Here is a 140,065-nt window from a genome sequence, read left to right as displayed (position 1 = left end):
GACTGTGTGCCGAGGTTAGGGCGACTGTGTGCTGGGGTTAGGGTAACTGTATGCTGGGGTTAGGGCGACTGTGCTGGGGTTAGGGCGACTGTGTGCCGGGGTAAGGGCGACTGTGTGCCGGGGTTAGGGCGACTGTGTGCCGGGGCTTGGGTGACTGTGTGCCGGGGTTAGGGCGACTGTGTGCTGGGGTTAGGGCGACTGTGTACTGGGCTCGGGTGGCTGTGTGCTGGGGTTAGGGCGACTGTTGCAGACATGAACCAGCGCAGTTCCCACCAGGGCATGTCTAAATAGTGACTCTGCAAGGGTTATCACTGAAACCAAATAATTATATCTATGATACAAAAACCCACAAGTATTAGCAGGAACAAGAAGATCACACCTAAATAGGGCAGCACTGAAATGCATATTCCACTTACTAGTATTAATGGTATTAAAAAAGTAGAAAAATATTTATATCCTTTTAATAGAGACAATAAAGTCCAACTACAGCCAACTGTTAAAGGCTTTTCACACAGTTTGGGAAAAAAAAAAAAAAACCTCACACACAAGCAAATCGGTTCCAGGCCTTTTTCCCTGAACCACGATCCTCTGCCCTCCCGAGCACGCCCCCTGGACGCCCGGGCCTCCCCCGCCTGCGCCCGGCAGCCGAGAGTCACGTTCACTTCTGGGTCAGAGAAAAAGCGTTCTGGTCCATCAGTTCCCCGACGCGCTCCTGGAGGATGTTAACCAGCTCTGCTATTACGAAGACATGCGTGTCATCAATGTCTTGGATGATGAATTTCTTCCCCAGGGCGTTGGACTCGTCCAAGTAGAGCAGAAACTGCTTCATGGCAGGGTCACTGTGGAGAGAAGAGACTGGCTGTCACTGGATGCCAGCGACCCAGCCTGTGGCTGGAGCGTGACACAATAGACGACTGTTGAAAGCTTCTGGTTCTTTCACTGCCTTCCTAATCAGATTTCAGCTGTTACACAAGCCTCCCCCTCCCCCTCCCTCCCCCCTCCCCCACTCTCCCTCCCTCCCCGCCCCCATCCCCCCCCAGGCCTTACTGGCACAGCTTCCATTTAGAACTCTCCTGCTTCCCCCAGTGGTGAGCTTTAAAAAGACACAGGTCCCAAGGGCTATTCAAAGCTCGCAGCCAGGGCCTAGAATCATGCCGGAAACTGCTTTTAAAAGGAATTCCCGGGGCTGGAGAGATAGCACAGCGGGTAGGGCATTTGCCTTGCACACGGCCGACCAGGTTCAAATCCCAGCATCCCATATGGTCCCCTGAGCCCGGCCAGGGGTAATTCCTGAGTGCAGAGCCAGGAGTAACCCCTGTGCATCGCCAGGTGTGACCCAAAAAGCCAAAAAAAATTAAAAAAAATAAAAGGAATTCCCTCCTAACCCGTGACCATTACGTTTCAGGAGGCAGCGGCTAGGGCTGCGACCCACGAACCACATTTTAGTCCCTAGTTTTCCACTACCTGCAAACGACAAGCTAACCCACAAAGCCAACGACAGTCACTGCGGTGAAGCCACAGGGGTAGCAAACCGAGGTCTGGATTCCGGCCTCTGCTGACGGGTGGTGGCCCGACTGTACTTGGCCTCCACACAGTGCACAAGGAGAAAGCGCGGGAGGAGCAGTACTGGAGCCGGGGTCTGGCGTGCCGCCGGCAGAGAGCGCCTTCCCCGTCCCATCCCGAACCTCGCGGGTAATTCAGAATCTCTCAGGGAAATCCTAAGAATCCCAAGATCCCAGCGCTCAAAGCAGAGATCCAAATTCAAGTCTACTGAAGAAAGCTGCAGAGCCCCACCAAGGCCCGTGGCTCAGGTGCGGGAAGGGTCTGTCCAGTATTACAGCTGCGTGAGGAGGCTGCACACGTTCACTGGGTAAACACAGGCGCTGCCACGTGCCAGACACTAGCCTGGCCCTGGGACTCTGGCGGCGAGAGACTCATCAGGATGCAGCGTTGCCCACGAAAGGCACAGTCACAACGGACCAGGTCATACTGGGCCCAGGACCTGAAGGACTGGCCTTGAACAGTGACGCGCTTCTGTGGGTGATGCACTGAGTTCCTGCTGCCCACTAGGGCACTGCCCGCTCCCTGCTCACACCCTCTGCCATCTCGTCCAGAAGCACTTGGGAGCACTTAGATAAAACGGGACCTTGAAAAGCACCAGACCCTGAGGGCCGGGAGGACATGGCCACTGGGATGGCACCACTGTCCTGCCCATCCCCTCAGGACTGGCTGGCTCCGTTTGTGCTAACCTATGCTTCCACGACGCTTCCTGTGGGAAATTAGCTGGCACGTATAATTTTTTTTTTTTCTTTTGGATTCTGGGCGACAATATTCAGGGCTTATCCGTGGCTCCGTGCTCAGGAGTTACCCCTGAGAGTGCTCAGGGGACCCCATGGGATGCTGGGGACTGAACCTGGGTCAGCCACACACAAGGCAAACGCCCTCCCTGCTGTCCTATCACTCCGGCCCTCTGATACGCATCAATGGCTTAAACACTCGACAGTGCTAGAGATGTGGTTCAAGGCCCTGGGTTCGACCCCTATCCCCCAGTACTGCCACGAGTGGTCCCGCAAGAGACTCTGAAGAATACTTCTCGATCAGTTCCTGCGTTCTCTGAGCATGGCTTAGGAACCTGCTAGTGAATGTACTGTGAATCATCTGATGCATCTGTTCTATCTGTTCCGCGCTCACAAGCGGTTTCCAAAGCCTTCTCGGCATCTGAGCCTTGCACGACCACATCCATCCTACTGCTGGGCCTCAACAAACACCTGCGTCCTGGCCAGGGGCTACCCTGGGGCCCTGCAGGCTGGCTCGGGCGGCCCTGAGGAGCACCCCTGGCCATCACTCTGTGCACACCGCATCAGCATCCTCCGGCTCCCAAGGGGGCGGGAACAGCAGCCCTCTGGGTCGCAGGCTGCGGGATTAGTGTCTCACACCTCGTCCTCATTAAATGCTCAGGCAAACAGCATCTGGCACCGAGGGAGGGTCAGGCAAAGGCTCCGGATACAAGCAGCTCTGTGCCCACGAAATGGCTTCAGCTGTAAGCAGGAAGACCCGGCATTACTCGCAGCCTGCTTAGCGCAGCGCCGTGCACACTCAGACTCCTGCCGGGAGACAGGCTCAGGCCCGGGGGGCAGTTCACTACGGTGTGACTGGCAGCTGGGCTCCGCCTCATGAAAATGGGCCCACAATGCCTCTACCTCCGTGGAGGGCTGAGGAACGACCCGGGCTTACCACGGTGCTTCACAGCACTTTGCCCGTGTGCTGGGCGGCCTGGCGCCCCCCGGGGCTGCACCAGCTATGTTAGGAGGCCAGGTCAGCGTCTGTCACTGCGCGATCACTTGGGCGACAGCCCCCAGCCCAGCCCTGCCTGCTGTCACCTGTTAGTGACGTGACCTTTCACCTAACCTGCAATTATAAACAATATCATGAGCCCATCGCTTAATTGTTCTGCTATTTTACTTCCATAAAATTAAAAAAATTTTTTTTTTGGTTTTGGGGGGGCTGGAACCCAGAACACAGCGAGCAGGCACCCCGCCGGGAGGAGCTGCTTGGCGACAGCTCTGACCCGGCCCAGCTGTCCGGGGCAACTGTCCAGAGGGGTCTGCGCTGAGATCAAACTCAGCCATGACTCACTCTGAGCCCCTCGCACTCGCTGTGGCCAGGGGTGCTCTGAGCGGGTCAGCGGCAGGGAGCTGGCCGAGGCTGCGCACCCGCCTCACGTGGAAGCTCGGCGCTACGGAACCCCACTAAGGAGCCGGGCGCAGACTCCGGGCCGCGCAAGGACGCGTGGTGGCCGGGCTTCGGAGGCTAACCTGCACGGACAAGGCTGGCCTCGGCCACACCGCCATTCCCCCAGGTCTTTGCTGTTTTTGCTGAGAGCCGGCTGGCATCGCATCTCTGCCAATCTTCTCCTGAAGCCCTGCCAAGGCGACTGCGTCACCCCGGAGACCTGTGCTTGGACAGACCAAGTGTGGCAGATGCTCGCGCCTCAGCACTCTCGGGGGTTGGCAGGGTTTGGGGGAGCGCGAGGTGTGAGGCTGGCAGAGGAGCAGGACAAAGTGGAAGCGTTCATGGATCTTATTTTGACATGCAAGTACAAATTCACCAACAAAACCCTTTCATTTAGTTTTATGCCACCATTTTGGAAAACGGCACGGCACGGAGCCACCCCACGTTGCATCTCTGGCGACACAACAAAAAAACTATATCCACTCCAGTGTTCCTTGCAGCACTATTCACAAGAGTTAATATAGGGAAGAAAAAAAATATATATATATAGGGAAGCAAGCCACTGGAAAAGGCTGGGTAAAGACGAGGCGTGGGTTTTTACAATGGAATACTATACAACTATTAAAAAGAAAAATGAACAAAGACAAGAGAATTAAGGTTACCTGATGGTAAGAAGGTTCTCATGTGTATGAATGTTTTTTTGGGTTTTTTTTGTTCACACTCAGTGATGCTCAGATGGTCAGGAGTTATTCCTGGCTCTGTACTGAGAAATAAATCCTGGTGGTGCTTCGGGGACCATATGGGGCCCTGGGGATGAACCTGGGTCAGCTGATGCAAGGCAAGTGCCCTATCTGCTGCACAACCTTTCTGGTCTGTGGATGAGTAAAATTAAAGGGCGTAAATTTTGTCTAAAATGTCAGGGCCATGCTGGAGAGACAGCAGAGTGCATAGGGTGTTTGCCTTGCAGGTAGCCGACCTGGGTCAATCCCTGGCATCCGTATGTCCCCTGAGCACTGCCAGAAATATTCCTGAGTGCAGAGCCAGAAGTAACCCCTGAGCATTGCTGGGCGTGATTCCAAAATAAATAAAATGTAATCTGTCACGATGGTGTTGGGGTCACATGTGGCCTGTGGGCAATGCCAGAGATCAAACTCAGCCTCCCACCTGCCAGGCTGGTGCTTTGTCACTGAACCACCTCCCCAAGCCTCCTCACATTTGTAGTTTTTTTTTTTAAATAATTTTCATAAGGTTGTTCACATTGATTATATTATTTCAACACCAATCCCACCACCATTACACCTTCCCACTACCCATTATTTCAAATTTTCCCACCACTATTCAAGCCTGCCTGCCACAGGCAGATGCTAGATAATTTATTTTCTATCCAGATTTGTAGTTTTATTTAATTTTTTTGGTTTGTTTTGGGGCTGTGCTCAGTGTCACTCCTGGAGGGTGCTGGGGCCATATGGGGTGCCAGGGATTAAACACTGGTTGGCCATGTGCAAGCAAGAGCCCTACCCGCTATACTATCTCTCCCCCAATGATTCAGACATGGTAGTGTCACTCCGGCCCTGGCAAATTAAATTTTAAAAAGTAATTTATAAATACATAAGAGATTGGTTTTAGAGTTTGCAGTCTGGTAAGATTTAGTAGGGAAGAGTCTCAGATCCAAATACCTTGAATTTTTTTTTTCTTTCTGGGTCACACCCAGAGAAGCACAGGGTTACTCCTGGCTCATGCCATCAGGAATTATTCCAGGGGGTGCTGGGGGACCATATGAGATGCTGGGAATCGAACCCGGTTGGCCGCATGCAAGACAAACAACGCCCTATCCACTGTGCTATCACTCCAGACCCCCGAATACATTGAATTTTTAAATTCCCTATTAACTTAAGCTGAACTTAAGTGCAGGTTCCTTGCTTATTATAGACTCAACATCAAAGAAAAGATACTGACAGAGCTGGGGTCTAAACGCGCAGTCAGCTGTCTTCAGTGTCATGCTGAAGGACTTCCTTTCTGGGGAGGTGTGGCTCGGTGGTAAAGCAAGTGCCTGGGTTCAACCCCTTGGGGGAGAAGCCCCCTAAACAGGCTGAACATGTCTGAGGAGAATTCTGTAGGCGCCTGGTAAGAACGCGGAGCGCAGTAACTAACGCCAGGCCTCACAGTCCGCCATGCACGGTAGGGGACTGGCATCGGAAGAAGCACGGACAGCTCAAGAGTTTTGGGAGACCGGCTCATTGGCCGTGAAAATCAGACCCACTCAGTTCTACAGCCAGGGCGTTCTACGCCCAAGGCTCCTACAGCCTGCAGAGGTGATGAGGAAATCAACAGACCGCACTGAACCCGCAGGGTTAAGTAACCCTGCCTCTGCCAGCACAGGCAGCCGGGACGGAACCCACGGGCCTTGGCCAGTCACCACGTGTCATTTAAAGTGAAGGAGGAGGCGCCCACTGTGATTTCTTAGGTCTGAGTCTTTCAGGAAGGTTAGTATTTTTGTAGACACTTACTATTTTGACACCTTTTGTTGGGTAACATTGGTCTGTCCTTTCTGCCTCGCCACAGGGAGCTTAGGTTTATTGGGTTACTCCCATTCCTCTGTGTTTATTTGTAACCTCTTTCTTTGTGCTGTTTCCCCAACTAGTCAATCACCTTTATCACCTAATCAGACAGCTAACTTGTAAATATTGCTTTTCTCTTCTCCTTAAGTCCTTTGCATAGTTAATTCAGAGCAAAGTCTTTTTTGTATAGACACAGAAAGACAGTTAATATTATGCTTTTGTAACCTGGGAGTTAACTGATTCTGAATAATATTCACTACTGGGCATCTGTTCTCTTGACTTAAGTCTTAGTTGCCCTTAGTTCCTAGCACCCATAAAGCGTCCCGACGAGGGACTGGATCGACCCAGGGCACGCAGTGAGCTACCCTGGCATCGAAATGGGCCAGGCCAAAGCGCCATAATACTGAACTGTAAGTTAAGAGTATGGTGATAGACAAATTCTATCATGATCCAAAAAGTAACAACTAGATTAGGACCCTGCTAGGGTTAGGAGAGATTAGTCTGGCCTGAGCACTGACTGCAGTCTGAGATATAGAGGGAGATGCCCCCAGGAGAGCCATCCTTAAGCTTAACGTATCTCTTACTGTGCCATATACTAGTATTAAGTAGAATTAAGATGCTAATTAAGTTATTGGAAAACCCTTAAGCGGCATCCCCCCTTCAGCTGATGCCCCAGCTGCAGGCAGTCAGGAAGGGCCTTCATATGCTGACTGTGCTCCCTGGCCAGGGTGCGGCTGCTACCTTCAATGCTGGGGGGTAGGAGAGAGACTAGAGACAGACCAAGGGGCTGAGTGGGAGCGCGGGGTACAGGAGGAGATGGAATGAGGGGCAGTGTGAGAGTAGAATGAGGGGCTTAGCGAGACTGGAACAGGCGTGTGGGGAGAACAGAATAAACCGCAATTGATCACACCAGCCTGGCCCTTGTTTCCTTCTCCGTCTGCCCATGGCATTGGCCGTCCTGGGTGGGGGAGCGGCACGAGACCACCAAACGCAGGCAGTGAGAGAGCCAAGGGGTTCCTAGCCGCCTGGCGATTACACATCTCTCACAGGGGAAATGAAACTGCTCTGCTAGATCACAGCCATCTACAGAGCAGGCGAGTATGCGCACCAACAGCGCACTCCCAGGGGACAAGCACAGGCTCCCTCGGGTGAAGGGCTTCTCAAACGGGACTCAGGGGCAGTGCTCAGAGGGCGTGAGCAGGCTCTGAGTATGGAAAGCTGAGCACCCCTGGGGAGGACTCCCAGGGACTGAGCCCGGCCTCTGCCAACCCCCCAAACAAACCATTCAACGAGATCTTCAGTGTGACCAATTTGGATGTGGTCGCCCGTATGGGCCCGTACTGGAAGGAGAGGAGGCCAGGGGGCCAGGCAAGCCAGAGCGGGCTGCGATGGGGCAGAATCCACCCACCCTGCAAGGAAGACGGACACCTCATTCTGCTCACAAGTAAATCTGCGCCAGCTGCCCCTATGACTACACAGAGAACAATCTGATACTGTTTTTGTGCCAACCAGGAGATGCCCAGGGCTTACTCAGGTATCACTCCTGGCCAAACTAGGGGGGCCCATGGAATGCCAGGGATCAAATCCCAGCTGGAGGCATGCAAAGTATAGCATAGCGCCGCTGAGTATGGTTCCAGCCAATCAGATCTTAATAAAAATCCCAGAGTTAAGCTCTTTAAATGCAGTCCAGCTACCAGTTTATGTTATTTGGTTTTTGGGTCAGACCTGGCAGTATTCAGGGATAACTCCTGGCGGTGCTTGGGAAAACCAAAGGTGGTGGCAGGGATTCGAGCCTAGGTAGGCGCGTGCAAGGCAAGGGCCTTAACCCCTGCACTCTTTCTCCAGCCCCTTAAGGGTTTACTCCTTAAAAAAAATAAAAATAAAAAATAATAAATACATATATATAACTACTGAGATACAAAGTTACAAAGCTGTTCTTGATTTCCCATCTGCAATGTTCCAGCACCCAGACCTCCAGAAGTGTCCACTCCCTCCACTAGTGTCCACAGTTTGCCTCCGGCCCCACAGCCTGCCTCTCTGGTAGATAATTTTCTTTTTCCTTTTAGGCAAAGTGGTTTGCAATACCATTACGGACAGGGAACCAAGGATATCCCTTTACCTCCTTCCAGCACCCAGTTCTGGCCAGAGTGTCCTTTCTCTGACTCCCCGCATCACGGCAAGCTTTCTATTAAGGACCAGTGTTCCTGGTCTTCACCTCTGTTGCTCTGTTGTCTTGGGGTATTTGTCCCTACTGTTTTTTTATTTTTGGCTTTTTGAGTCACACTCACTATGCACAGGGGTTACTCCTGGCTTTACACTCAGAAATTACTCCTGGCAGTGCCCTGGGGACCATATGGGATGCTGAGAATCGAAAATCGAACCTGGGTTGGCTGCATGCAAGGCAAACGCCCTACCCGCTGCACTATCACTCCAGCTCCCGTGCTATGCTTTTTTATACCCTGCAATCATTCTGTCTGTCCCTCTCCCTCTGTCTCAGTGTAGGATAACACTGGGTTTGTCCTTTCAGCCTTGCCACAGGGAACTTAGTTTACCTTAAAGCAATGTCCTTTCTGTATGGACATAGGAAGACAGTTAATATAATGCTTTGTAACTTGGGAGTTGATTGACTCCAATAATATTTACTCCTGGGCATCTGCTTTCTCAACTCAGTTGCCCTTAGTTCCTAGCACCCCAAAAAGCAGGGTCCCGACAAGGGACGAAATGGACACAGGGCAAGCTGTGAGCTCTCCTGGCATTGAAATGGGCCAGGCCAAAGCGCCACAATATTCAACTATAAGTTGAGAGCACGGTCATAGACAAATGCTGTCATGATCCAAAAGTAACGACGAGACTAGGACCCTGCTGGGGTTAGGAAGACTAACCTGGCCTGAGGACTGTGGTCTGGAATATATAGTGAATGTCCTCAGGAAGAACCAAACTTTAAGTTTGATATATCTCTTACTGTGCTCATACAGAATCACATTGCTAGAAATATTAGAAGTAGATTTACTACAACTAATTACATGGATTACTAGCTGAGGAAAGAAGAAAGCAACACACCCTGGATGGGATCCTGCTCTTAAGCAGATCTCCTAGTAGTCTGGAGTAATCTCCTTAGATGACATTTTGGTAATCTCCTGGAGGAGTGGTCTTACCCCTCTCTTTGTTGATTTAATGTTCAACCCACCTTTGTGTCACCACCCTATGTGATTGCTGTATAAACTAAGAATGTAACAGAAGCAAGGGAGAAGACACAGAAGAAGAGCACAGAAGAAAGAGAAGACACAGAAGAGAGAGAAGACACAGAAGGGAGAAGACACAGAAGCATGAAAAAAGACAGAAGCAAAGAAGAAGACACAGAAGTGACAGAGAAGACACAGAAGCAGAGCACAGAGCAAAAGAGAACCATCAGAGCCAGAAGCAGGGGGAAAAAAGCACAAAGCGAGTGAGAATCAGAGTCAGAGTCAGAGCCAGAAGTGACAGCGAGTGGGGCTCCAGAGACTGAAGCAGAAGGGCTCCGGAGAGAGAGAGATCGAAAGAGACCAGAGGAGAGACAACAGAGGCAGAGAGAGGTCGGAAGAGACCAGAGGAGAGACAACAGAGACAGAGACAGAGATAGGGAGACAGACAGAAGAGAGCACAGTGGCACACACAGAAGCAGAGCACAAGAAGGAGCCATCCTGATCCGATCCATACACAGCAGCTCGAGAGCACCGAATGCGAGGGGAGGGAGGGAGGGAGAGGGGGAGAGGGAGAGGGAGAGGGAGAGGGAGGGAGAGAGAGAGAGAGAGAGAGAGAGAGAGAGAGAGAGAGAGAGAGAGAGAGCGAGCAAGCGAGCGAGCTCCCACTGTGTAGATGCACCTCAGCTTCTTTATCCGCTAGCCTGTTCCTGGGCACTGTGTTATTTCCAGATTCCGGCTGTTGTCAACAGTGCTGCAGTGAACACAGGAGTGCAGATGCCTTTTTTGCACTGTGTTTTTTTGGCCACTAGGGTATATTCCCAGGAGAACTAGGAAGCTTCCTAGAAATCTAGGAAGCTCAATCCCTAGATTTTGGAAGAATGTCCACAATTATTTTCCAGAAAGTCTTGAACCAATCGACATATTCTTATCAGCATATATTCATCTAGTCTCACACACTGAAACAGAAACAGCAAGGACTGGGGCCAAAGCAATGGTACAGCAGTGTCTGCCTGGCATGCACCCTACCTGGGTTTCCCCAGAATCCCACATGGTCCCAAGTACTGCTAGGAGTGGTCCCCGAGTGCAGGGCCAGGGGTACGCTTTGAGCATTGCTGGGTGTGCTCCCTTGCTGCCCCCCCCCAAAAAAAAAAGAGAAAAAAAATAGCAAAAGCTAGAGGCCCAGACCAGAGACCCTTACTATGTCCTCCTATAGATACTGGTTCAGTTCTCCTGGGTTGTCAACCACGCTTCTCAGAACAGCCCTCGCTTCCCCTCGGAGCCCTCAATATATTCTACCTCTTCAAACAGCGCTTTAAAATACCCCGAGGCCCACCAGCAAGTCTCCATCCTGCTCCACCTAACCAGTCCAACCACAAATCACCACTGAGGACCTGAAATGTGGTCAACGGGCGAGGGACAATGCGCTTTAGATTCTGACGCTTCGTTTCTTGTTTGTTCGCCAGTGCCAGGCAGCAAACCAGGCTGTCACACATGCTCCAGCCGGGGATGGTCTTCACAGGCTGTCACAGCCTGTGAAACTTCTGGATGTAAAGAGACTTGGTACAATTTTTCAGACTGCACTAACCAATCTAGGAGTCTTACAACTCAGGATTTAGCAGATGCTGAAATATTCTATGTAAGTGTGTTGACTTAATAAAATGTATTCATCTTTAATGTGGATTCTAGACAACCTAAGTTTCTGAGACTGGAATGATAGTGCAGAGGTTAGGTTGCTTGTCTTGCACGTGGCCAACCCGGGTTTGATATTTGGCACCCCATATGGTCCTGAGCCTTTAAGGCGTGATCCCTGAGTGAAGAGCCAGGGGTAAGCCCCTCCCCCACAACTTTTTAAATCTGCCTGAGCCTTCACCATGACAAGCTGTGTCTTCTTTGCAGGGGGGAGGGGGGGATGGTGGGCCCACACCCAGCTGTGCTCAGGGCTTACTCCTGGCTCTGTGCTTAGGAATCACTTATGACAGTGTTCAGTGGATCATATGTGGTATTGGGGTTGAAACTTGGTTGGTGTGTGCAAGGCAAGCGCCCTACCTGCTACACTATCCGTCTGGCCCCATAACATTTTGTTCAACCTCCCCAATGTTTTGAGAATCTAAGCACTGTTCCTCTAAAGAGGAGGTTTAATCTAAAACACACACACACACACACACACACACACACACACACACACAGAATTCCTGACCAACACTTGCTGGAAATGAGTCAATCAATTCAACAGAGACACTGAAATAAGGCACAGGAAAAAGCTTTGCAACACAATCTGTTCTGTTTCTTTTAAAATAAAAGTTGAGAAAGCAGAAAGACTTCATTGATTCAAAATTGAAACATTTAAAAAAAAGGGGGTTCAGAGATGTATACACAAGAATCATGATTCAGTAAGATTGAAAACTCATTCCGTGAAAATTACTAACCATTCTATAAGCACTCCTTTCAAGACGTTGACCATCTTTCCCGTCAGAAGGCGCAGGTGATCTCAAAAGCACTAGGAAGAGGGATAAGGTGACATGAAATGCAATGACACAAAATTCAAGTGCCAATTTTCATGTACTTGGGTGACATATGTCTGAATTGAGGCAAAATACTAAATGTAGAGATTAAACATTTAATTGAAGGCATTAGGGCTAACCTTAAGGAAAATCACTGCCAGCCTAATCTTTAAACAGAATTAAAAAGGGTCTGACCACAGTGATGCCTAAATCCTGCTAGAAAATCAGTTCCACCCACACTCTATTGGAAAAAAAAAAAAAAAAAAAAGGAGTGGCGAATAAAAGCTCACCCGCAATTCAGGTTTCTAATGTGCTCCCTAGAGTTCTTTGCCCCCAGGAGCAGGTGAACAGTAAGGCCCTGGAAGGACGAATTAGTTGCTCTGAAATTATTCCAGGCAATGAATTCAATCCACTCATTTTTGTCCTTTCAGGGACACACCAGGGAATACTTCAGGATAACTCTTGGTGGGCTCAGGGGAACATCTGACATGCCAGGGACTGAACCAGGTCAGAACCACATCCAAGGCAAGTGTCTTCCCCAGGGTAAACTCTCCTCGAGATGGATCAACAGACTAAAGACTGAAAACATGAGATCTAAGCTGTAACCACTAAACTTTGTAACGTTTGTCAAGTTGAGGGGATGGTGCCGCGGGGGATGGACTATGGTAACATTGGTGGGGGAAAGCTGACACTGGGGGCATAATTAGTGTAGAAATGTTGTATGCCTTGGAACAGGAGAGAGAACACGGCGCCTAACCGGCACATGCACTTGGCTTGCATGCAGCCGACCACGGTTCCACCCCCAACATCCCAATGGTCCCCCGGCACCTCCAGGAGTGATTCCTCGGTGCAGAGCCAGGCAGAAGACCTGAGGATCGCCGGGTGTGGCCCGAAATCCAAACCAAAATTTAAAAACCCCCAAATATTGTATGTCTAAAAACTCAACTATCAGTGACTCTGCCTGGTAATTCTTTAAGTAAAAACATTTTTTTTTAAGTATGATCATGACCAAAGGGATTAAGACCCCGGGAGTCCCACCCCCACCCAAAAGGATACCAGCTGGTCTATGGATCTGGGGTTCCATCCTCAAATAAACTGGCTCCCCAAAGACCAGAGCTTTACGCGAAGAAGCCCGCCTGGCTTCAGCCAAGTCAAGCCTTTCCCTTTACACCTGGACGCGGGCCCGCACACGACCCCCGCAAAGAAACTGGGGCGGGTCACCGCAAAACTGGCCTCCTTAGGCAGGCCCTGCGCGGGTGCGGGACGTACCGCGCAGCCCAGCCGCGGGGGACAGGCCTCGGGGTCTTTCCTTTCCCTCCCCTTCCTCCTCCAGACCCCCTCCGTTTCCCACGCACCCCACTTTGGCCCTCCAGTCCCGAGAACGCACGCCACGCACCTCCACCCACAGCGCCCCGCAGCGTCCCAGCGTCGCAGACAGAGCACGTCGCGCGGCTGACGTCACCGCGTCGGCAGCACTCCGGGGGGCGGGGCTCGGGCGGTCGGGGCGGGGCTGGATCCGGGGGCGGGGCTCGGGCGGGTGGAGGCCGGGCTCGCCGGGGCTGGTGGGCGGGGCGTGGGCAAGCGGGGGCGGGCTCGCCGGGGCGGGGGGGCGGGGCCCGGCGGGAGGAGCGGGTCACGTGCTGCCCAGCGTCGGGCGGAGGGAGCGGGCAGCGAGCAGCGCCGCAGCCTGGGCTCCGCGGGAGGGGACCGGACCCGCCACGATCTCGGCGGGTGGGGCCCCTGAGCCGGCAGGTAGGACGCGGAGCCCCGTGTCGTGCGGGCTGGGAGGGCGGAGTCGGGGCGCGGCTGGGGCGGCCCCGCGAGGACGCGCGAACCCGGAGTGACCCGCTGACCCGTCGCCGGGCGCGAGGGCCTGGCCGTGACCCCGGCGGCGCGCTGGTCCTCCGGCCTGGCCGCGGCAGTGGGCCCAGGGCGCACCTGCGGCTATCCCCCGCCGGCGCGGTGGGCCGGGAGACCCGATGGCTCGTTCCGCCGGGACCGCCCGGCTTCGTGCTCGCATATTGCACAGGTGCATGGCCGGCCGGCTCAAGCCAGCCCCGCTGACGGTCACTTGAAAGTGCAGCGCCGCAGAGGGCTCGGAAATGGAGACCCTCCGCCCCCGATTCTGCTCTCCAGGCGGGCGGAGAGCCCTCTTGCTCCGTTTTCACCCGTGGAGCCGGGAGATTCGTGCACTTCCTCGGCTCCAGTTGTTCCTCCGGTGATGCTCCGTGTGGTCGCGTTAATGGACAGATTGGCACCTCCGTGTATTGCCCGTTTTCTCTCCGGAGAACCCTCCTCCTCCTCGCAGCGGGCGCGCTCTCTTCATAGCCCCGCCGCGCCCGTGTAACCCTTCCCACGCCGGCCCTTCCCCCCGGGCTTCTGCCGCGGGGGCTGGCCTGAGCCTGCGTGTTAATGCCGGGGCGCTCAGGGCGCTTCCTCTCAACCCAGCGTTCTCCTATGAGCCCCTGGGACGCGACCCCCTGGGCCCTGCAGCCCCGCTGTGGCGCAGGGCTACATCTGGGTACTTGCTGGAAGTCCCCGCGGTGCCAGGGGTCAAACTGGAGGCCTTAGAGATGCAAAACATGTGTCCAGCCCTTGGGGCGATCGCCCATGCACTGAACTAGTTCTCTAATTTGGGGGGCGGGAGGCAAAGAGGGGTGGCACTGGGGTTTGGGCCACACCCAGCCCTGTTCAGGGTTGTCACTGCTAGTATTCATCATATCCAGGGGTCAAACCTGGGTCAGCCAAAAGGGCCTTAACCAGTACTATCTCTCCAGTTCTCATTTTATCTCCTTTTTAATCCTTTTTTTGGGGAGGGGTGAAGGAGGGGGCCATACCCTGCAGTGCTCAGGGGTTACTCCTGGCTCTTCTTTCAGGGATCACTCCTGCAGATGCGGGGGGACCGTATGTGATGCTCACTATCCTGCTGTACACCCCCCACCCCGAGGCCTATCTCTTTTTCAAAACCCACCTTTCCAGTGTGCCTTGGAGTAGAGATTTAAAACCTCTGTTGGTTTACTCTGAAGTGTAAGTGCCCTTCCTATTTGCCAGGCTCTCTGGCTTAGGGGTACTGGTCAAGCAGCTGACCGCAGGGGCAGGGAGAGAAAGCAGCAGTCAGCGAGCAGGTGTCAGCTAGCGAGGAGCAGGAACTCGGAGGGTTTCTTTGGTGGGAGGATGGGAAAGGCCTTTAGAGCTCCCCAAAAGTGCTGGCTCGGGACTGGAGCCACAGCACAGCAGGGAGGATGCTAGCTTTGCATGTGGCCAACCCAGGTTCAATCCCCAGCACCCCCATGTCGCCACCCAGCCTGCCAGGAGTAATTCCTGAGTGCAGAGCCAATAGTAAGCACTGCTGGGTGTGTCCTCAAAGCCCTCCCCACCAAAGTGGGGGCTAACTTAGGTGGACCCCTGAGAGAAACTGACCTGATAAAATTATATCCACCTGGAAGCATCACCTGGCAGCGAATGGCAGGAAAGCGCATTCTAAAATGAGACATTTGAAACAGCATGGTGTTGGGTTTGGGGGTCAAGGGGCAGAGCACATGCCTACCGTGAGAGGTATGTGATGTTTGCTTCCATTCTCCCTACCACGTACCGCTCAGACTCCTCCCCAGGGTCCAGGCACTGCCGGGCCAGCACTGCTGGGGTGCTCCCCATAAGAAAAATGGAAAGCACTAAGACACTGGTGGCAGAGAAGGCTGAGCAGGAGAGCAGAATGGAGACCTGGAAACAAGTTAAGGAAGTGTGTGTGTGTGAATGGACCATCAGTCCATACACATTAAAAAACCCTTAAGGTAAAAGATCCCAAATTTGTGGGGAAGGAAAGGATTATTTGACAAGTGGTGGGGAAAAAATGGCATTCAACTCAGGACAGTTTCTTCATAAATAACTTTAGTATTAAAAAAAGATACCTAGAAAGGGGTGAGATCAATTCTATCATGTCGTTTTGGGACTTAAGAAAAGAAACAGTTGTACTGAAACGTGAAAAATCACCACCATGGGGAGAAACTATGTTCATGGATGAGGAGACTCCATAACGTAAAGATGTTTGCCCGAGTCCTGCACATTGACTTGCAATCCCAATTTCCTCTCTCTTGCTATCTGAAAACATTCCTACTTAATGTGATTTTTTTAGGTTATTTTTTTAGATGTGGACATGCTCAAAAGTTTTCATTTAAACTAGAATTAAGGATGAAGCAATAATACAGTGGGGAGGGCATTTGCATTGCATGCTGCTGACCTGGATTTGATCCCCAGCACCTCATAAGGTCCCCTGAGCACAGAGCCAGAAGTCAGCTCTGAGCACTGTTGGGTGTGGCCTCAAAACAAAAACAAAGATACACATTTGATTTGGAGGCCTGAGAGATAGCACAGGGGCCAGGGAGCTTGCTTGCACACGACCAACCCAAGTTTGATCCTGGGCATCCCATATGCTTCCCCAAGCAATGCCTCCTGGAGTGATTCCTGAGTGCAGAGCCAAGAGTAACTCCTGAGCAATACAGGTTGTGGCCAAAACACCAGGGGGGGAAAATAGAGTTAATAGGTTCCAGAAGGATAGCAGGAGGGTTAAACATAGTGCCTTGCATGCAGCTGACCCTGATTTAATCCCTGGCACATACTTACCTTAAAATATGTATGGAAAGACAAACTAAACCAGAACAAAAAAATAAGCCAAAAATAGTTGTCATAATTTTTTTTTTTGCTTTTTGGGTCACATCCGGCAACGCACAGGGGTTATTCCTGGCTCTGCACTCAGGAATTACCCCTTGTGGGGCTCAGGGAACCATATGGGATGTAGGAATCGAATCCGGTGGGCCACGTGCAAGGCAAATGTCCTACCCACTGTGCTATCACTCCAGCTCCTAGTTGTCATAATTTTAAAGAAAATTAAAGTCCCTCCTCTCTGAATCAGAGCTTAGCATAGAGTTATAATAAGGCTATTATCTTACTTCTTGGCATTGAGCCATGATAGAGTGTGGAACGGAATAACCTAGAAATACCCCCATATACCAAGCAGGGCAGGGGGCTTAGCATACCACTAAGGGCTATTACAGTGCAGGAGAAAGCACCAAATTTTCACTACATGATGCTAAGATGGGTGCTATCCATTTGGAAGAAAGACAGACATCCTCACTGTATATGTAGCAGTCATTTCCAGATTAATCCAGGTGCTAAACATCTGCGAACTATTTAGAAATGCATATAGGCGGGTCTCTCTCCGGAGGGCTTGTGTTTGTTTTAATGCTGATGCCCAAGTTTACATGGCAATGTACATGTATTCCTGTTACTCACCGACCTCACAACAGTCTTGACAGAACTGTTTTGGGTCACTCCCAGCTGTGCTCTGGCTCTTCCAAGCTCTGTACTTAGGGGACTGGAGGTTGGGGGAAGGTGTATTTTTGTTTTGGTTTGTTTTGTTTGTTTTGGCTTTTTGAGTCACCAATGATGCTCAGGGGTTACTCCTGGTTTTGCACTCAGGAATTACTCCTGGCAGTGCTCAGGGGACCATATGGGATGCCAGGGATGGAATCTGGGTTGGCTGTGTGCAAGACAAATGCCCTACCTGCTGTATTATTTCTAAGGCCCTGGGACGAGGGATTGGAATCAGGTTATGTGTCTTACCTCCTGTATCCTGTATGGTCTCTGTGGCCCAAACGTTTGTTGTTGTTGTTGTTGTTATTTCAAAAAAGAAAACACGAATTTCTGGAAGGATTTCTTCGTGTGAAAGGGAGCATGAAGGAAGCTGGTGTGTTCCAAGTGAGTGCCGGCAGTGACTTGTGCAAGATGCTAACAGGGACCAGAAGGTGGAGAAACAGGATTGTTTGGTAGGGCAGGCCAGCAAGAAGCAGCAGTTTTGTTGTTGCATGCTGAGTGTGTGGGTGGGGTAGGAAAACCCCATCACAGCAACCCTTGAGACTTCTCTTGAGCTAGGAAGTAGATGGTTTACTCTCAAGAAGCAGAGACCTTGTATTTAGAGGCAGTGGAGACGATGAGTGGAGAAGGAATTGGAGGAAAGAAACCAGCTCTGTCTGGGACAGTAAAGTTTGAAAGACCTGTTGTAATTCCAGTGGAAGCGCTTTAGTAGCTGTTGGATGGATGAATCTGGAGAGATTTTGGCCAAGGTCCAAATCACTGGCATATGGAGGTGTGTTAAGATTAAATTCAGTAATCTAGTGAATGAGGCTGGAGAGATTGTACAATGGGTAGGGTGCTTGCCTTGCACACAGCTGACCTGGATTTGAGTCCCAGCTTCCCATATGGTTCTTTCACCACCACTAGAAAGGATTCCTGAATGCAGGGCCAGGAGTAAGCTCTGAGCACTGCTGGGGGTGGCCCCAAAACAACCCCAAAATCAAAACACTGCAGTTCTGAAGGAAGAGATGGTAGAATGAATACACCAAAATCTCAGCACGATATGCTGTAGCAAGCCCATACTCAGACACAAAACAGAGAAACATAAGAATATCAAGAACAAAGATCTCAAAATTGCCAGATGGACCATAATGAGCCGCAAAATTTGTTGAGCACTTAACGGGGAATAGGAACTATTCTGTGTGTTGCATGTGCTAATCCGTTTAATAGAACCACCTTTTAGAGTGGCCTTGTTGTCTTTTTTATAGACAAGGAAAGTGAGGCAAGAGTTTAACTAGCTCATAATCATAGGTCGGGTGGTATTTAAAAATGTCCCCGGGGTATTGTGTCAGCAGGGTAAAGTAGGACGGTTGACAGACAGCTGCCCTGAGTTCCTCACATTCATCTTCCCTAGAAGGACCTGGAGCTGGCTGCACCCAACTTGTGGGAAGGCGGGGAGCACCGGGATTGGTCGGGAGGGGAAGGAGGCGTGGCTGGCTACACCGTGGGTGGGGGCAGAGTGCTGGGATTGGTCGGGACTGGAAGGAGGTGGGGCGGGCTGCACCCTGTGGGTTGGCGGGGAGTGCTAGGATTGGTTGGAATGGAAGGAGGCGGGGAAACCCGCTGGAGCCTTTGTCTCTCATTGGGAAGGAATGGACACGGAGCACACCCGCTGAGCTAGTTTTTAAATCAGAGAGTTTGAGTGGACAGACTGGGCTCAGAGGTGGACCCAGTTATCAGGGCCAGTGAAGGGCAGGGGCATGTAGCTGCCGGGTAAAGGAGCCGTCTGGGAGTATGAACTCAGCACTGGGTGGTTTCCATGGGAACACACTCACGCTCTGGGCAGTGGCTCTCCTTGGGAGGGGCCCTTGCCCCTTCCCATTCACTGCCCTCTTCAAGACTCTAGGAGGCCACAAAGTCACCGGAAAAGACTCGATCAGCTCAGGTGGTCGGTTTGGGTCCCAAGAGTACAGGGGCAGCCTCTAAGGAGGCTGTGATTTTGTCTCCAAAGAAACAAACACTGGACCTATCAATGGATTTCTTCCCCTGCATCGTGTCTATTGAGATGCGAAAAGAAATAGAGAATTCTAAGAACTTCTCAACCAAGTTAACTTGTTTCCAGAGTCTGATTTCAAACACACGGAGGTTGGGAGAGCCAGCAAGCACAGAAAGAGCTTCCGGAGGGTCTTTCCCTCCAGGCTGATGGGAAACCCGGAGGAGGTGGTAGATGTTCGGAGAGGAACTGGCAAAACCAGTGGTAAGAAAGGAATGGGGAAAACTGTAGTTGACTGTTTCAGCAGAATAATTTTAAAAATGACTTCGTAGGGCCAGAGAGAGAGAGTACAGGGAATAGGGACTTGGCGTGCATAGGACGGGCCTCAGTTCAAATCTTCCGTATTGCATATGTTTCCCCGCCCCAAGACTGTCAGGAGTGACCCCTGAACATAGGGCCAGGAGTAAACTCTACCACCAGGTGTGACAAAAAACACAAAAAATTGAAATAAATGAAAAATGACTTATTTTAGGCTGTTTAAAGTACAATAAAATGCTAGATAAGGAGTCTGAGCAATAGTACAATGAATAGCATGTTTGCTTTGCATGTGGCAGACCCAGGTTTGATCCCCAGCATCCCCTGTGGTCACCCTAGCCTGCCAGGAGCGATCCCTGAGCACAGAGCCAGGAATAAGTCTGAGCAACGTCAGTTGTGGCCAAAAAAAAAAAATCTCAAGCAATAGTACAGTGGGTAGGGCACTAGCATTGCATTCATCCGACCTGGGTCAATGGCCCTTATGATCTCCCAAGCACTGCAAGGAATGATCCCTGAGCACAGAACTAGGAGCAAAACTGATTACTGCCAAGTGTGGCCCAGAAACATAAATGAATAAAAATTCTAGATAAAAGCAGGTCATCGGATTTTAAATATCTTAACACTCATTTTTCAGTTGTGTGTAAGTTTATACTTTATATAGGATGTTTTAAATGTAGTTGTTTGGGAGCTAGAGTAATAGTGTAATGGGTAGGGTGCTTGCCTTGCATGCAGCTGACCTGGATTTGATCTCCAGTGTTCCATATGGTCTTTCAAGTCCTGCCAGGAGTGATCCATGAGTGCAGAACCAGGAGTTAGCCCTCAGCACCATTGGCCCAAAGACCCCTCCCAAATTATATACATATATATATATGTAGTATAGTTATTTTGTAAATGAATAGAAGTAGTACACTGTAACTTAAGTTAAAGGAAATAAAACAGAATCTCTCCAACAAATACATACTAAACTCATCAACTAAAAGATTTTAAAATTAAATACACATGATAGCAAAGAATTCTGTTAAAAACTTGTTGAAAGAAAACTGGTGAGGAATTTTATTGATCTATGAAGTGGAACCTAAGGCAATAAATGCTAAAGGGATGAAATGTGATCATAAAGGGAGCAGGTGCTCAGATCTTGTTAATCATTAACGTGCACCCTGGGACCTACTCCCTCCCATCAGCAAGCTGCAGTGTCCCTGGGCAGGGGGAGGTGGCAGCCCTGGCTTTCTTGTCCTCTGCCCTGTCTCCTGTGCTAAGGCCACCTTTGCTCCGAGTAGTAACTAGATAGTAGTTGAGTGAATAATTTATAAATACAACATATATATGTATTTTTGATGTTTGGGCCACACCTGCCAGTGCTCAGGGATCACTCCTGGTGGGGCTTGGCAGACCTTACGGGGTGTTCGGGATTGCACTCAGGTTGGCCGCAAGCAGGGCAAGCCCCCTGCCTGCTCTAGGATTGCTCTGGCCTCTCTTTGATTTTTGGGTCACATCTGGAAATCAGGCAGCCCTTAAATCCCTGACCTTGGTGGGTTCCTCTCCGGGGAAGCTCAGGGAAGCTTGTGCTGGAGGTTTCTGTGCTGGAGAGAAGGTGAGCGGGATCAAGGGGGGCTGAGGCCCAGCTGGGGCAGTGGGTTCAGCAGAGCCGGTCGGGACGGCTGAGTCACTGGGTCGGAGGAGAGCCAGTGTGCCAGGCTGTGCGGTGCGGCCCCTTGCCACTGTGGGTGCGGGCAGGTGCACCCACAGCTGCCTGTGTCCCAGGAGTGGAGGGGTAGAGGAGGTAGAGGAAAAAGGCGAGTCACTCCACAGGCTTGTAGTTCACTGTGCGTTCAGTTCAGCCCTGTTCTGTGAGAACCTGCTCCATCAGTCTCTGATTTGTTTGTTTGTTTGTTTGTATGTTTGTTTGTTTGTATGTTTGTTTTCAGGCCACACCCAGCATTGGGGGGGCAGGGGGGGTGTATTCCTGGCTCTGCAGTCAGGAATTACTCCTAGCCAGGACCATAAGGGATGCCAGGATTAAACCTGGATCAGTCACATGCAAGGCAAACTCCCTCCCCGCTTTTCTGTGGCTCCAGCCAGCCCCATTAGTCTTTTATCATTTTAAAAACTATCAGTAATTCATTAAATACGCAAGAAAATCAGAAACAATAACCCTGGAAATCGGTGGCCTTCATTGCTCACCTGCAATCTGAATGACTGCTCTTTCATCCACTGATGTACAGGAGAATGAGAAGAAATATTCCGAAACCTAGTATTTGGGAGTTATCGTGAACAATTTGATATTTATTTATTTGGAGGGGCACACTCATTGCTCAGGAGTTACTGATGACTGCAATCAGGGATTATTCTTGGCGGGTTCATAGGGGACAATAAGGGATGCTGGGAATTGAACCCATGTCACCACATTCAAGGCAAGCGGCCTCCCCGCTGGGCTATCTCTCCAGCCCCTCGTGTCTACCCCTTTCAGGGTGCTGAAAGCCTTTTCCATTTGCTGAACCCTTTTTTCCAAGTCCCTCTGGGACACCATGCTTTTCCTCTATGTCACAGAAGGAACCATCTCACCAGAGATGCTGGCAGGGCGCCGGAATGCTTGCTTGTTCTAGAACCTTCACCTCCCCCTTGTGCAGTTGAGCCGCAGCTTTCCACTCTGCGAGGAGGCGGGGCGAGCAGGCCGGGGCCTCACGGAACCATGCTGGGCGCCGTGCTGAAGGAGCTGGGGGCACGGGCCGTCCGCCACGCCCTGCCCGTGTCCGCAGGCCGCCTGCCACCAAAGATAAATATGAATTTCTACCTATCTGCCCGTAGATGTAAAAAGGCATTTCACAGCTGAAATTCCTGGACCAGTCTTCTGTTGATCACCTGTGTTTTCCTGATTCTTCCTCGGAAGACTAAGTACAGTGTTAGCCAACTACTGAAGCACCACTAAAGTACCAGCAAAGGATTTTTCTAAGTTTTGCTTTAAGTTTTCTTGTTTGTTTTGTTTTTTTTTTTGTGTGTGTGTAGGGGCTAAACCCAGATGTGCTCAGGGATTACCGCAGGTGATATGCAGGGCATCACATGCGGTGCCGGTATTGAACTGGAGTTAGTCACACACAAGGCAAACACCCTTGCCCCTCTGGTATTTCTCCAGCCCTGCTTCGAGTTTTCTTTTTCATTTTGGTTTTGGGGCCACACCCACTGATGCGCCGGGATTACTCCTGATTCTGCGCTCAGGAGTCCCTCCTGGAGGGGCTCAGGGGACCATATGGGATCCTGGGGATCGAAGCCAGGTTGGCTGTGTGCAAGGCAAGCGCCCTACCCACTTTGCTATCTCTCTGGCCCCTGGTTTGAGTTTCAAGGGAGAAAGTTATTTCTCCTGGTTGTGCCATCTGACTCTGAAGGTCCTCATCCACGGTCAGCACATGTGCTTAGAGTGAAAGGAAATGTTTTTTTTAAAGTCAGATTCCAACTTAAATTTGTTATGATTGTTCCAAATACACAGAATGTCCCTGGCTGCGTATTGTATCATCTGTTGCCGGAGAATAAGAACCTCAGCTCCTCCAGCCAAGAGCCGAACGTACTGGAGGGATGGCAGTGAGTATCCTGGGGGAACACGGGGCTGGGGCTGGGGTCCAGGATGACCCCCGGAGCTGTCGAACCCACGAGCACACATCTCCGACCACACCTTTACCAGTCTCGTACACTCCAGCCCCAGTGTGGTCCTGAGCTGATTCAGCCTCGACCTCTGAACCCAAGAATCTCTTCGCTCTCAGTCGGCAGCTTTTCCTTACACTCCTGCTATGCCAGTGCCGGGCTCACGGACTTCACTGGCGAGCAGGGGCGGGGGGGGGGCGGTGAGCTGGGTGATTCCTGACACCGGCACTTAACGCCCCCACTTATCCGCCTTCGTTTCCCTGCCGTGTTTCTAGTCTTTTCCCCGTAGAATCCAGACAAGATCCACAAGATCCGTCTGGCTAACCTTCCATCCCTTTGGCAAACATTGACCAAGTGGAGATGTGCCACGCGCTGATCCAGGCGCTGGGTGACCGTGGAAGGAGGCAAGCCCCGACCTCACGCCACTTCCTTTTGCTCTTTAAGCTGGGTCAGCTGGGGGCTCGGGTGGGGGTTCTTTTCATCCAGGAAGTCCAGTGGCTCTGTATTTTAAGTAGTAAGAGGAGCGGGGACGAAGAAAGCAGTATGCTCACTGGACAGTGCTCAGGCTTATTCCTGGCTCTGTGCTCAGAGACCACTCCCGGCAGGACTCTGGGGGGCCCTTGGCAATGCCCAGGAACGAGCCAAGGTCAGCTGCACGCAAGGCAAGTTCCCTCCCACTACCCTACCTGTCCGGCAAGACAGCTGCCGAGTTACAAGGGGTGGACGGCTTGTCATCCCGTTAGGCACTCTGCGGACCGAGTCACTTACCTCATCCTGTCACGTTTTGAAAGCAAAGTCGATGATATTAATGTGCTTTCCCCCCTTTCTTTTTGAAGGAAACATCATCAAGCTTACCGGGTCACTGATCTTAGGGTGAGTGTGGCAAATAGTAACCGGCGTCAGCTACTGCCTGCGAGAAGACAGCCTCGGGCGTGAGTGGGCTGCGATCCGGGCTGGAGCTTCCGAGGCACGGTCCTGCCTTGGTGGGGTCTGCGGTGGACCGGGCCGTCTGGGAGCGTGTCCCCTTGGGCCCGTCCCCGGGCACCATGCTCGTCACCTGCAGAAGCGCCTCCTGCCTTAGCTTCAAAGGCAGGAGAAGGGAAAACCAGTGCAGTGGGCCAGAGCGATAGGACAGTTGGGAGGGCACTGGCCTTGCTCACAGCTGACCCGGCTTCGATCCCCAACACCCTACATGGCCCTGGCAGGAGTAACTCCTAAGTCCAAAGCCACAGTAAATTCTGAGCCCTGCTGGTGTAGCTCAAAAACAAAAAATAATTAGCTTCAGTACTATCTCTCCAGCCCCCTTCTTTCCTGGTTTTGAAAGGGGTGATTCTCTGTCATACTTGTTAATAATTCTCTCCCCTCTCCCATCCACTCTCTCTTCTCTCCCCCCTCTCCTTGCCTGTTCTTTGGGCCATACCCTGCAGTACTCAGGGATTACTCCTGGCCCTGTGCTCAGGATACTGTTGGTGGAATCAGGGTCAGCTGCCCTATCCCATCTCTCTGCTTCCTCTCTCTCCTTTTTTTTTTCTTTTTTAGCTTTTTGGGTCATACCTGCCGATGCACAGGGATTACTCCTGGCTCTGCACTCAGGAATTACTCCTGGCGGTGCTCACAGGGGACCATATGGGATGCTGGGATTTGAACCCGGGTTGGTCACGTGCAAGGCAAATGCCCTACCCGCTGTGCTATCCTCCAGCCCCCTCCTTTTTGTTTTTCTAAGCATTGCTGCTTCTTGTAAGCCTAGGCCATATTTCAGATTTTATTAAATTTCTGAAATCAATACTCTATTTCTTAAAATTATGTAGCTAGGTCATGTGGTTTCACCGCACCTTCACCACGGTCCTGCGTCACCCCAGACCCCCGCTGCTTGGTGGTCTCGGCTCTGTAATCCAAGGCCAAGGCTCTCATCATTCCGTGCTGTCTGTTCCTTTCTTTAGTTAGTGTGTTTTGTGCATGTGTGTTGGGGGAGGGTTTGGGCCACCCCCACCAGTGCTCTTATTCCTGCCTCTGCATGCAGAGATCACTCCTGGTGGGCTCAGGGTATCATAGAGGGTGCTGGGGATCAAGCCCAGGGTGGGCGCATTCGAGGCAAACTCCCTCCCCATGGTACTGGCCCTCCGGCCCCCGTCTGTTCCCTTATTTCGTTGCTCTGCATCCCCCGGCTGGGTGCGACCGTCGGCACGTGTCCTCCACCCTCTGACTGGCTTCATGGAGCAGCCTCCCTGCAGTTCCAGCCAACTGCAGCAAGCCCATCCCTCGCCTCTTCTGCAGCCATGGAGTGTTCGTGTCTGCACGCCACAGCCCCTCTAGCCACTGTCTTGTTGGAGTAGTGCTGGTTTCGGCCCTGCTGAAGTGACAAAGGGAGATGCTCGGTGTATTTCATTCCAGACACACATTTCTCCAGGGCATTGTAATGTGAGCTAAATCATTTGGCATGTTCTGGGAAATATGTCAAAAGGGCAAAATAATTTTACCCTTTGATTCATTCTGGGCAAGAGATAATATACTCTCTGGACTATTAGTCAGCGGCATTCTGTTTAGGAATACAGCGGAAACTTCCGCTATTTCTAGGAAAGAAATACTGTTCATGAAAAACAGGGTAAAAATACCAAGCAAAAAAATTTTCTCTTTTTGCTGCTCCGATAAATCAATCCCCATGGGAGAGGGCCCATGTGAGTGAGCTCCTCTCTGTCCCGGGGGGCTGAGGAGGGGGTGTCTGTTCTTCTGGCTTCCCTCCTGCTTCCGGGTCGGGCAGGCTGGTGTAACCGAGGTGACTGAGCACCAGTTTTGTGGTGGACCTCGGGATCGTGTCAGTCAAGCTGAAATGAGAAAAATATCCTTCACTTATGGCTCCCTAAACAGCATTTCACATTTAAATTTTGGCTTTTAGTAAAAGCTTGAGAACCTCGAAGGCGCTGGTAACTTGGCTAATCCTTCCAGAAGAACAGTTGCTAGAAACTATAACACCCAAAAGGAGAGAGAGAATAAGAGGGAATGTGCCTGCCACAGAGGCAAGGGGTGGGGGGGGGGGGGCGGGAGGGATACTGGGAACATTGGTGGTGGAGAATGGGCACCGGTGGAGGGATGGGCACTTGAACATTATATGACTGAAACATAATCATGAATGTTTGTGAGTATGTAACTATCTCACAGTGACTCATTAAAATGAAATTGAAAAAAATAAAAGAACAGTCGCTAGGAAAGCTGGACGTCCCAGTGTGTGCATGGAGGGTTCGCTGTCTCTGCAGCTGTCTCCTCGAGGGTGAACTGGATGTGCCCCATGCAAATGTGGCCAGCAGGGCACTGTTGTTTGTACTAAAGTCAGAGTGGGGAATTCCACAGTTGGACCTCACTGGCAGACGGATGAAGAAGCTGTGTGTGAATAATGGTCACACGGTGGATGGCTCTCACCACTGGGAACGCTCTCGGGCTGGAGTGGGACGTCTGAGATGGGGCTCACAGTTCCTCGCCCTGGGGCTCAGAAGGGGCTGAACTATAGAGAAAAGCAGAGACATTACCACTGTCAAAGTCAGAACAACAGCGGGCATGGGGAGGGGGGCGGCGTGCAGGGGCTTGGGGCAGTGTGGGGGACCTGCATGTCGTGGGCTTCTGGTGCTCTCAGTGGCCTCTCTGTGACCATGATGGGACCCCTGACTCAGGTCACGGACATAAACAGGTATTCTAAGGTACACAGCTATGTATGTATATATGATAGCTATGTAGCACTGTAGCACTGTTGTCCCGTTGTTTATTGATTTGCTCAAGTGGGCACCAGTAACGTCTCCATTGTGAGACTCGTTACTGTTTTTGGCATATTGAATACACCATGGGTAGCATGCCAGGCTCTGCCGTGCGGATGGGATACTCTCCGTAGCTTGCTGGGCTCGCCGAGAGGAACGAAGGAATCGAACATGGGTTGGCCACGTGCAAGGCAAACACCCTCCCCACTGTGCTATCGCTCTGGTCTAATAGCTATGTCATATATCATATTGACACAAGGAGGTTTACTACCAACTAAATATCAGCTATGAGATACTGTTGTAAATATAACATATATTGCTCTGTGTGTGTCTGTGTATGTACATTTCCCAAAAAATATTACTAAAAAAGCTGAAAAAGAGAGGGGCTCTTGTATTGCCGTTATATCATTTGTTCATGATGAATCTTTTTTGTTTGTTTCTTTTAAAGAGGCTCTTTATTTTTTACATATGAAGTTCTGGCCCTGAAGAAGTCTTTGACATTACACACTGAAGTGGTAGAGAAAGAGAAGATGAAGTCCTACATCTACATGTACACGGGCTCTCTAGATGAAAAAGGCGATTATGGTGAGTTGCTGGCAGAACTAGTCTTGTGACAACTGGAAGCTGGTTGTGTGGACTCCAGAACGGGTGCTCCAGAGAGCTGGCAGGGTAGGGGGAGGCAGTGCTCTTACCTCGCACGGGCCAACCCCACCTCACGTGGCTCCCCGAGCACTGCCAGGAATGGCCCCTGGGCACGAGCCTTCAGTAAGCCCTGAGCACTGTTGGGTGTGGCCACACACCAGCCCAGTGTCATCAAGACAGAGTCACCCCGTCAGGCAGGGCAGGAGCCCTGGTCACCCCGTCAGCCTGACCTCGGGCTGGATAGGGCCCAGCTCGTGCCCAGCAGTGCTGGATGTGATCAGGGCCACACCCAGCCGTGCTCAGGGGACCTGGAGGTGCCAGGGATTGAAGGTGGGGCCCCAGCTGGCTGCGGGCATGTCTGAACTCGAATTGCCCCTGTTGGCGGACCAGCAGCCCGGAGGCCGGCCCTCCCTCCCCCAGGCAAGACCAAACGCAAGATTTTGTCACAGAGCTCAGAGATAACTCTGCTGCCGCCCACGGGACTCCTGTGATGGCCCCACGCACATGCGCGGCAGCTGAGAAAGCCTGCAGAGACAGGCAGCCTGGCAGCGCCAGCAGTGCCCACCCACACTCGGCTCCCGGAGTCCCCCTGCAGCTGCTGGGTCAGCACCGGCGCTCCCAGCTGGCTCGGCCCAGCCGTTCCTCTGTCCTCTGGGCCCGCCTCTGCTCCGCTTCCTTCCCCGCGTCTCACCATCCCCGGTGGTCACCCCCTGGACTCCACATCCATTGTGACTGATGCCCGATCACGTTATGAAGAGGACACTTCTTCATCACTCCCCACCAACCCCCCCCCACCCGTACTTCTGCTTTCACTTTTCCCCCTAACTTGGAGAGAAGTCTTATTTTGAGATCTTGAACTCTTGGTTCCCACAATGCTTTTATTCTTTCATTATTCTCCCTTTTTATTCCTCTATGAAAGCGGTTATTGTCTTTTAAGCCCATACGGATTCTAGTTGTATTGGTAGTGACAGAGATGATATTTTATTCCATTGTATGGGGCCTCTCGACCAGTGCTCACGGGGCCCGTGGCCACTCGAGGTGCGGAGGGACGGCTGCGCCCAGGCAGGGCCCCCAGGGCATCATCCACGGTCTCTGGGGGACCCTGTGACGCCAGGGTTCAAACTCGGTTCCCAGTGCATGTGAAGCTTCTCCCCCGGCCACTGGGCATCTCCCCAGCTCCCAAAATGCTACTTACATCACACGCTGGAATATAAGAATAATTCTACAGGGGCCGGAGCGATAGCACAGCGGGGAGGGCGTTTGCCTTGCACGTGGCCGACCCAGGTTCGATCCCCGGCATCCCATATGGTCCCCCAAGCACCGCCAGGAGTAATTCCTGAGTGCAAAGCCAGGAGTAACCCCTGAGTATCGCTGGGTGTGACCCAAAAAGCAAAAAAAAAAAAAAAAAGAATAATTCTACAGAGGCATTGTTTTATGTTCTTGAAAAGAACTATAATTTGTACACAGATTTCTGAAGGACTTTTGTGATCATTTCAGGAATCACTTACCTGGCGAGGAAAGAGATCCACAAAGCAGTCAGAGCGATTCTAGCAACGTCAGCCAAGCTGTTGCAGAGCCCGTTTTCTGGTGTGTATCAGAACTTCAGCTGGGTGTGAGAGGACCTGGGAGTCTTCTGGCCATCTGACATTTTCCCAATTTGTTCTTTCTCTTGGGGAAAGGAGGTGGACACCACATGCTGTGGTGCTTAGGACCTGCTCCCTGAGCGGGCTCGGGGCTCAAGGGTCACCCGTGGTCATGCTTGGGGACTGTGTGGTGCCGGAAATCAAACCTGGCCTTTCCGCAAGCAGATACGTGCTTAGGCTGTTGAGCGAGCTCGCTGGACCTTTATCTCTTTCTTAAAGCAACACAGTTGTAGCCTGGAAATCAAACCATAGTATTCTCTCATGCTGCTGGCCGGTGTTCCTCCTTCAGCTCCGTTGGATGTATCGTTTTTAGATATAAATAGACATTGAAGCTGATGATAGCTTCTCCTTTTGATAAATATCTCAGAAATAAACTTTACTTGAAATCACCCCCTTGCTTTTTGGTAATACAAATACGGCACCAACAAATGTCAACTTGTGGGCCAGAGTGATAGTCCCACAGGGAGGGCACTGGCTTTGCACGTGGCCGACCCAGGTTCAGTCCCCGGCATCCCGTATGGTCCCCCGGGCCCATCAGGAGTGAGCCCTGAGCGCAGAGCCAGGAGTGACCCTGTCCCCTTCTGCAGACACGTTCAGCACCGTGGATGTGGAGGACCACGAGTGCCCCGTGTGGCTGCTGCTTCGGAAGAGCCAGTCGAAGGCCCGGGAGGCCCGGCTGCAGGCCGTGCAGGAGATGGCCGAGGCCCGCCACTGGCAAGGTACGTGTGGCCGGGGTGGACAGTGTGGGCAGCAGGGGAGGGAACGTGGTTCAGGCCTCCTGGGTGCTGTTGTGGGACCGGAGAGACGCACAGCCGGGAGGGGCCTGCAGGTGTGGCCTCAGCCGCGCAGGGCACGTGCCTGAGCCCGTCGCCACATCCCCGCCCAGTCCAGGCAGTCTTGGTGCACACGTGCCCATAACACGCATCTTCACAAGTCCTAAGGGAGGGGCTGGAGCGGTAGCACATCGGGGAGAGCGTTTGCCTTGCACATAGCCAACCCGGGTTCGATTCCCAGCGTCCCATATGTTTCCCCTGAGCACAGAAAGCCTAAGTGAGACAGCAGGTAGGAAGCCAGCCTCGCAGTCTTCGTGCCTGTGGGGGCCGTTTCCCAGCTGTTCAAACAGGCTGAGTGCTGGCTCTGCCCGCCAGCGCCCGGCCCCCTACTGCACCGCCCTCCTGCCCCCAGCACGGCCCCACCCCCACACCGAAACTTAAGACACAGAGACACCACCCACCACAGCCCTCTCCTAGTCACTGGTGCTGTGCCACTTTCTAAAAGTTTGGATTTGAAATAATCCATTTCTTTCATCTGGTAAATTTAGGCAAGTATATTTTTGCCAAGATCATTTCTGAAACATTCACTTCCAAATATTTAAATTTGGGGCCAGGAGATGGAGCATACGGCTCCCAAGCAGACGCCCAACTTTCACCCCAGCACGGCATGGCCCCTGAGCGCTCCGGCAGTGACCCCCACCCCACACAGAGCTGGACAGGCCCCCTGAGCGCTGCTGAGTATGGCCCTCAAGTTCTCAGTTTTTTAAAGTAGCTTATTCCTTTTTTTAAATAATCATATTTTAAAAGTAAAGGCAATAATGCTGTGTGGTAATTCCTCTTTCTCTTCCCTTAGTTTGTTATTTGTGGAAGATTTCGCTTCCCATAGTTTGTTATTTGTGGTCAGCTAAAAATATATATATGTATCTTGTGAAGGGGCCACACCCAGCGATGCTCAGGGCCTACTCCCGGCTCTGTGCACTGGGATCTCTCCCGGCAGGGCTCAGGGTGTCCTGTACGTGTGGGAACTGAACCCAGCTTGGCTGCATGCAAGTACTGCTGTACTATTTCTCTGGGCCCCCAAAACATTTTTTTCTTTAATTGAATTACCATGAGATACAATTACAAGCTTTCATGTTTGAGTTTCAATCATACCTTGATCAAAAACACCCATCCCTCCACCAGTGCAACATTCTCCACCACCAATGTCCCCAGTATCCCTCCCGCTACCCCCACCCAACCCCAGCCCCTGCCTCTATGGCAGGCACACCCCCTTTACTCTCTACTTAGTGCATTATGGTCTGCAGTACAGACACTGAGAGGCCACCGTGTTTGGTCCTTTATCTACTTTCAGCACACATCTCCTATCCTGAGTGATCCCACTAACCATCATTGACTTAGTGATTCCTTCTCTATCCCAGCTGCCTTCTCCCCCAGCTCATGAGACAGGCTTCCAACTATGGGGCAATATTCCTGGTCCTTGTGTCTACTGTCCTTGGGTGTCAGTCTCATATTATGCCAAAACATTTCTTACAATGAGATATTTTGAGAGCGAAGCTATATCCACATCACTGTCATTGTTTTATTTTTACTATTGTTATATTACTGAGCTTATTACATTATCATAATTCTAACAAAATACAGGATTATAATGAGGCTTTGTTAATCTCTTACTGTGCCTAGCTATAAATTAAAATTTGTCATAGCTATTCGTTTAGGGGAAAAAAGACTGTGTCCACAGTTTGGTACTCTGAGATTTCTCCAGAGGCAGTTACCAGACCCCGGGCTCAGAGGGGGTATCCCCCAAATAAAGAGAGACACTATATTAAATTTCCAAATAAGTTAAATTGCTTCTGACCTATTAGTTTTCACATTTGAGGTTCATTTTGCCCCCCAAAAAGACTGACACACAGGACATACTGAGGATTGAGGGGCTGGGTGTGGAAAAGCCGGGGGTTGCTTACTGGTTCTGCACGTGCAGTTAGTTGTAGGCAGGAGAAATACTCAGAACATCAGTGACAGCCGGGTAGCCTGAACGTTAGTGCTTTCGCGCAGTGTGTTTGGTCCTCAGTGCAGCTCTCTAACCATTGCTTACTGCGGTGCGGTCTGGGCGCTGAGAGCACATCTTCCCGACAGATTACCAGTACAGGACCATTGCACAGGCCGCAGATCTGAGAACCCTCGTCGGCTTGGCACGGAGCAAAGACAGTGACCTTCGCTTCTTCCTACCACCGCCTCGTTTGCCTGCCATGAAAGAAGTGAGTAGGGCCAGAGTGACAGTACGGCAGGTAGCCCGCTGACCTTGGATGCAGCTGGGCTGGGTTCGAACCCTGGCAGCCCCGCTGGAGCCCGCAGTCTGCCAGGCAGGAAGCCCTGAGCACTGTTGGCTGCGGCTCAAAAACAAAACAAAACACAATAAGTAAAAGGTACAGTGAAAAATAGCATATCTACACCTTGGGTACCAGATAAACTTTCAAACAATAGTTGGGCACAGGGACATAAGATGTGACCCAGACACTCAATGTGGTTGTCACCCAAGGATGTGAATGTTCCTTGGACACGCTGACGGTCTGGAATTTCCCTTCCTTCAGCGTGGGGTGCTTGGACACCAGACTGACTTCACATTACCCCTGTAGGGGTCACAATGACCCCGCATGGATCAGAGTGACCCCACAGTGACCCTGCATGGATCAGAGTGATCTCACAGTTATCCCTGCATGGCTCAGAGTGACCCCACAGTTATCCCTGCATGGCTCAGAGTGACCCCACAGTGGCCCTGCATGGATCAGAGTGACCCCACAAAAACCCTGCATGGATCAGAGTGACCCCACAGTGACCCTGCATGGATCAGAGTGACCCCACAGTGGCCCTGCATGGATCAGAGTGACCCCACAGTGACCCTGCATGGATCAGAGTGACCTCACAGTGACCCTGCATGGATCAGAGTGACCTCACAGTTATCCCTGCATGGATCAGTGACCCCACAGTGGCCCTGCATGGATCAGAGTGACCCCCCAATTACCCCTGCATGGATCAGAGTGACCCCACATTTACCCTGCACAGATCAGAGTGACCCACAATTACCCCTCCATGGATCAGAGTGACCCAATAGTTATCCTGCACAGATCAGAGTGGCCCCACAGCTTACCTCTGCATCAATTCTCCCAGAGAATTGATCAGTAGCCATTGGTTTTGATGAACCTTAATACTGTGGACATTTGGGATGAAGTAATATTCTGCTGTGGGGGGCCGTGCCAGGTGGGGTGCTCGGCCATGTGGCTCGACTCCCTCCTTGTCAGCAGCATCATAACCACCTTGAGCATCTCCCGGTGGCGCTGGGTGTTGCCTGGGCCCAGGAGAACCCCCGGGGACATCCCAGCCCTGGCACAGCAGGCGGCGGTTACTGACCACTTCACAGATGAGCAGGTCCTAGACAGCCAAGGGGGCGCCCTGGAGGTGGTTTCAAAGCCCACTACCAGCGTCTCGAAAGCTGAGTATAGGAGGATAGAATTGGGGGTTCCCGAGGAACTCGGACTCCAAAGACTTCCAAGCAGGTGGGTCCCGAGTGGCTGCCCCTCCTCGGAGCTGGGACCCGGGAGCCCCCAGGCACTTGAGCCGCAGGGCTTGGTGGTGCACCTGGGCGGTGACCAGACAGACACAGGCGTGCGTCTGTGCGGGGACCCTGGCGTCCCGGTGCTTAGGGGCCTCCTGTCCGTGTCCCAGGACTCCTGCATCGAGGAGGAGCTCAGGCAGCTGCTGTCCTCCCTGCCCCAGACGGAGCTCGACGAGTGTATCCAGAACTTTACGTCTCTGGCCCTGAGCGAGAGCAGCCAGAGCCTCGCGGCGCAGAAGGTGAGTTCAGGCCTCCACGCGGCCAGCACGGCCTGGGCCCACCTGCCCCCAGGGCTCCCCAGCACGCAGAACCTCAGGCCCCCTGGAGTCGGGGTGACCCACTCTGCACAGTTGGTTGTGCGCCCTCTGGAGGCGCCAGGAGGGAAGGTAAAGAAACCAGCAGAGGGGCGCGAGCCGTAGCACCCGGGGGAGGGCGCTCGCCCTGCGTGGGGCCCCCTTGGGGTTCGTCCCTGGCACCGCGTAGGGAGTGATCCCTGAGCACAGAGCCAAGAGTAAGCCCTGAGCACCGCCGGGTACAAAAGGCCTGTGCTCCCCCATTGGGTCATCCCTGGCCCCCTACTTCCCACATGGTAATTCTTTCATGGGAAGTTGAACTTCAACCCGGAAAGAATTACAGTTCTGAGGTTGGCCCCCCTGTCTTCGTGTTCTCCGTTATGTTTTCCAAACCCTCTATTAGTTTGATTCGTAACATTTAAGTAAGCATTGAACTAGCATAACCCAGGAAATGATAGGAGATCAGAACATTACCCGCCCTGGGATTTTCTTACCTGATCAGGAGTCATAGGTTGGTGGGGCTGAAGGGATAGTCCAGCAGGTGGGGAGCTCTCCTGGACGCAGGTTCCGGCCCTGCATCCCCTGTGGTCCCCCTGAGCATCGCCGGGAGGAATTCCTGCGTGCAGAGCTAGGAGTAGCCCCTGATGGTCACCGGCTGGGACTCCAGAAACCAAAAGAAAAAAAAAGACTCGTCTCTTGCCTCCCGGGCTTCTCTCAGAGGTGAAGCACATGCCGTGGGCGCACAGCCCGGCTGGATGGCCGCACCGAGGGCAGGGACAGCAGGGAAAGACCCTTTCCATTTGCATAAGCCAGTTCTGCAGTGTTGCCTGGGAGTCCCCAGGGGACCGGGGGGCTTGGTGGTCGTCGTACAATAAAAGTGCCACCTGCCCAGTGGAAACTTGCCTTCTCTGTTAGGGTGGCCTGTGGTGTTTCGGAGGAAACGGACTTCCCTACGCGGAGAGCTTCGAGGTGCCCTCGGTGACCATGGAGATGTTCTGCCTGGAAGCGATCGTCAAACATTCCGAGGTACCGGAGCTTTGCGGGGATGCCGCTGGTGCCCCGTGCTCGCATCCAGGAGAACAGTGCTCGCTTAGCAGGGAGGGAAAAGACAGCTGCACGCTTTCCCTTACATCCCTCCTTCCCCGATGACGGGTCAGGACCCGCCATCATGGGCTAGTAGCCATACATGATTTCCCATCGGGGTCAGTATTCCTAGGAGCGGGCCCTCCTCTCGGTGGCCCGCTGGCTGAGGCAGCTGTCTGCCACTCAGTGCTCACGGGTGACCCGACCAGCCAGTGACTGTGCACGTGAGCCCGGGGGCAGCAGCTGTCCAGGGGCTGCGCTGGCTCCACGCCGGGCGCACTGAGTCTCACCCTGTCACTGTGAGGCATCGCTGTTTTCCTGTCACGCCCATAGTTTGATTTGAAAGAAACGTGCAGCAGAGGGCAGGGAGCTAGTGCAGGGGTTCAGGCACCCGGCCTGCATGGGCTGTACTTTCCCCGGCACTCCGCAGGGTTCCCTGCGCCTGCCAGCACTGACCCCTGAGCACTGAGCCAGGAATCAGCCCTGAGCACCATGGTTGTGGCCCCTCAAACACCCCTCATCTCATCTTATTTTTTTTTCTTTTTTTGGTTTTTGGATCACACCCGGCGATGCTCAGGGGTTACTCCTGGCTCTGCACTCAGGAATTACTCCTGGCGGTGCTCGGGGGACCATATGGGATGCTGGGATTCGAACCTGGGTCAGCCGCGTGCAAGGCAAACGCGCTGTACCCGCTGTGCTATCGCTCCAGCCCCTCATCTTATTTTTTTTTTGAGAGAATGAAAACTCATCTCAGGGTGGGGGGCACGGTGTGATGTCAGCAAGCCGCGCAGGGGATGGGAAAAGAGTCCTCCTTGGGGCCGCCCTGCACGCCTGTTGTCGCTGCTTCCTGAGACTGCACCGCCTCCTGCTCCGTTTCCCTTGCTCTTCAAAATTACACGGGGGCAGAAGTGATAGGACAGCGGGGAGGACATTTACCTTGCACAGGGCTGATCGGGTTCAATCCCCGGCATCCCATATGGTCCCCTGAGCACTGCCGGGAGTAATTCCTGAGTGCAGAGCCAGGAGTAACCCCTGTGCCTCACCGGGTGTAACCCAAAGGGGGGAAAAATTCACTTAAAGTCCAAATTTAAAAGGGTCAGGCCTCTTGCTCAGTGCCGGATGGGAGACAGTGGTGGGGGCGGGGGGCCGGGCGGGTGGTCCTGAGTCGGCCCACGCCGCCCAGAGCCCGCCTGCTGCTGCTGTGACTACGGTGGCTGCCGCGGGGTGGGGTCCCCTGAGTGAGTGGGGAGAGCCGGGCTGGACGGACGGATGGACGTCGCAGGGCGTGCGGTGAGCCGCCCACGGGCCGGCCGTGTCCCCGCAGATCGCGGCGCACTGCGACAAGCTGGAGAGGAACGGCGGGCTGCAGCTGCTGCAGCGGCTCTACCTGCTGCACCAGGACTGCCCGCAGGTGCGCCGCAGCGTCCTGCGCATCGTGGGCAACATGGCCCTCCGCGAGCACCTGCACGCCGCCATCGCCCGCGCCGGTGAGCTGCCCGCCCCGCCCCCCCCCCGCCCCCCGCCCCCCCCCCCCCCCCCCCCCCCCCCCCCCCCCGGGCCGGGACCCTCCGCAGTGCAGCCCTGTGGGGGAGCGGGGATGGGCTTGTCGGGAGTGCTCCCGGGACACCGAGCCTTCCCAGGCTTCCTGCCTGCAGGGGCGCCCTTGGTCAGTCTGGGGTCTGCTAGACCCCTGCTCTGTGTGTGGGCCTGCACGCTGGGCTTGTGTGTAGGTGCATCAAGGGACACACAGTCTTCACCAATGGAAATGAAAACAGAGAGGGACCAGAGAGGCAGGATGGGGGCCTGGCCGGTGGCGTCTGCCGCGGGCCGGAGGGTCTTAGGAGGAACAGAGCCGGGCGGGGGCTGCTCCCCCACTGACGGTGGGCTCTGTCGGCCCGTCCCTCCTCCAGGCTGGGTCTCCATCATGGCCGAAGCCATGAAGTCTCGCCACATCATCGACGTCTCGCACGCGGCCAGGGCCCTGGCGAACCTGGACCGGGACAGCGTGCGGGGAGAAGTACCCGGACGGGGTGTACGTGCTGCACCCCCAGTTCCGGACCAGGTGAGGGCCGCTCGGGGCGCTGCTGGGCCGCGGGCAGGACGGAGAGCCCAGGTGCCCCCTCTCCGCCCAGGTCAGTGGGCAGAGGCGTCTGCGGTCGCCCCCTGGGTAGTGCTCCAGTGCACGGGGCAGTGCCGCTCTCACTTCTCAGATTCTCTGGGTGAAGTTTCCAGAAGCGTCTTGCAGGGAGTTCCTGTTCCCGTGGGGCTGGGGACATGCTGGGCCGGGGGTCGAACCCGGGCGCCCCCTCCCCCACCACGCCGAGCCTCCCCTGCCCCAGCCCTGACCTTAGTCTGCGGAGGAACCTTCCAGAGCGCCTGGGGCTGGGCTTTCTCCCCTCCACCCCGCGGGGGTGTGACGCCACAGGCCCTTTGGATTTGCAGTTCCTTGGTGAGAGTGACGGCACTTTCCCCCCACGTGCCTGGCGCCATTTGTATGGCTTCTTAGGAAAAACGTGTTTAATCTGCGCCTTTTCAGTTCTGACTTGTCGCATTCTGGTAGTTCTTTGTATGTTCAGAACATTTGGGATTTATGATCTGCAAATGTTTTCTGCTGTTCAGTGGGTCGCTTTTTACCTTCACTGAAACAGTGGTTTCTGTGGCCAGCAGATTTTTAATTTGGATTAAAAGCTCCCACAATCTTTTGTACTTGGGATTCTCTCTCTCTCTCTCTCTCTCTCTCTCTCCTCTCTCTCTCTCTCTCTCTCTCTCTCTCTCTCTTTCCCTCTCTCTCTCTCCCTCTCTCTCTCCTCTCTCCTCTCTCTCCTCTCTCTCTCCTCTCTCTCTCTCTCTCTCTCTCTCTCTTCTCTCTCTCTCTCTCTCTCTCTCTCTCTCTCTCTCTCTCTCTCTCTCCCTCCCTCCCTCTTTGGGTCACACCCGGCGATGCTCAGGAATCACTCCTGGCGGTGCTGGGGGACCCTGTGGGATGCCGGGGATCAAACCTGGGCCGGCTGAGTGCAAGGCCAACGCCCTCCCCGCTGTGCTGTCGCTCCGGCCCCACTTTGATTTCTCCTGTCGGAGGCAGATCCTTAGTTGTGAAAAGCCCAACTCCTGCCCCTTCCCCGTGGCTGGTTCCGCTCACTGTTTCCACGTACCCTGCTGACACAGTACACCTAGAAGGAAGTGGAAACAAAAGTTACGTATTTCTTGAATTATTATTGTCAAGTGCTTTAAAATTTGTGAAAGTAAGCAAAAATGTTAACAGTGGGTTGCCTTGCTTATTCCAATTTGTAAGTAAAGTAACATTATACACTTTTTAGTTAGCATAAATCATACATATGCAATAAACACCTTGTCAGGAATTTCCTATAATTATCAGTTTTGTAAAATGCCACGTCCCGGGGCTAGAGCCATAGTGCCGCGGGGAGGGGGCCTGTGTGCACACAGCGGACCCAGGTTTGGACCCTGGCACCCATGTGGTCCCCCGAGCCCCACCAGGAGTGATCCCTGAGCACAGACCTGGGAGTAAGCCCTGAGTGCTTCCAGGTATGACCCAGAAATAGAGTGTCACATGCAAACAGTATATGACTTTCAAATGTCGCTATGGGCTGAAGAGTCAGCACAGAGGTGAGGCGTTTGTCTTGCCCGCGGCTGGCCCCGCTTCATTCCCCGCCACCACCTGCGGCCCCCTGAGCCCTGCAGGAGTGCAGGAGTGACCCCTGAGAAACACTGGCTGCCCCCCTACTCCGCAACGCCATCTGACCTATTTCTGATAAACACTGTTTCCCCGATACGTTTGTGGATGTCAGTCATACACACTGATTTTGAAACAACCCCAGAGCCTTGGCACCGGGCCCTCTAAACATGTTGCTCTGTGGGGTGTCCTCACGGAGCCCTGGGGCTGTCACCTGGGATGGTCCAGTCTCCGGGCTGGATAGGGCGGGCCCCTGAGAGCAGGAGTGGGAGCACAGCTGTGGGGAGCACGGGAGCGGGAGAGCATGGGAACGGGGAGCAAAGGACAGGGGGGCTAAACGAGGGAGCATGGAGTGGGGATCGAGGGAGGGGGAGGACAGGAGTGGGGGAGCAGGGAGCACGGGGCGGGGAGCACTCTGCGTGTCCTCTTCAGCCGCCCGGGGCCGCCGCAGTGTGACTCTGTGTCTGATAAACCCTCGAAGCACCCCCCGGCCTGCTGTGTGTACTGGGACCAGAGCAATAACGCCTTTGTTCTGCTTCTTTTTAAAACTCTCTCCCCTAGTCAGCCCATTAAAGCAGATGTCCTTTTTATTCATGGCCTCATGGGAGCAGCCTTCAAAACCTGGCGCCAGCAGGACAATGAGCAGAACCTGACGGAGGCTTTCTCCGAGGATGAAGCTGGGTACACGACGTGTTGGCCCAAGGTACGGCCCGACCCTTCCCGCCCCGCCCAGCTCTGGGCCCTTCCCCTCCCTGCCCCACTGTCTGTTTCCCCTGTGGGCTCTGTCCCGAGGGACTGGACAGTGTGGGACCCTGTGTGGCGTCTCTTCTGGTGCGGGGACAGAGCAGCTCAGAAAACGGCCCCTTGAGGTGGTGGCTGGGAAGGCCATTCCAGTGCGGGCGGAATTCAGCAGGTGAAACACACAGCGGAGGAACGGTTCTCTGGGGAGTCATGAAAATAGGCTTTGGGTTTTTTGGTGTTTTTTTTTTTCTGGTTTTTGGTTTTTGGTCCGCACCTGGCGGTGCTCAGGGCTTCCTCCAGGCTCAGCACTCGGGTCACTCCTGGGGGAGCTCGGGGGCCATACGGGGTGCCGGGCACCGGGCCCAGGTCGGCTGCGTGCCTGTACTGCCTTAGCCCTGTAGTATCTCTCCGGCGCTCAGAAAGACACCGAGGAAGTAATTGTGCGCTGGGTTTCCCCGATGTCATTTCCTCTGGGAGCCTGACCTCGATTGTGAGTTCACTGGCTGGACTGTATCCAAGGCTTGGTGGAAACTGAGGCTGCAAACACATGTCCAGAGGCTTGGCGGCCCCGGCTGGCTTGGACGTGGTCTCTGGGACGCTGAGGGGAGGTGACGGTCACCAGGGGTCTGTAGGACAGCTGGGCCTTGTGCTCCAGCCCACCTCCAGCTCCTCCTCCTCCGAGAAGCAGCCGGCTAGCTGCCTTTCCAAACCAGGGGGCGAGGGCAGCACTCAAAGTGGTGACGCAGGGGCTGGAGCGATAACACAGCAGGGAGGGCCTTTGCCTTGCACGCGGCCGATCCGGGTTCGATTCCCAGCATCCCATATGGTCCCGTGAGCACCGCCAGGAGTAATTCCTGAGTGCAGGACCAGGAGTAACCCCTGAGCATTGCCGGGTGTGACCCAAAAAGAAAAAAAATAGTGGCAGCGCACTCAGGAGGCCCCGCTGAGATCCCCGCCCGCACCCGCAGGCTGCAGCCCCTGAGCAGCGCGTTCCCAAGCTTGCACACGTGTACCCATCTGGGGAGCGTGGGGGGAGCACCGGGGAGAACCCCCCAAAAAGCCCATTTGCCTTTAGACCCCCAAGCAGAACTTGTTCTGGGCTGTAGCAGGTGGCGGCTGAGGGCTGGAGCGGGTGGCTGGCAGGGCCCCCTGAGCAGCGCCAGAGAGGCCCCCGACAAATCCCACCAACAGAGCTGGGAGGCTGACAGGGAGGACGCCTTCCCCCACCCTCGGTTCCCTGTGACGGAGAGAGCTCGGGTGCTGGCTCCTAGGGAGATCCCGGGAGGCTCACAGCTGCTCTCTCCCGCCTCCATCCAGTCATGGCTCGCCAGAGACTGCCCCGCGCTCCGCATCATCTCTGTGGAGTACGACACCAGCCTGAGCGACTGGCGGGCGCGGTGCCCGATGGAAAGGTAATGGGGGCCTCCTCCCGGGTGGGGGTCTGCAGGGAGGACTTCCTGGGGAAACCTCCCCCAGCCCCGCCCCTGCCCCCTAGAGAAGGCATCCTGCTGACTGTCCCCTCAGTGGCATGAGCCGGAGAGGCTGGGCCTGCGGCTTGAGGGGGTCTCGGCCACTCTCAGCCCCCTGAGCGCAGCTGGGCTTGCTCCAGGCCCCCGGCCGCCCCCGACAGCAGGAGGATAGCCGAGAGCCTTGAACCCCCCATTCCATCTGGACGTCGGCTGCTGCCGCCAGAGCCGTCAGTTTTAGTTAGTCTTTTGGCCTTACCCGCTGTGCTCAGGCTCTCTCCCGCCTGCTCAGGGCACCCTATGGGGTGCCGGGGATCGAACCCGGGCCACTTGCCTGCAGGTGAAGCACCCTCCCCACTGTGTTCTCTCCCTGGCCTCCAAGCTTGCCAGGGTTTCAAAATAGCCAGGCACGGGGGCTGGAGTGATAGCATAGCGGGTAGAGCATTTGCCTTGCACGCGGCCGACCCAGGTTCAAATCCCAGCATCCCATATGGTCCCCTGAGCACCACCAGGAGTAATTCCTGAGTGCAGAGCCAGGAGTAACCCCTGTGCATCGCCAGGTGTGACCCAAAAAGAAAAGAAAAAGAAATAGCCAGGCACAGTGAGCAGCGTTGCTGTGACCGGGGGGGCCCCCCGCGGAGAGCACCCCCCCATCCCGGCCCTGTGCTCTCCCCGTCCAGGAAGTCCATTGCCTTCAGGAGCAACGAACTCCTGCAGAAGCTCCGAGCGGCCGGCGTGGGGGAGCGGCCGGTGATCTGGGTATCCCACAGCATGGGGGGTGAGTCTGTCTCTCTCCCAAAGGGAGTGTCCCAGGTTGCAGCGGGGTCACGCCTGCCTCAGTTTCCATCCCTGCACCGCAGGCGTCCACGCCTCCTTAGCACTGGCCCCGAGGCCCCCAGCATGGCCAGGCCCAACACGGGACTCGCAGGCCTGCTGGGCCAGTCGTGCTCCTAGCCAGGCACCTGCTGGGCACCCGCAGCCCCCTCTCCCCGGCCAGCGCCCCTTCCCCTCCCCGACATTTGGCTGATCCCGGAGTCAGAAAGGTTCTTCCCTCCAGGCTGCCCATGTTTCCCGGCAGGGAGAGACCATGACAGGGGCAGAATTTGACCTGCTCGCGGGGGTTGGGAACCAGCCGATACAGCTTTCAGAAGCCCCCCCGCCCCTTTCTCCCCGGCCCCCCACCCCAAGCTGGCTCTGCTGAGGTGCAGGGGGATGGCAGCTCCCCAAGCTGCAGCCTGGCTAGGTGACCGCAGTGCCCTGTGTCCCACTGGCCCCTCCAGACCAGCCTCGGGGACAGTGCCATCATTTGGAGGGTTGTGGGCGGCTGGGTAGGGCCTGGCGCCTCGAGGCCGTCTCCCACCCGGGGCCCCAGGAGCCAGTCTCTGCCAATGGAGCAGTCCTACAACAAAGTCTCTAGAATCTCCCCTGCGGGTGGGTTCCCGAGCGGGGTCTCAGCTCCTGTGCTTGGTGCTTCCAAGAGTGCACTGCCTGCCCTGGGCCCCGTCCTGCCCCCTTCCCTCGAGCAGCGGCGCCCAAGGAAACAGCGTCCTTTGCTGTCCCTTCTCCCCCGGCCAGGCCTTCTCGTCAAGAAGATGCTGCTGGAGGCCTCCAAGAAGCCGGAGATGAGCCGGCTGGCCAGCAACACGCGCGGGGTCATCTTCTACAGCGTGCCCCACCGCGGCTCCCACCTGGCCGAGTACTCGGTCAACGTCCGCTACCTGCTCTTCCCCTCCCTGGAGGTCAAGGAGCTCAGCAAAGGTCCTGCCTCCCCGGCCGTCCTCCCTACCCTGGGCTCCAGCGCCGGCCTCTGCGCTCGAGGCCGTTGCCCGGGTGGGCCGGGATCCCTCTGGGACAGCCGCGGGCTGCCCTGCCGCTCTCTCCACAAGCGGCACCCCGTCGGTGCTCTCGTCAGCACTGTAGGATCCTGCCGGGTCTGCGCTGTTACTCCACGCCACCAGCAGACGGCTGCTCCCCTGGGTCTGGGCCCCGTGCACACGCGCGCGTGCACCTGACATGAGCCCAGAAGCTCTCGCACACCCACGGCGATGCCCCGTTTCCACGAGCGTTTCTGTCGGTGGCAGCTGCTGCCAAAAGTCACACCCGCCTTTCGCGCGCAGCTTCTCCCTGCTCTGCTTCACGGAGTCGCTTGCCTGGCGCTCCCAAAGCTTCTGTCCAGTTTCCGTTTTTGTGCTGTTGAGCTTTGGGGGCCGCTGACCCATTCGTTACCTTTGCGGAAGCTGTAGAACTTCCTAAGGATCCTACTAGAAGGTTCTTTGCTCGCTGTCTCCTGGAGCCCTGCCTCTGTCCGCTCTGCCGGCTCGCCCAACCTGTCCCGAGGGCAGAGTGGTCCCGGGAAGGGGGGAGGGGGAGGGAGTCCCAGCGCCGTGGCTCTGACCGCGCTGTCCCCGCTGTGCCCTCTGTCCTCCAGATTCTCCGGAACTGAAAATCCTGCAGGACGATTTCCTGGAGTTCGCGAAAGGCCAGAACTTCCAGGTGCTGAATTTCGTGGAGACGCTGCCGACCTACATCGGGAGCATGATCAAGCTGCACGTGGTGCCCGCCGAGTCGGCAGGTGCGCACTGGGCCCCGCCCGGTGGCCCCGGGGCTGGTCTGCGTCTCCGTGTCGGGTGGGGCCTCTGGCATCCAGCTCTGTCAGGTCCGGGAGCCTCCCGTGGGTGCTTCTCTGCCAGCATGGGGGTGGGGACAGGGGGGATGGAGCAGGAGTCGCTCGCCCAGAGGCAGGCGTCAGCAGGGCCAGAACCACAGGACAGCAGGGAGGGCGCCTGCCTTGTACGCCCTGGCCCGGGTTGGACCCCCGGCATCACACACGGCCCTGAGTGCCAGGAGAGCAGGGAGCCCTGGGCCCAAAGCCACGACTGCTGGCAAAGTGCTCGCCTCGCACACAGCCACCCCGGTTTGACCCCAGCACAGAATACGGTCTCCTGAGCACCCCCGGAGTGTCCCCGCAGCCCCCACACCAGTCACAAAAACAAAACCCCCAGGGGATTGAAGTAGGACTGAAAGTGGGGCCAAGAGCGGAACTGAAGAGGCACCAGAAGAGGCTTTGCCGCAGTTGGCAGCCTGGGTGGGCGGCCCCGGCAGTAGCCCAGCGCCTGGTCGGGAGAGCAGCGGGCGAGGTGCCCGCGGGAGGCTGGGCCCCTCACCTGGTCGGTCCTGCTGGTGTCCTCCTGTCCAGGGACTGGACCGTCACCCCCTCCAGCCCTCAAGCACCACATCGTCTCCGCCTGCTGCGGTGGCAGGGTGGGGGGCAGGCCCTGGCTCTCTCCACAGTGACGTTTGTTGCAAGTGCTAGGAAGGGACATGGGCAAACGTGCCAGGATCAGCCGCCGGGGAAGGTTTGGACGGTGGCCGCGTGCGGGCGGGCTTCCCAGTGCGGCAGGGAGTGGCAGACACGTGAAGGCTTTTGAGAAGCTCGCAGTGGTAGGACAGCAGGGAGGGCACTTGTCCTGCTGACCCACTCTCCGTCCCCGGTACCCCATATGGTCCGCTGCACCTGCCAGGAGTGAGCCTGGAACACTGCCAGGTGTCCCCGAACCAGAGAGTATGGGACAGTCCTGGTGCCGACAGAGAAGCCATTCTCAGGTGATGCGCACCCTGTATCGAGCTGGTCCCACATCAGAGCCTCTCAGTCGAGTCCCACAGAACAACCGAGTCTCCATCCACTTCAGGCCTGGATGGGGCAGGGCAGCCTGTGTTCTCACGGGATCTTAAGGGTGATTCTGCTTCCCTCAGACCTAGGCATTGGAGACCTCATTTCCGTGGATGTGAACCACTTGGACATCTGTAAGCCCAAGAGGAAGGATGCTTTTTTATACCAGCGCACCTTACAGTTCATCCGAGAGACTTTAGCCAAAGACCTGGAAAACTGACGGTGGCCTTCCCTCCCTCATGAGCAGAGATGGTGCGGGAACCTGGTGTTTTCATTCTTTCTAGCGCTCAGCAGCTGTGCGGAGGTCAGCATCCCGAGCGTCTGGGGCGGGCCGTGGGCTGCGGGCTCTTGTTATAAAAAGCACAGACACAGAGTGAAGGCTTGGGGCTGGGGCAAAAGGGCAGCAGGGAGGGTACTTCCCTTGCCCTCAGCCAACCGGGTTCAATCCCCAGCATCCCATAGAATCCCCTGAGCACTGCCAGGAGTGATCCATAAGCATTGCCGGGTGTGTCCTACCTACAAAAAAAAAAAGAAAAGAAAGAAAAAGAATGAAGCCCACACTGCCATCTTGGATTCCCAAGAATTTCCACGTGGGCCCGGTGGCGCTGGCACTTTGCCCGGGTTCTGGGGAACCCCCACCCGCCTCCCCCACTTTGCCCCCCAATGCCGTTTGGAGAGAACCTCAGTGGGCCGAGCGGGAGCTCGCACAGAGGAGTCGGGCTTTGTTGTGCCACATGCCATGGACTTGGGGGAACTGTAACTGAAACTGTCTCGGTGGTCACGATAGACTGTGCTCCCCAGGGCGCAGTGTCTTGTCACTTTATTTTCATAGTGCTGAGAACAAATGTCTCTTCTTACAAAGCATTCTACCCTAGAGAAATTCTAGATGGTAGCTACCGGTATGTGGGATTTTTCCCAGAAAAGGAGAAAGTAGCTAGCCCATTATTGACCGGGGGTAAAACTACTCAGAGTCGTCGTGTGTGTGTGTGTGTTTGTGTGTGTGAAGACATTATAGTATCAAGATTCTCAGGGCTAGAGTGATCGTACAGTGGGTAGAGCAGTTGCCTTGCACCTGGCCGAGGCTGGATCAATCCCCAGCACCACGTGTCCCCGGAGCCTACAAGAGTGATCCCTGAGCACAGAGCCAGGAGTAAGCCCAGAGCACCGCCGGGTTTGGCCCAAAACAACAAAAATAATTGCCAGATTCTCTTGGCGCTAAATCATTTATATACATCAGGCCCTCAACAGTTCAGGTTGTTTCCTTAGAACACCGGGGAGAAGAAAGCCATTCCAGAGAAAGGAGGTTAATCGAAGGCCTTTCATTGCATGTTCTTTTGTTTCGATCCCAAACCTCAAAGGTGCCAGTGAGGACGGGATGGTGGGGGATCCTGCCAGCGTTTCCTTCGTGGCACTGTTGATCTGTGGGTTACCTGCCCTCGGCAGACGCTGCCCTCCTTTCTCTGGGGAAGGGCGTGTAACGGCATTTCCTGTGTGTGGACTCACAGTGGGGACCCCGTCCCATGGCTTTCTCTTGGCCTGGTGTTCCCGGGGTCATGGTGACGCAGCCCGGATAAGTACTGCATTCCTGCGTATGGCCGACTATCGCATCCCGAGTACATCCCGTTAGTGGACGTTCCTTCCGCTTTCCAAGTCTTTGGAGTTGGCAGTGCTGCTGTGGACGTTCCTTCGCCATTCTGAGGGTGGGTGCTGGTGCCCGTCAGCTGCCCTCTGCCCTTCTGAGCACTGACATTCGCAGGGTGGGCGAGTCCTGCCCGGACTGACGGCGGCCGTTGACCTTGGGTTGCTCCTGTCTGCATCTGATGGTTTCCCATCAACAGGTGGCAGAACTGTTCACCCCCCCCCCCGCCCCCGAGAGACGCCACAGGGAGCCTGTCTCTGCCCTCAGCACTGAGCACCGTCCTTTTAGTTCATTTTCTTCCTTCCTTAGTTCAGGGTTTCCCATGAACAGCTCAACCTGTTGAAACAACAGGTGCTGAACAGTCGTGGAGTCAGACCCCAGCCCTCAGAGTCTCACTGTCGCATTCCAGATGGGTTCGGAAGACCCGGTGTGGGGGACCAGGGGCAGAGTGCTCAGCCGCAGACATCTCGGCAAGTCACCTCACGTTTCCGTTTATTCCGTGAAATGGAGGTGAGGGACACTTTCTTGCCCACAGTTTTGTGAGATTTAAGTCCGTGATATTTGAAAAGAATCATTCCCTGAAGAACACAAAATGTGAAATGTATTTGAAATAGCTTTAAACTTAGAACATCAATAAAATGATTCAAGTCTTATTTAAATATTGTTTCTGAAAAAAAAATTCATTTAACCCCATGTGAAAAAGCTTCCAATGATTTTTGTCCAAGAAGAAAGTAAACAAAAATTCTTATTATCCTTATTGCCCATTTACCTCATCACATGTCCCCCAAGCTTGCCCAAGGCTTGCCTTGGGACACTGAAACTCAGGAATACTTCGGACCCCTCTTACTTCGGGGTGTGAATTAAGTGTCACAGAGAAAGATGAGACAGGACCGGAGGGCCTAAGAGGTGCCATTCTGACAGGGTCTTTCTCCCATGGTTCTGGTGACCACCTCTGCCTGGCCAGCGCGGGCCCGTGGCAGAATGACAGCTCCCTGTACGTTTCCTTTAGTCTGAACCTAAGTTTAGGCCAACCCTGCTGAATTCTCATCTCTGTAATAACACTATCGCATGTTTTATCTTTGCCATTTGGTATAAAATTGTGTGTGGGGAAATTTCAACACGTTCAATAAATTTCATTTTTAAGTACTTAATACAGTTGACTGTGCCTTTATGTGGGCTATCCACCACTCCCTGGATATTTGCTTTATGAAAAGTGGCATTTTATAGATTACCTGAATGAGGCACAAGACATGAAAAAGGCAGTTTCCTCCTAGATCATTTCCAAACTGTAAGCCACCCTTGCAAAAACCCCAGTTCTTCGCTTTCCAGCATGGATTGGGAGTGAAATAAGTATCTGAGTTCCAGACCAGATTCTGGAGTGTGGAAACACGCTCAGCAGAAATTTCTACCTTTAGTCCAAACTTTGTCTCAGGACCAGAAGCGTGATTCCTGGGCCACTAGGGAGAGCTCGGGCAGAAACAGCTCTCTGTGTGTCAGATTTCAGAATAATTTGGTATCTGGGATTATTAGGTCAAAATATTTCTTATGCATCTAATCCAAGATGGCAACACAATAGTCTCCTGAACTCACCTGCCCCCACAGCCAACCAGACTACAGCAGCGCCACGAGCAGCCACGTGAGAGGGTGTATCCCGCACTCTCCCCTGAGAGGGGTCCATCCCGAGCTCCCCCTGAGAGGGGTCTATACCGCACTCCCCCTGAGAGGGTGTATCCCACACTTCCCCTGAGAGGGGTCCATCCCACACTCTCCCTGAGAAGGGTCTATACCACACTCCCCTGAGAGGGGCCCACCCCACACTCCTCCTGAGAGGCACCCACCCCGCACTCCCCCTGAGAGGGGCCCACCTCGCACTCCCCCTGAGAGGGGTCTATACCGCACTCCCCCTGAGAGGGGTCCATCCCGCACTTCTAAGACGGGTGTATCCCACTCTCCCCCTGAGAGGGTTATATCCCGTGCCCTGAGAAGGGGCTATCCCACACTCTTCCTGAGAGGGGTGTATCCCACACTCCTCCTGGCAGAATGGGAAAGTGCCCACATGGAAGCTGCAGGAAAGGCAGAGTGAGGTGCACCATGAACCCCACCCATGGTCCCCGAAGGTGATACGAGGAGGGAGCAAAAAGCTCGGAGCCCATGTGTAAGATGCCCAGCTGGCTTCAAGGGTTGATGGGAGTTGGCCCGCAAGAAGGAAACTGTTAACGGCGCCAGAGTGCTTGCTGTGACTATGCCCCAGCCTCCACGCAGAGGCAGCAGAGAGAAGTGCCCAGGCTCCACACTGTCCCTGAGAGGGGTTCCACTGAGGGGGGGTGTGTCCCATATGAGAGAGAGAGAAGCAGACAAACAGACAGACAGACAGACAGACAGAGAGGTGTGTTCCACAGTCTCCCTGAGAAGGGTCCATCCCACACTCCTCCTGAGAAAGGTCTATCTCACACTCCTCCTGAGAGGGTATATCTCATACTCTCCCTGAGAGAGGTCTATCGCACACTCCCCCTGAGAGGGTGGGGGGTGGGGGGTGGGTATTCCACACTTTAAAAGCCTAAGTGGGGGCTGGATGATAGTACAGTGGGTAGAGCATTTGCCTTGCACACAACCTAGGTTCAATACACGGCATCCCATATGGCTCCCTGAGCACTGCCAGGAATAAATGCCAGAGCCAGGAGTAAGCCCTGAGCATCGTGCTTACTTATGGTCCATCCCCTGCCTTCTCCCCACCAAAACAAATATACAGGTGCAGAGATCATGCCCTCAGGATCACTGACAGGACTTTCCTCAACTAAGGAAAACAAGTCCTTAGACAATGACCAAGAGGAAGAGAACTCACTAGGTGACCTGGCTCCCCAGGCTGGCGCACACACTCTGCGTCCAGTTTCATGTCCAGCACTGCTTGGTCCCCTATGCCAAGGGCAACCACCAAGCACCAGGAGTCATCCCTGGGTACCATGAGTATGACTTAAAATGAAAACCAACAAAAACTCATGGTTGAACAAAGTCGACTCCTGCACAAAAACCATTCCTTCAAGACGTGGTCATTTTGTCTAACAGAAATCATCAGAGAGGAAAATGAGGGAACAGAAATAATATACTCCAAGGAAGATAACTCCAGAAACAGACCTTAATGTATAAGTGATTTATCTGAGAGTCCAAAGCAGTCTTGATAAAGATGCTTACAGGGCCAGGAGGATGATAGACACAAGAAGAATTTCACCACAGTATGAAAATCACAGAGCTGACCACAATCGATACAACTCAGTAGCCAACTAAATCTGGGGAAAAGGACACAGCAAAGACAGGACTGTGGAATTCACAGGACTTAAGAAGGAAAAAATGAAGAGAGCTTAAGACATTAACAAATACCACCAAATAGACTAATGTTTGCATTATAAGAGCCAGAAAGAAGAAAGGGGCAGACTATGTATTCAAAGAAATAATAACTAAAATCTTCCCTAGCCAAGAAGCTCAGAAAGTTTTAAACAAGGCCGAGGGGCTGGAGCAAATGTGCAGTGAGTAGGGCCTTGCCCGCTGCCAACCTGGGTTTAGTCCTCAGCATCCTATATGGTCCCCCAGGCCCGTCAGGAGTGATCTAGTTATGGCCCCAAAACCAAATACAAAAGATTGATCACTTCTTGGCCTTTGGGCTAAGATCAAGTGTAAAATAAATAAGCTGAATCCAAAGAAAGCCACAACAAGGGACATTTTAACAGAATTGTGTAAAAAAATTTTTTTTAAAAAGAAAAATCTTGAAGCAGGTGGGGTTGGGGGCCAGAGGGCAATGCCGTGTGCAGGGCACTGGCCTTGCAAGCAGCCACTCTGGGTTTAACCCCTGGCACCACATCGGGTCCCCGAATCCCCAGCAGGAGTGATCCCTAACGGAGTCAGGGGTAAGCCCTGAACACAGCTGGGGGGCCCTAAACCAGAGCAAACAAGGGTTTGGAGGGACAGCTCAGGGATCAAGGGGATGCGAAAGGACCCACATGAGACCCCCAGCACCATGGGACCCCCTAAGCACTTCCAGGGGTATCCATGGAGGTCCCCAATAATGCTGGCATAAGCAATGCCACAATGGCAGGCACCAACATTGAACTGCCTGTCCAGCTGGGCAGACTCTTGCCAGGGTCGGTTCCCAAAGCCCCTCTGAGGACTTCTCAGGAATCCCCCTCCCCACCAAAAAAAAGCAGCCGAGAAAAAAACATGTAATGGGTAAAAGGAAGCTTCATAAGACACTCAGAATTTTCAGTATGAACTTTGAAGGCCAGAAGGGAGTGGCAGGATATAGGCTAGAGTGTTGTAAGCAAAAAAACCACAAATCAAGAGAAAATAGAGCTAGAAAATTCAGAAATGTGAAGAGCAAATTACATGTAACTGAGTAACCAATGATTGATGAGGAAATTAAATGGGAGAAAATATTTGCAAACGAAAATGTTAGTGCAACATGCCAAAGAGATGGGCTATAGCAAAAGCACTGCTGGCAGGAAGTGATAAAGGGCTGAAATAATAAACAAGATCTCATACAACCGTGGACCACAAGGAACTAGAAAGATAAAGCTAAAAGTTAGAATGAATGCATCAGAAGGGGGTTATTACATGGGCTCACAGATGGTTCTACATCCACAAATCAATATGCTACATTATGTGGGAAAAATGAAGGATAAAATCACACTATCATCCAAAGAAAATGACAAAATTCAACCTCTATCCCTTATAAATATGCCCAATGAAATGAGTCAGAGAGGCACTGTGCCCTAATATATATGCTGTATCTGTTAACACCAGGTGAAAAGCTGAAAAGTTTCTTCTAAAATCAGAGGTAAGACAAGATGCTTACTCTTCCCATTTTCACTCAACACAGTCCTAGAAATCAGAGCCAGGAATTAGTCAAGAAGATTAAGAACATCTGAAATGGAATGAAAGGGGTACAACTATAATTGAAAATGACATAGATATGGACAAATCCAAAAGACCCTATCAGATTTTTTTAGTAAAGTTGCAGGATACAAAATCAATCACTGTCACTGTCACTGTCATCCTGTTGCTCATCAATTTGCTCGAGCAGGCACCAATAACGTCTCCACTTGTTGTTACTGTTTTTGGCATATCGAATATGGCATGGGTAGCTTACCAGGCTCTGTCGTGCGGGCGAGATACTCTCGGTAGCTTGCCAGGGTCTCCAAGAGGGGCAGAGGAATTGAACCTGGGTAGGCCACATGCAAGGCAAATGCCCTACCACTGTGCTATCGCTACAGCCCACAAAATCAATATGCAGAAATAAGTTCCATTTCTATGCACTATAATGAGTTACCTTATCAGACTAATTTTTTTAAATCCATTTAAAAATGAATAAATATCTAAAAGTAATTTTAACAAAGGTGAAAGATTATACCCTGGAAACTAAAACATTGGTGAGGGGCTGGAGCGATAGCATAGCGGGTAGGGCATTTGCCTTGCACGCGGCCAACCCGGGTTCGAATCCCAGCATCCCATATGGTCCCCTGAGCACCGCCAGGAGTAATTCCTGAGTGCAAAGCCAGGAGTGACCCCTGTGCATCGCCGGGTGTGACCCAAAAAGCAAAAAAAAAAAAAATTGGTGAAATGACTTGAAGAGACAGATAAGTGGAAAGACAGTCCATGCTCATGAATTATAAAGGTGTTAGAATGCCTAGACTAACCCCAAAGAAATTTACAAACTTGATACAAACCCTATCAAAAATCAATGACAGATTAAAGAACTGTCACAGAGACAGATTAAAGACTAAATTTGTATGGAATCACATAAATCCACACCAGAGCAATCTTAGTCCTGACTTCAATCTATATCACAAAGCCATAATTATCAAACAAGTATAGTATTAGAATAAAGAAAGACATAGATCAGAATAAGACAACCCAGAAATAAACTTAATCATGTAGCTTGATTAATTTATGACAAAGAAACCACAACAGTACAGTGAGGAACAGTACTGCAGTCAATAAAAGGTCTAGAGAAACTGGTGAGCCACATGCAAAACAAAGTAACTGAACTACTATCTTATAACATACACAAGAATTAGCTCCAAATGGATAAAAAACTTAAATAGAATATTGGGGACCATAAAATTCCTAGAAGAAACAAAGTACAATAGTAATTTTTTTTGGATTTGACATCAAGATTAAAGGCAACATAAACAATCAGGACTACATCAAATAAAAAAGCTTCTGCACAAAACTTAAAACCATAAAAAATAAAAATGAAAATGCAACCTACCAAACGAATGGGGCTGGAGCGATAGCACAGCAGGTAGGGCGTTTGCCTTGCACCCGGCTGACCCAGAGTTGATTCCCAGCATCCCATATGGTCCCCTGAGCACCGCCAAGAGTAATTCCTGAGTGCAGAGCCAGGAGTAACTCCTGTGCATTGCTGGGTATGAACCCCCCCCCCCCCCGCACAAAAAGAAGCAAAAAAAAAATCTACCAAATGGGAGAAAATATTAGTAAATCCTGTATCTGATAAAGGGTTAGCATCCTACATATACAAAGATCTCATACAATGCCAACATCATCCAATATGATTAGCAAATGGGTGGAAAAACTAAATAGATATTTCTCCAAGAACAATTGGATGACCAACAGGGTGACAAGAAATGCTGCCATCACCTGTCTGAAAGAACTTATGGGTGTTGGCAAGGCTTTGTGAGAACAGGGGCTGGAATATGAATTTGTACCACCGTATCACTGTCATCCCGTTGTTTGTCGATTTACTTGAGCGGGCACCAGTAATGTCTCTATTCCTCCAAGCCCTGAGATTTCAGCAGCCTCTCCTTACTCGTCATTCCCAACAATTGGAAGCTCTTTCAGTGTCAGGGGAATGAGACCTATCATTACTGTTTTTGGCATATCGAATACGCCACAGGGAGCTTGCCAGGCTCTGCGCATGCAGGCAGGATACTCATACTCTTGGTAGCTTGCCGGGCTCTCCAAGAAGTGTGTGTGTGTGTGTGTGTGTATTATATATATATATATATATATATAATACACACACATATGATTTGTTGCCTACTGTCTGAACTCCATCAAATATGGTGTGGTAATTATGGAAAATGGGTAGGAAGTGTCTGGAGCATGGCGGCGGTTGGGTAGTGGAGGTCGGCTGCCGGGGCTGGGTCCCTTGGGACGGGGAGTGTTCTCACCTGCCCCTCTCTGGGGTGCCCTGAGTGAAAACAGCCTGGCGCAGAGTCCGGTGACATGGCTATGGGGGCCTCATTTTATACTCCTGTCTGGGAGGAGCAGCCGTTGTATTTGTATTTGTATTCATACAAATATGAATTTGTAAAGCCACTAAATAAAACAATATGATGGCACCTCAAAACAAACAACAAAATATCCAATAAAGCAAAAAACTCTGGCCATCAGCTCTGAAGAGAGTGGCTAGGAAAATAAGGTGATCGGGGCTAGAGTGATAGTACAGCGGGTAGGGCGTTTGCCTTGCACGAGGCCGACCCGGGTTCGATTTCCAGCATCCCATATGGTCTCCTGAGCACCGCCAGGGGTAATTCCTGAGTGCAGAGCCAGGAGTAACCCCTGTGCATCGCCGGGTGTGACCCAAAACGCAAAAAAAAAAAAAAGGTGATCACTGTATAACTGTTATCCCATTGTTCATCTATTTGCTCGAGTGGGCACCAGTAACGTTTCTATTCATCCTAGCCCTGAGATTTTAGCAGCCTCTCCTTACTCCTTCCGAATAGGTGGAGGCTCTTTCAGGGTCAGGGGAATGAGACCCATCATTGTTACTGTTTTTGGCATATCGAATACACCATGGGGAGCTTGCCAAGCTCTGCCCATGCGGGCAGGATACTCTTGGTAGCTTGCTGGGTTCTCCAAGAGGGAGAACTAGACTATAAGAGGTCGAGGCCGTGCACTTCCGAGAGCTTTGTTTTATAGTCTCTGGATCTTGGCCATTGATGGGATTACACGGCACCAGAAGCAGTTTGTGGGCGTGACTGCCTAGCTACTGGAAAATGGGGGGATCTGGGTGGAGGGGGCCCAGTCCTGATCCGAGCAGGCTTGGAGGTCTTAGCCCCAGGTCCTGCACACCTGGGTTCCTCTGCTGGTTCCTTCATGCATGAGGTTTGTCTGAGTATGTGGAGAGTGGCCTTGAGCATGACTGTGGCTGGGTTCCAGAGGTCTTCGGCTGCCAGGGCTCTGCTGGGGGCGGGGAGGGAAACTCAACCGGCCCCTCTCCAAGGGGCTCCAGTGAAGACAGCCTGGCGTGGGGGCAGGAGACTCTATGTAGGTGATATGAGGAAAAAAGGTGAAGACCAACTCTATGTTGAGAAATTGTATGAGAGTTCCCTACTCTGTAAAACAAAGAGGAAGTGAACGCTGAGCAAGAGGAGGTTGGAAACACCTTTTATCAGGGTAAACGTTAAAAAGCACAAACACAAAAGCCACCCTTCAAACCTGCTGAAGCCTGTTTTCCAGAGCCTTCCTGGAACTGGACAGAATCACTTCAGGGACCCAGAGCCCAGATAGTGCCATCTTAAAAGCACCCAAAGAGCGAAGAGGACAGAGGGCAGCCCCACCCGCTATGCTAGCAGGGCAGAGGGAGCCAACATCAGCTCCGAGGGGAGCCACCCACGCATGTGCTGAGCTGTTGATGACATCCAAGCATCACCCCTCCCCGCACCAAAGGAAAGGAATGGGTGCGCACGCCAACCCCACAGCCTGGTGGAATTCAGGGAAGGAAGGCTGTGCGTCATTTCTTCTAGCTCTGTTCTCTCAGATTAACCTCAGGGAAATTTAACTGTCTACTTACTACCAATGACATACAATGTGATGTTTTAATATTCATCATCTGCTACATAGTAGCACTGTTGTCCCATTGTTTATCGATTTGCCCAAGCAGGCACCAGTCACGTCTCCATTGTGAGACTTGTTACTGTTTCCTTTGGCATATTGAATACGCCATGGGTAGCTTTCCAGGCTAGTACACACAGGAAATTTTCTAGGGCATGATGATTTCTGGGTAGAATTTGGGTAAATTGTAAGCCTTCAGTACTCTTCTGTACTGCCAATTTTTTCTTTTTTCCCTGTATTTTGATACTCAAGTTATCCTAAGCAGCCTCTACAGAAGTTAAAACCCAAACCCCAGGCCTGTGATCATCGCTACCACATGAGGAAGAACAACCCTTGGAGGAGCAACGTTGAAACACCAGTGAAGAAACCTTAGAGAGAAGCAATGGACTCCTGCTTTTGGTTAAAGGCAGGGTAGATAATTTGGAATGACATCCCAGTGAAGACATCCAAAAGGCTGAGAGGAAACTTTCTAATCAACCTAAGAACTAAAGAAAACTAGAAATTACTGTCAAAAATCTAGGAGAAGGCCAGAAACCAGAGAGAAGGAAGAACTGGAGAAATAGGTCCACAACTAGGGGCCCAGGTTTTACATGTCCGGGGGCTCAAGTTTGAATCCCAGAACCCCTTCTATATCTCCTGGAGCCCCTAAGGACTGCCAGGGTGGGCCTGGGGGTCTATAACTTATCAGACCTGAGAAACTCCACATCCTCAAGCCCTAAATTGAACAACTAGCCCAGCTGGCCCAAGTACTGGCAGAGTGGACATGGCCCGCAGCTGACCACTGCTTGGGAAACCCAGAATCATTAGGAGAGGAATTACTGAAATTGCTAAATGGGGCTCCAGAGTGACAGTGCAGTGGTGAGGCACTTGCCTTGCATGTGGCCAACCCGGGTTCAAAGGTCTCCCGAGCACTGCCAGGGGTGAGCCCTGAGCACCATGGAGTATGGCCCTAAAGCAAAAACAAAAAATGGGTAAATAAAGGCATGAAAAGAGGGTGGAAGGAAAAAAAAGAACAGATAGCACAAAGAGAAAAGTAGGACAAATTCTACCCAAATTACCCAAATTCTACCCAGAAATAATCATGCCCTAGAAATTTTTCTGTGTGTACTAGCCTGGAAAGCTACCCATGGCGTATTCAATATGCCAAAGAAAACAGTGACAAGTCTCACAATGGAGACGTGACTGGTGCCTGCTTGGGCAAATCAATGAACAATGGGACAACAGTGCTACTATGTAGCAGATGATGAATATTAAAACATCACATTGTATATCATTGGTAGTAAGTAAACAGTTAAATTTTCCTGAGGTTAATCAGGTAACCCCAATAGTTACCCTAAATATAAATGGGCTAAATGTTCCCTAAGAGATGAATGTCAGACAAGATAAGAAAACAACAACAGGCTGTTTATGAGACCCACAGAGACCCATCCGAAACATGAGTGCAAGGAAAGGCCCAGAGTAACAAACACTGAAAGGACCTTCATGCCAATATCAAAAGTCATCAGATATGATGTGCTTAAAGGGAAGAATTATTAGAGAAAAGGAGGGTCACTTTATAGTGAGTAAAGATTATATTTACCAGGAAAATGGTACATTTAAATAATATGTGAATGTGAATACATGGTCTAGAATTTTACATAATGTAAAATGGGGGCCGCAGAGAGAACACAGTGGGTAAGGCACCTGCCTCGCATGGGGCCCTAGCATCACAAATGGTTCCCTGGGCACTGCCAGGAGTCCTGAGCACAGAGCCAAGAGTAATCCTGAACACCAACAGGTATGGCCCCACATTGAAAACCAATAAAAGCACAAGCAAAACAGTTAAAAACTAAAGAAGAAATGCACGCCAAAGAAGATTGTAACATCTGTCACTTGATCTTGATACAGCAACCAGCTAACACAGCGAGTATTTGTCTTCCATGCAGCCAACCTGGATTCAATCCCGGCACCCCAGATGTTCTTCTGAGCCCTACCAGGAGTGATCCCTGAGCACAGAGCCAGGAGCCAGCCTTAAGCACAGCCAAGTATGGGCTCCTTTCCAAAACTGTCCCTCTCTTCTTCCCCCTTTTTGTTCTGTTGGTAAACTTGTAAAGTTTGACTATAATAAAGTTTCATTCGTTATAGGCAGGAATGTTGACTGGTTCAAACTCTTTGGAAAACAATATGGACACCTCAGAAAGAAAAATATTATCAATAGGATATCTAAATCCCACTATTACTTGAGCAAGTCAAGAAAAATGGAATAACCCCTTGAGAAACCAAATTATGAGGCTAAAGCCTAAAAAAGTGAAACCAAAGGTCTACTCAATAAATGGAGTATTTGATCCTCTGGAAGGAGAGGCTGGACCCCTACCTCACTCCTTTTTATTATTATTTATTTTGGGTTTGGGGCCACACCTAGCAGTGCTCAGAGCTTACTCCCGGCTCTGCACCCACTTCTGGCGGGCTTGAGGGACCATATGAGATGCCAGGGATCGAACCTGGGTTGGCCGCATGCAAGGCAAGTGCTCTACCTGCTGTATTATCTCTCCAGCTGTCTCACTCTTTTAAAAACTGTATCCTAGATACTTTGGGACAGAAGCTATCTAGCTCCTAACAGGAGAGAGTCTTAAACCCTCTCTCACAGGAAAGGAAGTTGTTTCATTCCCCCTGGATGTGAAAGCAAGAGGACCCACCTGGCTCAGGAAGGACTAGACAGCTCTGTGATTCAGGGACTGTCAGTCTATCCTTGTTCCCACATGTCCGTGGCTGCATTCTGTGTGCAAGTGGCAAAGAGTGCCCGCAGACAGAACTGGGCAGGCTGCTTCTCTCTCGGCCTCTTCCCTGCAGTGCGCCCTTCGTGCTGTCAGAGCCCCCGGAGAAGGAAGTGGAGCATCTCTCGCGTGAAAGGCACTGCGGGGGCTGTGGAGGCAGCTCAGGGCTGCAGCACAGGACCCCACTCCAGCATGGCATGGCCCCGAGCTCCACAGGGTATCCCCCCAACAAAACCACCAAAATAAAAAGTAAGGTAGCATAAAGTCATCACGCATTTTATGGAGTGACGCTAAGTCAGGCTTGCAAAGTCAGTTCTACTGTCGGATTTAGTTATACTAAGTCAAGGCAGGCTTTTAGTGTGGTCTGGGGCCACCCCTGGCAGTGCTGGGGGCCACGGGCGATGCCAGGGCTCCACCCAGCGTCGTGGCTGCAAGCACAGGCTCGGCAGTGTTGGTGTAATCTCTCCAGCAGGCTCTGCTGGTGTCTGGCCGCACTCGGCAGTGCTCAGGGCTTAGTCCTGGCCCGGCACTCTGGAGTCACTCTTAACAGTGCTCGGGGACCATACCCGTAGGCGGCAGGCCAGGCAAGCAGCCCACCCACTCCACTGTCTCTCCACATATTGTTAAACAAATTAACTGTTATACTTTCTGAACTCAGTTTAGTTAGGGAAAAAAAAAACCCGGAACAGAAGAATTTTTGTTACTTCGAAATTGCTACTTTGAAGTAATGAAATTGCTACTTCGAAGTAACAAAAAGAAAATACCCCAAACAGAAGAATTTTTGTTACTTCGAATTGCTACTTCGAAATAACAACCTTTCACTCAGTATAGGTGTAGCCTATACTGCGTACAGCCAGGTGTTGCTCGCATCTGGAAAGAAAGGAGACAAATTTTTAAAAAAAGACAAAACATTTAATAGGTATTTTCACAACATCTGTATACATGGTCACACTTCAAACAAACATCGAGGGTCTTTATTCATTGCGAGTTGCCCAATAAATAGCGTTGTTGCCTTCTGTCCCTGTGCTGCTGCTTCACAGCACGGCAGACGCGGCAAATTTTTTATTAAGTCTTCCCAAACATCCACAGGCACTGTCTGCATAGGTGCATTTACTAGGACAATGAACAACAAAATAGGGCAAGACGACGGGGCTGTCAAAGGAAATATGAGTCGGGTGGCCGAGGCGGGTGCACATTACCCGCACATTATTGAAGTGGCTGAAACACTCGGCAGCAAAATGCTGCCTGTAGAGAAGGCGGCGCCCGGGGGTGGGTTGGGGATGGCAGTGCAAAGGGCTGAGGGTCAAGGATGGCAGTGCAAAGGCCCACATGGGGGAAATCCTAGACCAAGCTCAGCTCAGAGTCCTGGCCATGCCCACTGCCTTGGCAGCCCTCAGAAATCTACCTATAGCCAAGCAATGACTGGGAAAACATAAGGCAATGCTAGTGGTTCTCTTTATTTCTAGAACTTCACGTGTCACCTATCACATCACTGACCAAATACGCACTGCTGTCTCTGCTCAGCCCTGCCCCTCAAGGGGTCACATGCCATGGAGTACGAACTCTGTCGCATTCCTGAGTGCCCCCCGTGCGACGCACAGCGATTGTGCCTGAAATTCAGTTCTCTGGACACGACCCAGCTGGGCCAAAGACAGTGACCATCACTGCCCGCGATGCCAGCCACGGGCATGGTGTCCCTTTGCCCCAGATCTCTGGACCTGTGGGCACAAATACTGGCCTCTAGATTTACTTCCTTTTACGGGAGAAAGAGAGGTGTGTGTGTGTGCATGTGTGTGAGCATGCATGTATGTGTTTGCATGTGTATATGTGTATGCATGCATGTGTATGTGTGTTTGCATGTGTGTGAACCAGGGGCCCAGGAACCGTCAGTTCCATGCCCACTTGCTCCCCCAACATCAATGTGGTTCCTGGCACAGACAGCAACGGGGCAAGCTGAGTGCCCCCTCGCCGTGCTCCTCCCTGGGCCCTTTGGAAGCTGCTGTTCTTGACCTTGGTGCCTGTTAAAAATGACATTGGGTCTTCATGCATGACAGGTGTCTTCATCAGCGAAGGCCAGAGAACAGTCTTTCAGGTACAAGGTGGGGGGCAGGGGTGAGCCGTGCCCAGGACCCGTTCCACATGCTAGCTAATAAACAACTTTTCCTTAAAAGCCAGTTTTCAGATTGGACGGCATCCAGGGTGTGACTGGGGCTGGAGTCCCAGACTCACAGTCGGCCCAGAACAGTGATGGTGAGAAATGGCCCACCGGGACAGTTAGCATCGTTCCTGGAGCATCTGGTCACACGGGGCGGGAGGGTGGGACAGAATTACTGTCGTGTGACCTGGTGCAGGAGCACGCCACACAGGGCATGTGACTCGTCAAACTGTGCCAGAGAAAGCACGCAATCTTCTCCCAGTGCCTTCTGGGCCCAGACCGTGGAAGCATGGCCAACATTTTAGCGATGTCTTTGTACAGGATCAAGTGGGCAAGAAGACGTGTGGGGAACATCTAGGAAAACGTACAGGCGAAAAGCAAACCTCACACACACACAAACACTGTCTGGTGGGTCCTTATCCCTGGAGTCACGTGGTAGCCCCCGCCGGGGAGAGAGGCGGCACAAATACTCTTCTTGTCCTAATAAGGAGACCCAATAGTAGGTGCCGGTGTGAGGTTTCACATTTGGTGCTTTTTCATTTTGGAAGGGGGGTGCATGAGCAATGCTCAGGAGTCCCTCTTGGCTCTGCATTCAGGAATTACCCCTGGCAGTGCCCGGGGGACCATACAAGGTGCTGCAGCTCAAACTGCCAGGCAGGTGCCATACAGCACCCACCGTACTCTAGCTCTGGCCTTCACACTTTGTGCTTTCACAGGGTTTGGAACAGAAGGGAAGAACGGATCCAGGAGGGTGGCTGAGGAGGGAACACTGTCTAAAAGCTGGTTTGGGAAGACCCAGACTCGGGCGGAGAGGAACCCCCGGGTTCTAAGCTCTAAGATCCGGCTCAGGCACCTGTAGCCAGTGGCAGGTCAGGGCGAGCGAGCGCTGGATGCTCAGAACAGCGGGTGCAGTGCTCAGGGGCACAGTCACTGGCTAACCTCCGTGTACCCCGGGAGGACCAGCAGGTACAGCGCTAGCTGGTCCCACCCACCCACCCAACCTGTGAGTGTAGCCCTGACCTGGCAGCCATGTGCATGCGGGCCTCCAAATGCACTTCCAAATCTGTACACCAGTGGAGCAGACGCAAAAAGCCACAGCACACGGGCGTGCGTGCGCGCACGCGCGCGCACACACGCACACACACGCACGCACACACACACACACACACACACACACACACACCATCAAACGGTCTTTTAAAAGCCAACAGGAGACAAGATCTTGGATCTTCCTCATCAGCTTGACCCCTTCGCCTGCAACCAGTCCACACACACTGAGTCCCACCCGGGGGCCTGCCCCAGGGGAAGCACAAGTCTGGGGACAGCGCTGGATCTGGTTGGAGCTGGCTGGAGCTGGTTGGAGCTGGCTGGATAGGATGGCTGGACATTCATCTCCGTGCGCAGGGCACAGCGGCGGTGACAAGGTGCCGTCAGCGTCCATCAGGCAGACATGTCTTTGGATGAGGGGAGGCCAGGAGCCCCGGGGCCCGCACGGACGCTTGTCTCTGTCATGTCTCCGTCAGCGGGTCGAAGGCCTGCAGCACTGTCCTCCGGTCCTCGTCGCTGACCGTCTCCCGGGGCCGCTCGGTGTCTGCGGGGGCCGTGTCCTGCAGCGGGGCCGCCAGTGCCCTGGGGAGGCTCCTTGCGCCCTTGGGCTCGGAGTCCACGGGGAGGCGAGGCTGCTGGAGAAGGTTCCAGAAGGGATCCTGATGCCGGCCAGGCGCAGAGGCTGCCTCCGACGCCGTCTCCGGGGGGCTGTCAGGTGTGGGGTCGGGGGTCGTGGAGTCGCTCTGGGCGGGGGTCCCGTCGCTGCAGGAGAGCATGTCGAGGAGCCGTGGGCTGCTCTGCAGGGCCTGCAGGTGGAAGGCGGCCGGGGCCGACTTCTTCCTCCTGGGGGGCACGGGGGGTGGGACGTCCAGAGGGACACGCTCTGGCCTCCTCTCCGCCCCCTTCCCAGGCTGCAGTGTCCTTGGCTTGGGGACGGGAAGGGCGGCAGCCGCGGGGGGCAAGTCGAGGCTGGTCTCCGGGGGCCCGACTGTGAACCGGACGGGCGCCTCTGCGGAGGGCTCCTCAGGCGACGGGGGCTGAGGAGAGGCACAACACAGGGGTCAGCAGGAGGCCCGCCTGGGCTCACAGCGGGGCCCCGTGGCACCTGCCAGTCCCAGGGGACACGAGTGGTTCTGGGGTCACACCCGCCGTGCTCAGGGGCGTGTGGCAGGGATAGAAGGGATTGGCCGAGGTCAGAGCAGGCTCTGCCCCCCCACCTCCCACCCCGAGTGGCCCCCTGGCGCTGGGCTCCCCCCTTCTTAAACACAAGCCTCTCTGAGCCCTGTGGGGCCGGCAGATCCCCGCCAGCTTGCTGCAGGGATGGGGGCGGCATTGCGTCCACGAGGGCCTCACCGTCCCCTGCCGCCCACATCTCTGCTTGGCAGGTGCTGCCATGGGCACCTCAGGGCCCTGGTTCTACTTCAGGACGAACAAACATCACAGGCCCGGGCAAGGCGGCTTCTGGGCAGAGCAACCTCGGCTTGGGCTGCCCTGGGGTCTCGACCGGCCGGGCGGAGCGCTGCCCCGACCCTGTCCTTCCAGCTGCCCTTCTCTGCGACTCCCACCAGTGGCACGTGGCCACTTCTGCCACGGGCTTCTACTGCTTTATTACTATTATTATTATTATTATTATTATTATTATTATTATTATTTTGCTTTTTGGGTCACACCCAGCGATGCACAGGGGTTACTCCTGGTTCTACACTCAGGAATTATTCCTGGCGGTGCTCAGGGGACCATATGGGATGCTGGGATTTGAACCCGGGTCGGCCGAGTGCAAGGCAAACACCCTATCCGCTGTGCTATCGCTCCAGCCCCCTCTACTATTTTATTTTTATGAAGTTTTCTTTTTAATTGGGGGGAGTTTGGGGCCACCCCTGGCAGTGCTCAGGGACTCCTCCTGGCTCGGTACTTGGGGGTTGCTGCTGACAGTGCTCAGGGGGCCACGCGCAGCAGGGACCAGACTCAGGGCCCCCTACACATGAGACGGGGAGGCCCAGGGTGACCACACAGCAGCGAGGGTGTTTGCCTGGCCTGGGCTCAATCCCCGGCATCTCTTAAAGTCCGCCAAGGTGCGACTCCTGAATGCAGAACCAGGAGTGAGCCCTGAGCACTGCTGGGTGTGGCCCCAAATCCCAAAGTTAAAAGATGAGACGAAATGAGAACAGAGGCAGGGAGGAGACGTCTGCTGGGCTCCCGGGTGAGAGATGGGCGGGAGGAACAGGAGCAGAGCGAGCGAGCGAGCGAGCGTCACGCTGTCTACGGGGCAGCCGCTGCCCACGGTGGCCAGCCCAGAGATTACCAAGAGTCCCGTGGCGAGGACCCCGAGATCACACGGATGATCCAGCCGTGTCGAGGGGCGCCAGTCTCTGGGCTGCGACTGTCCTGACAAGCTCATGCCTCTGAAGCAGCAAGCAGGGCGGGGGGGCCCGGGAGGGGGCGCAGAAGACGATCTGCAGAGGGAGGGAACGGTGGGCACCCCGCGTCAGGCCCAGCGAGCGGCTCAAGACACAGTGCTCTCAGAACCAGGGGGTTTCCTGGGCACAGGCCACAGGCGACCCGAGATGCCGGGACACTGGGAGAATGCACGCAGCCCCCAGGCCCGACCCCGCGGGGCCCGGACCGCCACCCCGCCCAGTGCCTGTTTCCTGAGCCCATTCTTCTGCCAGCAGGAAACCAAGCGAGCGAAGCCAGGCCAGGGGGCCCAAGGCGTGTGCGCACCCCCAAGCCCGCTCCCGGCCAAGACGCAATTCTCCCCCGCAGCCGGCCGACGGCTCTTACCTTCCCGGTCCTTCGCAACGTGGGTTTCCTGAGCGCCGGGACTCTGGGTGCCGGCCGGCGGGGCAGCGCCGGGGGGGCCTCCGGTTTGGAGACTGTGGCACTCGGGGCTTCTCCTGGGCGCCAGAAACAGATGACGGACAGCCCGTGCTTAAAGAGCAGCCGCCGTATTTCCTCCCCCAGCCCTCCCGGAAGCCCCCACCCCACTCCTCCTCGCCTTCTCAGCCGGGAGCCCCGGGAGTGAGGACCCCGGGACCGGGAGATGGGCCGTGGCTGGGTCGGGCCCGGCGCTCTCCGCCTTCACTAACAGCTCAGGCCCTGGCTCCGGCGCTCGGGTTTCTCAAATAGAACAACTGACGCAGGGGGCCGGCGCCATAGCACCTCTCAGAGGGTAGGACACTGACCTGGCATACGGCCGACCCTGGTTCCATCCCCGGCACCTCATATGGTCCCCGAGCCCTTCCGGGAGTGATCCCTGGGCGCAGGGCCAGGACTAAGCCTTGAGCACCCCCGGGAGGGCCCCTCCACACACACACACACACACACACACACACACACACACACACAAGAAAAAGCTATTTACTTCACTAAAAAAAACTTGAGCAGAGCACGTGCCAAAAGCATTGTTTAAAATGATAGTTTTACTGAGGAATACCCACACACTCTAAAATCTTATAAGGGACAATTTAATGACTGTACTTTTAAAAAGTGTTGTTGGTGTTTTTGATTGTTTGCTTTTGGGGGGAGCTCAGGGCTTACTCCTGGCTCTGTGCTCAGCGCTTATTCCTGGGGGTCTCGGGGGCCATGTGGGGTGCCAGGCATTAACCCAGGTCATGCTCACACAAGGCGAGTGTCCTGACCCCAGTACTGTGTCTCCGAGTGCAATCGGGTGGTTGCTACTAGTTCATCTAATTCCACAGCTCTCAGCCCCCTGACCCGGGGGTATCCCCCTCGCGCCCCCTCTGCAGCCCCCTTGGCTCTAAGAATCCCCCCTCCAGTTCTGCATTCAGGTGCTCCCTGGCTAAGTGGAATCAGCCCTCACAGCGTCTGCAGGGTTTTCCCGCCCACTGTGGAAGATTCACCCCCCACTCCCAGCCCAGCAATGGTGAGAGGCTTCGAAGCTGAAGCACACTTCAGTGAACGCACACACCTGTACCTGCCATCCATCACCACACACACACACACACACACACACACACACACACACACACTGCACCTGTCATCCACTCACCACACACACTGCACCTGTCATCCATTCTCCATACACACACACTGCATTTGCCATCCATTCACCTCTCATACACACACACACACACTGCATCTGTCATCAATTCGCACACACAACACACTGCATCTGTCATTCATTCACCTCTCTTACACACACAGTATCACTGTATCTGCCACCCATTCACCACACACACACACACACACACACACACACACACACACACACACACACGGACACGTACACAATCAGCATGCTTCACACCGAGCAGCAGCTATGGAACGGGGCACAGGGGTTCCTGGCTGGAAGAAAGGCTCTCGGCATGCTGGCCCTCTCGGGGGAGACGGTGGCCGCCATCGGGGCTGAGCACTTCTGTGGCCCCAGAGTGAGCAAGGGCACGGCGTTTCCTAGCACCCATTTCCTTTCCTCAGCCCCTCCCTTAACGCTGCCCGTCACTGGGGATCGGCATTTAGCTCTCGGTGTGAGGTGAAGGGAAGGGGCGGGAAGGACACGTTAGTGGCGGGGAGCTCAGGGCTCAGGACGAGCGAGTCCGAGCCGTGGGATTCAGTGAAAGGTGCTCCCTTGGTACACACCTGTACCTGCCATCCATCACCACACACACACACACACACACACACACACACACACACACACACACTACACCTGTCATCCACTCACCACATACCACACACACACTCCCTTGGCCACTGCGTCCAGAGCCAAGTGCTCCTCCTTCCTTGGCCCGGGAGCACCCACCTCCTCTGGCCTCCAGGAGGCAGCGGATGGCCATCTCGGCTTCCTCGGCGTTGGTGGTTTTGATCTGCTTGACGTTGTACGGCTTGCTGATGCCGGCCCTGGCTTTGGGCTTGAGGGTAGAGGGGAGAGCGGAGCGTGACTCAGCCAACGAGGTTGCCGCCTTCCCTCCCAGGGACCCCTCCTCTCCCCTGGAGGCGCCAGACCCCCACACCCTCAGTGGACTGCAACGACCAGACACGAGCCAGGAAGCGAATCACCTCCTGCTTTAGCCCAGACCTCTGGGTGCCTTAGCGAACACGCCCCCACCCCCAGTGCTCACACTCCTGCCGGGGCAGGTGGGCCTCTGGACCTGCGTCCTCGCAGGGGGCATGCGCACTCCCTCTGGCCCCAAGGCTGCTTCTCACTTCATCCCACGCCCTGTCCCAGGACCCCACGTCCCCGCAGCCCAGGCCCTCCCAGGCCATCTCTGCCCAACTCTCTGACCACAGCCGAATGAAACATTGTTTCATCAAGACCACGGAGTGGAAGCTTCCCAGCTCTCTTTCCTTCCCTCCTGCCAAGGTGAAGGCCACTGGGGGGCGTGAGAAAGCAGGTGACAAGGAAACCGCAGAACAGCGGCCGGCCCCCTGGGGGTCTCCATCCCCAGTAGCGCTTTAGCCCCTGCGGCCTAGTGGACCCCTTCAAACCCCACTGACCAGTTCCTTGGCCCGACAGCACCCCCTTCGGACCTGCTGCCTTCCCAGAGGCCCCAGTCCTAGCATTTGCGCCCCCAGTCTTGTGCTTGACCCCCACCTCCGTCCCGTTTATGTGACTTTCCTTGAGGCCTCCTGGGAAGATCCCGGAGCCCCAGAGGCCTGAGAGAGGGGCCAGAGGGGGCCGAGGGAAGCGCCCGAGGGTGAGGAGGCAGCTCGGAAACCTGCCCGTCTTCACTGCACCCGGGGCCGCCCCAGAACTCACCGCCTGCTGAGGCGCTCCGGGCAGCAGCCTGGCCGTCTGCAGAATGGAATACTGCCCCTGCGTGCCCGACGAGATGGACGCGTCCGAGGCTGACTTTTTCACCACGAAGCCAGCTGCAAACACCAACAGGGCGGACATCACTCAGGAGGGGCAGGGCAGGGGGACAGCGGGAGCGTGAGGGAGCGCCCTCAGGTCCGGGGGGCTGGCCAGTCTCTCCCCAGCCCTGAGCGGGAAGCAGGAGAACACGGCCCGAGCAGAGCTTCAGCTAGCGCCCTGCGGTGGGTGGGGCTGGGGGGAGGACGCAACCTGAGGGGAGAATTCGGGGCTGGGGTGGCCTGAGTGGGGGGCACGTGAATTGCACGCGTGAGGCCCAGGTCCAAGCCCTGTCAGAGCACAGTCCCCCAGTACCGCCATATATATATACTTATACATAACAGGACTGCAGTTTTTAAAAATTGTGTGTCTTGGGGCTGGAGCGATAGCACAGCAGGTAGGGCGTTTGCCTTGCACTCGGCCGACCCGGGTTCGATCCCCGGCATTCCATCTGGTCCCCCAAGCACTGCCAGGGGTAATTCCTGAGTGCAAAGCCAGGAGTAACCCCTGAGCATTGCTGGGTGTGACCCAAAAAGCAAAAAAAAAAAAAGTAAAAATTGTGTGTCTCTGTGTGCAAAATTCTTTTCCATCCAGGGAAACTGACCGGATTGACTTCTACTTGATGTCATCAACAAGTCATACATTACGACACTTAATGACACAGCACTAAATGGCTGACAAGCGGCCCTGGCAGAATGGATTCCAGTATGACACGCACACACGTGAGAACCGGGCACAGACAGTCTCTGCTTGCAAGGTGAAAGAGGCGGCTGACATCATCTCTGGGCGGAGCTAACAATAAACTCATTTCTTGAATTATTACTTTTGGGGCTTGGGGCCACACGCAGGGGTGCTCAGGGCTGACCCCTGCTCGAGACCGCCCCTGGCAATGTTGGGGGACCTGTGAGGTGCCGGGGATGGAGCCTGGGTCGCCGCGTGCAAGAGCGACCTGCTGTGCTCTCTCGGGCCCGCCTTGTTCCCCTGAGTATTATTCTTTATACGGACCTATTTCTGCGCCTTCCCCAAGGTCATCTATAAGTTTCAGTGTTTCTGTTTGCTCGTTTGGGGGAGGGGGCACCCCTGGCAGTGCCCAGGGGGCTACTCCCCGCTCGGTGCTCAGGGAACTTGCCACTCTGGGGCCCAAATGGGGCCTCTGGTGGGTCTTCTCGGCCCCTGACGCTATCCTTGAAAACACAGACACTTTCTTCTGATTTATATTTTATATCTTGAAGGAAAAATTTGCCCGGAGAGGCCCCTCCCTGGCTCGCCCTGGCTCTGGCCCCGGCAGGAGTGACGCGGTGAGTCATAGGGGTCAGGATGCTCGGCCCTCGGTGTGCCGGGAGACGAGGGACAGGAAAGGGGGACACAGGTCAGCAGCATGGACAGAGCGCTGGGCCTCGGGGATGCGGGGTGCCCACGGGGTCCCTGGGTGTCCCGGCTTCCCTGTGCAGCTCCAAGGAGCAGAGATGGTTCTGCAAGGTGGTCGAGGGGTCTGGGAGGGTCTGCAACTGTCTCCCGCACTTCCTAGCCTCTGACAGAACATCCGGTCCAGAAGGGAGGAAGCAGAGGAGGGGGACAAAAGAATCATCCAGGGGATGCTGGGCTCCGTGTCTTGCAGGTTTCAGATGGAGAATCGGGGCAGGGGGCGGGGGGAGACACTGGGTCCGGAGGAGGGGGACCGGGAGAGAGCGGGCCAGGAGAGGGTGGACAGAGGTCATGGATGGAAGGTGGCGGACCAGGAGTCCATGAATGGTGGTGGACTGGGAGAAAGTGGGCGGCAGATGGCAGATGGGAGGAAGTGGACTGCAGGCAGTGGACGGGAGAGGTGGATGGAAGGAAGTGGACCTCAGACAGTGGACAGGAAGAGATGGATGCAGGCAGTAGATGGGCGTAGGTGGAGAGAGAGAGTGGACAGGAAGAGGTGGACACAGGCAATGAACGGGAGGAGGTGGACACAGGCAGTGGCCAGGAGGAGGTGGACGCAGGCAGTGGACGGGAAGAGGTGGATGCAGGCAGTGGTCAGGAGGCGGACGGGCAGGCAGTGGCCAGGAGGCCGACGGGTAGGCAGTGGCCAGGAAGAGGTGGACGCGGGCAGTGGCCGGGTGGCAGCGGACAGGAAGCAGTGCAGGGAGAGGCTCTCCGGGGAGATCTGCCATGCCCAGCGGGCCCCGGGGCGGCTGCGAGCGAGCGGGTCTTACTTGGAGGGGGGGGTCTCTGCGGCGGGGGAGCTGGCCGGGGCCTGCCGGGGACGGACAGAGACCTACTCGGAGAACGGTGACGGGGCTCCCCAGACGCTTCCGGCTCCCACTTTAACACCGCCAGGTCCGCGTCATCTGCAGGACACGGCGAAGGTGAGTCAGGCTCAGGGCCAGGGCGGGGCCGAGGCCCCAAGGCCTGCTGGGGGCAGCTGGTCAGCGCAAGGCCTGTGTGGGGGCCGGGCGGGGCTGCACGGCCTTGTGGGGGGGGGCAGGGGACTCCCTCGGAAAGCAGAAACTGTCACCCTGGAAAGCCAGGAGCCCCTGGTGCCCACTGTCTCTAAGCCACGGCAGGGGCGGGGCGTCCCCGCAGTCCCCTCCAGGCCTTGCTGGCCAGCGCTGGCCCCGGGCCTGTCCTGCAGGGCCGGCGATAGCTCAGGGGCACCGGCAGATTCTCCTGGTTATTCTGTTCTGTTTCCAGGCCGCGCCAGCCGTGCTCAGCCCTTCACTCCTGCCGGGGCTTGGGGCTCCATGGACTGCTGGGGATGGAACCGGGGTCCATTGCGTGCCAGGCAAGTGCCGGGACAGTCCCCGGCCCCAACCTCTCTGTCTCGCCCCACAGACACAGATCACAGCTGCACTCTGCACCCCCGGGCCTTTGGACATGCAGCAGCACGGCCCGACCCTGCCCCTGGCCGTTCCCTGGACCACCCCAGTGCTCCCACAGAGGAAGGGCTCGTCTGCAGGCGCGTCCTGTCAGCTGCTGCTTCCCCCAGAGCATCAGGCAGCCACCCACAGGCCCAGCTGTGCGTCCATCACCAGGAGCTTCCGGAAATGCCCGTTTGCAGGTCCCAGGCTGGCCCTGCCCACCCCACCTTCTCTGTCAGTGCTCAGCAATCTTGAAGCTGGAGAAGCCCCTCCTGGCTCTGGGGCAGTCATGAGGGGCTGTGCTGGGGCCCTTCTGGTCTGGGGGGCTTCACGCCCCTCTTGGCAACATGCCTTCCAAGGAACCACCTTTTACTGGGTGTGGGGGCACACTCCACGGTGCTCAGGGGTCACTCCTGGCTCTGCCACTCACCTGTGGGATCACTCCTTGTGTGGCTTGGGGGACCACAGAAGGATGCTGGGGACCAAACCGGGGTTGGCTGTGGACAAGCCAAGTGCTCTACCCACTGCACTACCTCTCCGGCCCCCGGGGAAACAGCTTCGATCACTCTCACCACTGCTCCCTGTTCTCAGCCCCAGCATCAAAAGAGGCTTCCACACCTGCCGGGGACAGTCCTGACTGCAAAGGGGGACGACCGTGGGCAGGAAGGAGTTGCTGGCCACAGCCAAAATGCACCCAAGGATACTTCTGCAGAGACACACAAGTACACGGTCACCTGTGAGCCAGGAGGGGGCTCCGGGGCCCAGCAACAGGGAGCGACGGACACGCTGCCCAGCCCTCAGTGCTGGCGGGAAGCAACGCAAAGCCTCGTCCTTCCCGGTTACACCCTCCAGCGACCGACAAGCCACCAGCACCTCAGGCCCCGGATGCTGAGGTTCCTTTGGGGCAGGGGCAGTGGAGGGGAGGGGACACAGCAGGCAGCACACGCCCGGCACCCACGTACCCCAAGCCCAGAGCCACAGCCACTGAGCCCCAGAGCCAAAAGCAACTCAGAGCGGCCGGCGGCTTACGGGGCCACGCGCTGCTGTAAATGCCAAGAGCCACGGCGGGTGGGGACCCCTGGGGACAGCGGCTCAGCCAGGCCCTCCTGGGACGGTGCCCCCTGGAGGCGGGAGGCAAGCGGGGCAGGTGAGCGGGGCGTTACCTTTGTACGTCGGCTGTGTCGCGGCCAGCGCTGGGGGCCTGCCGCCCAGGGGGGCCACACAGCCTGGGGCCTGGGGGGGCTCGTCCCTGCCTAGCTCGCCGTCTTGGGCCACCGGCAGACCCAGCTCGTCGCCCAGGTCGTCCTCGTCGTCCTCGAGAATATCCCCTGGGAGAGGAAGACGAGGGAGCGCGTGAGAGCCTCCCCTTCCCAGCCTCAGGCACGGGGACAGCAGCCAGGGGGGGACGGGACACAGGTCCTGCAACCCTGCCACTGGGGGGCCCTACTCGGGGGCGCCCCAACGCCTGCCCTGGAACGAGGGGGCTTCCCTCAGAGGACTCCGGAACCTTCCCGTAGCCCGCCCGCCGCTCACCCTCCGACTCGTAGTCCAGGCTCGTGAAGTCGAAGCTCTCCTCCAGCAACCGGGACCCGGCCGTGGGTGACATGGAGGCAGTGCTCTCCCGCCGCCGCCGGACCACCTGGGCCTGCAGCCAGTCCTTGGTCTTGGGGCGGATCTTCACGGCTCTGCCTTTCACCTGGAGGCGCCGCAGGTCAGCAGGCCCCGGGGCCCGGCCCACCCCCTCACTCTCGCCCCAAGTCCTGGAGGGTCTCTTCGTCCCAGAGACTTGATTTTTTAATTTTTTTTGCTTTTTGGGTCACACCCGGTGATGCTCAGGGGTTACTCCTGGCTTTGCACTCAGGAATTACTCCTGGCGGTGCTCAGGGGACCATATGGGATGCTGGGAATCGAACCTGGGTTGGCCGCTTGCAAGGCAAACGCCCTACCCTCTGTGCTATCGCTCCAGCCCCATCCCAGAGACTTTGAAGTCAGGAAACGACCCCCAATAACCCCGTCCTAAAGCTGCATGTCCTCAGATATACAGACTTGTGTGGCCTCCATCTGTGGCACCGGCCACGAGCAGACGATCACGGCCCCCCCACACCCCCACCAGCCGCCCAGACCAGGCTGAGAGTCTCATCTAAACTCTTATGGGAACCGTGACGGTCACTTCTGCCTTGGCCACCTGGGCCACTTCCACCTGTCAACACCACGAGAGAGAAAGACCAGGACACGGGCCCGGGGAGCAGAGAGAGACTCGCGCTCGGGGCTGGGTCGGCACGTGGCCGGGGCTGGTGTGTAGCGCGGGCCCAACCCGGGCTCAATTCCTGGCACCACAAGGTCCCCCGAGTATCCGCAGGCTGGAGGCCACAGGAACTGCCCACTCAGGGCCCAGGCAGCACCACACCCTGGGGTCCTCATGCCGGATCTAATTGGCTGAGCTCACCACTGGGACCCCTGGACCTCCCGAGCACTGTTTGGGAGCCCCAAGCCTCCCTGCAAAAGAGGAACTCTTTCTCCAAATCCAGGCACTCAAGACTTCAGTGGAAACGAGGAAGGCACAGTCTTAGCTCCTAACCCCGGGAGCGGGGGGAGGGCAAGGCAGTGGGGGGGCCACTGCCTGGGGCTTCCTGCCCCTGAGCAGAGGGAGGGAGGAGAGGAGCAGGCCGCCCTCTGCCCCCCACGCCCAGGCCCGGCTCACCTTCATGCCGTCCGCTCCCAGGACACTCAGCGCCGAGTGGCTGTCGGCAAACGTCACCAGCATCCGCCCTTGGTTGATCCTGAAAGACCCAGAGTCGGACTTGGCAGCTGCACCCGGGGGCCGCGCTCCTGCCCCAGGGCCCCGGCCTCGGGCAGCCATTACCTGACCAGGACGATGGTGCCGTGGCTGCCCAGGGTCTCCAAGAGCTCGGCCCGCACGTCTTCTGGGAACTCGTCCTTCTCCTCCGAGCCCGGAGACTGCAGGTCGACCACGACGGTGGCGTCCAGGGGCCCCTGGGAGGAGGACACTTCCTGGAGCACCCGGTCACGCGCGCTCTCGTCCACCTCCTGCACCTCCACCTCCACGACGGCCAGCACGGGTCTGCGCGACATGGGGAAGGCGGGTCATCGAGCCCCGGATGGGCCCCTCCAGACCCCGCAGCATCCGGCTGTGCCAAGGGCCAGCGCAGCGGTGGGCGGGGAAAGGGGCGGGCACGGAGATGCCCCGCCCACCTCGGACAGAGAGCAGCAGAGACAGACAGGCAGCAGCGTGGGTGAGGGGCTTGCCCTGCACGCTGCAGACCCCAGAGGGGTCCCTGAGCACAGAGCCAGGAGTCAGCCCCAGTGCCACAGACGTGGGTGATGAAACTGAAAGGGAAGACACCCAGACAACCTCTCCTCCTCACCTACCGCTGCCCACCCAAGGCGCCCAGGGCTGCTGCAAGCAGAGGCCATGCCCGATGCCAACGGGACCTAATCCCCAGCAGCCCTGAGGCGGGACCGGAGGCAGCATGGCTCGGGAGCTGGTGGCCCCCTCAGCCCAAGGCACAAACACCGCCTCCCTCCAAAGCCATCTCATGCTCGGGGGGCCTTAAGGCTCCAGGGGCACAGACAAGGAGAGAGAAATCTGGCTGGGGCTAAGCGCCGAGGAGGCCTGGCCGAGTTCTCTCTGCAGAAGCCTCTGGGCCCTGAGCGCCTAGGGCAGGAGCCCCCCCGCCCACAGGAGTACTGAGCACAAAGCCCATGCCCCGAGCCCAAGCCTGGTTCTAGAACATTCTTGTGATGACAAAGAAGAAAAGAAAAGTGGTGGGGGCTGGAGAGATAGCACAGCGGGTAGGGCATTTGCCTTGCACGCAGCCAACCTGGGTTTGAGTCCCAGCATCCCATATGGTCCCTGATACCCCTGAGCACTGCCAGGGGTAATTCCTGAGTGCAGAGCCAGGAGTGGCCCCTGTGTATTGCCAGGTGTGATCCAAAAAAGCAAAAAAAAAAAGAAAAAGAAAAGAAAGACGAGTGGTGAACATGTCAGGGAGGCGAGGCCCAGGGCAGTGGGGCAACACGGGGCTCCCGAGACCCCAGCTGAGGGGGCGTCTCCGGCCACCCACTACTCCCTGGCTGTTTCTCCATGCCCTCCCATGAGACAGTTCTGCCTAGCTTCACTCGGCTCGGTCCCACCAGCCCAGCCCCGGAACCCCAACTGGCACGACTCCACCTTCCAGCTGAGAAATGGCCACTGCACATGAGCCAGAGTTTCTGCATCTTCTAATAAAAATATAAAGTCCTCCATACAAAACTTAGATGGCCCTGGGGTCCGGGACAACTAGGTCAGGGGGATTCACCCATGAGCGACTGGGAGGGAGCTCCCGTGTGCGAGCAAGGCACGGCAGTCACTAGCGAGGGAGCCGTCACGTGGCAGGGCCACGGACACACGGGTGCTAGGCCACACCCGGTCCCCTTCCCTGTCTGCTCCCGACCTGGTTCCCTCCGTCAGCCCCAGGACGCAGTTCCCCCACCTGATTTTCACAGTGCCCTTCCTCGGACTATCTGGGGGTCCCCCTGACCTGTCCTGGGCACTGCCACTGGGGATCCGGTGGCAGACACAGCCCCTCTGACCCCCAAGATCGGGACCATGCACAGACCCGGCCACTCTGGGTTGTCTTGGGGCCCCATGGGAAGTGCTCAGGGCTACTCCTGACTCTGCCCTCGGGGTCTCCGTGGCTGGGCTCGGGGCACCACCTGCGGCACCTGGATGGGACCCGGGTGACCACAAGGGAGGTGCCCTCCTGGCCTGCTCTCGGCCCTGCCTGCGGCCGACACGTCTCCCAGGCGCAGGCCCTACCTGTGGTCGGACGCCTGCAGCTCGGCGCGGCCGTAGTACTTGAGGACGCCGGGGGACCAGCTGTGCTGGACACTGGGGTCAGCATCAAGGTCTCTGTCCAGCAGGTTCAGTTCTGCAGCTGCTCGCCCACCGCCGGCGAGAGACCCACATGCAAGGCAAACCCGTATCCGTGAGTGCCGACCACAGGCCACACGCCCACGCCACCCTACGGCACACTCCTCCACCCGTGGCACAGGTTCAAATTAAATGATTAAGTTACGGGAGGGAAGAGAGGTGCCGAGGCAGACCCCAGAAACTGTCCTTCCCTGGAACCATCTCCGTCCCATGGGTAATCCCACCTCCATCCCCTGGGCCACCCAGACTTCCTTCGTACACTATTCCCCCTCCTGGACCACCTCCCCCTTCCCTGACCCATCTCTCCCCCTCCTTTGGACCACCTCCCCGTGCCCTGAACCATCTCTCCCCCTCCTCTGGACCATCTCTCCCCCCGCCCCTAGGCCATCTCTCCTCCTTTTCCCGGTCTTCTCTCTCCTTCCTTCCAGATCACCTCCCGTCCCTCCACAAGTCCCCTTTCCCTCCCTGGCAGGGCCCGGTGGGGCCCCTGGGGCAGGCCCGTTGGTGAATCGATCCCTGGCAGAGGCCAGAGGGAGCCCCCGGGCATGGCTCACACAGTTCTGGGGACACCTGGAGCGACTCTACACCTGGCCCCCCGGGAGTGATCCCGGCCCACCGGCGTCCACGTACCGGTGCGGTCGGAAGGGAGCCGCTTCCTCCACCACAGCACCCTGTCGGTCCAGGCCGGGGTGCGGCACTTGTCGCTCGTGTCGTACGCGGCCGAGCCGACGTCATACTTGTAGGTGGGTCCAAAGTTGATGGCGCCTTCGTGAAAGTCTTTAAAAATCTGGAATAAGGACATCCGGGCTTCAGCGCTCCCGGGCCACGTGTCACGAGCAAACCCGAACTCAAAGGGGGTCCGCAGCCTCAGAGCAGCGTGGATATGACTCAGGGACCAACGCGAGCAGGACTTACTGGGGCACCCCTCTCGGCGCTGGGACCAGGGAGAGACACAGAACAGAGGGCACTGGGACCCGGGGACAGCAGAGACCCTGAACACAGGACACAGGGACAGGGCAGGGACCCAGGACACGGGACACGGGGACAGGGAAGGGACCCAGGACACGGGACCTGGGGACAGCAGAGACCCTGAACACGGGACACGGGGACAGGGCATGGACCCTGGACATGGGACACGGGGACAGGGCAGGGACCCAGGACACGGGATACGGGGACAGCAGGGACCCTGGACATGGGACACGGGGACAGGGCAGGGACCCAGGACACGGGACACAGGGACAGCAGGGACACGGGGATAGGGTAGGGACCTGGGACCCGGGACACGGGGACAGGGCAGGGACCCGGGACCACACTGCCACCAGCCCGACGCACCATGGGAGCCTGAGCAGGGCCCGGCTCTGCCCTCGCTAGCTGCAGCCCTGACAGCTGATTTCTGCTCCCTCGGGAGGTGGCAGCCCCAGAGAAGTCTGTGCCAAAGGGGCAACGGCGTCTCACCAGCCGCGGCCGGGCACCCCCTGGGCAGCCGCCTGCCAGCCCCCGTCTCCGGCAGCAGCGCAAACCAGAGCCCAGCGGTGGCAAACTCCGTCCGCTCCGTGCCCTCGGCCCCTCGGCGAGAGGGGCTGGTGGACCCCGAAACCAGCCGTGGCCGCCTGGCTGGAGACCGGTCAGGGTGTGACTCACCCACTGACCCTTCCTGTCTCGAGTCCGTCCCCGTGGAAAACAGGCACTGATGGGCCCTGGCCTCAGTTTCCCTGCTGGAAGGGGTCTAACATCCCATTGGGGAAGAGCCTCAGGCTAGACACGTGCGGCCGTGGGCGTCCCCGGAACGCGCCGACCTTCGTGCAGGCCCACGAAGAGGGATCAGCAGCGCAGATAAAGCAGCTGCAGCAGGATTTTACTTTTCTTTTTTTGCTGTGGGAGGAGCACTCCTGGCTGTGCTCAGGACTGGGTTCCGGCTCTGTGCGGGTGGCCCCACGCTAGCCCGCCCCCTGCTGGCCCCTGCGGGCACTGCCGCCGCCCTTCATCATCAGAAAACCGGCCCAGGGCTCAACTCACGCACTTTTCCGTTTGCTTTCTGCAGCTGCAGCTGGTCAAATTCCAGTAGTTTCTTCCAGTCTTGGCGCTTCACAAAGTAGAAGACTTCCTCGTAAGTGAGGTCGATGCGGTAGTTGAAGTCGCCGCACCAGAACACGTAATCGTGAGAAAAAATGTTTCTCCCCTGGAGGGACAGAAAGTCGTCGTCATTCTGGGCCTTGGAGGGGAGGGGGCTAGAGGGAAACAGCCCCCCAGGGCACACGCAGAGCCTCAGCCCCTAAAAGGCTCCTTTTCTGCGGCCAGGGAGCGGGCAGGAGGGGCTGGGAGTGAGCAGCTTCAATGCACCCAGTAGCACTGCCGGGTGCACCCCAGGACAGAGACAAGCTCCTCGCCTCAAGTCTCTCTGGGGGGCAGGGAGGCACAGCCAGAAGTGCTGGGGCTTACTCCAGGATCTGTGCTCACAGGATCTGTGCTCACCACTCCTGGCAGTGCCCGGGGGATAATTAGCTGGGCAGGCCTATGGCATGCCTGGAATGTACCTTGCCCACTCCCCGCTCTGCAGCCCCTCCTGAAAATCTTTATTTTTTTTGGGGGGGGGGTCACACCTGGCAATGCTCAGGGGTTACTCCTGGCTCTGCACTCAGGAATTACTCCTGGCGGTGCTCGGGGGACCATATGGGATGTTGGGAATCGAACCTGGGTTGGCCGCGTGCAAGGCAAACGCCCTACCCGCTATGCTATCTCTCCAGCCCCGCTCCTGAAAATCTTTACTAGAGTATCTCAACTCACTATCCAAGACTTACAGAAGAAACTCTACCTGGAAATGCACACAGACACAGAGACACACAGACACACATACGGTGATGCTCAGGGCTTACTCCTGGCTCTTACTTAGCAGTGCCAGGAGACCATACGAGATGCCAGGGATGCAACCCAGGGCCAGCTGCGTGCAGGACAACTCCCTCCCCACTGCCCCACGGCTCTGGCCCCTCCCTCCTCTATCAAGTAGGCGCTTTAATAGGGAAAACAATAAGGCTGAGATGGGGCGTGCCTGTTCCTGGCGGGGAGGAAGCTCTGGGATTTCCTCTGCCCCTCAGAACCGAGCTCAGGTTACGGCCTCCTTGCACGCTAGTACCGAAGACGACCCCACAACAGTCTGGGTTTGCGGAGGAGGGTCACGGATCAAGCAGGAATGTCGGAAGCTGCACCGGGGCCACACTGCCCGGGCAGACACGGGGCCTCGGCTGCCTTACGCCTGACTCTGCTTCTCTTACCCCCCAGTTAGCGACCAGCCCGCTGCCACGATGCAGGCACGGTGTGAGACTTCTGAGAGGGAAACGCTCTTGCCCAAGTGTCCACACAGGACCCACTGGCCCCAGGAAGGCACAGAGCCCCGGAAATAGGGCCAGGGAGGCCCAATGAAGAACTGGCTATTTTGTTTCAATTTTTTTTTTTTTTTTTTGCTTTTTGGGTCACACCGGCATTTGACAGGCTCTGCACTCAGGAATTATTCCTGGAGGTACTTGGGTGACCCTATGGGATGCTGGGAATCGAATCCAGGTCGACCGCATGCAAGGTAAACGCCCTACCCGCTGTGCTATTGCTCCAGCCCTGTTTAGAATTTTTTCCAAAAATTTGGGCCACACCAAGCACTGTTCAGGGCTTACTTCAGGCTCTGAGCTCAGGGACTGGGGGCCTGGCACAGGCTTGGGAGCCACCTGGGGTACCAGTGATTGGATCTGGGCCAGCGTACGCAAGACAAGCCCGTGCCCACTGTATTATCTCTCTGACCGTGTTTCATCCGAATTTTTTCCCATTTAAACAGCTCCTGTGGCAGGGGCGAGGCTCTTGGCCAGCACAGGCGCAGGATATTAGTGTACAGGCCCCTTTGTATGCAGGCCCCTCGAGACACAGGCTTTTTGTTCTGGGGCTGGGATAAAGAGCATGTCACAAACCTACTAGGATTTTAGGCTCATTCTGAATGTGCACCGGGCTATTTCAAAAGCCAGCCTTTTGGGTGAAATAGACCCGAGTTTTCCTTAGTTCCACAGAGACACAAACACGCACACCGCGCCAGAGAGCAGGAGACTACAGATCGCGAACTTCCTAGCTCAGTGACTGACGTACTGGACTGAGGAGAGTGCTCGGGGCTCAGGCGCATCTGTCCAGCACTGCCAGGGTACCCCGGGGGCAGCACTGTGTCCAGAGGAGCGGCCGGGCTGGTCACTCAGACGGTGACCAGGAGCAGCCTTGGAGACACACACACACACACACACACACACACACACACACACACACACACACACACACACACACACACACACACACACACACACACCCCTCACACTCTCCAGAGAAGGCAATGGGACAGACCACAGGGATCACAGTGCCTGCTGAAGAAGCCAAGGGTTCAAACAGCCCAATAGGCCAGTGTCTGAGGGATCTGACCCGGGACTCTGGCATGAGCAGGACGTGAAGCCAGACAAGTTGCAGCCCACCCTCTGCCGGTAAGCAGGCGGGGGCTGCAGCAGCCTTTAACCCGGGCGACCACTAGGGGGCAGCAGCACGCTGGCGGCCTGCAAGCGAGATGGGAGGAAGGGGGGCGGGGCCCAGGCTGCAGGGAAGGGGCGGGTGGAGGCCAGAAGGGCCGAGTTTTCACTTGGCTCCCAGCAGTGTCCAGCTCTGCGCTGTCCGAGGCTGCACCACCCCACGCTGGGACTGTGCCACAGCACTGGGGGTGACCAGTGCCACATGCAGCAGGGCTGAGGGGGGTGGAACTCTGGTCTGTGTCTGACCCCTGACCCCTGACCTCTGGCCCATCTCCCTGGCTCCAAGAACGCCGATTTTGAAAGCGGGAGTTTGTGTGTGAAGGCTAGATGCCAAGAAAACCGAGTTGGAAACCCAAAGCCCCTCAGCCATGTGGCCCCGGCGTGGCCGCCCAGCTTCTCTTCCAGGGCCACTCGCCTGAGGGGAACGAGGTCCTGGGGCCAGCAAGAAGACTGGGGGGGGTAGGGGGGGCCCAGCCTAGCTCTGCTTCCCTGTCCCCGTCCTGTGTCACTGTGACTGCCCCCCGATGGGGAGAGGGGGACACAGCAGCCTCCCCTACCGCAGAGCCCACAAACCCCGGCAGCGACAGCAGCCGTGGAGGGGAACTGAGAGCAGAGCGGGGGCGAGATGCTGGTGGACCCCCCGGGTCCTGAACGACACCTTCTCCAGCCCGCAAAGTCCCCGGAGACTTTTCCAGGGAGCCGCGGCCTCCCCTCCGGACGCCTGCATGTCAGTCCCCTCATGGGAGTGGTTCTGACCCGCCCACTGACCCAGACGCCGGTATCGCTGTGGCTCCCCCATGGGTCACACAGTTCCCAGACACGCCCGCGCTCAGGAGTCTGAGTCTGCCCCTTCAAGGGCAAACCTGCCCCCTGCCCTCACAGCCAGGAGCAGCCAAGACCCTCCCCCTGCCCTCCTGGCGGCCTGGAAAGTCACACATGGTGCTGGCCCAAGCATACTGGAGCTGACCTGAGCAGACCAGCGCTGCCCAGCGCTGACCAGCACTGACCGGAGCAGACCGGCACTGACTGGGTCCAACTGGCACCAACTGACACAGACTGTCACTGACCGGAGCAAACCAGCGCTGCCCGGGTCTGACCGGCGCTGACCGGCGCTGACCGGCCAGGGGCTCACCATGGGGAAGCTGAGCTTCTGCGTGATCTCCCGGTAGTCCTCGTTCCGCTCCTTCACCTGCGACTGCCCGGCCGTCAGGTGGCTGCACACGAAGCAGAAGCTGGTGCTGTGGAACTGGAAGCGGATGCCCACGGCCCCCTTGTTGCCGGCCTTTCCGCCCATGCCCGTCTTCACCGTGTCGATCGCCACCTCCCTGGAAGAGAAGCCGCCGTGGCCAACTCTCAGGGGCCACCAGGGACAAGCACGGACCCACTCGCTCCTGAGGGCCCCGGGGGCCCCCCAACACTCATCTTCCTCCCCGACCCTCGACCTCTGGAGGCTTCTGCGTTGCTCTCTCCTGGCTGAATCCCCCGACCGAGGCCCCACAGAGCAGCACAGGTACCCCCAGGACCCCCACCCAGGGGGCTTTCCTGTAATGCCCAGGAGACCCCCAGGCCCACGGCATACGGAAGTGGCAAACACCTCCAGGTGTGATGCGGCAGGGGGGACAGTGTCCGGCTGAGGGAAGGCAGAGCCTCATGCGGTCAGTGGGCACAGCTCCAGGCTGGCACCGGGCAGCAGCTGGGCAGCGGGAGCCCAGGGCACTCCAGCTTCCTGACAGCCCCACCTGACTCGACCCAAGCCCTGCCTGCTGGCTGCCCTCCACCCGCACTGACACGCGCTGGACAGACCTTGGGGACCGCACAACCACACAGGCCCAGAGCCCCCAGGCTGTGAGCACAGAGCTGCGCCCCACGGGCACCCACGGTCTCCCTGCGCTCAGAAACGGGTGCCGGGGTGCAACCAGCTGTGGGCCACTTGGCGCCCGCTCAGCAAGGCTGGCCAATGTCTCGGGAGAGGCCGTGGGAAAGACAAAGGGAGCCTGAGCAGGGGATGAGGGAAGGCTGAGCTCCAGGCCTCAACACACACACGCACTCACACACACACACACCCACACTCATGCATACACTCACACACACACGCATGCATACAGACTCACTCATGCAAATGCACTCCTACACACGCACATGCATACACGCATGAATACATCACACAAACACACTCCCAAACAGGCATGTACACTCATGCAGACACACATGCACACAGGGACATATACACATGCACACACCTGTATTCACTCACACATAAACATACACACATGAGTATATACAGCTACATTCACTGGACTAACACTCATGCATGGAACACATGAACAACATACTCATGCACACATCTACATACATGCACACACTCATACACACATGCATACACATGTACACATGCACACATATACACTCATATGCACATCCTATACATGCACACATGCACACATCCCATACATCCACACGCACACACACGCACACGCTCATGCACACACAGATAGATGCACTCATGTGCACATTCTCACAGGCACAAAGAAAGACACTCACACGCAGACACACGCGCACAAACGCCTTCCTATTGGACACCTCTTCCTCAGATTCCCACTTCCACATTCACACCCCAGCCCCTGGGAGAGATGACAGCAGGTGGCTGATAGGGTGACGGGGAGAAGCCTTCCTGCCCAGTCTTCTCTGACAAAGACCTGAGAATGGGCGTTTCCTAACGAGTCACTTAGCTCTGCTCTAAAACCTCCACAAGGGCCGGAGCAATAGCACAGTGGATAAGGCCTTGCATGTGGCCGACCCAAGTTCAATCCGCGGCATCCCATGTGGTCCCCCAAGCACCGCCAGGAGAAATTCCTGAGTGCAGAGCCAGGAATAACCCCTGGCATCACTGGGTGTGACACCCAAAAAGCAAAATAAAAAATAAAACTTCTACAAGTGTTGGGCCATAGTGAGCAGGGTGGGCACCTGCCTCGCATGAGGCTGACCTAAGTTCAATCCCCGGCACCCCGCATGGTCCCCAAGCCCACTAGGCGTGAACCCCGAGTGCAGAGCCAGGAGCAAGCCCTGAGCACTTCCAGGTTTGGCCCCAAAACTTCCCCCAGGACATACACCCACCAGAACCCCCTTCTCTGGGCCCAGCTGAGTGGGAGGCTGGCGGCAGCAGCCCGGGGCTCCCGCTGGGCCTGGCGCTCTGCCCGTCTGTGGCTCAGCCTCGTCCCAACCTGGGGGCTTCGCTGAGTCTCCCCAGCATTCCCGCCCCAGGAGAGCAGGGACAGAACCCACCCCCCAGACAAGCAGTCCCCGTGCCCCCGAGGTTTGTGAACTGTCTTACCTGATGAAGGGGACATGGTACGGACGCACAAAGATATACAGACAGACGCCCACCAGCTGTGCCGAAGTCAAGAGAATGTACCTATGAGAGCGCGAGATGGCTTTCTGAAGCTGCTCGCCCCACATCTTCCGGTTGGTGGTGCTGCGAAGAGAGGGCGCAGGTGCTGTGGACGGCGAGCCCGCCCCCCCGCCCCCCGACTCCCCGCGCCGCGTCCCCCGTGTCTGTGCTGTGCTCCTGCAGCTGCGGGCCAGAGCTCAGAACCTGCCCCTGCTGGTGCCGGAAGCAACGGTGCGGCCCCTGGGGAGGGCAGAGTGGGGGCGGGGCGGGGGGCATGGAGCAGGGCTGTCCCTGTGGAGCCGTGGCCAAGCCCCTCGCCGGACCCTGACTGACCCTCAGCCAGCAGTGGCGGGGTCGGGGGTCGGGGGGGCGGGGCACGGCTGTGAAGACCCACGTGTGCAGGGTCCCACTCCCTGCCCGGCGCCGCGCGCTCTCTCTCCCGGCCACTTACCTGGCGTTGACGATATTCCCGGCGCTCAGCTCCACCATCTCCTCGAAGCCCACAGCAAAGATGTCAGCAGGGCTGCCGTCATCTGGGGGAGAGGGGACTCAGCCGCAGTCGCCTGCCACGCCCCACCCCGCTTCCTTCCGGAACATTCCATGTCATCCCACCCATCTCCCGACCAGAACCCTTCTCACACTTGCACCCTCCAGGCCTCTCGGCTGCCGGAGCAGCCCGCAGAGAGGCCGGCCGGGGGCTGACCGGGCTCGGGGCCCTCCAGCCCACTGCACCCCAATCGGGAAGCAGAGACCGACTCCTCGAGCCCCAGTCCGGGAGTCTGGCGCCCCTGTCTGTCCTGCAGGGCCACGCCCAGGGCTGAGGGGGCTAATATGCTGGGCCAGGGTGGGGTGGGGCGGGGGGGACTCAATCGTATATTGCAAAGGCAAGTGAGTCCACATTTCAAGCCAGATCCCCAGCACTCTCGCTTTCTCTCTCTCTCTCTCCACACCTGGTAGTGCTCAGGGATTACTCCTAGTAGTGCTCAGAGGGCCATATGGGGTAACAGGGGTTAAACCCGGGTCAGCCATGTGCAAGGCAAGCGCCTGCCGCTACATCATCCCTCTGCCTCCTCTTTTCTGTTTTTTTTTTTTTTTTGCTTTTTGGGTCATACCCAGCAATGCTCAGGGGTTACTCCTGGTGGTGCTTGGGTGACCATATTGGATGCTGGGAATCGAACCCGGGTTGGCCGCGTGCAAGGCAAACGTGCTACCTGCTGTGCTATTGCTCCAGCCCCAAGGCTCCTCTTTTCAATTTTTTTTTTTTTGTCTTTACTCAGAGCTGATCCTGGCTCTGAGCTCAGAAATCACTCGTGTTGGAGCTCCGGGGACCGTATGGGGTGTTGGGGGTCGAGCTCAGGTCAGCAAGGCAAGTGCCCTCCCTGCTGTCCTATCTCTTCAGACCCGTCTCCTTTTCTCAGGGAAACACCAGCTGCCCCGGACTGTACCCCTTGGTCACTGTGTCCACAAACGCTCCAGTGCAGGGGAGCCCTCACGCTTCCGGCCCCTTAACTGGGGAGTTTCTCCAGCCAAGGCTGAACAGACATTGGGGCACTCCAGGCCTGGGGGCATCTGTAAGGTCACACAGACGAGAGAAGCCAGCGTCCCCAGCTCTGGTCTTCCTGCGCCCAGGCGGCAGAGAGAGGGCGTGGACAGACTATCTCCGAGGGGCGTTGGCGGTTGATGGGGTGTGTTCTAGAGTCAGAGCACAGCGCCCGCCCGCCAGTGCTCCAGGGAGAAGGCCAAAGGCCAGCGCGCAGGCTGAGTACAAAGCTCGTGACCCTGCACGCCGGAGGCCTCAAGCTGGGCCCGTGGGGCCGCCCACATGCGGAGGCAGCCGCAGCCGTGCGTGGGGGTCTCCAGGGCTCCACAAGGGTCCCCACGGGGAGTCCACAGCCCTGCGAGTGCACCCTGGCCACGTGTGGGAGTGACCACGGTCAGCACAAAGACAGCGGTGGCGGAGGGGCAGGCGGGGCGGGGCCGGCGGGCCGTGGCGTCTGTGTTGGGGCGTGCTGGCTCACCCTGTGACTCTGTGGCTCCGGCCAGTGCGGGCGTGTCCAGCAGCCAGTCGGTCAGCTCGGCCGTGCCCAGCAGGTTGCTGCGGAACTGCTTCCCGCCGTTGACGTTCCACGTGCCCATGGCAATGCGCGTGCGCCTGAAGTGGGTGAACTCTGCCTGGCGCTCTGACATGGCCTTCAGGATCTGGGGGGTCACTGCCAGGGCGTGCAGGGAGGCCGGTTGGACAGCGCCCCGGCACCCACAGGGAGTCACAGCAGAGAGGCTGGGCACCCCCGTAACTGGAGGGCCCAGGCCCAGGCCCACTGCACCCTCCCGGCAGCAGGGGCGGGTCACGGGGCTCCCGGCCAGCAACCCCAAAGGCAGCCACTTTGCTCCTGGCTGCCTCAACTTTTCCCTGACTTTGAATGGGGGGCCGGAGAGAGAGCACAGCAGGGAGGGCACTGCACGGACCTCGCATGCAGCCAGCCCATGTTCAATCCCCGGCAACCCCCCCCCCCACATACACACACCACCCCCTGAGTTCCCATGAACCCGAGAGAAGTGATCCCTGAGCGCAGAGCCAGGAGTAACAGGAGCCCTGGGCCCCGCCGGGTGTGGCCCCCAAACCAAAACAAAGCATACAAACTTGAAACGCTCCCACACACAGAGCCTTGTGAGGGGCTGGAGTGTGCGCACGCGGGTGGGCAATCGCCTGCACAGGGTCAGGCCGGGCTTGACCCCCCACGACTGGAGAGGGCCCGAGGCCCGAGGGCAGACCTTAGCACTCTTGGTTTTGTCCCCCAAACAAACGGAAACAACTGCCTCTCTGGCCTGGCCCCATTTCCAGCTCAGGCCTCCCAAGCCCAGGGCAGGGCGGGATAAAGGGTGCGTCAGAGGGGCTCGCGGAGGGGGGAGGCCACCGAGACCCTCAACAACCCAACATCAGTACTCGATTGCTCGTGAGTCCGCAGCCTTCGTAAGCCCCCAGGGCCGGGGGCCGGGCGCCAGCAGAGGGCACGGAGGCGCCACCTCTGTTCCCACCCGTTGTCCTCTGCTCACCTGGCTGTGACAGTCAATGGTGACTGTAGCCCTGAGCTCTGGGAGGCAGAAGGAAACTGACTCACAGTGCTCAGGGCCCAGCGTGAGGGAGGGGGGCAGTCCTGCAGACAGGTAAGGGAGTTGAATGGCTGGACCCCCCAGCTGCTGTTGGGAGTCGTGTGATGCTGAGGGAGGGGGAGCCCCCAGCCCCACAGGGAAATACGGGAGCAAGATCTCACCCATCTTTAGCATTTTCCACTGTCTCCCTGTCCGTCCTGGGCATCTGACCGCAGATGCACTTTTAGCCCCTCGGTCCCTCTCGGAGAGCCTGGCAAGCGACTGAGAGTATCCCCCCCCCCCCCCCGCACGGCAGGGCCTGGCAAGCTCCCCATGGTGTATTCAATATGCCAAAAAACAGTAACAAGTCTCACAATGGAGACATTACTGGTGCCCGCTTGAGCAAATTGATGAACAATGGGAGGACAGTGCCACAGCGCTACAGTGCGCTTTTAGCCATTGGTACTTAAACCATGCCTGTCCCAGACCACGGCACCCACCCACCTCCCTGTGGCTGCATCCTGAGTGGGTAGGGGGCGGGGAATGACAAATGTGGCCAGAACACAAGGGGCTGAATGGCCACAACCGGAAACGAACTAATTCGACGGCATCCTGAGTCTGTGCCCAGGCTGAAGTCCTCAGTAAAAAGGCATCACGGGTAGAAAACACGGCAGCTTGGCTTTCTGCATCCACAGCAATTCCCGTCCTCTGAGCCAGCGGCTGGACCCCACTCAGTCCTCCCAGCCTCGCTACTGAGAGTGATCCCCCTCATAACTGTTTTCAGAACGGACCAGGAGAAGGAGACAGTGGCGAGGCGCCACCCACAATTAGAAGACGCTCAGTGACGTGGGAAATGATCGCTCTGGGCAAGAACGGAGTGCTGGGCGGAGGGGAGGGGTGTGCGTGTGAGCTTCCCTGAACTGCACAATCCCAGCCTGCGCGCACGGGGTGCTGGGAGCTCTCGAAGGTTTCCAGCAGGGAAAAAGCCCCGGAACTCTGCGGTGGGGCACGAACAGTGCTGAGATCAAGCCCAGGCATGGTACTAGACCCCTGCCCCGGAGGCTCGGGTGGGCACTGCAGCTGAGTGCAGCTGGGCTCAGAGGAGGCATGGGGCGGGCACACGATGCTGTGTGGTGACCCCTCACCACGCGGCCCTGTGTGATGACTCCATGATCCCCAGTACCGCTGGGCCCCGACAGTTCTGCATCCTGGGTCCCTCACCGGGAACTCCGGCCGGTTCAGAGTGAATATTGGCAGGAGGGGCCCCCGGCACCCCCAGCATGGCTTGGAGAGGGGAGAGGAGGAAGAAGGGTTATCCCCTGGGCACTGTTGGGGGGAGGGGTTCACCCCAGGCAGCAAAGCCGTAATTCTAACATCGTCCCTGACCCCCAGGCCCAGGGCAGGGCCGAGCTGGTGTGCACCTTTGAATGCAAACTCAGGCCCCACTGGCCACCTGGCCAGTCACCTGGACACACTGTAGCCCGGGCGGAGTGCCCGCTGCCCAGGAGCCCGGGCCCCCTAAAATGATTCCAACCAGCAGATCCCAAGCCCCGCCCATCCGAGGGGTTCCCAGGGGAATCGCCGCTCTCCAGCCTGCCTCTGGCTCTGGACCTGGAGCCGCCTCGGGCTCCTCCTGCCGCACCTGGTGCGGGGTCCACCCCGCTTCCTCCCGCCCTGCGATGCCATCCTCGGCCTCGACAAAGCTGCGGGAACCGGGACTGAGACCAGGCCGGGGCAGTGCTAGGGGTGCGCCGGCGGGTGGGGGCCCCTCACCCAGCAGCGAAGCGTTGTCGAGGAGCATCTTGCCCTTGTCGGCTGCGTCCTCCGGGTATACGTCCCCCACCAACAGCAGCTTGATGGCCTCCTGCTTCACCCCGTCGAAGAAGTTGGACTGGATGGTGCGCGACACGGAGCGGGCCCCGTCCTTCAGCTTGCCCACCTGGGAGGTGAGCCCAGGAGGTGAGAGAGGCGAGGAGTGGGACGTCCTGGCCAGGAGCCCATCCCACCAGCCCGCCCCGCCCACCAAACCCGCCCTACCCTATCACGCCCCCAGCCATGCCCCAAGCCCCACCCACCAGATCTGCCCTGCCCCCTGCCCCCACCCACCAGACCCGTTCTACCCTATCATGTTCCCCAGCCACGCCCCCAGCCACACCCACCAGATCTGCCCTACCCTATCACATCCCCAGACATGCCCAAGCCCCGCCCACCAGATCTGCCCTACCCTATCACATCCCCAGACATGCCCAAGCCCCACCCACCAAATCTGCCCTACTCTATCACATCCCCAGACATACCCAAGCCCCACCCACCAGACCTGCCCTCCCACGCCCCGCCCATCAGACCCGTCCTACCCTATCATGTCCCCAGCCCACCCCAAGCCACACCCACCAGCCCCGCCCCACCCTACTTGGGCCCGCCCACACTCCGCCCACCCACCCCCACTCATACCACTATCACTCCCACCCTGACCATGCCATATTCATCAGCCAAGCCCCGCCTGCTGGCCAGCACCCACCTTGGCCTTCCCCTCCAGGGCCCGGCTGCCCGTGAACATCTTGCTCAGGCTGTGCCCGTTCAGGGACCACATGGCTCTGAAGGACTCAGCGAAGCGCTCTGCAATGGGCTTTGAGTCCAGCCCCAGGCTCTCGAGCTGCAGATGCAGGACCTGGGACAGCCACAGGGCCAGGGGTCACGCACCAGCACTGCCCCCGCGGCTGAGGGGCTGGGATTCCCACAGCTTCCCCCCACGCGTGATCCTTCCACCGACCCCGAATCCCACCCCCATGCAGTGGGGGCTGGGGGGGATAACACGGCACAGTACAACAGGGAGCTTCTCTTGTGTGACCGTGGGTGGGAGTCCGGGCTCTCCCAGCGGCCCAGGAACAACCCCCGCCGCCATCCCCCCGTGAGAAAGTTCCCGGGGCCGCTTGGCAGGGAGTCAGGGCCCACAGCAGCCCAGACAGCGGACAGACCTCGAGGGCAATGAAGCTCTGCACTGTGTTGGTCCGGTCCAGGCAGTCCAGGCAGTTCACCCGCAGGGTGCCCTTCTGGAAGCTTGCGGGAGAGGACAAGCCGTTAGCTGAGCGGCAGAGGTGGCAGCACCCCCTGAGCACTGTCCTCTGTTCGCCCGGGACAGCGGGCCCAGTGTGGTGCACTCTGGTGTCCCCTGTGAGCTGCCCGCCCACGCTCCCTCCGACTGCTGTGTGCGGGATTGGTTGATTTACTGCCGCAGGGCCATGCCAGAAGCACTGGGGGCTGAGGGGCACTCAGAGCTGAGTACCAAACCTCGGCCTCCTGCAGGCAACCATTCAACACACTGACACTGACGCTACCATCTACTTCTCCCTCGGTGGCTCCATGAATAGTGCTCTGAACTCAAGCGCCAGGCGCATTTCTGACAGCCTGACCATCTCCATTGGTACAACCTGTCCCACGGGACATCTGACCAACCAGTATTACACGCCACCCACTGGTGGTCCGTGCCATCCAAGAGACATCCAAGTGAGAGCCACCGGTGGTCCACGTCATCTACAGGACATTCAAGTGTGAGTCGCTGATGTCACATGCCATCCACAGGACATCCACCCATGAGACATCCAAGCATGAGCCATTAGCGGTCCTTGCCACCCACGGGGCAGTCAGGTTTGACTCACCAGTGCCGCTGAGCGGTTCCCTGCAGGGGCTCCTTCCCCTATGCCCATGCATGCCCCCCGCACCCCGCATCCCCGGGGACCCTCACCAGCGCGGTCATTCTGGCCCTGCGCTCTGACCCCCCTTCAGCCAGAAACATTCCAAACCAGACAGCATTTGGAGCAAGCTCCTGGCCGGCGCCCCCCCGGGCCAGACTCACCGTGGGCTCCCGTGCTCGGCCCTGGCGAACACGCCAAAGTCCTGGCAGTGCAGCTGGAGCTGGGGCCCCAGCAGGCTCCCCAGCTTCTCGGGCTTCCCGCCTTTGGCCAGCTGGTGGAAGTCAAAGTTGATCATAGGCGTGTCGCCGGCGTGGCAGGACGCCCAGAGCAACTTCTGCAACGGGAGAGGTGGAGGTTGGCAGCGCAGTGGTGGGCGGACGGGGCCGCCAAGGCCGGCGCGGGGCTCGGCGAGTGAGGCCGGCCGGGCAGGGCAGAGCCCCGCCTGCCTTCACCTCCCAGCGTGCCACGGCACCAGGGCACGGAGGGTGGCGCTGGCCGGAAGCTGCCGGAGCAGGTGTGGTGCCCTGGGCCTCTGCGCCGTGCTCCTCAGGCACCGAGTGTCCGTGCCATCCGGCCAGCAGAGCTCAGAATCCAGACAGGCTGCTGGGCAACGGCCCCACCCGGACCTGCGGGGGGCGGGGCTGCTGGCTGCGCCCAGTCCTAGTCCAGGGCCTCTGCCCAGCGGCTGCCGGGAAGCGGGCTGATGCGGCCGGCGCTGCCCGGGGCGGAGAGGTGTTGCAGGGCCTGGGCCTGGTGCTGGGCGTGGGGTCTTCCAGAGGGCCAGGGCTGGGGGTGCACAGGCTGCCTGCTCGGCGAGCAGAGCCCTGGTGGGGGTGGAAGGACCCACCCGTGCTCCCGGGGTGAGCGTGCACCCGGGCCTGGGCTGTCCCCAGACTGCACAGGAAGCCGTCAGGACCCCTGAGGGTGCAGCCTGGGGTCAGGAGGGCACCTTGGCCCCACCTTCCTGCTGCCTGACCCCAGCGGACGACAGAGCTGAGGCCACACTGGCCGCATAACTCAGGCACACAGAGGAAGAGACTCCTGGGTGTTCTTAAAAAAAAAAAAAATCTGCCTTAAAATAAGCTGCCAGCACCGAGGCAAGGTGGGTGGGAGGAAGCGGCTTCCGGCCGGTTGCTAACAGCAACAACTCGAAGCAGGAAAAGCAGGTCTGGCCAAATCAGACTGCCTGTGCACCAGGAAGTCTTTTTCTTTCTTTTTCTTTTCTTTTTTTTTCTTTTTTTTTTTTGTTTTGGGGCCACAGCTGGCAGTGCACAGGGCTTACTCCTGGCTCTGTGCTCAGGCTTGGGGGTCATATGCAGAGCAAGGGCTCAGTAGGCGCGTCTGAACCCCCAGACCCGGACTGTCTCCCCAGGCCCAGAACATGCGGCTTTTCTAAGCAGAGTGGAAAGAGCACCCGTCTGGATGCACGGCCATCAGCCAAAGGTCAGGGGTCAGAGGTGGGGACCCCCTCTTCCCGATCCCAGAGGCCACTTCTCCACAGAGCAGAGGACACTGGGGACAGGGAAAGGAAGTTCATTCTGGAACTTTCTCCCAGCAGACGGCAAGCACACAGGTGCTCTGCCCTCAGACAGACCTTGGGGCAGGCAGATGGAACCCTCAATTTGCTCATCCTCACGTGTCCCTGCACCCCCTACCCCAGTCACACGCGCAGGAGGCGTGGGGAGCTGGTCGCAGGACGCAGCTCCCAGGACCACCCCAGCCAAGGGAGACTCGACAGCCTCAGGTGGCCAGAAGCCAGTCCCTGCTGCAAGCCCAGCAGCGCGGGGTGTGGGTCACACGGGGACCTGGGCTCCACCCCGCACTGCACCCGGGAAAGGGGAGACAAAGCCCCGCAGCTGTCCGTGGACACAACGCGGGAGGGGCCGGCAGCTGGCGGACAGGGCAAGGAGGGGCTGGCCCCCCCAACAAGGTACTTGTGTTTGCATGCACGTCACACACTTTGTGTGCACGAGCACGTGTGTGTTTTGAGCATGCATTTATTTCTGTGTGCATGCATGCTGCCTGCACATTAATGAGTCGCACTGTTTGTGAGCATGTGTGTTTTCATGTGTGGTATTTTGGTTTATTCAAACGTGTTTTATTTGCCTATGCATTTTAATTGTGAGCATGTGCTATGTACACATATATGTATTATGTGTATGCAGCCTACGTTTGTGTGTGTTGTCTGTATGCATGTATTTATATGTTGTGCAGGAACATGTTGTGTTTGCATACACGTCTGTATTTTATGTTTCTGTGAATTTTATGTGTCAGCTTGCATGTTTGTAAATTAATGCACATCGTGTCTGTGTGTATCTTTATGAGTGTGTATGCATGTGCGCATGTTGTATTTGTACATATGCATGCATGATGCTCGTATACATCTGTTGAATGCGTGCACGTGTGCTATGTGTACGCCTGTGTGTATCGTGCCTACATGTGCTGTGTATGCCTACATGTTGTCTGTGTATGCATGAGTGTTGTTTTAACCCATGTGTTGTGCAGAAACCTGTGTTTGTGCTGTGTTTGTATGTATGTTGTGTTCTCATGCTTGCATAGCCTTATGGATATGTGTGTCCACCAGGGCAAGTATGGGAAGGGCTGGCTGTCCCGCGTCCCCAGGGCCTGAGAGGAACACAGGGGAGTCAGCGGGAGACAGACCTGGAGCCTCGGCCCTCCTGCCAGGCGTGGGGACACTCCCCAGAGACTGTAGCCCCCTCACTCCCAGCCCCCAGCGCTCCCTGCCTTCCTTCCTGTCCCCGTCCCTCGGGAAGCCAGCAGGGCAGTGTACCACCCCCTGTCCTGAGAAGCCAGAGGGACACTTACCTTCCCCCTCACCCCCACCCCCATCTCTAGGAAGCCAGCAGGGTCACTTACCTTCCCCCCACCCCCACCCCTGTCCCCAGAAGCCAGCAGGGCTGCTTACCTGACCCCTGCCCCCCGCCCCCCTCCCCAGAAGCCAACAGGGCCGCTTACCTTCCCCCCTACCCCGCCCCCCGCCAGAAGCCAGCAGGGCCTCTTTCCTTGACCCCTACGCCCGTCCCCGGAGGCCAGGGCACCTACCTTGAAGGCCCTGTTGAGGACGTCCTCGCCGCCCCTGCTGCCCAGCAGGTTGACCACCACTTGCTGCCCGTACTGCTCCTTCAGGAGCACCATGTGCCTGCGGGGAGCCGGCCGCACGCTGAGCGGGGAGACCCGGCGCCCCAGCCCCGCTGCCAGAGAGCAGGTCGCCAGCCCCCACCCTGTCCGCACGCCGGCAGGTCATCAGTCTGTCTGTCTGTCTACAGCAGAGTGCAGGCCGCGCGCCGCAGGCTGCGGGGGGCTGTCAGAAGGGGGCACTGGGCATCCTGACGCGGCGGCACCTTGGAAGCCACAGGGATGCCCCAAGATGCATCCTGAACCCCACCCGGCCTTCCTTCTCAGGTCTGCAGGCACCTTAGGGGCACGTTCTCCACCACGGGGCCGGCAGGCCCGCCAGGGCCCCCCGTCTCTTTGTCAAAAAGGGGGGTCTGGGATGCAAAAAGGCAGATGGAAAACTAGGGTCCAAGGATGCACGTGGCCGACCCAGGCTGATCCCAGGTGCTTCAAGAGGTCCCCTGCATTGGGCGGGGTGGGGGGGGGAGGGCCGGGGGGATGAGACTGACGCTGAGGGCAGAGCCAGGAGAAAGCTGGGACAAAGCCTCGAAGGAAAAGGACAAACTTAACAGCGGGGGCTCAGGTGGGGGATGTGAGGCCCCAGTTCTGTCCCCAGCACTGCGGGGTCAGCTCGCTCTCACAGCTGAGAGAGCGAGAATAAGAGAAGGGGGAGAGAGAGAGAGAAAGAGGGAGGGAGGGAGGGAAGAAGAGAGATAGAGAGAGAGAGCAAGCAAGCAAGCAAGCAGGAAAGAAAGAAAGAAACTTCATGTAAGCCGGAGTAGACTTCTGGCAAGCACAGGAGAGATCCGCCCTTGCCCTTACACTCAGGGAAGGGGTCCGCGTGGGCAGGGTCTTACTGCTGATGCGCCTGTGTATGTCCAGGCTAAGAGTTAAGCCCTGAGCACTGCTGGGTAGAGCCCAGAACAAAACAAAATAAAATTGGATCCTCCGAGTGCATCCCAGGGCAGCTCAGAAACAGCTGGGACAGCGGGTAGGGCGTTTGCCTTGCACACGGCCAACCCGGATTCGATCCCCGGCATCCCATATGGTCCCCCAAGCACCGCCAGGAGTAATTCCTGAGTGCAAAGCCAGGAGTAACCCCTGAGCATCGCTGGGTGTGACCCAAAAAGAAAAAAAAAAGAAACAGCTGGGGTAGGGGATGCAGCAGCCCCCCCTCTGCTGCTGGGCCCCGGGGCGTGCTTGCAGCCCCGCCTAGCAGGGCCCTGGGGCGGGAACCCTGGCCTCGCCAGTGTCTCCAGGCTGGGAGCTTTTCCTGCAGACGGACACAACCTCCCACAACAAGTGTCAGCCCCAGATCAGCGCACGCCTGGTGGCACACTGGTGGCAAAGGGCCCAGGACACAATGGGGGGTCCCTCGGCTGCCCAGAGCAGGCGGCACTCGCTTCAGGTCCCAGGGTGACAGTCTGCTTTTTTAAGAAGCTTCAGACACCATTTGGGGGGCACTTCCCGGCAGTGCGCAGAGGGTCCCGGCTCTACCGCCAGCTGGGGTGTGGCGGGGAGATGGTACAGAGCTGGGGCTCAGAATGCAGGAGGCCACAGGGCCAGGCCTGGTGCGGAGCGAGGCCCGTGGGCCAGGGCATCCTCACAGGCACTCATGAGCTCATGCGTGCGGGCACTGCGCCAGCTCTTTGAACTGTCTGCCCAGCCCAACACTTTGTCATATGTGTGTGTGTGTGTGTGTGTGTGTGTGTGTGTGTGTGTGTGAACACTGAGCTGAGGGATCACTCCTTGCAGGGTTTGGGGGACCATCCAGGATGCCAGGGATTGAAACGCAGGCAGCTGTATGCCAGGCAAGCATGCTAACTGCTGTACTATCCCCTTGACCTGATGATTCAATTTTAATTTTTAAAGCAAATATTTTGAAGGAGTTATTAAAATATTTGAATTACTAATAGTTCAGCTAATGGCATTACTTAAGCAAGTTATGAAACTGTTATGATTTGTGTTTAAAGAAATGAATCACATACATGCCAATATTTTTTCCCCCAGAATGATACATAAACACATTATTATTTCATTAAACAGTAAAATCTCATAACGGAAATTGGCAGTGAGTATACGTTCGCCTCTCACTTTATGCCTTTTTTTTTTTTAAGTTTTTAGGCCACAGCCGGGGATGCTCAGGGATTACTCCTGCTTCTGTGCTCAGGGATCACTCCTGGTGTTTGGGGACCATATGGATGCCAGGGACTAACACAGGCCAGTTGCCTGTGAGGTAAGCGGGGGCCCTGCCTGCTGTACTGTCCGGGTCCAGCCTCTTTACATCTTTCTGCGCCAGAACTTTTAACTCGTGTATTTAAAGTTGAGGCTTTGCTTGTTTGCACTGCCAGGAATAGAACCCAGAGCACCCTCAGCCCCAGCCCCCAGCCCCACACACCACTGAGCTACAAGCCCCACCACTATGTGACTCTGGAAAACCTGGGGGTGTTCTTTGAAGCACAAAACCAAATAGCAATGAGCTTCCCATAATTCCAAATATTCCTTATTATTCAGGACATGTGGAAAGCTTTTATCAAGGAAAAGGACTGGTAAGATACAACATTAGATGACTTAGTCATAAGTTTATCTATTTTAGGAAAATTAAAAAGCATTGGAGCGATAGCACAGTGGGTAGGGTGTTTGCCTTGCATGTGGCCGACACAGGTTCGATTCCTCTGCCCCTCTCGAAGAGCCTGGCAAGCTACCAAGAGTATCCCACCCACACGGCAGAGCCTGGCAAGCTCCCTGTGGCATATTCAATATGCCAAAAACAGTAACAACATGTCTCACAATGGAGACGTTACGGTGCCCACTCGAGCAAATCGATGAGCAACGGGACGACAGAGCTACGGTGCCTGGACAGGGATCCTGACGCTCCTGCTGTCCCCAGAGCAGTGAGAAGCCCATAGCCCAGCAGGTGGGGCACCTGCCCTGCTCACAGCACCCCAAGCTTCCCCAGAAGGGATCCCCAAACACCCCCAAATGTGGCTCCAAAGCCAAAACAAGCAAACTAAATCCCATCTCTTAGGGGTGGAGGCACTTGCTGGCACCGCCTGGCCGGGCGGGATTCCCGGCCCCCCACGGCCCCCCAAGCACCTCTGGGTGCAGGCCCGGAGGCCCCAGCACCACAGGGCAGCAAGCACCACATCCTCTGGGGGGGGAGTCGCAGGTGGGACCCCCCTGCCAATCCCTCCCTCCCTAGTCCCCTCTGTGTAAAGGCCGCCCCTACCTGTCGAAGGCGGGGGCGTTGGCTTCCAGGCCTCGGTTGAGTCTCAGATGATGGGAACCGACCTGCGACGAGAAGGGGCGTCGGGGGCCGTCCTCTGCGCGAAGCCAGGGCCGCAGCACCTGGCCCCCGCCCGGCCACGGCGGTCCAGACCCAGATTCGAGGGGGGTGAGTCCGGACTGCCAGTGGCAGCCTTCTGCAGGCGAGGAGGCCGAGGCCGAGCCCCCACCTCTTGGAGGGTGCAGGGGTGCAGCCCGGCCGGCCGGGAAGACGCCGCTCGCCCATTTCCCCCACAGCCCCGGGGCCGTGGCTGCCCCCGAAACCAGAGCATCTCCAGCCTGCAACCTGATTTGCTCGGCTCCAGAGAGTGGCCCAGTTAGCGGAGGGCGCTCACAAATACACATAGCTTCACGCTGGCACCGGGGCCGGCCCGCAGCGGTGTCTGGGCAAATCTGGGACAGAGCGAACGCCGAGTTACATAAAGGGAGCAGCGGCTAATAGCCCGAGGAGTGACACAGGCGCCCACACGGGCCGGCGGCTGCTCGGAGGGCTGCACGCACGCTCCGCCTGGGCCAGGCCCCAGCTGCCGCCCTAGCATCTCGAGACCGGTAAGTGGAGCAAAGTCGGCTGGGCATCACTGGGAGAGGGCTTCCAGGAGCGCACACACACACACACACACACACACACACACACACACACACTTCTAAGGAGCGCACACACACACGCACACACGCACACTCACACTCACACACACGCACACACTCACACACACACTCACACACGCACACACACACGCACACACACACGCACACACACACGCACACACACACACAAACACGAATCCAGGAGGCTATCCAGATAAGAGCTGCCTGGCTGGTTGGAGGGAGTGATGGAAGGAAGGGCAGATGGACAGACGGCCAGATAGACAGACGGCCAGGTGGATGGGTGGGTGAACCATGGGGGGGTGGTAAAGGGAGGGAGGGTGGAGTGCATGGATAGATGACTGGATAGAGGTGTATCAAAGAAGGGCTGGGTGGGGGGATGCACGGATAGATGGACAGACAGACGAGCAGACTGTGAAGGACGGATGACAGGTGCAAGGGCACAAGGAGGAGAGATAAGCAGGCCGATGAGTGCAGGACAGGCGGGCAGGGGGGCGGCGGGCAGCTCTCCGTTGGGGCACAGGGGAGAAGGGAGGCCCTCCATATGGCCCCCCATGGAGAGCAGTGAGGGGGGACCGTCCCCACAGCACCACGCCCGTGACCTTCCACCTGAAGGGGAGTGTGCATGTGGCAGACTCTGTGGTCGCGGACTTGCCAGGAGAGCGCCAAGGGAAACCACGCCGGGAGTGGGGACACTGGGCAGCAGCATCAGCGTGACCTTTGGGGCCAGGACACACCAGGCAGGATCGTGACCTGCGCACCGGACCCCACACCCCATCACAACGAAACACCCACCACGAGCAACCTTCTGTTTTACCCGTTAACACTGGTGTGTACCACCAGTGGCTCACACCGTATGTGGTTTCCTATTAGAGTGCAGCTGGGCATTCCCGGGCAGCCCTGCAGGTGCAGAAGGCACAGTGCCGCAGAGCCGACCACCGGCGCCATGCCAGCCCCAGGGATGGGGCCCGGAGTACCCCCTGCAGGAGTGCTGAGGGTAACGGATGGGACGCTGGGACTCCTGGGGACCGGGCCCTCTCCTGGGGTCGCTGCCGCCCGTCTGTGGGTCCAGAGTCATCAGGGCAGTTCTCGGAGCCCACCTGGGACGTGGCTGGCCACAGTGTGACGGGCGTGTGGGCCGGTCCCTCTGGCCAGTGGCTGCGGTGCCCACGGGCCGTGGGTCTCACAGGGCTCAAGCACACACACGTCGGAGCTGCCGTCAGCCTCCCCCTCTCGCTCAGACGCCAACACCCACGGGGGTCCTGGCGGCAAGGGCCGCGCCGGGGCAGGGGGCGCCCACACCTGCACAGCCCCAGCCTCCTGCCCCCCTGTTCTGCTCCCCCACCACCCTCCGTCCCCTGGTACGGGCCTGAGTCCTGCTCTGGGGTCACGTCGGGCCCGAGTGTCCCAGGAAGCGTGTGCGGGGCGGGGTGAAGCCCGGGCTGGCCCCTGAGCTGGAGCGACGGGGCAGCTGTTCTGAGTCACCCTCCGCCCCTGGCCTGGGGACACCTGGCTGGTCACTGGCTCTGCCGTAGGGGGCAGGGGACAGTGAGGCCCGGTGCACAGCCGTGTGCTGGGAGCCCCCCACCCCCACCCCCTCACCCTCCCTGCACGCACCCGCCCCAGCCAGGCTGCCAGCACTGCTCGGCCCTGCCCTTCCCCCAGGGTGATAAATAATGAAAGAACGAGCTGGGGACACTGAGGCAGGATCTGGCTCCCGGCAGCGGGCAGCAGTGCCGCAAGTCTCAACACCCCCCAAATGCTGCCACTGAGCCTGTGCCTGCTGGGCCGAGGGGACACGGGTCGGCAGCGCTGCTCCAAGTCGCCCGTTTGCCAACACGGGTGCCGGCGCCCACGGCAGACGCAGCCCGGCTGGCCTGTCCCCGGGCAGCAGCTTGCTTTGCCGTGCGGTAAACCCGGGTGCCCACAGAGGTCTCGGCCTTCCTTACTGTCCCAGCGCTGTCCGGCCCCTGCCCCGTCCCCTGCTGGCCTGGGCTCCTCCCCGGCCAGCCGCACGCATGCCCACAGACCTCAGGGCATCGGGGACTGATGGGCAGCCTTGTGGAGGCCGGGCAGGGCCTCCCGGACACTGACGGGCAGAGAGAGAGGGTGGAGGTCTTCGCCCGAGCCCAGGGAAGCCGCCCCCAGGACGCAGAGGCCCACACTGCCCCGCAGACGGAGACCACCGGCGTCTGTCTTCAATCACCATTTCCTGCCCATCAGTTCCGGCCCCTGCTCACCTCAGTCACACCCCGGGACCCTCTGCCCCTCCCAGGCCTGGTGCCTCCGAAAGAGCTAAGGCAGAGCAAAGGTCAAATGCCTGTGACCTAAGAGCATCTTGAGACTGAGCCGGAGGCCAAGACCCCGTGAGGTCAGAGAAGACGCGCTGAACCCCTCGGCTCCTCGGGGAGCAAAGGGCCCGGATGCATGGGCGCGGCGTGGGGGGTGGTGGACCCTGGCCCGCCCGTGTCCCTTGAGTCGCCCCCCAGCATTGCAGAGGCTGCGCAACCAGCACACGCCGTACCCGAGTAAACAGGGAGGAGGCGGACGCAGGCCTGGGGGAGCGGCGGACTCGCCTCCCCCGGATGCTTAGTCACAGGAAGCACCGAGCTCAGGACTCACCTTTGCGGGAAGCGACCATCTGCAGCGAGGCCGGGTGGGGTGGCTTGTGGGGGGCGTTCGGGGAGGGAGAGGCTTAAGTGAGAAGGGGGGCAGAATCTTCACCAGGCGAACAGCGGACAAAAATAAACCCGGTAAGGCGCGGAGACGACAATCAAAGCGGAGGGTGAGTTTCAACGTGGCTATTTATAAACACCGCCGGGAACCTATTCACACGGGGAGGATGGTCGAGGTGCAAGGCTGCCGGGAACGGTGGGGTCTCGGTGCCTGGACGGCGGGGGCCATTCCCGCCAGCCCCATTTGCAGCCCCCTGCCCGCCCGAGGGCTCAGGTCATTCCCTGGGGTAGCCCCAAAAGGATGCAGAGAGGCAAGTCACCCCCAAGTCTCTGCCATTTCTAATCTAACCCAAGACGGAAGGAAACGTTCTGCAGCAGAGGGAACCAACCGGAAGCAAGATTTGGGCTCCCTCTGGGGGCTGCCGGGGGGGGGCTGCCCGAGACGAGCAAAGCCACCCAGGACTAATGAACACGACGGCCTTGTGCTTGTTTGAGGACCACACTGGCAGTGCTCGGGGCTGACTCCCATCTCTGTGCTAAGGGCTCACTGCCTGGTAGGGCTCGGGGACCAGATGTGGCTCTGGGGATCAGACCCAGGCCAGCTGCGTGCAGCCAACTGCCCTTCCCGCCGCCCTGGCCTCTGCTCCCAACACCACAGCGCTTGAAGCTGATTTTGAAACGGCCACGAAGACTGGAACAGTACAAGGAGCCACAGGCTGAGGGCAGATGGGGGTCTGCAGCCGCCCCATGGCCACCGACGCTGGCCCTGCCACGTGCGCCTGTCCCACTGTCCCGGGAAGGGTCTGTCTGGGGCATCCCCGCAGTCACGCACGTGAAGAAGGGACAGGACAAGGTGGCTTGGTCAGGGAGAGTCGGGAAGGGGAGGGAACCAGGGCCCTGGGAGCTCCTGGAGAAAAGCAGAGCAGAAGCGGAGAACCGGGGACCCGCCCCCGAGAGGTCTGAAGAATAGCTTCCCGGGTGCTCTCGAGCCCGGGGCACCCTGCAGGCGGGACAAACCCCCCACAGCGGGCCCCGGCCTGGAGGAGCTGGCGGAGGGTCCCGGAGCTGGACACATACCACCGTCTCTCTGCCCTGCTCCCGGGCCTGCTCCACGACACACTGAGCTGATGGGAGCCAAGCTTCGGGGAGCCCAGAAGTGGGAAACACAGGGTCGGGGGGTCAGGACAGCACTCGGACCCCAAGGAGGTGGGACGGGGGCAGGCAGGGCCTGCAGTCAGCTGCGGGGTTTTAAAATAGGAGAAAAGGCCCTGAACTAGACTACGTGGATGGACAGGACCCCAGAGAGACTGATCAACAAGCTCTCCGACACAGCCTGGTTAGGCCTGTCCATAACATGTCACATACATGGCAGTGATGTGTCGGTTACATGTCAATTACACATCACTCACAGGCCACAGAGTCACACTACAGAGGACAGTCCTGGAAGGACAAGGGCTTCGGTCAGTGTGGCCACTGAATCCCGCTAGCCAGCCCTTCCTGCTGCCCCTTCCCATGAGACTGGGCGCCCAGTGGGCCTGTCCCCGCCCTGCCCCCCAGAGCTGGTCTAGCTGTAGACACACCCGGCCGGGGCGGACAAAGTGCCCCTTGCAGGTGGGGGTCAGGCCCAGGGCTGGCGGAACCCAGCCAGGCCATACGCAGGAGCTGGCCCCACGGTCACTCTGAGCCCAGAGACCTCCCTGGAGCCCTCTCGAGGCCAGCCCAAGTGACCCAGCCCGGCAGGCGCCTCTTCTCAGCTCACGGGCCGAGGGGACGTGGCGGGAGACCACTGAGTGGGCCAGCCTCCTCCTGAGCCGCCCTCTGACAACAACCGTGTTTGCTCCTGGGCCAGCACTGGACCGTCCAGGCCAGAGCCCCAAATGCCTCTGGCTCTGCCCAGGGCCCAGATGGGGACCGTGAGGTCTATTTTTAGAAATCCTGGGAAACTCTGCCCGGGCACCTGGGAGCCCCGCTAAGCCGAGCGGCCAGGCCCCCGCCCGCACGATCCCGACACACAGCACTCGGACCTGGGGGTCTAAACTCTGGGCGATTCTCTTGGACCACACTAGGGGGGGTCTCTCGGCAGACGGCTTGCCCCCGGCACACTGCACCCAACACGGCGAGCCCGTAGACACACAGCACTTCACGCGTGCACACACATGTGTGGCCCCACACAGCTGGACGCAGGGGAGGACCCACAATGGTGCCATGGGAGAGGCGGAGTTAGGAGCAAAGAAGCCTGGCTGAGTGGGAGAGAAGTCGGGCGGCGGGGACGGACGTACCTGGAGGCCTGGCTGCTCCCAGAACAACGGGACGGAGCCTCGGAGCTGGACAAAGGACGAAACTCCATCATCCATGTAAATGGTCTGTACAGGGAGGGGGAGGGAGGGGGGAGAGAGGAGGGGAGAGGAAGAGAGAGAGAGGTATTCTTCAATGAAACTGACCGTCCTGGGCCCGGGTAACTGGATCCGGCCGCCTGAGAGCCGACACCAGCAGCACGAAGGGCGGGCACTGGCCTTCCGCGCCCTCTGCCTGTCCCTGGTCCCCGGGGGGTGCAGGCGCTGGCGGGGAGAGGTGCGCCCCGCCCGGCATCCCAAAGGGCTGGCGTCCCCCGCCCCTCCGCGCTCACCCCTGCACGGGAGTCAGGCCCGCAGGCTCTTATTTGAACGAGGCCTCCCCGGGGCAGAGCGAGGCGGCCCAGGGTGACGGGAGGAGGCTGGAGCGGGCGTCAGAGCTGCGGAGCCCGGCCAAGACTCAACCTGAACCTGGGGTTGGGCCTCGGCCTTGGCCACGGTGTTCCTGAACACGCCGCCCACGCCACAGTTTCCATAGCAACCGTGGGCCATGTGGCGCTTGCTCCGAGACGTGTGACTTCCACGGAAAACCCTGCCCCCCCCACCCTGCTTCCTCCGGAATGTGCCAAGGTCTCACCCCCACGTTGCCCCCCAACTCCGGCCGCGCAAGGGACATCTCCGCGGCCGGCCGGCGAGGACAGGCGTGTGTGTCACGCGGGGAGGGCGGCGGCGGTCAGCTGTCCTGCCCTTTATCTGGGTAACCCGAGCCGCCGGCCAGCCTCTCCTTCCGTCCACAGCCGCCGCATGTAGGTCAGACGCCACGCTCAGATCACCGGGCAGGCGCGGCCAGCGAGGCCCACGGGCCGGCTCTGGGACAAGGGGCGTCTGGGGCACGCCCATTGCTCTGCCAAGGGCAGCCCTGGCGTGTCATCCCTAGGCTGGGGATGGGTGGGGAACTGCGTGTGCCCTTCGGTCTCCTATCAAGAGGCACCAAAGTGGCGGCTTGTCTGGCCCTGTGGGCACCGGGGGCTGCTGGGAAAGCTGACGCTCGCACCCAGGGTTGGGGGCCCACTGAGCCCCAGCGGCATGTGAGACACTGGCACGGAGCCGAGTGCCTGCCCTTGGCGCCCAGATGTGCCCACGGCCCGTCTCCAGGCACTAATGAGATGGGGCGGGGGAGGGGTGGGGAGGAGACCAGGGCTGCAGGACCCCCGGGGAGGGACAGTGATGCCTCTGAAACGTCCCGTCCGGGTGCCCGCCCATCCACACGCGGGCTGGCAGGACTGACCCGGCCAGCGGACACCGGGCTGGGTTTCTTTTCCTTCCCAGGCACAGAGAGTGTGTGTGGGGGGTCACCTGCAGATGTGCCTCAAACAAGGGTCCCCAGGGTCCCTGGGGAGAAGCAGAATCTGGGCCAAGATGGCCTGTGCCCACCCCCCACGGCTCCAGCCTCAGTTTCCCCCGGCCAATGAGTGAGGACCATAGCATGGAGCGCGGCCTCCTTCCCTCCGGCCTGGGAGCGGGAGGGCACACAGGCTCCAGGACTGCACGCTTGTCCCAGCATGGACACAGGGACTGACCCTGAGGGTCCCCGTATGAACCGAATCCCATCCCCCCCGAAGCGAGGCAACCCCCAGCACCCTGGAATGTGGCCCGTCTATAGTCACCGCAGAGATTAAGGTGGGGAGGGGTTCTGCACCCCAAATGACTGAGTCCTTCTGGAAAGGAGAGCCTGGGTGGGGACAGAGGGGGTGACTTGGGGGTCCCAGCCCCCGAGACCAGAGTCACCCGGGCCTCTGGAGAGGCTCAGAGGCGGCTGAGCCTGCAACACCTTTGCAGACGACACCTAGGTGGTTCCCGTCCACCCACTGACCCCACCACCATTAGGGGTACTGGTCACGGCCCCGAAAGCAGTCTGGGCCTCTCTCTGCCTTCCCAGGAGAGGAGGAGGAGGAGGAGGAGGAGGAGGAGGAGGAGGAGGAGGAGGAGGAAGACGAAGGAGAGGAGGAGGGAGGGAAGATGACAGGGGAGAGGAAGAGAAGGGGGAGGGGAAGGGGGGAGAGGGAGGGGGAAGGGGAGGAAAAAGAGGGAGGGAGGGAGGATTATGAGGGAGGAGGGCAGGGAGAAAGAGGAGGAGAAGAAAGGAGAAAGAGGAAGAGGAGAAAGAAAAGAGGAGGAGAGGGAGGAGGAATCAGAGAAAGAGGAGGAGGAAGAGGAGGATGAGAAGGAGAGGAGGAGAAAAGAGAGGAAGAGAAGAAGGAGGAAGAAGAGGAGGAGGAAGAGGAGGAGAAGGAAGAGGGGGAGGAAGAAGAGGAGGAGGAAGAGGGGAGAAGAAATGAGAAAGAGGAAGAGAAAGAGGAGAAAGAAGAGGAGAAAGAAGAGGAGGAGGAGAGGGAGGAGGAGTCAGAGAAAGAGGAGGAAGAGGAGGATGAGGAGAGGAGGAAGAGGAGAAAGAGAAGGAGGAGGAAGAGGAGGAGAAGAAAGGAGAAAGAGGAAGAGAAGAAAGAAGAGAAGAGGAGGAGGAGAGGGAGGAGGAGACAGAGAAAGAGGATGGGGAAGAGGAGGAGGAGGAGGAGAGGAGGAGGAGAAAAGGAGGAGGAAGAGGGAAGGAAGAGGAGGAGGGGGAGGAAGAAGAGGGGGAGGAGGAAGAGGGGAGGAGGAGGGGGAGGCGGCACCTGCACAGCCCGCCGGCACTGACCTGCTCGGTCTCCACGAAGTTGGACACGTGGCCATCGTCGTTGACGCCGCGCGTGTGGAAGCGGGCGCCGGCGCGCTCGCAGCTGATGCGGGAGATGAGGCAGGCCTTGGCCTGGCGGTGCGCCGCGTACACGGTGCGGATGGCCACCACCCCGCAGATGACCTTCAGCAGCCAGTCGCAGCAGCTCACCTGCTGGCGCCGCAGCGGCACGTGCAGCAGCTGGTTCCTGCGACGGAGGCGGGTCAGGGGGACCCCGGGACCGGGCCGCCCCGCGATCCAATGGCAGCTCGGGGACCGCGGAGGCCCCGCCCACCAGGGCCAGGGCCCCGCTTATTCGGAGCCTGGGCCCCACTAGTGAAAAGCATAATCATACACTTTTAGAGCTATAACAAGATACGTGATTATATAATTATGAGAAATGACCAAAACCGTCATAAAAATAGTTGAAGTATAAGGATGCTCGTTTCGGTTAAATCCATAGCTCACGAGGCAACGTCAGCGCACTCAACCCAAAGCCTGAAGTAAACAGGAAGGGCTGTGAGGAAGACAAAGGCCAGCACCGCCCCCCCCCCCCCAGTCCCCCCCCGACTGCCCAGCTGCCGGGGACCCTGCTGGCCAGCATCACCGAGTGCACAGTGCTCCGGGCTGGACAGACTCCCTTCATCCGGCAAGCATTTTCCAGACCAATGGGACGCTGTGGCCCGGAGAGGCAGTTCAGGGGGTCTGGCCCCGGGCCTCAAAGGGGGTCATCCCTGGTTCAATCCTCAGTCCCTCATCATCCCTGGAGCACCACCAGGGGGCACTCCTAAGCACAGAGCCAGGAGTCCCCCGAGCACAGAGCCACGAGTCCCCCTGGGTGCCCTTGGGCGTGGCACACAGAGGCAGAGAAACGTGAGCTGCTCAAGCCTCAGCTGCTGCTCCGCACTGGGCTGGCAGCCCGCCCGCTGCACCCCTCTGCGTGAGACGCCCCTTACAGTGGCCTCAGAAGGGGGTGCAGGGGCACCAGTGTTACTTCTGGGGTCCACGCAGCATGCCCAGGGTCCAAGCAGGGCCTTGCTGAGTCCTGAGCACCAGCAGGGAGAAAGAGCCATCTCAGGGGCCTCTCTGCCAAGGAGCTCAGCAAACTGGATCTGCGTGTCCAGCTTGCTCCCTCCCGGAGACCCCCCCCATCCATGTGGCACTCTGGGCCGAGCCCGGCCTGTGTGCAATCCCCCCACCATACTCCCTGGCCTGCAGCCACTCCCGGCTTCTCTCGGGGTGCTAAGACACCCCGTCAAGAGCCCCCCAGCCCCTCATGGCTCCTCTCTGAGCCCTCAGGCCCCGTCTGGTTATTTGAGAAATGAGTCTGGGGTCGCTTCCCGTGGCTCCATCCTGTCTGAGATCAGCCAAGGGGCGCGAGGAGGCAGTGGGCGGTGCATTCCGGACTAAACCCGCAGACACCTCAGGGTGCCTGTTCTGGGGCCCGCACCCCCCTCTCACCCTCTCAGCACTGGGGTTCACCTGGCGCCTCCTTCTCTTGGTCTTTGCTCTCACTAGTTCTGGGGGCCTGTGTCCTCCCCTGGAGCCCCTGGAGAGGGGTCAGTCCCCGGGCAGATCTGATGGTCCTGCCACATTTCTAAGGACACGCGGCCGCTGAGGGTGACCCCTGCCCATCCAACAGTCGGGGCTGGACCTGGGCCCACGGCCCAGCACTGAGACCCCTCGTCACCCCGACCCTCAGCCCTCAGCTGCTCTCAGGGGCAGCAGCTGGCCCTGCAGACGCAAAGGTCCCCCCCGCCAGCCTGTGCCTTGAGGGGTCCCCAGCTGTATCAGCAGCCCCTTGCCCAAAATGCTGAGTCCTGGGCCCCTCGGGATCAGAACCGGCCCTTGAGCAAGCCCAATGGGGAAGTCCTGAAATTTCAAATGGGCATGTTAGAAACCCCTAGAGTCTCGTGGGGCGGGGGGCAAGGCCATGGTGGTCCTCCCCTCTCCAAACTGAAGCCAGAAACTCACTCACGGCAGCTGTGGGTTGCAGGTAGCGAGGCCCCACAGAGGGTGTGGGGGCCCCATCAGGCCGGAGTCACAGCCGGGGGTGGTACAGCCCCCAACTGGATTGCAGGGGCAGCTTGTTCCAGGAAGCATGTTGCAACCATTTCTTGGTTTGGGGGGGGCGGGGGGTGCACTCAGCGATGCTCCTGGCTCTGCACTCAGAACCACTCCTGGCAGTGCTCGGAGGATCGAGCCTGGGTCGGCGGCGTGCAGGCAAGTTTCTAACCCGCTGCCCCAACGCTCCTGATGCAACCCTCTCTAGAGCGGCACACTCACCCCTCCTGCTCCAGACCCACTTGGCATCTAAAGGCCCCAGACTGCTCTGTCCAGGCTCTGTGTGGCCCAGGGGACATGCCACCCCCACCCCCCAATCTGGGTCCACAACAGTCAGAGGTGCTGTCCAGTTATGGCCAATGAGCACGCGCCACGTTCATGGCGGAGCACCCAGCTGGTTCACACAGCACAGAGCATCCGGGCCAGGGAGCTCAGCGGGCAGGGCACTTGCCTCGCAGCTGACCAAGCTGGGGTCGATCCCTGGCACCACATTTGGCCCACCAAGCCCGGCCAGGAGTGACCCTTGAGCACAGTCAGGTGTGGCTCAAAACCAAAAACCAAACCAAAAATAAAACACAGGGAGGCTGGAGCGACAGCACAGCGGGGAGGATGCTTGCCTTGCACGTGGCCGACCCAGGTTCAATTCCCAGCATCCCATAGGGTCCCCCGAGCACCACCAGGAGTGATTCCTGAGTGCAGAGCCAGGAGTAACCCCTGAGCATCGCCGGGTGTGACCCAAAAAGGAAAAAGAAAAAAAGAAACACAGAACCCTTGGGCTGGCCTTTGGGACGTGCTCTCATCCCCTGGGTGGGCGGGGCGGGCTCTCGTGATGCAGCCCCTCACCTGGCCCATGGGGAGAGCGGACCCCCGATGGCCATCACCAGGAGGGCCGGACCGGTGCGTATGGGGGAACCCGGGAGCTGAGTGGAGCTCAGGCGCCTTGTAAACGCCGCGGCAAGTACCGGCCCACAGACAGCACTGCCGAGACCCCAGCAGCAGCCGCTGGGGCCAGGCACACGTCTCTGGGCCCGGGGCCAGTCCTGCCTCCGTCGGGGGCCCTGGGGTGAGAACCGGGGTGGCCGGGAGGAGGCTGGTGCTCTGGGTCCCGGCGGCCGGGGGAGGAGGAGCAGGGCAGGGGCGGGCAGGGGTGGGGCTCACCAGAAGAAGGAGTTCCCCCACTCGTCCGCGCCGTCTCCCTGCTTCTGGGCGCGCACCGTGAGGTCGAAGCACGAGCCCTCGCTGGGCCACGCGAAGTAGAAGACGCCCGAGTTGAGGATCTTCCTCAGGGCCGCCAGGCGCTCGTCCTCCCGCGCCTCGCCCTGGAGCGGGAAGAAGTCGGTGGCCGTGACCTTGAAGATCTCCGCCTCGGGCACGCGGCCCACCGACGTGCAGCCCGTCACCAGCACCAGGAAGCTCAGCTGCGTGGCGCCTGCAAGGAAGACACGGGCTCGGCACACGGCCTCTCGAGGCTGCACGCCCCAGGGGCCAGGGACTTGGAGGGTCGGGGGCTTCAGGAGGGTCGGGGGGCTTCGGAGGAGTTGGGGCTTTCGGGGAGTTGGGGCTTTGGGAGAGTCAGGGTCTTTGAGAGAGTTGGGGGGTTCAGGAGATCTGGGGGGCTTCAGGAGGGTTGGGGGGCTTCAGCAGGGTTGGGGGCTTCAGGAGAGCTGGGGCTTTGGGAGGGTCGGGCTTCCGGAGAGCAGCGGGAAACTGATCTGGGTGAACGGAGCGGGTGTTAAGTTCTGGTCCAGAAACACGGTGGAACCCCTAAGGGCCCGGCACTTTCACGGGAAACCATCTCTGCATTCACTTTCCCTCTTCCTCAGCCGGCCTGTCCCCTCAGGGTCAGGAAAGACAGTCACGCGGGGAGAGCGGGAACCAGCTCCGGAACGGGGAGAGGCCACGTGCCACTGTACCATTCAGGCACGCGCGCACACGCACACCACATACACACACACAGACCCGCAAACACCCGACACACATGCATAGACTCTCACACGCACATTCACGCATACACGCCACACGGATACTCATCACTCACACATATGCACACCATACATGCACATCACTCACACATGTGCACAACACACACACATGTACCCACACACTCATACACATATATGCCCACATATGTACCCTTAGAAGTTGGGCCATGTCAGTGAATTCCATGTGCTTCACACATATCACACACATGCACACTCACACGGGCACACATGCAGACACATACACGCTCTCAGAAGCAGGGCATGCTCCTGCACCCTGCTTACACCTCTCCAGAGGTGGGAGGAACCACAGACTTGCAGAGACCTGCAGCCAGTGGAGGGGGAGCCACCCATGCAGTGACCCCTGGAACCGAATTTTTACCATGAGTGCCCTGGAACTGAACCTTTACCGTGAGTGCCCTGGAACTGAACCTTTACCGTGAGTGCCCTGGAACTGAATCTTTACCGTATGTGCCCTGGGAACTGAATCTTTACCGTGAGTGCCCTGGGAACTGAATCTTTACCGTGAGTGCCCTGGGAACTGAATCTTTACCGTGAGTGCCCTGGAACTGAATCTTTACCGTGACTGCCCTGGAACTAAATCTTTACTGCTAATGCCCCAGGAACTGAATCTACTGTGAGTGAACAGTAGCTGTGAGGCAAGGGACACAGCCCAGATTCCCATCCATGACCCCAGCCCACAGCATCCAGGGTCCCTCAGCCCAGCTCCCACCCAGGCTCTGTGCGGGGCCACAGCTGCCCACCTGCCCACAACCCCCCTCACAGCACTGGGTCAGTGAATCTCTGACCCCCCCCGAATCTCTGAGGGCAGAGCCTCCCCATGGGAGTCCTTCCTTAGCCCCTCTAGCCCAGACTGAAACGGGCTGTCCACTCAGCTATGTCCACTCAGCTATGTAAAGCAGCTTCTTGCACATGCTCCAGTCCACCCCAGCCTGGGCAGCAACATCCACTCTCACCCCAGAAAACACTCCTCCTGCGGTGCTGCTTGGTGCCTCCTCCAGGAAGCCTTCCAGGCATTCCTGGGACCCCACACACACACACAAAGGTCCCCCTCAATGTTCCAGAGGCATCCCTGGTGCCCAGAGCCCACCACCTCTGCGGGCTAGGGCTGCTTCCTGTGGCACCGAGCTTGGCACTCCTGGACTCCCTCTCCCCTGAAAGGGAGTCCCTGACCAGGAAACCTCCCTCTGGCACCCCCCCAGGACACAGGAGGAGGAGTTGCTTGGTTTGCTTCCTTCCAGATCATTCCGCAGGCCGCCAGGTGGAGGCAGCCGGCAGGGGACCCCGGCAGCTGTGGCACTGCGGCTTGAGGACCAGGAAGCCATTATGTTCCTTCCACTCTGCTCTATTTGCCCGGGGGCCACACCAGCAGTGCTCGGGGCCCATGTGGTGCCAGGGGTGGAGGCCAGAGCCCCAGGCGTGCAAAGAGGCACGTCAGCCTTTACGGCCATCTCAGCGCTAGGAGACGAGTTTGCCTTCCTTAAGGCTTTCAATTTGGGGGCCACACCGGTAACGGTCAGGGGTCATTCCTGGGGAGTTCGGGGGACCCTGTGGGCAAGCGCCTTTGCTGCTGTACTAGCTCTCTGGCCCAGGAAATGTCGCATTTTTTGTGTTTTAGTTTTCGGGTCACTCTCGGTGGTGCTCGGGGTCACTGCTGGCAGGCTCAGAGCACCACACGAGGGTCCGGGACAGAACCCGGGTTGGCGGCATGCAAGGCAGGCGCCCTCCCTCACTCTGGGCCCGGGAGGTCTGGGAAGGTAACATGGACGGTGACAGAGGTCGGGGGCCAGTCTCTTGACGAGGCCATAGGGGATGGCAGGTGGGACTGAGGCCTTCAAGAATGGGCTCAAGCACCCAGGACCTCCCTCCCCCACAACAAAGACCCCCAGACCCAGGCCCAGCCCAGCACTGCGGCCACATGTGTCTGCCACAGTCCCCGCACAGGGAGAGCAGCCGGGCGCCCTGGGTGAGGGCAGGCCAGCCTGAGCCCAGGTGGGCAGCCCGGGTACCTGCAGTTCGGGGCCGGGGGAGGAGCCGCGTGGAAGCGTGCGCGCGCCCCTCCCTCTGCCTCGGCAGCCTCTGCGTGGGAGCCCGAGTGCCTGGCGCCGGGCCCAGCTGCTCTGAAGACAGGCGTCCCCCACACAGGCTGGGGGCGCGGAGCGCTCGCTGCTCCCAGAACCCAGGAGGCTGTGGGCTCCTGTGCCTGCCGGGGGCGGGCGGGGGCAATCATGGACCCTCAGGCCCCGGGCACACTCTGTCCCGTGTTACCGGAGGGAGACGCAGGTCCAGGAGGAACTGGGACTCGAACCCCCTCTCTGGCCACTGGAGTCGGGCCTTTCATGTCTGGCCTGTGTTTGCTGTGGTGCTGGCCCTGGAACCCGGGGCCGTGCACCTCACATGGGTAAGGCATGAGCTCTCTCACATAGCTCCCCGGGCCCCGGGGCGCGTTCCATTTGCTTGACTGGTTTGGGAGCCTTACCTGGCAGTGCTCAGGGCTTACTCCTGGCTCTGTGCTCTTGGTGAGGCTCGGAGGACTGTGAGTGGTGTCCGGGATCAAACCCAGGTCAGCTGCACTCGGCCCTGCACTATCTCTCTGGCCCGCCTTTACCGGGGGAGGAACTGGCCCGGGGAGAGGAACCGGTTCTTCAGGACGTTTGCAAATGTGGGTCTCCCGGCTCCCGGGCTTCCCCCTGCCCTGTCCAGCCACGCTCATCACCCTGCTGACCCGGGCTGGGCAGAGCAGTGCCCCCGGCCAGCACCGAGAGCCAGCACCAAGTGCCCATCGTGTGCTTAAAAGGTCGTGAACAGAATCTTCTCGTCTCTGTGCAATCCTGACAGGGAAAATGGAACATGGAAAATGGAAACGCTCCTATGGAGGCTGAACAGCAACCGACTCACAGCCTCCCCACCGGTAAGGAACACGTGGACCAGCTCGGCCGGCCCGCGGGCAGTCACTCACTCTCAGCCCACACGGCCCGTGGTCTAGTCTACCATGGTGTACTATGTGTGTCTCTCTCAGCCTGATGCCACCGGGCAACAACTTGATCCAACGCCCTAAAGAGCTGGTAAGGAAGGCCTCAGGACACAGGGGTCGCAGTGTGAGGACAAAGCTTTCCACTAGAGTCACCCAGAAGGAAAGGTTTGGGCCCGAGAGACTGTACAGGAGATAAGGCGCTTGCCTTGCATCCCGCAAACAGCAGTTGAATCCCATATGGCCCCCAAAGCCCTGCCGGGGGTCACCCCTGAGCAAGAGCCAGCGAGTAGCTCCTGAGTACAGCTGGCTGGGGCCTCAAACTCCTCCCCACCACCCTAAAAACGATGCTTCGTCTGAAACGTATGTCTCGAGGAGGTGGCTGAGACTTCTCTACCTCGTACACAGTATTCCTCAAGGCTGAAGCGAGTCTGCTCCAACTCCGGCCCTGCCTCTCATTCTCCCAGAGCAGGCGCCAGGAAACCTAGTCCACACTAAGAACTACACGGGCACAGAAAGGGGCTCATCGGAGAAACGTCACTCTTCAAAGCCCTTCTGGGTTGCATGATTTAAAAGAACAAAATAAAACAAAAAACAAAACAAAACAAAAACTCTCAGAACTCTACGGACAACATTCCTGCAATGCTGCCGGCTGGCTGCTGTGCAGAAGCAAGCGACGGATTTGTCCCCTTCCTGCTGCCCTACAGAGATTCACTTCACAGAGCCACATGCCATGGGAAGAGTCTAGAGAGGGAAGAAAGGGTGGGGAGGGGTGGGGGAAAGGAAGAAGGAACAAGCCCCATGCTGGCACATTCTTGGCGAATCAGTTCTAGAAGGGCGAGGCTCTGGGAAACAGCCTTTCAGGCTGTGGGTGTGCCCCCCAGAGCCCAGAAGGGTGGGGCCAGGCTCGTGTGCACACACAGCCCAGCCCGACCTCCCGACTCTAGTAACAGACTTCCTATTCCTCCACTAACAGACTTCCTCTTACCCCAAATAAAACTTCCTGTTACTCCAATAACTGACTTCCTGTTACTCCAATAACAGACCTCCTGTTACTCTCATAACAGAATTCCTAAACTCCAACAAGGCTTCCTGCTACTCAATAACAGACTTCCTGTTACTCCATTAACAGACTTCCTGCTACTCTCATAACAGACTTTCTAATACTCCAACAAGACTTCGTGTTGCTCCAGTAACAGACTTCCTGTTAATTACTCTAATAACTGACTTCCTGTTACTCCAATAACAGACTTCCTAATACTCCAACAAGACTTCCTGTTACCCCAACAACAGACTTCCTGCTACTCCAACACCAATAATGGCCTTCCAGTTACTCCAATACCGTAATGACTCTGTTACTCAGTAAGACTTTCTGTTACTCCACCAACAGACTTCCTAATACTCCAACAAGACTTCCTGTTACCCCAATAACAGATTCCTTGTTATTCCAATAACAGACTTCCTGGTATTCCAATAACTTCCTGTTACTCCCACAGTAGACTTCCTATGTACAATGGACTTCCTGTTACCCCAATAACAGATTCCTTGTTATTCCAATAACAGACTTCCTGGTATTCCAATAACTTCCTGTTACTCCCACAGTAGACTTCCTATGTACAATGGACTTCCTGTTACCCCGATAACAGCCTTCAGAACACCGCTCTGTCAGCCCCGTGTGCTCCCTGGGTATTGCAGGTTTCTGGGCAAGGAGCCTGGCTTGACCTTAGCACCAGTTGGAGGGCAGGGTGTCACTGCTCCTTCCGACCCACCTCTAGGGTATTGGTGTTTATGTCCACAGAGCAGTGGGTAGAACTGGGTTCAAGTGCAGTCGAGGGTGTGCAGGAAGCCCCCCTCTGGTGCTCCTGTGGCCTCATGTTGCTTCACATTTATTAAGGCAGGAGCCCCTTCCTTGCAGCCAGAAGCCAGCCAGCTGGGGCCCTCAGAAGGGGGGTGTGGCAGCAAGGGGCTTGGGCCCTGCATCCCCTGTCAACCCATCTGCTACCCCGCTGGGCCTCGGAGGAAGATGCATCAGGCGGCCTCCGTGCCCCTTCCAGCTCTAACATTCTGTCCCTGGGCTCCGGACAGAAGCGAGGTCACAGAGAATGAGGGCGAGGCAGCCTGACTCAGGAGAGGTGACAGGGTGGACAAGAACACCAGAAGCAAGGAGACACGCTGGGGGCTAGAACCACAGGGCAGCAGGGAGGGCATTGGCCTTGCACACAGATGACCCGGATTTGACCCCCAGCATTCCATATGGTCTCCCGAGCCCACCAGGAGTGATCCCTGCGTGCAGAGCCAAGAGTCAGCCCTGAGCACTGCCAGGTGTGGCCCTCCCAAAAGAGAGAAGAGACACACAGACACATGCATTCAACACAATCAAGCATCCACACATACACTTGAGCACACACAGACACAACTCAAGCACATATGTGCAAACATACACACCTATGCACACACTTGAACACAGACACACTCATGAGCAGACACCATATACATATACCCACACACATGTATATAGTCATGCACATGTACACACATATAAACACTGTGCACACACTCAAACATATAGTTATGAGTGTATTGTGTAGAATATGCTGATACATATGCATATAGTCATATGCATGTAGATACGATCATAGGCACAGGCATGCATGTACACATGTACACATATTCACACACATGTAGTTAAGTGTACATACATGCCCCCCATCTAGAGGGCCGGCGGCGGCAACCAGTCTAGACCACCTGTCTTAGCCTGAACAAACTGGGGGAACAAGGGAGTGAACCAGCTCGATCCATATTGCTTATCAGGCACAGAGTTCCCATTGGGGAAGATGAGAAGGTTCTGGAGACAGAGGTGGTGACAGTCACACAATAAGGTGATGCCACTGAACTGCACACTTGGAAAAGGAAACTGGTCCATTGCATCTTAGGTATTCCCCCTTACCCACAGCCTCTACACACACACACACACACACACACACACACACACACACACACACACACACACACACACACACACACTTCCCATGCCTTGATATCGACTCCAAAACTCTCTCCCTGCAAAGGGGCAGCCTCCACACCTGCCTCTTGGGGGCAGCACAGGCTCAGTGAGCGGCAAAGGTGGCCACAGTCACCTGTGCCCATGGCGCCTTTAAGCAGGGCTAGTGGCGCATTGACCTCGGGCCGGGGCTGTATCTGTCCTGCACTCAGGGAGCTCTCAGCTGATGTGCAAGTGAGGGACTGAGCAATGCCAGGGTTTCCCACTATGAGCCTGAGCCAGACATCCCCCCCACGACCACCACCACAAGAGTGTGGCTGCACTACACGAGGAGGTCAGGGAAGCCTGAATCCTGCCCCCAACTTACAGGGTCTGGACTCATCTGGGGGGAAATCTGGTTTCCATGAGGGTCGGTCTGACTCCTGTGAGGGAAGGTCTGGCTCCTGGGAGGGTTGGTCTGACTCCTGTGAGGGTTGGTCTGGCTCCTGGGAGGGAAGGTCTGACTCCTGTGAGGGTTGGTCTGACTCCTGTGAGGGTCGGTCTGACTCCTGGGAGGGTCGGTCTGTCTCCTGGGAGGGTTGGTCTGACTTCTGTGAGGGTCAGTCTGGCTCCTGGGAAGGAAGGTCTTGCTCCTGTCCTGGGCTTTGCTCATCCCCACCATCAAGCCTGACCTGTGTTCCTGCGCTCACCAAATCTGAGCACTCAATCACCCTGACATGCCTGTACTCTATCACTTGTCACATGTCACCTGCCATTCCCTCCCGGCTGGGGTGTGAGCCTGCCTGAGTGTGGCCTGCACTGGCCCCCGGCTCAGCCTCGGCGCTGGCATGAAACCCACGGTGTCGCTTGTTCCACTGAGTGTGGGCCTTTGTCTCTCCCCGGCGGGGGGCCCTGCAGCTACCCAGCTCAGAGCTCAGAAGCTCCTGCTGTCCTGGCGGAGCGGGCCGAGGAGCAGACAGCAGGGCACCCTGGGAGCACACGGACCCCCGCGGGCAGTGGTGCCTGCAAACACTCCACGGCAGGGCTGCCCCGAGCGCCGGAGGCCAGAGGGCCGGTCGCCTGCCGCAGACAGACCTTCTGTCTCACCTCTCACCAAGACTTGGGGCTGGGGGATGGCGCCGGGGTCAAGGCACTTGTCAGCGGCAGCCACCCGGGCTCACTCCCTGGTCACGGCAGGTCCCTGAGCATGCCTGGGGGTGGCCCTGAGCTGGGACACCTACGATGAGTGAACCCCGTTGGCTGAGAGCTGCTGGGTGAGGCCCCTCTGGGGAGACCCCCCTAAAAGACTCTGCTAGAGGACACCGCGTTCTCCGAGTCCCAGAAGGCTGAAGGCTCCACGCTCGGCTCTGGGAAGCCTCCTGGGAAGTCTGGGCAGATGAGGCAGGGGAGGAGGACCGGGAGGAGGAGGGCGGGAGGAAGGACGAGGGGAGGAGGGAGGAAGGGGAAGGGAGGGAAGGGAAACATGGTTTTGTTGGGGCTGGCATCCGGCAGCACTCGGTGAGAGAAAACCCAGCCGCAGCGAACCTGACATATGCTTCACGGGAACTTGGGAAAGTCAACCCCAAGCCGCCAGCCTTCCTCTTCCGGAGACAGACCGCGGCCCCTGCTGAAACGCTGTGGAAAATGCCGAGAACCCGCACATTCCGTGATTCAAGCTCCCGCATGCCGAGGGAGGTCTGGGGGTGTGCAGCGGCAGCCCCGGGGCGTGGCCGAGCCCACTGGCCGCCAGGGAGGCGGGAGGGGCAGAGGGGCAGAGGGGGTGCTGGCTGGGCAGGAAACGGTCCAGGCGGGGGCAGGAGGCTCCGCGGGCTGCAGAGAAGAGGCCGTGGAGCAGGAAATGCCTTCAGGGAGGAAGCCATGGGGGTGGGTGCCAGGGCTGGCTCTGGGCAGGAAGGGGTGTGCGGGGGCGCAGGGCACTGGCTGTGAGGAGAGAAGGGCTGTGTGTGGGGGGGAGGCCGAGGGGGCAGACACAGGCTGTGTTGTGGGAAGGGGTGAGTGGAGCTGGGCACTGGCCGTGGGGTAGGAAGGGGTGTGACCAGTGCTGGCTGTGGCATGGGAAGGGGTGAGAGGAGCCGGGCCCTGGCTGTGGGGTGGGTAGGGGTGAGTGGGGCTGGGCACTGGCTGTGGGGCCCTCAGGGGTCCTGGCTGGGTCCCCTCCTCCGCAGCTCTCTGTGGTCCCCTCTGATACCTGCCCCTCCCCCTGGCCCGAGGGTCCCTCCTGCAGGGACAGTGCTGGGCGCCAGGGGGCAGCCCTGAGCGGGCCAAGGATGCGCTGGTGGAGGGAGCAGGTGGGAGCAGCCTCAGGCTTCCGACAGTGACAAGATGTCCCGTCCCCGCCGAGGGCCAGCTGGGAGCCACAGTGCCTCCTCGGACACCACCCCCAGCACACACACATGCGCGCATGCACACACGCATGCACACGCACAAACATGCACACACATACACATATGCGCGCGCACACACACGCACACATGTGTGCATACACACAGGCACACACATGCACACACACATGCATGGGATGTGGCACTGGGAAACAGCAGGGACCCGGCCCGTGCCCTGATCTTTCTGCGATCCTGTCACTGTCCCCATCCTTCACTGCGCAGGGGAGAGAGGGAGGAGGAGAGGGAGAGGGAGGGAGGAGGAGAGAGAGGAGGAAGAGACGGAGACAGAGAGGAGGAGAGGGAGGAGGAAAGAGACAGGACGAAAGAGGGAAAAAGAGGAAGGCAGGGAGGGAGAGATCAAGACAGAGACAGAGAGACAGAGGCAGGGAGAGAGACGGAGAGACAGACCCTGCCCGCACAGAGACACACCTGGTCGGGCCAGGCCAGCCCAGCCTGCACTGGGCACCCTCAGGCCCAGGCTGTGCCCAGCCAGTGCAGGGAAGTGACCCGGGGGGAGACGCAGCCCGGAGGGCTGGACGTGGGGTCCTGGGGCTCCCACAGTCACGCCAACAGCCGTGTGGATGGTGCAGAGAGAAGGTGGGGGCGGGAGAGGGCCCCGCACCCCGCCCCACCCCCCCAGGGGAGTAGACAGGCGGGCTCAGGGTCCCCCTGCCCGTGCCCCCTCCCACAGCCCTCCCTCCCCCACAGCCAGCCGGCACCCCGCACTCCAGCCCCCCAGGAAAGCAGCTCCTGGGGTCCCCACAGCAGGCCCTGTAAGAGCGTCTGCCCGGGGTGGGGGGGTGGTGAGACTTGTCCCCCTCCCACTCTCACCCGGCCCCTCCTGCGGGGCCCACAGAGAGGACAGAGGAAGCCCAGTGGTGCAGGCTCCACATGCCCGGGGGTGCCCCCCGCAGGGACCCCCGCCCTCACACGGCCCCCATGCCCCCTACTTACCGGCCCTCAGCCTGAGCTCCCCCAGGCAGCCGTAGGCGTCGGCGAGCTTCTCATACTGGCCCCTGATCACGTCCTTCTCCTCGGGGGCTGGGGGGAGAGGCACAGTGAGTCTCGGGGCGCCTCTCCGCGGCTCCTTCCCTGCAGCTCCCGGGCTCCCGCCCACTCGCCCAGACACGCAGACACGCAGACACGAGGCTTCGCTCCAGGAGCAGCGAATCCCGAGCGGGTTGGGCTGCCCACGGGAGGCTTGTTCTCGGGGTAGCCGGGAGGCAGAGGGGCGTCCCCGGGCCTGCCGGGGGTGAGGGCTGGCTCCGGCTCATGAGCCCGCGACACCTCTAGTGAGCATCTGCTTTTGTCTCCAGCCCCCCAAAGTAAAAGCTTCTTCCTGGGATCGCCCCCACCCCCACCTGCACACACCCCAGGGGGCAGCAGGAGGCCCCACCCCCATGCCCCTGGGCCATGACCCTCACAGCAAGCCGCACTCAGCAACCCCAGGCCCGCCTGGGGCACAGGGAGCCCCACGTGTAAGGGGGCGGGTCCCTCAGGCTCAGAACCAGGCTGCCCCGGGCACAGGCCCCGCCCCCCAGGACTGGCAGCCCCCACGGAGCCTCTCGAGATCCGTTCGTGGGACTCGCAAAGGCAAGATTCAAGAAGGGGGCCCGGGGCACGCACTTTCTCTCAGGGGCGACAGATAAGCCCTAAAAGGAGACCAGAAGGACAGGTGTGCAGCCAGGGGGTACTGGGGTGTGGCATGCCACGGTGCTGGCACTGTCTCCATCAAGCAGCTGGGGAACGGCACCATGTGTGAGCTACGGCCTCACAAGCCCCCCAAGTCTCGGGCCCAGGGTGACAGCACAGTGGGGAGGGCGCTGGCCTTGCATGCAGCAGGCCTGGGTTCCAACCCCGGCGCCCCACATGCTCCCCCTAGCCCCACCAGGAGGGACTCCTGAGCACAGAGCCAGCACGAAGCCCTGAGCGTCGCCAGGTGTGGCCCTGAAACCTAGACCAAGCAAAGCGCTCCCCTAAGTCCCAGCCGGAAACGGAAACAGGACCACAGGGGACTGGGCTGACAACTATTATGGGGACTGGGGTGTGGAGGGAGGTGGGGCCACCCCCCGCCCCCGCCATGCTCAGGGGCCACCCCTGAGGGCTGGGGTACCGTGTAGGGCAAGCCTGAACCCCTGCACCGTCTCTCTGGCTTCAGGCTCGGAGCGGCTCAAACCCGGGCATCTACTGAGAACATTCTGGATGTTTCATCAGCTCAACTGTGCTGGGATGTCGGTGCTGGCCCGGCACTGGGCAGACACGCCCTGGGGACCCGAGGCTGATCCCCATTTCACATTAGTGACGGGGACAAAAGCTAATTGCTGGCATGTGCACCATCCCCCGGCAGCAGACGGTGCCTGCTCTTCCGCTCCCGGCGCAAGGAAAGGCTCAGGTTTAGCGCTGACCTGAGGAAGCGCAGCCGCACGGTGCTGCCCGCTCCGGAGTGAAGAATCCCTGCTTGGAGCCTGGTCCTGGGGAGAGCCCCACCGAGGGGTCTCACAGGAGCAGGGGTGCGAGGGCGTGCATTCTCCTGGGCTGGCTCGGAGCTGCACAGGGAGCCCCCTGCCCGGAGATGAGGCCTTCGGAATGTTCCAGAGGCAGGGCAGAGAGCCAGGGACACAGACTAGACAGGGACGGGGTGTGAGCGAGCGGGGGCCAGGGGCTGGCCACCCCCCAGAGGGCTGAGGACACCCCTTTTCCGTCTCTGGTCTGAAGGCAAAGGCCCATGGGCAGGAGGCTGCAGAACCAACACGCTAAGCACCTACTGGATCGAAACCCGGGACCGGGACAGGGCTGGGTGCTGCCTCGAGTGTGGCCCCCAGCACTGCCCCACATGGCCAGTGCCGTTACACACAGTCACCAGCTGCTGCGTGTGATCTGCCGCCCCGGTGTGCGAGCCAGGATCACTGCAAAGGGCAGGGGGCAGGGAGAGCAGAGCCTGGCAGGGCCCCCCCGCCCCCGCCCCCGCCCGGGCCTGCCAAGGGGTCTCAGCCTCAGCCAATCCGGCTAGCCCAGGGGTCTTAACCCAGGTGACTCAGGATTGGGGGGTGGGGATTAAAATCTCCAAAACGCAGACTTGAGGGGGTGGGCTGTCTGGCGCACTCTGGTGGTGTTCAGGGCTTACTCCTGGCTCTGTGCTCGGCAGTCACGGGGCCACATGGGGAGTGGCGGTGGCTGGGGTCTGCCAGATCATCACTTGATGACGGTTATTTCCGAGAGGCCGGAACCCACGGCTCTCACCCCAGCCCAGAGCACTCGGACACCAGAAGGCTACGGGCCGGCTTAACCGACGGCCTTCCCGCTAATGATAACGTGGGGACTTGTTTCCACTGTTTCTCTTTTGTGGCGGGGGGCGGGGGGGGGCGGAGGGCTGCAGAGTAAGCGACAGATAATTATGGGGAAGGCTGATGGGAAGATGCGTAATGAGGTTTGGGGCTGCCGGAAGTGGCCCAAGCCCCGAGTGCTGTGGGCTGAGTCGGCACGAAGATAGGGGCCCCTTTGGAACTGGGCTCTCGGGGTCCCTTTAAGAAACACTGGGGGCTGTCAGCACACAGCAGAGGCCTGAGCTGGACTCGCAGTAACACGGGGACACTTGATGGGTGGATGAAGGCCCCCGGGGTGGATGAAGGGTCCGTGGAGACCTCCAGGAGGTGTGGGAGTGCCCGCGTGCCTAGCTGCCCCCAGCCAGTCCCCCACCCCAACTCTCAGCTCACTGCCCCCTCCCTCCGGCCCCGCTGCGGGCCCCAGACAGGACACCCACCCCCACCTCAGGCCCTTCCCATGCGGACACGTCACAGGAACTGGGGGTTCAGACGGGGACCTGCCAACACCCAGAGGAAGAACAAGAGATGGAGACAGTCTCGGGGACCCCCGAATCAGGCCTGCAGTGACCGTCCCCTGCAGCAGGACAGGTCCACACCTGGCGTCCCGTGGGGACCCACACGCAGCTGGCAGTGCCCCACCTCACGGTGGGTGATTCCCAGAGCCTTCGGGCGGTGAACAGAAGCCCGGAGCTGACGCCCGGTTACATCTGTTTACCATAAAGCAAGGAGCCCGGGCCGGGCTCACCTCTGAGACAATCTAGGTGACCCCCAAAGCACTAACCACAGAGGAAGGGGAGTTGCTGGGCAGACAGAAGTGCCCCTGGTCTGCTGACTCCTGGGGGCACCTTCCCGGCCCCGCCTGGGAAAGCTAAGTCCCCAGTCACCAGAGATAGTACAGTCACAGAGAACACCACAGTCACCAGAGATAGTACCCTCACCAGAGATAGAACTGTCATGGTGGACAGTAGCGTCACCAAGGTAGTACAGTCACAGAGAACACCAGTCACCAGAGATAGACAATCAGTTGCATAGTCCAGTCACCGTGGATACCACAGTCACCACAGATAGTCCAGTCTAGTCACAGCAGACACTGTAGCCAATGTTGGTACAGCCACAGTGGAGAGTGTGGTCACAGACAGTCAGAGCAGAGACAGTCACAGCAGACAGTACAGTCACAGCTGTATCACTGTATCACTGTCATCCCGTTGTTCATTGATTTACTTGAGTGGGCACCAATAACGTCTCTATTCCTCCCAGCCCTGAGATTTTAGCAGCCTCTCCTTACTCGTCTTTCCCAATGATTGGAGGCAATTGAAGGCTCTTTCAGGGTCAGGGGAATGAGACCTATCGTTCCTGTTTTTGGTATATCAAATATGCCATGGGTAGCTTGCCAGGCTCTGCCCATGCGGGCGGGATACTCTCAGTAGCTTGCCGGGCTCTCTGAGAGGTATGTGTGTGTGTATGTGTGTATGTGTGTGTGTGTGTGTGTGTGTGTGTGTGTGTGTGTATACACACACATATATATATATAGTCCTAACTGCATCAAATATGGTGTGGTAACTATGGAAAAAGGGTAGGAAGTGTCTTATAATGTGTTGCGCGGCTGCGCGGTCCAGAAAGTGATCTGGAGCGTGGGGGCGGATAGGTAGTGGAGCTCAGCTGCCGGGGCTAGATCCCTAGGGGCGGGCAGGGCTCTCACCCGCCTCCCTTTGGGGCGCCCCAAGTCGGGTGGCATGGCTATGGGGCCTCATTTTAGACTCCAGTGTGGGAGGAGCAGCCCTTGAGACCTGGAGGGTGGCCAGTGAGGAGGCAGGGTGTGGCAGGGTGTGCAGGGTGTGGCTCGTGGGTGTGATCCTGGGTCACTGGAGACTGGGGATAGCAGGCAGAGGATCTCTGCTTCCAGGTCCCCTTGAGTCCAGCCAGAGTCCAAGGTCACAAAGTTCTGCATTATCTGGGTTCCCTGGGACTTCAATCATGCGTGAGGCTCAGCCACGAAGTCCAGAAAGCAGCCTGGAGCGTGGCGGCAGTTGGGTAGTCAGTAGAGTCACAGCAGATAGTGCAGTCACAGCAGAGACAGTCACAGCAGACAGTGCAGTCACAGCAGAGACAGTCACAGCAGACAGTGCAGTCACAGCAGAGACAGTCAGAGCAGAGACAGTCACAGCAGAGACAGTCAGAGCAGAGACAGTCACAGCAGAGACAGTCACAGCAGAGAACGTCACAGCAGACAGTCACAGCAGAGACACTCACAGCAGATAGTGCAGTCACAGCAGACAGTCACAGCAGAGACAGTCACAGCAGAGACACTCACAGCAGAGACAGTCACAGCAGAGACAGTCACAGCAGAGAGTGCAGTCACAGCAGAGACACTCACAGCAGAGACAGTCACAGCAGATAGTGCAGTCACAGCAGAGACAGTCACAACAGAGACAGTCACAGCAGAGACACTCACAGCAGAGACAGTCACAGCAGATAGAGCAGTCACAGCAGAGACAGTCACAGCAGAGACACTCACAGCAGAGACAGTCACAGCAGATAGAGCAGTCACAGCAGAGACAGTCATAGCAGAGACAGTCACAGCAGAGACACTCACAGCAGATAGTGCAGTCACAGCAGAGACAGTCACAGCAGATAGTGCAGTCACAGCAGAGACAGTCACAACAGAGACAGTCACAGCAGATAGAGCAGTCACAGCAGATAATATAATCATATCAGAGACAGTCACAGCAGAGACAGTCACAGCAGACAGTGCAGTCACAGCAGAGACAGTCAGAGCAGAGACAGTCACAGCAGAGACAGTCACAGCAGGTAGTGCAGTCACAGCAGAGAACGTCACAGCAGAGACAGTCACAGCAGAGAACGTCACAGCAGACAGTCACAGCAGAGACACTCACAGCAGAGACACTCACAGCAGATAGTGCAGTCACAGCAGACAGTCACAGCAGAGACAGTCACAGCAGAGACACTCACAGCAGAGACACTCACAACAGAGACACTCACAGCAGAGACAGTCACAGCAGAGACACTCACAGCAGAGACAGTCACAGCAGATAGAGCAGTCACAGCAGAGACAGTCATAGCAGAGACACTCACAGCAGAGACACTCACAGCAGATAGTGCAGTCACAGCAGAGACAGTCACAGCAAAGACAATCATAGCAGAGACACTCACAGCAGGTAGTGCAGTCACAGCAGAGACAGTCACAGCAGAGACAGTCAGAGCAGAGACAGTCACAGCAAAGACAGTCACAGCAGAGAACGTCACAGCAGACAGTCACAGCAGAGACACTCACAGCAGAGACACTCACAGCAGATAGTGCAGTCACAGCAGACAGTCACAGCAGAGACAGTCACAGCAGAGACACTCACAGCAGAGACACTCACAGCAGAGACACTCACAGCAGATAGTGCAGTCACAGCAGAGACAGTCACAGCAGAGACACTCACAGCAGAGACAGTCACAGCAGATAGAGCAGTCACAGCAGAGACAGTCATAGCAGAGACACTCACAGCAGAGACACTCACAGCAGATAGTGCAGTCACAGCAGAGACAGTCACAGCAAAGACAATCATAGCAGAGACACTCACAGCAGGTAGTGCAGTCACAGCAGAGACAGTCACAGCAGAGACAGTCAGAGCAGAGACAGTCACAGCAGAGACAGTCACAGCAGAGACAGTCACAGCAGAGAACGTCACAGCAGACAGTCACAGCAGAGACAGTCACAGCAGAGACACTCACAGCAGATAGTGCAGTCACAGCAGAGACACTCACAGCAGAGACACTCACAACAGAGACACTCACAGCAGATAGTGCAGTCACAGCAGAGACAGTCACAGCAGAGACAGTCACAGCAGAGAGTGCAGTCACAGCAGAGACACTCACAGTAGAGACAGTCACAGCAGATAGAGCAGTCACAGCAGAGACAGTCATAGCAGAGACAGTCACAGCAGAGACACTCACAGCAGATAGTGCAGTCACAGCAGAGACAGTCACAGCAAAGACAATCATAGCAGAGACACTCACAGCAGGTAGTGCAGTCACAGCAGAGACAGTCACAACAGAGACAGTCACAGCAGAGACAATCACAGCAGAGACAGTCACAGCAGATAGTGCAGTCACAGCAGAGACAGTCACAGCAGATAGTGCAGTCACAGCAGAGACAGTCACAGCAGGTAGTGCAGTCACAGCAGAGACAGTCACAACAGAGACAGTCACAGCAGAGACAATCACAGCAGAGACAGTCACAGCAGATAGTGCAGTCACAGCAGAGACAGTCACAGCAGACAGTGCAGTCACAGCAGAGACAGTCACAGCAGATAGTGCAGTCACAGCAGAGACAGTCACAACAGAGACAGTCACAGCAGATAGTATAATCACATCAGAGACAGTCACAGCAGAGACAGTCACAGCAGACAGTGCAGTCACAGCAGAGACAGTCACAGCAGATAGTGCAGTCACAGCAGAGACAGTCACAGCAGAGAGTACAGTCACGGTAGAGACAGCAGACACCAGCCTTGGGAAAGCAAGAAAGCACACAGCACTCCTGAAGGGCCTGCCCCCAATCCTAGCCCAGGGTCCCCTCCACTCCCTCTTCTTGTGATCCCTTTGCACCCAAGAATTGATGTTGGGCAAGCGCCATTGGACACGCATTGGATTCATCACCAGGAGGGTCTGGATGCTGTTCTGGTCGCTGCAAGTTCAGAAACCTTTCACTGCTGCCACAATTTCCACCCCCACATTCATGCCTATAGGGTGCGACTCCCAGCATCAGGCTAGACCACAGATACCCAGGTTAGACCACAGTACCCAGGTTAGACCACAGACACCCAGGTTAGACCACAGTATCCAGGCCAGATCCCAACTCCCCAAAAGCGCTGTCTTCCCCCAGCCTTACAACCTCAGCCACCCTGAGGAAGAGACTATTTCCCACCCAAATTGCAAAGAATAAGCAACCCAGGTGTTTTGTATGCCATCCTGTCTCTGGGTCCCAGGATTCTACCTGGGGGTCTCCCACCTCCTTCTGCCTTCTGGTGGCCTTTCCACTCCCTCCCATCTATGCCCCTGTGACCCCTGGTTAGAGCACAGAGACCCAGGCTAGATCACAAGTACCCAGGTTAAACCATAAAAACTCAGATTATACCACAGTACCCAAGTTATGGGGCTGGAGCGATAGCACAGTGGGTAGGGCGTTTGCCTTGCATGTGGCCAACCTGGGTTCAATTCCTCAGTCCCTCTCGAAGAGCCTGGCAAGCTACTAAGAGTATCTTGCCCCCATGGCAGAGCCTGGCAAGCTACCTGTGGTGTATTTGATATGCCAAAAGCAGTAACAACAAGTCTCACAATGGAGACGTTACTGGTTCCCACTCAAATCGATGAGCAACGGGATGACAGTGATGACCCAAGTTATACCACAGATACCTAGGCTAGACCACAGATACCTAGGCTAGACCACAGATATCTAGGCTAGACCACAGTACCCAGGCTAGACCACTGATACTCAGGTTAGACCACAGATACCTAGGCTAGACCACAAATACCCAGGCTAGCCCACAGATACCTAAGCTAGACACAGTATCCAGGCTAGACCACAGATATCAAGGCTAGAACACAAATACCAAGGGGACTCTCCCTGCCATGAGTTTCTCTCCCTCGTATCAGGACATCCCGAATATCACACAAGAGACACGCTGTTCCTGTGTGGCCTCCTCTCAGCTAAGTTTGTGCGTGGGACCCGATTTCCAAATGAGCTCCACTATGAACGGGGGATGCCAGGCTCGGACATGCCTCTTTGTGGGGCACATCTGGACCAGAACGCTGGGGGCTGGGTGGCTGAGTGGCTCAGCACCTGTGAGCTTGATCCCCAGCAGAGCTGACCTGACTCCCCGGACCACAGCCCGGTTGTCGTCCCGGGGGTCCCGGAAGCACCCCAAGGGCGGGGAGTGAGCAGGAAGGTCTCCCCCTGGAGGCAGACCCCCAGCTGTGATGGCACTTCGGTGACTCTCTTCCCCAGGCTCTCCGGGCGGCCCAGTCACTCCCAAACAGTCGCAGCCCTCTTGGCTCTGCAGGGGAGAAGCCGGGGGCTTCCCTGAAGCGCAGAAACCACAACCCCAGAGTGAGCAGAACTGCTGGGAGGGCTGCAGGGGACCCTGGCGCCCGCGAGGGAGACGGGCCAGGCTGCTCCCTGCCAGCAGCGGGTGGGATTGGATCAGGTTATTCCAAGCAGCACGTGGGCCGCCGCCCCCAGCCTCTACCTGCCGCCCACTCACTGCATCTGTCCTTGCGCCGGAGACAGAAGCGTCGGTCCCTTCCCCTCAGCCATGAACTGGCCTCCTGGAGGGGAAGCCTCTGCCCTGCCCCCCCACCCAACTCCCCCCCCCCCCCCCCGTCCAGCAGAGCCCAGCTGGCGCCGGGCGGGGAGCAGAGAGGGGGCCTCAGTGAGGTGTGTACCCCTGGCAGCCACATCTATGAAGGTGGGGGTCCCTGAGGACCTGCTGGTCGATGCCTCCAGGACAGGGGTCCCTGGATCCGGGGCCTCCTGGCCTACCCTCGGGGCTGGTTGGAACCACCTCTGGGCCATCCGCACCGAGAAATCACCCAACTCATAGTCCCATCCTGGAGTGCAGGGGCTGTGGATGGGGAAGGGGTGAGGGGGGGTGGGGCGAGAGTCAGTGTGGCCATGAGGACGCCATTGCAAGGGAGCTGGGAGAGGCACCTGGCGTAGGGTTCAAACCCCAGACCTCACACACCAAGGCAGGCGCTCAACTGAGCATGCCCGGCTCAGGGGGTCTTAAGTGTGGACCTGCAGGAGGTGGCGGATGGCTAAGAACGTGGCCAGCACAGTGTGCACCCCTTCCCTCTCGCTGACCCTGACTCCCCCTGGTCCCCCAGACCCCGCCTGGCTCTGTCCCCATGAAGATTTCGCCCCTGCGGCACAGCCCCCTTCCCTCCGAGCAGCAGACTGTGCTCACCCACAGCGGCCACGGGAGCCTCCTTTCCCTCCCCCCGGGGTGTCTGCGGTGCTGCCCGGCTGCCCCCATCAGTCACGGGCTTCCCCCTCCGCCTCGCTGTCCCCGCAGATGTGTCAGCCTCGCCTCCCTGCCCGCTAGACCCTGCTCTGCCCAGGCCTCCAGTGCCGGGAGCACTGGGAGCTCCAGAAAGTGCCTGGGCGTGAGCCGGGGTGTGAGCCGGGGTGTGAGCCGGGGTTAAGTAGGGTGTGAGCCCAGGTGTGAACTGGGGTGTGAGCTGGGATGTGAACTGGATGTGGGCTGGGTCAGCTGGGGCATCAGCTGAGGTATGAGTAGGGTGTAAGTTTGTGTGAGCTGAGATGTGAGTTGGGATGTGAGCTGGGTGTGAGTTATGGGTATGAGCTGGGGTGTGAGTTGGGGTGTGAGAAGGGGTGTGATCTGGGGTGTGAGAAGGGGTATGAGCTGGAATGTGAGCTGGGGTGTGAGTTGTGGGTGTGAGCTAGGGTGTGAGTTGGGGTGTGATCTGGGGTGTGAGTTGGGAGTGTGAGAAGGGGTATGAGTAGGGGTACGAGCTGGACTGTGAGCTGCTGTGTGAGTTGGGGTGTGAGAAGGGGTGTGAGTAGAGGTACGAGCTGGAATGTGAGCTGGGGTGTGAATTGTGGGTGTGAGCTAGGGTATGAGCTGGGGTGTGAGTTGGGGTGTGAGTTGGGGTGTGAGCTAGGGTGTGAGCTAGGGTGTGAGCTGGGGTGTGAGCTAGGGTGTGAGCTGGGGTGTGAGCTGGGGTGTGAGTTTGGGTGTGAGCTGTGGGTGTGAGCTAGGGTGTGAGCTGGGGTGTGAGTTGGGGTGTGAGTTGGGGTGTGAGCTGTGGGTGTGAGCTAGGGTGTGAGCTGGGGTGTGAGCTAGGGTGTGAGCTGGGGTGTGAGCTGGGGTGTGAGTTGGGTGTGAGCTGTGGGTGTGAGCTAGGGTGTGAGCTGGGGTGTGAACTGTGGGTGTGAGTTGTGGGTGTGAGCTGGGGGTGTGAGCTGGGGTGTGAGTTGTGGGTGTGAGCTAGGGTGTGAGCTAGGGTGTGAGCTGGGGTGTGAGCTAGGGTGTGAGCTGGGGTGTGAGCTGGGGTGTGAGTTGGGGGTGTGAGTTGTGGGTGTGAGCTAGGGTGTGAGCTGGGGTGTGAGTTGGGGTGTGAGCTGTGGGTGTGAGCTAAGGTGTGAGCTGGGGTGTGAGTTGGGGGTGTGAGCTAGGGTGTGAGCTGGGGTGTGAGTTGTGGGTGTGAGCTAGGGTGTGAGCTGGGGTGTGAGTTGTGGGTGTGAGTTGTGGGTGTGAGTTGTGGGTATGAGTTGTGGGTGTGAGCTGGGGTGTGAGCTGGGGTGTTAGCTGGGGTGTGAGTTGCAGGTGAGCAGGGGCGTGCCTTGCTTTGCCTATGCTGGAATGCAGGGAGCACGGGCAGATGCTGCCCATCCCACAGCCAGCCTGCACGCATGTGGGAGCCAGTGGACTCCGGGGAGGAGGCCCTGAGGCAGGTACGAGGAGGGCTGCTCCGGTCCTGGGAACTGGTTTGGCGGGTGAGTCTGGGAAGCAGGCACGGGGAGGCTGGGATGGTTTATTAGTCACAGGAAACAAGCAGCGGGGCCTGCTCCAAGAGGAAGTGATGCGCCAGCCTGCTGGGAGGGCAGAGGCGGCCACAGCTGGCCCTGAGGTCGCAGTCCTGCCCCTTCCCGCACTGCCCCTGACCCCTCTCGGCCGCAGGCTCTAAGGAGTAGGGAGCCCGGCCCTGCCCGAGCACACGGCGTGCCCTCACAGGGCCACGCCCAGGGGCTGAGGGCGGGGCTCTGGCCCACAGTACCCAGCGGCTCCCGTGCAGGCACAGGAAAGACACACTCCAGGGTAGATATGGAACTCGGACACTCCAGTGGGGGCCTGTGGTACCTGGTTACTCCAGTGAAACCTGCAGTACTCAGATACTTCACCGCAAGTGTGGCCCTCAGACCCTCCAGGGCAGCCTGCAGTACTGAGGTACTGTACTGTGCTACCCAGATACTTCAGTCCAGGTCTGTGATACTCAGATACTGCTGTGCAGGCCTACAATACTCAGATACTCCCATGCAAGCCTGCAGTACTCAGACACTCCCGTGCAGGTCTGTGGTACTCAGGAATTCCCATGCAGGCCGGTGGTACTCAGGTACTCCCATGCAGGCCTGTGGTGCTCAGATACTCCCGTGTAGGCCTACAGTACTCAGATACTCCCGTGTAGCCCTGCAGTACTCAGATACTCCCGTGTAGGCCTGCAGTACTCAGATACTCCCGTGCAGGCCTGCGGTATCTGGATACTCCCATGCAGTCCTGCGGTACTCAGGTATTCCCATGTAGTACTCGGGTACTCCCATGCAGGCCAGTGGTGCTCAGGTACTCCCGTGCAGTCCTGCGGTACTCAGGTATTTCGTTGCTCGCCTATAGTATTAAGACACTCCAATGCCAGGCTGTGGGACTCAGCCCTGGAGTGTGGCACTACGGGGCTCCGGGCCCTGGAACACTGAGGCCCTCTGGCACAGCCCTGGTGGTGCTGGAAGACGGTACACGTGGGTGCCAGGGATCCAACTCAGGGTCACACCTACGCCGGGCATGTGCTCTGGCCCTTGGAGTTACATCTCTGGCCCCAGTGGCAGTGTCTGTTCAGACTAGATTCCTTCCTGGTGGTTGGAGGTGCAGGGGCACTCCCTCTTGGCTCTGTTCTGGGGGTCACTCCTGAAGGTGCTTGGGGGACCATAAAAGGTGCCCGGGGCCACACTGGGTTGGTCAAAAGCACGGCAAGTGCCTTACCCCTGTACTTCTCTCCGGCCCCTGGATTCCTTCTTTTTAAGGAAAAGACTCTATCTTTGCGGCTGGAACGGTCCTCTGTAAGGAGCCAGCCAGGTGCAAGGCAGCTTTTGGGTCCCCCTGGGCCCCTGGCCCTGGTGTTTCCCTAGCAGCTGTGTTTCGGAGAAGCTGGGAGGAATCTGCCCCTGCCCTTCCCCGGGCGCAGTGGGCCTGGGGGCAGCCTAGGGGGGCCCTCTGCGTGGCCTGGGTGCAGGGGAACCTGTATCTGATGGTCCACGCCAGCCAGCCAGGTTTCAGGTTGCCGCTTTGACTGCTGCTTTGCTTCCAAACCCTCTGCCCTAGAAAAGCCATTGTCTTAGCCCAGAGCTGCTCTGCTCCCAGCTGGTACCCTGGGAGTGTGGGCAGCGCTGGCCAGCCCCAGCTCAGTCGGCGCCCGAAGGAGACTTTCAGTGGCCTGGATCTGGAGGAGCCGATCCCCGTCCCCTGGGGACCCCGGCATGCAGGCCGGTGGGGATGTGGGGCAAGGCGTGGCCAGCCGGCACTGGCAGACCGGCCGACCCACTTTCTGACCCTGGGTAGCCGGCTGGCAGTCCCCAGGCCATCCTGCAGAAAAATGCTCAACAGGAAGCAGCCCGAGGCTGGTGAGATTAGCGCCTGCTGCCGGCAGTGTGGTCAGAGCCTGGAGCTCCACCTCCTCTGCCGGCCAGGCCACCGCCCCCTCTGGCTCGGGCTTTCCTGTGTCCATCAGCGGCCCAGGCCTCTGCAGGTCAGGCCGGGAGGCAGGCAGGCGAGGGAGCACTGCAGGAAGCAAACTGGCCAGCTCCTCTCTGAAGCCCACGGACAGTCCCAGAGGGCCACTCCCTTCAGTCTGGGTCCTGGCACCCAGCAGGGATCTAATTTCCTGACAGCAGACAAAACCAGAGCCTTTGGGATGAGTACTGAACTTATTAAACACATGCGCGCACACACATGCACACACATGCACACCCACATGCATAGAGCCTGAGCCTGTGAGCTAAGTGCTGAACTCATTACACACATACACATATACACACGTGCACATGCACACAAACACACACATGCACACACACAAGCATTTACTCACACACACATGCACACAGCACATGCATGCACACACATGAAGCCAGAACCTGCAGGATGAGCACTGAACTCATCACGAACACATGCACACATGTGCATGCACTCATATGCACACACACGCACATGCATACTTGCACACACATGCATGCCACATGCATACATGCACAGAGCCAGAGCCTGTGGGATGAGTACTGAACTTATTACACAGACACATACACACGTATGCATGCACACATGTATACACACATATGCACACACATGCACGCACATGCACTCACACATGCACCGCAGGCCCAAAGCTGTGGGAGCAGCACGGGAAGTGTCCTTCACACTGTTCTGAGGCTCTAGGGCCAAGCTCCCCAGTGAGATCACAACTGAGTTTGGGGGGTTGGAGAGAGAAGGGGGGTTCAGGTATTTGCATGCAGCTGACTCTAGGCCAATACTGGGCACCACACGGTCCCCAACAGAGCCAGGAGTGGCCCTTAGCACCACCAGGTGTGGCCTGAACCTCCCCACAAATGAGCTTTGGGGCCCTGAGAGAAGGCTCTGAGGGCGGGAGGCCCACTCAGCGCTGCTGGCAGAGACCAGGAGCCGTCCCAGGGCACTGCTGGGTGTGGCCCCACAACGGAACAAAACAAAGAAAAGGGTGTGTTTTTGGTTTGGTTTTGTGGTGCCAGGCTGGAGCCCGGAGCCTCCTGCCCGAGAAGCTCGCGCTCCATTACTGAGATGCACCCGTGGGCAGGGGCCACCAGCTAGAGCAGGGCAGGGGCCTTCCTGGTCAGCTGGAAGACAGCGGGAGCGGCCACAAAGGCCCACACTGCCCCCCCCCCAGGGCATCTCTCTGCAACTGTATCTCACATTCCAGTGGAAACATCAGGCTGGGAGAAAAAGACAGAGACAAAAACTAAAATTTAGAAACCAACAATCCTACTAGGAAGGTTTTGGCCACGGCACTTCCTTTCTTGGGCACTAACCTCCTTTCTGACCCGCAGCTCCTCCCCTCTTACCACAGACTCCTCCCCTGGCCCACAGGCTCCTCCCCTGGCTCACAGGCTCCTCCCCTGACCCACAGGCTCCTCCCCTGGCCCAGGCTCCTCCCCTCTGACCCACAGACTCCTCCCCTGACCTAGGCTCCTCCCCTCCAATCCACAGGCTCCTCCCCTGACCCAGGCTCCTCCCCTCCAGCCACAGGCTCCTCCCCTGACCCAGGCTCCGCCCCTGACCCACAGGCTCCTCTCCTGACCCACAGGCTCCTCCCCTGACCCAGGCTCCGCCCCTGACCCACAGGCTCCTCTCCTGACCCACAGGCTCCTCCCCTGACCCAGGCTCCTCCCCTCCAACCCACAGGCTCCTCCCCTGACCCAGGTTCCTCCCCTGACCCAGGCTCCTCCCCCTTGGTGGTCGGGGAAGTTGCCCCTAGCAGCATGCGGAGGACCCACTACCAGGCCTTGGCACAGGCAAGAGCTTTCAGTCCCTTTCCAAGATTCCTTCTTTCACCGCACACTTTTCCTACAAACAAGCCCGGCGTTGATTCCGGCTGTGGCTGCGCGTCCCTCCACTGTGCCGTGCCACCCGGTCCCTGCCAGCAGCCCCCGGCCCGCCCTGGCCCGCGGCGGGACACCACCTTCCAGCACTCCGCGTCCATCAGCCGCAAAGGCGTAAGTAGGGCAGGGGTCACAGGATACACGGTCCAGGGCACTCAATTCCCACTCCGGTTCCTGTGACTAACAGTAAGTCATGCAGGGGTGGGGGAGCACAGGGGTTAGCGCACAGGGCAGGTATGCGCCTGACCTAGGCTCTGTCCCAGCCCCCCGAACTTGGCATGTGCACCGCGGGCATGGTCCTGGTGGCCGGCACTGCATGCAGGACCCAAGCCGTGACACATGCTCTGGCCCTAAAGAGTGGCCCCGCCCTCCCATCACCACCTGGAAGCCCCCCAAAACACAGAAAGAAAAACAAATCACGTGACACATGAAAGGTCTAGTTTTCAGAATGCCAACAGGCGTCAGTAAGAATGTCCGGGCAGAGCTATAGAGAAACACTGTTTATGACAGTTACACAACCTTAATTATACTCCTATTTTAAACTTAAATTACTTTCTTGTTTTTTGGGTTTGGGGCCACACCTGGTGGTGCTCAGGGATCACTCCCGATTCTTTTCCACTGTACTCTCTCTCCCCAGCCCCTTAAACTGTGAGCACTTTTTTTTTGTCACACCCAGCAATGCTCAGGGGTAACTCTTGGCTCTGCACTCAGGAATCACTCCTGGCGGTGTTGGGGGACCATGTGGGGTGCGAGGGATCGAACCCAGGTTGGCTGCATGCGAGCCGAGCGCTCTCCCTGCTACGCCATCTTTCCAGCCCGTTATTACTGTTTCCTGTGCTGGTTCTAGGGCAGAGCCCATGGGCGATGATGCGTGTGCTCTGACTCATCCCTCACGCGGGTCCCTGAGATCTAACCCACCCAGAACGGGCAGCTCCACTCACCAGTTCATTCATCCCCAGAGACTCGAATCACATCCCGCCACTTTGCCATTGTAGCCAGGTGTGGCGAAGCCAGGTGTGGCTTATTTACCAGACTGACTCACTCTTTCTCTCCTTCTTTCCTTCTTTCTTCCTTCCTTCCCTTCTTTCTTTCTTTCTTTTTTTTTTTTTTTTTTGCTTTTTGGGTCACACCTGGCTCTGCACAGGGGTTACTCCTGGCTCTGCACTCAGGAATTACCCCTGGCCGTGCTCAGGGGACCATATGGGATGCTGGGATTTGAACCCGGGTCGGCCGTGTGCAAGGCAAACGCCCTACCCGCTGTGCTATCTCTCCAGCCCTTTCTTTCTTTCTTTCTTTCTTTCTTTCTTTCTTTCTTTCTTTCTTTCTTTCTTTCTTTCTTTCTTTCTTTCTTTCTTTCTTTCTTTTTCTTTCTTCTTTCTTTCTTTCTTTCTCTTTCTTCCTTTCTTTCTCTCTCTTTCTTTTTCTTTCTTTTTCTTTCTTTCTTTCCTTCTTTTCCTTCCTTCCTTCCTCTTCCTCCCTCCCTCCCTCCCTCCCTCTTTCCTTCCTTCTTTCTTTTCCTTCCTTCCTTCCTTCCTTCCTTCCTTCCTTTCTTCCTTCCCTCCCTCTCTCCCTCTTTCTTTTCTTTCTTTCTTTCTTTCTTTCTTTCTTTCTTTCTTTCTTTCTTTCTTTCTTTCTTTCTTTCTTTCTTTTTCTTTCCTTCTTTCTCTTTCAGTTTTTTTAACACACACATACTATTAAAGGAGAAAAGGCAAGCCAGGTTATAATTTGTTTTCATTTAGGATCCTGAGGCCAGAGAAATGAACCAGATTCCCCTTCACTGGTGGGTGTGGTCAAACACTCAAGAAAAAAAATTTTTTATTTTGTTTTTGTTTGGGGGCCACACCCAGCGATGCTCAGGAATTACTCTCAGCAGTGCTTGGGGGACCATATCGACCCAGGGATCGAACCCAGGTCAGCTGTATGCAAGATAAGTGCCCTAACTGCTGTACTGTCTCTCCAGCCCTAGAAAAAATAATTTTTTTAAAGAATGAAATGTTGGGGCCGGAGCGATAGCACAGCACGTAGGGCATTTGCCTTGCACGCGGCTGACCCAGGTTTGATCCCCAGCATCCTATATGGTTCCCCCAAGCACCGCCGGTAGTGATTCCTGAGTGCAGAGCCAGGAGTAACCCCTGAGCATTGCTGGGTGTGACCCAAAAAGCAAAAAAAAAAAAAAAAATGAAATGTTTTGATTTGGTTTTGGTTTTGGGGCCGCAGCTGGTGCTGCTCACAGCTCTGTGCTCATGGAATCACTCCTGGAAGAGCCAGGGGTAGGGGCTGCAAGGGTTAGGCTTTGTCTGATGCTGCTTTTGCCCCGTGCCTCAGTTTCTCTAGATGCCCAGAGATGATTGGTCCCTGCCTCTCTGTGCAGACTCAGCAGCCCGTATCTGGGAAGGGCTGCTAAATATTAGCTCTTTGTATTATGTTGAACCAATATTTAGTTCATCAGTTAAAAATGCAAGCAGGCTAACAGGACACATCCCGGACGCAGAGCAAGCTCAGGACACGTGACTCCCAGGACAAACATCTACCCTGAAGCCCAGATGGGGTCACGCACCACCGCCGGTCAGGCTGGCCTTCCGCTGTCCCCAGGAATGGCTGTTTCTAGAGCAGTGCCTAGGTCTCGGCTCAGGTTCTAAAGAAACCTTCAGGGCTGCCTCTCTGGGTTCGTCTGCCTGACAGCGGACCCCTCCCTACCCCTGCCTCTATGTGCTGCCAGAAACGCTGACTCAATTGGGGACTTTGGTCTGCTAAGTCCCACCCCTTCTAAGTCCCACCCCCACACCAGAGATGGGCTGCCCCCGCTCCCGCACATGCGACTCAGCCTATAACTGCTCAGCACCCCACTCTAAGTCCCTACTGTGCCTGGGGTCTTAGGGGCATGCCAAGTGTGTGTGGGTGGGGGGAATCCAGGATATTCCCTATCCCCGGGGTGGGCAGGATGAGTCAGCCCAGCAGAGCACCATATGCCCAGCTACAGATGGCCCCGGGAAGCCGGCGTGCAGGGAGTTCTCAGGGGGGTCAGCCCCCAAAACTGTGCCAGCGTCTGAGGCAGTGGACACAAGCCCCGCGTGCCCCCCACTTCGTGTAAGTCTGAAGCCGAGCTAGCAAACTGTTGGGGAAAATATTTGGCATCACCAGGAGTGGCCCCGGCCCCTGAATACTACAAGGAGGGTCTGGGGAAAAAATAATAATAAAGAAGGAAAAACAATGTCTCCAGACGAGTGATAGAAGCAGTGCACCCTTTCAGCTGCGCTGTTCAGGACCCTGCGGCCAACTTCACCGTCAAACGCTCCAGCCCCGAGCTAGACCCTGCAGGGGCCACGTCTGAACTCATGTCAGGACTGCAAGTCAGCAGAGAGGAAGGCGACTCCAGCCAGGAAACGTGCTTGGCATCGGGCAGACACTGCAGGAGATTCGCTGCTCGGAGGAAGCTCAGGGGCCGGCTATGGGGGGAGAATAAGGGTCACCTTCCAGGCCACCTGGGACTCGCTCCCTTCCCCTCGTCCCTGTCTGCAAACTTCCACGATGGAGGTGGAGAGAAAAGGGTTTGAGCCATGCCACTCCCAGGAGAGCCGGCCAGATTTTCAATCCTCTCTCTCTCTCTCTCTCTCTCTCTCTCTCTCTCTCTCTCTCTCTCCCTCCCTCCCTCCCTCTCTCTCTCTCTCTCTCCCTCTCTCTCTCTCTCTCCCTCTCTCTCTCTCCCTCTCTCTCCCCCCCCCCCTCTCTCTCTCTCTCTCTCTCTCTCTCTCTGCTTGCGTTTGTGTCAATATTATGCTGAGGAAACTTGCCCAGGAGAGCTGCCAGCACATAGCCTGGCAGACGGGCAGGGGTGGAAGTGGGATGGGGGGGCCTCATGGCAGGATTCTCCGTGGCCAGGGGAGAGCAGGGGGCTCCCAGCTTCACCCCCACGAGCCAAAGAACGGCCACTCACGCCAAGTTCAGGCCACAGAACAAATCACTGTGGGCCAGGAAACGAAAGCGGCGGACAGAGGTGTCTCCCAGGCAGACAAAGGGGACACTGCGACCCCTGCACAGCAGCGGGGTCACCCGGAACCCCTGCTTGCACAGCACCCTCCTTTCCCACCCCAGCGGCACTGGTCAGTGAGGGGCCCACACTAATAGACTAACCGAGTCCTGCAAGCCTCCTCCCAGCTGCACCGGACAGACAGCGAGGGAGTCGCAGGGAGGAGGCAGGGTCCCTGCTCCCCAACACCCCAAAAATAGGGTCTTCCACTCCCAAACACCCCAAAAACAGGGTCCTCTGCTCCCCAACACCCAAACAGGGACTCCTGCTCCCCAAAACCCAGAAAACAGGGTTCCTCACTCCCCAACACCCAGAAAACAGGATCCCCTGTGCCCCAACACCCAAACAGGGTCCCCTGTGCCCCAATACCCAGACAAACAGGGTCCCCTGTTTCCCAAAACCCAGGCAAATAGGACCCCCTGGTCCCCAACACCCAGAAAACAGGGTCCTCTGTGCCCCAACACCCAGAAACAGGGACCCCTGCTCCCCAACACTCAGGCAAACACGGGGCTGGTGGGGGCACTGTTTGAGGAGCACTGAGCTTGGAGCACTCTCTGCTCTGAATGTGGAGGCAGCGAGCACGGCAGACACGCAGTGGAGACGCACCCGGGAAGCCAGAGCCCGGGCGCCTGCTGCAAACCCCTAATCAGGGGCTGTGGCCAAGACTGGCCAAGACTGTCCTGACCCCACAGCTGCCTGTGCGGCAGTGAGGTCACCAGGACAGTCCGAGAGGCTGCCCATGTGTGTGGTGGATTTCGAGTTTTCCTTTTCCTTCTCGCCTCTGGAATTCGCGGCCCAGGGCGCCACTTCAAAGGTGGACTCTCCACAGAAAGGCCGTAGAGTCCGGACGCTCCATTCCTGCCTTCTGCCTGCCGACAAGGCCTCTGCCACTGGCTGCCCCTAATCACGGGACACGCTCTCCCAGGCCCAGCGGGGACGCCGGCCGGCCAGACAGGCGGGAGCAAAGCCAGAAAGGGCAGAGGTGAAAGGTCTTTCCCAGCTGGGCTCCTGGACCCCCGGGCCTTGGAGGAGCCTGTTCCCAGCTGTCTGTGCTCCCCTAGGAGGGGCCCTGTGACCTGCTCCCTGGGCAGCAACTGCTCAGAAACTGAAGCCCACTGGAGAGGAAGTTCAGGGGTCTCACTGGTGACAGGCGGCAGGGGAGGGGAGGGGGATGGCGGGGGGGGCAGGCATGCTGGAAACGGCAGCTGGAGTGAAGAGGAGCACTGGGCCTGCACTCAAGGAGTCTGCTGAGAACAGCAGGGTTTGCGGGTGGCCACTAGGCCCTACACACATACACACACACACACACACACACACACACACACACGCACGCATGCGAGCACACACACACACATGCAAACACATAGGCCTTCTGGAAAAGGCTCTTTAAACAAACAAACGAACAAAAACAGAAAGGATGCCCTTTGGGACAGGATGGAAATTCAAGTTCAGACACACTCTGCCTGATCATGACACATCAGGAGGCCCCGAACCCCCCAAACGCCCTTCCAGGAGCAGAACCTTAACCACCGTTCTCTGGACCAGCCGTGCCACCAAGTGCTACAACTGCTTGGTACAAAGTTTCACTTAAGTTTCATTTTTAAAAAGACATAGGGGCAAGAGAGATCACTCCAGGGGCTAGCAACGCTGGAGGCCCAGGTGTGGACTCATCCCACTGCTCACCCCTGGAGTGACCCCGAGCTGGGCTGGGAGCCCCTCAGCACCACCAGTGAGACCCAAAAGATTTAAGGGACAGGCGAGATAGTACAGGGGTGAAGGCATTTGCCTTGTATGCAGCACACCCTGGATGGAGCCCCGGCACACATGGTCCCCCACGCGCTGTCAGGAGTGATCCCTGAGCACAGAGCCATGATCAGCCCTGAGCACAAACCCTCCACCCCACCAGATAATTTTTTTGTTTTGTTTTTTTGGGGAGCCACACCCGGGGTGCTCAGGGGTCACTCCTGGCGGGCTTGGGGAAGCAGATGGGATGCTGGGGATCAAACCCAGGTGGTCAGTGTGCAAGGCAAGCGCTCTGCCTACTGTACTATCTCTGGCCCACCACCAAATGATTTTAAAAACTAAGTATTCAGCCCACGGTCGACTGAGAAGTGAATGCTGGGCGAAGCAGTAGACGGCGCCTGTGCTGAGGATGTGGGAATTCCTCTCATCAGACCCTTTGTTCCAGAATCCAGAGTAACAGAATGTGCACGCACTTCAGCCCGAACTGGACTTCCTAATGGAAAATACGCACTGCATGCTGGTGACTCACTCGCAAGCCCTCACTTTGGAAAGGAGAATCTTTTCTCTCCTGCAGCTTCCAAGGCGCCCTTCAGTGGGTCTTGGTGTGCTCCCCACGGCAGTGATCCCCAGGAAGGTCACTTCCATCTCTTTGATGGAGCAGTCGTTCTGAACCATGAAATTAAATCTCTTGGCTCTGTTACATGTGGTACGAAATAGACATCCGAAACAGAATGGAAGGTTCTGTGGTTTTCTCTTGAGACCTCAGCAAATGACCAAACTTGGAGCTTTTCAGGGCAGAGCACACACTGGGATGATCTGATAATAATTTAATTCATGATTCTCCTGCGCACTTTCGGTACTGGCAGGACTTGGCGGCGTTTGAACCTTTTTAAAGCGGACGCTAACGAAATGGTGAGGGGAGCAGAAAAAGAGGAGATGGTCCTTCCAGTGCTGGGACCCCAAGCTACGTGCACTCACACACCGGGGGCCAGATGTGTTCCGGAGAGTGGACACCACCCCCCCAGGACCCCCCACGCACTCTGCTTAGTAAAGCTGGTCACCAGACAGAAGACTCGAATTAAAGCTCTGGCACTCCTACCTGGTGTCACTAACTGGTGGTGACACCATCTGGGATATCAGGGAGTCAGCCCGGGTGACCTATAGGAGCAGCCCTCGGGGTCTCTGAGCCCTGTGGCATCTCCAGCAAGCAGTTCCTTCCCTCTTGGGGTCTCAGTTTACTCATCCATACTATGGAATTAATAGCTATTCTTGCAGAAGTGTGAAGATTAAAGGAGCGGGTCTGGCACAGCACCACTGCCAAGGCCGTGGGGAAACAGAGGACTTGGCGCCCAACTTCAAACGCGGCGGGGCGGCGCGGGAGTGCGGTGGGGCTTTCAGGCCAAGGATTCACAGGAGACAAAGGTGCCACCAACGGTTTTCTGCGGAGCCTCTCCCCACCCCCCGGGGTGACCCAGCCCCGCGGGCACTCACTGGCTCGCTCTACAGGTGCCAAAGGGGAGAGAGCGCCGGGCGGCGCGGGCTCCTCGCCGTCCCCGCGCCCGGCCCGGCTCTGCGCGCTCCGTGCCAGGCGCAGGCGGGGCCCGGAGGCCGGAGCCGGCGCATCCCTCGGCCCGGCCCGCGCCCGGCCACCGCTGCCCTCCGCCGCGTCCCCGGGGTCCCCTCGTGCCGCGCCCCCGCCGCCGCCGCGCGTCACTCACCCAGCGTGGCCACCGCGCCCGCCTCGAAGAGCAGGCAGTCCCCGCGGCCGCGCGCCTCCAGCAGGACGCTGCAGTCCCCGGCCGCGTCCAGCCGCGCCAGCAGCCGCAGCCCCTTGCTGAGCGCCATGGGCGCCGCCGCCTGCGCGCCCGCCCGAGTTTCACTTTGCGCCAACGCGGCCGCGGGCGCAGGCCCCTCCCCGGCCAGGTGAGCGCTTGGGGCCACCCGGGCTCGCGGCTCCCCCCAGCGGCCAGGCGGGGCGCCCACCCCGCGCCCGGCCCGCTCGGGAGGCGCCCGGGGCCCGTGGGCGCGGCCCCGACGGGCAGGGCCGGCCCCGAGCGCTGCTCCGCTCCGCGCG

The 140,065-nt window shown here is 57.5% G+C and overlaps 3 protein-coding genes across 8 annotated transcripts; 1 reads left to right on the top strand and 2 right to left on the bottom strand.

Moving 5' to 3' along the window:
* Positions 1 to 445: 445 nt before the first annotated feature.
* On the bottom strand, positions 446 to 13,452 carry GTF2H5 (general transcription factor IIH subunit 5). 3 transcript variants are annotated; one of them, XM_055136015.1, is made up of 3 exons: positions 13,370 to 13,452; positions 11,899 to 11,969; positions 446 to 839 (listed from the first exon to the last, which is right to left on the bottom strand). In XM_055136015.1, exons 2-3 carry the CDS (start codon positions 11,931 to 11,933, stop codon positions 659 to 661), a joined length of 216 nt encoding a protein of 71 aa, XP_054991990.1. In that variant the 5' UTR covers positions 11,934 to 11,969; positions 13,370 to 13,452; the 3' UTR covers positions 446 to 658. The 3 variants fall into 3 exon arrangements, with proteins under 3 accessions (XP_054991990.1, XP_054991992.1, XP_054991993.1); XM_055136017.1 differs by having other exon boundaries at positions 13,329 to 13,379; XM_055136018.1 differs by lacking the exons at positions 11,899 to 11,969; positions 13,370 to 13,452 and adding an exon at positions 2,937 to 3,039.
* Positions 13,453 to 13,579: 127 nt separating this feature from the next.
* On the top strand, positions 13,580 to 47,402 carry SERAC1 (serine active site containing 1). Its single transcript, XM_055136014.1, is given in 18 exon segments — positions 13,580 to 13,725; positions 23,112 to 23,203; positions 24,100 to 24,136; positions 27,455 to 27,591; positions 29,146 to 29,235; positions 29,879 to 30,010; positions 32,198 to 32,319; positions 33,785 to 33,913; positions 34,883 to 34,993; positions 36,375 to 36,537; positions 36,961 to 37,061; positions 37,063 to 37,112; positions 39,303 to 39,444; positions 40,800 to 40,894; positions 41,629 to 41,726; positions 42,524 to 42,706; positions 43,377 to 43,520; positions 44,702 to 47,402. Coding segments are annotated over 17 exon segments (1,962 nt in total). The 5' UTR covers positions 13,580 to 13,725; position 23,112; the 3' UTR covers positions 44,839 to 47,402.
* Positions 47,403 to 58,747: 11,345 nt separating this feature from the next.
* On the bottom strand, positions 58,748 to 139,852 carry SYNJ2 (synaptojanin 2). Of its 4 annotated transcripts, XM_055134903.1 has the most exons (28): positions 139,710 to 139,852; positions 117,435 to 117,521; positions 107,286 to 107,556; positions 104,046 to 104,271; positions 101,336 to 101,419; positions 95,723 to 95,784; positions 92,422 to 92,518; positions 89,520 to 89,692; positions 88,642 to 88,723; positions 88,185 to 88,334; positions 87,440 to 87,605; positions 84,595 to 84,786; positions 83,028 to 83,109; positions 82,520 to 82,660; positions 80,321 to 80,513; positions 76,665 to 76,823; positions 75,275 to 75,431; positions 74,531 to 74,648; positions 72,575 to 72,793; positions 72,413 to 72,491; positions 71,245 to 71,407; positions 70,875 to 71,039; positions 69,067 to 69,201; positions 66,776 to 66,888; positions 65,819 to 65,927; positions 63,841 to 63,953; positions 63,362 to 63,512; positions 61,961 to 62,096 (listed from the first exon to the last, which is right to left on the bottom strand). In XM_055134903.1, exons 1-27 carry the CDS (start codon positions 139,834 to 139,836, stop codon positions 63,390 to 63,392), a joined length of 3,786 nt encoding a protein of 1,261 aa, XP_054990878.1. In that variant the 5' UTR covers positions 139,837 to 139,852; the 3' UTR covers positions 61,961 to 62,096; positions 63,362 to 63,389. The 4 variants fall into 4 exon arrangements, with proteins under 4 accessions (XP_054990875.1, XP_054990876.1, XP_054990877.1 ...); XM_055134900.1 differs by lacking the exon at positions 63,362 to 63,512 and having other exon boundaries at positions 58,748 to 62,096; XM_055134901.1 differs by lacking the exon at positions 63,362 to 63,512 and having other exon boundaries at positions 58,748 to 62,096; positions 82,601 to 82,660.
* Between the last annotated feature and the right edge of the window lie 213 nt (positions 139,853 to 140,065).

This window comes from Sorex araneus, chromosome 4 (assembly GCF_027595985.1).
Source record: "Sorex araneus isolate mSorAra2 chromosome 4, mSorAra2.pri, whole genome shotgun sequence".
NCBI lineage: Eukaryota > Metazoa > Chordata > Mammalia > Eulipotyphla > Soricidae > Sorex > Sorex araneus.
Note: the sequence above shows the minus strand (reverse complement) of the source record. Positions and strands in the feature narration are given on the sequence as shown.

What these genes read in the sequence shown, in the direction of transcription:
- SYNJ2 (XM_055134900.1), bottom strand. Translation starts at nt 139,836, where the DNA reads ATGGCGCTCAGCAAGGGGCTGCGGCTGCTGGCGCGGCTGGACGCGGCC. An exon ending in CTGCAGGCGTCCGACCACAG is followed by an intron (nt 72,794 to 74,530) that starts GTAGGGCCTGCG and finishes CATGTCGCGCAG; the next exon opens with ACCCGTGCTGGCCGTCGTGG. An exon ending in GACACAGCCGACGTACAAAG is followed by an intron (nt 69,202 to 70,874) that starts GTAACGCCCCGC and finishes CGTGTCCTGCAG; the next exon opens with ATGACGCGGACCTGGCGGTG.
- GTF2H5 (XM_055136015.1), bottom strand. Translation starts at nt 11,933, where the DNA reads ATGGTCAACGTCTTGAAAGGAGTGCTTATAGAATG. An exon ending in AAAGGAGTGCTTATAGAATG is followed by an intron (nt 840 to 11,898) that starts GTTAGTAATTTT and finishes TTCTCTCCACAG; the next exon opens with TGACCCTGCCATGAAGCAGT.